At 36.0% G+C, this 129,341-nt stretch overlaps 9 protein-coding genes across 17 annotated transcripts; 8 read left to right on the plus strand and 1 right to left on the minus strand.

Annotated features, from left to right (window-relative positions):
* The first annotated feature begins 766 nt into the window (after positions 1–766).
* On the plus strand, positions 767–30,093 carry LOC138315158 (uncharacterized). Of its 2 annotated transcripts, XM_069255952.1 has the most exons (30): positions 767–878; positions 2,422–2,835; positions 3,191–3,252; positions 3,532–3,638; positions 4,722–4,850; positions 5,695–5,746; positions 6,139–6,224; positions 6,344–6,487; positions 7,221–7,307; positions 7,448–7,519; positions 10,906–11,026; positions 11,550–11,702; positions 12,763–12,955; positions 13,252–13,315; positions 13,528–13,599; positions 14,141–14,167; positions 16,835–16,893; positions 17,228–17,351; positions 18,122–18,204; positions 19,809–19,953; positions 21,171–21,356; positions 21,767–21,946; positions 22,405–22,547; positions 22,773–22,973; positions 25,328–25,454; positions 25,825–25,944; positions 26,098–26,230; positions 26,438–26,643; positions 26,959–27,025; positions 27,196–30,093. In XM_069255952.1, exons 1-30 carry the CDS (start codon positions 844–846, stop codon positions 27,276–27,278), a joined length of 3,675 nt encoding a protein of 1,224 aa, XP_069112053.1. In that variant the 5' UTR covers positions 767–843; the 3' UTR covers positions 27,279–30,093. The 2 variants fall into 2 exon arrangements, with proteins under 2 accessions (XP_069112053.1, XP_069112054.1); XM_069255953.1 differs by lacking the exon at positions 14,141–14,167.
* Positions 30,094–38,656: 8,563 nt separating this feature from the next.
* LOC138315159 (NEDD4-binding protein 1-like) lies at positions 38,657–47,701 on the plus strand. The gene is made up of 6 exons (XM_069255954.1): positions 38,657–38,935; positions 41,814–43,405; positions 43,570–43,806; positions 44,227–44,334; positions 44,711–44,827; positions 46,068–47,701. The coding sequence occupies exons 1-6, from the start codon at positions 38,768–38,770 to the stop codon at positions 46,519–46,521; spliced, it is 2,676 nt and encodes an 891-aa protein (XP_069112055.1). The 5' UTR covers positions 38,657–38,767; the 3' UTR covers positions 46,522–47,701.
* A 4,139-nt stretch (positions 47,702–51,840) lies between these two features.
* On the plus strand, positions 51,841–63,857 carry LOC138315160 (choline dehydrogenase, mitochondrial-like). Of its 3 annotated transcripts, none has more exons than XM_069255956.1 (5): positions 51,841–51,987; positions 54,237–54,393; positions 56,922–57,117; positions 57,782–58,606; positions 58,801–63,857. In XM_069255956.1, exons 2-5 carry the CDS (start codon positions 54,282–54,284, stop codon positions 61,247–61,249), a joined length of 3,582 nt encoding a protein of 1,193 aa, XP_069112057.1. In that variant the 5' UTR covers positions 51,841–51,987; positions 54,237–54,281; the 3' UTR covers positions 61,250–63,857. The 3 variants fall into 3 exon arrangements, with proteins under 3 accessions (XP_069112057.1, XP_069112056.1, XP_069112058.1); XM_069255955.1 differs by lacking the exon at positions 51,841–51,987 and adding an exon at positions 52,314–52,666; XM_069255957.1 differs by lacking the exons at positions 51,841–51,987; positions 56,922–57,117 and having other exon boundaries at positions 54,253–54,393.
* Positions 63,858–65,143: 1,286 nt separating this feature from the next.
* Positions 65,144–72,826, plus strand: LOC138315162 (uncharacterized). The gene is made up of 6 exons (XM_069255959.1): positions 65,144–65,689; positions 66,078–66,135; positions 66,990–67,144; positions 67,626–67,821; positions 68,104–68,928; positions 69,113–72,826. The coding sequence occupies exons 3-6, from the start codon at positions 67,024–67,026 to the stop codon at positions 71,532–71,534; spliced, it is 3,564 nt and encodes a 1,187-aa protein (XP_069112060.1). The 5' UTR covers positions 65,144–65,689; positions 66,078–66,135; positions 66,990–67,023; the 3' UTR covers positions 71,535–72,826.
* A 1,806-nt stretch (positions 72,827–74,632) lies between these two features.
* On the plus strand, positions 74,633–79,032 carry LOC138315164 (choline dehydrogenase, mitochondrial-like). Of its 2 annotated transcripts, none has more exons than XM_069255963.1 (3): positions 74,633–74,836; positions 75,504–75,627; positions 75,960–79,032. In XM_069255963.1, exons 2-3 carry the CDS (start codon positions 75,534–75,536, stop codon positions 77,798–77,800), a joined length of 1,935 nt encoding a protein of 644 aa, XP_069112064.1. In that variant the 5' UTR covers positions 74,633–74,836; positions 75,504–75,533; the 3' UTR covers positions 77,801–79,032. The 2 variants fall into 2 exon arrangements, with proteins under 2 accessions (XP_069112064.1, XP_069112065.1); XM_069255964.1 differs by having other exon boundaries at positions 75,525–75,627.
* Positions 79,033–79,317: 285 nt separating this feature from the next.
* On the plus strand, positions 79,318–83,109 carry LOC138315165 (choline dehydrogenase, mitochondrial-like). Of its 2 annotated transcripts, none has more exons than XM_069255965.1 (3): positions 79,318–79,467; positions 79,803–79,931; positions 80,838–83,109. In XM_069255965.1, the coding sequence occupies exon 3, from the start codon at positions 80,908–80,910 to the stop codon at positions 82,669–82,671; it is 1,764 nt and encodes a 587-aa protein (XP_069112066.1). In that variant the 5' UTR covers positions 79,318–79,467; positions 79,803–79,931; positions 80,838–80,907; the 3' UTR covers positions 82,672–83,109. The 2 variants fall into 2 exon arrangements, with proteins under 2 accessions (XP_069112066.1, XP_069112067.1); XM_069255966.1 differs by lacking the exon at positions 79,318–79,467 and adding an exon at positions 79,610–79,690.
* Positions 83,110–83,724: 615 nt separating this feature from the next.
* On the minus strand, positions 83,725–110,565 carry LOC138315166 (centromere protein L-like). Of its 2 annotated transcripts, none has more exons than XM_069255968.1 (13): positions 110,544–110,565; positions 97,092–97,241; positions 96,715–96,759; positions 96,273–96,311; positions 94,856–94,968; positions 94,395–94,479; positions 93,579–93,626; positions 92,050–92,204; positions 87,261–87,351; positions 86,610–86,721; positions 85,920–86,022; positions 85,430–85,492; positions 83,725–84,230 (listed from the first exon to the last, which is right to left on the minus strand). In XM_069255968.1, exons 2-13 carry the CDS (start codon positions 97,216–97,218, stop codon positions 84,138–84,140), a joined length of 1,074 nt encoding a protein of 357 aa, XP_069112069.1. In that variant the 5' UTR covers positions 97,219–97,241; positions 110,544–110,565; the 3' UTR covers positions 83,725–84,137. The 2 variants fall into 2 exon arrangements, with proteins under 2 accessions (XP_069112069.1, XP_069112068.1); XM_069255967.1 differs by lacking the exon at positions 110,544–110,565 and adding an exon at positions 98,546–98,658.
* On the plus strand, positions 98,735–108,894 carry LOC138315163 (RNA polymerase II subunit A C-terminal domain phosphatase-like). Of its 2 annotated transcripts, XM_069255961.1 has the most exons (7): positions 98,735–99,035; positions 100,380–100,463; positions 101,640–101,730; positions 102,204–102,329; positions 103,565–103,812; positions 104,246–104,508; positions 104,614–108,894. In XM_069255961.1, the coding sequence occupies exons 1-7, from the start codon at positions 98,830–98,832 to the stop codon at positions 106,035–106,037; spliced, it is 2,442 nt and encodes an 813-aa protein (XP_069112062.1). In that variant the 5' UTR covers positions 98,735–98,829; the 3' UTR covers positions 106,038–108,894. The 2 variants fall into 2 exon arrangements, with proteins under 2 accessions (XP_069112062.1, XP_069112061.1); XM_069255960.1 differs by having other exon boundaries at positions 104,246–108,894.
* A 155-nt stretch (positions 110,566–110,720) lies between the features above and the next one.
* On the plus strand, positions 110,721–116,568 carry LOC138315167 (uncharacterized). Of its 2 annotated transcripts, none has more exons than XM_069255969.1 (5): positions 110,721–110,902; positions 111,521–112,068; positions 112,620–112,653; positions 113,953–114,092; positions 114,509–116,568. In XM_069255969.1, the coding sequence occupies exons 1-4, from the start codon at positions 110,746–110,748 to the stop codon at positions 114,063–114,065; spliced, it is 852 nt and encodes a 283-aa protein (XP_069112070.1). In that variant the 5' UTR covers positions 110,721–110,745; the 3' UTR covers positions 114,066–114,092; positions 114,509–116,568. The 2 variants fall into 2 exon arrangements, with proteins under 2 accessions (XP_069112070.1, XP_069112071.1); XM_069255970.1 differs by lacking the exon at positions 110,721–110,902 and adding an exon at positions 111,301–111,427.
* The last annotated feature ends 12,773 nt before the right edge of the window (positions 116,569–129,341 follow it).

The raw sequence follows: 129,341 nt of genomic DNA on the forward strand, positions 1-129,341 counted from the left end.
CCATAGATTAAAAAGTCAAATTTATAAAATCACTGACTGACTTCAAGGGCCTGATGGGCCAATACTCTGTATCCGAACTAAGGTGACCGTTTAAGCCCATTGGCCTCCTGTTATATTTCCTTCTTTGTCATAATTTTCTGTAAGTAATCAGACAGGAAAATTAATAGAAAAAAAAGTATAAGTACAGAATACTTGAGATAGAGAAAGATAACAGTGGGGACATATTTTTCCAGTCATGGAGCCGTATATTTACCGTTTTTGGTGTGGCATAAACATTGGTATAGACTATAGAGCACGAATTTTGTTCGAATTACAATAGAGCAGATGCAGCAGCAGCTGGAATAAATGCATAAAAAAAAACTATTAATAAAAAGTGTTAATATGTATACAGTATTAATAAAAAGTGTTAATATGTATACAGTGACAGTATATTTTGTATCAGAACCTGATCGCCAGTGGTGTAACCAAGATACTGTACAGTTTGTCACAGAGAAAAAGCTGAAGAATAATTATTTCAGTCTGATGCAAGTTGGAAAAAAATGCAAACTTGTAACTGCAAGCAAAGTATTTCCGGAAATGTGTTGGTTTTATATTTACACTATTATTATTTTCGTAATTATAGTAATTGTAATTTAGGTTTATATTGCTTGAAACATGTCTCAACCAATTCATACACGTTTTTGCAAATTTTACAAGGGTCAAAAACGATATCTTAGCTCTACAAAGAAAACTTTATCCGATTATTTTAAACCGGAAGTGGCCATGGTGCAGTGATAAACAAATATGGCGGACCAAACATTCTTTCTTGCCGAAGGCTCGTCTGCTGCAAAATAATTTTTTTCGATGTCAATCACGAAAGCTCATGTATTATGTTTAAGGTAATAAGGCAAATAATGTGTTTCTGATAACACAGCGTTTATAACTTTTGACTTACAATTGGACTATGGTTTGCGTGCAGATGTAACAGTTACTGTGACCAGGACCAGCTCATTGAGTTGACAGTTTTTGACAGGTTAAATTAACAAATTGTCAAATCATTATGTCAGGTCACAAATGAATCCCATGAAGTTGCCCAGATCTGATGATTAAAATAATCTCACTACCGAGCATATTTTTAATAGCCACATAAACACATCAATATATTATCGTACAGTAATATAGAAAATATAATATGAATTTAAGGCAGAGCCTCAGAAGAGCGCAGCTACATGTAAAAGATAATAACATCATAACTTTAAATTGTCTATATTTTTCTACGAAATTAACAATGAAATACTTCACTGACATGCACATACTATCGATAGTTAGAAAGAATTCAAAATAATTCAAATGGAATAGTTCAATATAGAATCTACTTCAATCTTGTTTTTATCAGATGCTATCAAAAATACGCGCGAATCTGTGCCGTCATCTTTGGCGTCAGGTTTTGTGACGTCACTGCTGACGGTGCCGTGCGCTTGAGAACATACAAAGTTTATATTGGAATAGTACATTTATTGCGTTGTTCTTGTATATGTGTAAATTAAAGCTATTTACAGTAATTTTAAAACGTATGCTGATAACACATTTAGTCTAGTACAGAAATTTCAAATATCGTCGTGCTGATAACGAGAATTAAAACATGGCTGCCTGCATGGAGGCGCGAGACTTTTCCCGCGGGACACAATTTCAAAGTCCAAAGGGGTACTGGAATGTATTGGATCTTTATGCTTACACACATGTTATGGTTAGTAGAGCTTCGCTCTACGCGGCCTTCGGCCGCGCAGAGAGCTGCGCTCTTATCATTCTGTAATTAAACTGTTAGGCCTACTGTATAAGCTTATAACGTCATGCTAAATTATGTAGACTAAACTGGAATATTTTCATGTTTAAATGACACGATAGCCAATTCAATGTTTATGGGTTAACGTTTATTTAAGATGCATGCCTATAGTGCTTCTTGCAAAATAACAATATGCTTGTAGTTTTAAGCTTCCATGATCATGAGTGATCGATTTATAGGAAGCGAATGAGCAGATATACCTGTAATTTTAATGTAATTTTAAGGTCTAACACTAAACAGCAAAATAAAAAAGTTTATCCATAGCAATTATAGTATCAGAGTAAATATTCTTTTTAGATTATTATTAAGTTACAACCCTATAATGCAAGATTCATAAGGTGACCTGCATTAAGGGAATTATTTACTTAACATTTTAAAATTGTTCAGGAAGTAATGATTATAATATCATGGCATTAATGGTATACCTAATAACTTTTGGGATCATATACGTCTTCAGGACCCAAATCTAGATAGAATCAATTGACTCAATCCAGTTACCTGTACATTGTATGCTACATAATAAATTAATGATAGTGACTGACTGAACTGTGTAATGCTTCCCATCACATTATCAAATTCTCATTTTGTTTTTTGTTCAGGACATCTGTCATGGCAGAACATACCTTAGAGCTTATCAATGCTCTGTTGATCACAACGTCCGCTAAAGGAGAACTGGAGCTGTTACAGAAAGTACATAGCAACTTAGAGTCACTGTCATCCAAACATTCCTCTCCAGCACCGATACCAAGAGATGATTTGAATGAAGAAGATGTCATACTCCCCATTAATGGTAGTAGCCAGGTTTTCACGGATCCCCTGAAATTCTGTGGTACACAGGAAGCACTTAATAAATTCACATGCTATGTGTTTGATCGACGGTTTGGTTGGTCGGAGGCTAATAGTGATGGCGGTGGACGTGTGCGACGGATGTCCTGTACAGGCACTTTGTTAGCTTCTAGTGATGGACATCATAAAGCTATCATCATAGAATTGTTAGATGTATTTCTGAAATGGTATGTATGAAAACAGCCAGTATAAATTTTCTTTTGAAACTCGATCAGTGTTGAGGTTAACTCTTTTTTTTTTTTTTTGTCAAAGTGACCCAGAATAGTTCATTAAACAGATACATGTTTATCAGTATATTGTTTTCTTAAAGATTGTACAATTAAGACTATTGTCTTTTAGAACATATTTTGTATCTTCTAATCTGTGTATAAATATATAGTAATCTATATTTCAAGTTGAAGGGAGTGTATCATAGGCCAGTTGTTGACTGTTGAGTTAAATGTCTGTCAGTCTTATAAAACCCATAAGTATGTAACTGTACATGTTTTGCTTATGTAACAGTTTGCACTCCTTTTCATGCAGGTATTCCCAACAGAACCTCCATTGCTCCTTGACAGAGGCCTTCAAGTATACACTAAAACAAGGTATGTTGATTAAGTATTTCGCATATTATGTACTTCAACTTAATTATCTTCGCCAATATGCAATCACCCCATGCAACCTAAGAACAATAAACATCCAACTGTTATATTAAAATCAATTTTGATGCTCCTGTTTTCATACAGACATCCACACAATGACAACAGTCCATTTGCTAACTTTCAATAATTGACAATTTACATGAAAATATGTATCATTGTATATAAGTTCTTGACATATTGTGATTGCATGGGTTATACTAAAGATAGCTTTATCAATTGCAGTTGCTAACATGCCAGTGGTACGCAACAGAACAGTTGTCCATATAATGGAATGGCTGAAGGAAAACAGAGAGGACCTATCAGACTGTCAGTTTGCCAGTAATACACTGGTAAGTATTGTATACATGTAGTACTGTCACCTGAAAACAGAGAGGACCTATCAGACTGTCAGTTTGCCAGTAATACACTTGTAAGTATTGTATGCCTGTAGTACTGTCACCTGAAAACAGAGAGGACCTATCAGACTGTCAGTTTGCCAGTAATACACTTGTAAGTATTGTATACATGTAGTACTGCCTCCTGAAAACAGAGAGGACCTATCAGACTGTCAGTTTGCCAGTAATACACTGGTAAGTATTGTATACATGTAGTGCTATCACCTGAAAACAGAGAGGACCTATCAGACTGTCAGTTTGCCAGTAATACACTGGTAAGTATTGTATACATGTAGTGCTATCACCTGAAAACAGAGAGGACCTATCAGACTGTCAGTTTGCCAGTAATACACTGGTAAGTATTGTATACATGTAGTACTGTCACTTGAAAACAGAGAGGACCTATCAGACTGTCAGTGTGCCAGTAATACACTGGTAAGTATTGTATGCCTGTAGTACTGTCACCTGAAAACAGAGAGGACCTATCAGACTGTCAGTTTGCCAGTAATACACTTGTAAGTATTGTATGCCTGTAGTACTGTCACTTGAAAACAGAGAGGACCTATCAGACTGTCAGTTTGCCAGTAATACACTGGTAAGTATTGTATACATGTAGTACTGTCACTTGAAAACAGAGAGGACCTATCAGACTGTCAGTTTGCCAGTAATACACTTGTAAGTATTGTATACCTGTAGTACTGTCACCTGAAAACAGACAGGACCTATCAGACTGTCAGTTTGCCAGATGTACACTTTATAAGTACAGAGAATTTGGTACTCCTAAAGAAATAATAAGAGAAGATAAAGATGTGTTACTTCCTCTGCATGTAATCAAATGATTACTGCATAAGATAGTTACTGTACTTGTCAGACCTAAACATCCAATGATGTATATCTATTTTTGATAGTGGACTGTATGCAGGCCTACCTCATTAGGCTAGAGGTTATTTGGGATGCATTGGAAACTTTTGATGGACTAGAACAGTATGTTATCATACAAACCTTTTGCATAGATTGTTTTCTAATATTGCATTTCAGGACCTGATTAAATCAGCTCTAACAGACATTTGGTCAGCAATCAGAAATGTTTGTGCTAAACAAATGGCTCACATTGTGGGCTATTTCACTGTAGCGGACCAGGAGGCACTATTCAACAGCCTGGTAAAGGTAAGTTACTCATTACAATGTCTCATGTCAGGGTTATTTTCTCAGGTTTGTTAGAATTATATTGACCTGATTCCAGTGCTAATCCTTGTTGTTACGTCATACCTTTTCACAAACACACAGATGATGCAACGACTATTCACAAAGGGTCAAGTTCTGCTGGATTTTATATTGACCAATCAAAATACTGTTACTGCCGACACAATAATACCTTGAACGGTTTTGGTTGATCACTACATCAGTATGTTGTTATACCTTCGCACACTGTCGCTACAGCATGCTGATGTAGTGATCAACCAAAATCGTTCAAGGGTTTATTGCTTGGCAGTAAACATTTCTTGAAAGTGATTAATGTTGTGAAATAAAGGTGTAGATAACAGGATGATATTTATTCCTGAACTCATACCATAAGAAGCGAATGGGACTCATTCACGTACCACGTGATACCCGATAACGTTTGTGCGGGACTATTGTTTCTATTGGTGATGGAATGACGTCAAATGACGTTATCGCGGAATAACGTCATTTCAGCGGGAAGATTACGTAGAGTTACGTTCCATCACCACTGGAGATACTAGTCCCACACAAACGTTATCGGGTATCATGTGGTACGTGAATTAGTCCCATTTGCATCTCAAGACACACTTGCATGGAATGTGAAGTGCAAATGGAATAAATGTCATCAGAATGTGACCCCTTGTGGAGTAATGTTAGGTCCAGCCGATGTGTTACAAATTTATGGTTTTTATAATTAATGCTGTGAATGATGTACAACATCAAGTGTCAGACAGACTGGCATATAATATTTACTCTATTCTAATATCATTTCTGTTTATTATAATTTCAGATTTGCAAGTGTGACCAAAGTTTATGGCAGGCTAAAGAGGGTGCTATCATGGGTACTGTTTTTAAAGCTTTGTTTTTATCTGACAATACACTTTCATATTTATTTTGTACAGTTATAAACATTTTATGTAAAAATTAAATCAAATTTATATAACAAAGAAATTATTGGTTGTTCTCATTAAGTATATTCCATCTTTGCATATTGCAGAGTTACCTTCCTTGCAGGTAGCTAGATATATATAGGTTACCCATTGTGAAGGCATTATTTTGTGAGAGAAATGCGTCATTTTCTCTGAAATGTATGACATTGCGCTTGCAAACACATGCTGTCACAATTTAAACCTACCCGCAAGGGCAGATAACTCTGTAATGTGCAAATACAGAATATATTGAAGTGGAAATTAAAGGATTACAGCATTATAAATAACATTTTAAATTGTTGCAGGCATCAACGCAATGATTCTCCAGTGTCAGGATGGAGTGAATTCTCGATCACAGACTCCACAGTTTGTACTTGATACAGACTCTCAGGTATATGAACTACACATACATTACTTAATTTATATACATGAGGCAGTGAAATTGTAAATCTGACCAATACAATTAGTCACTCAATTTAATGTATATAATTTTCTCTCTACTTTTTCCAGTTGAGTGGAAAACAGACTGTGCCAAATTTTGTATCCAGCCAGATCCATTCAGTGGTGTTTACATTACTGTCCAACCCACAACTGACCATCAGGGAGAACTCTGCCAAGGCATTGTCAGCATTCATTTCCTGTTCTGATGCCAAGGTATTTCTTTTTTTTTTAGAAGACAAAAAAAATCCAATATGTTGTGGTTGGTTATGGTGTTATCCTTGTATATCCTGTCCTGTCCCATCTTTTATCATCCCATTCCATATCTCATTCTATCATAATTTCATATGGATAATGAGGCTTATAAGTTTTATATACAATTCTAGTTATTCAAATCTGTGAGCTCTACTATATAGTTGTTTAATTTTCTGTGTGTAAAATTTTCGCAATTTACCGTTTTGAACTTATTTGCTGAGGTTTATTTTTGCAAATTATCTTTCTAGCCTTTTAAAGTTCCATTCTTATTACAGGCTATAATACGTGAAATCATGGTTTTGATAAATTTCACGAGGTCTTCAATTTCGCGATTTTGGATGGACTCTCAAATTCAGTGAATACTGCAAATACTAACAACTCTACAGCATATCATCATTCTTATTTTTCAATGTTGCTTATAACACCTGCTTATTCATTCTTTGTTTTGATATAAAAATGTATATGAACATTATATATACAGTATGTAGTGTCTTAAGTTTTACTTAATGACATTCTTTTGTGTAAGACTTCTTTAAAAAAAATTGGACGAAAAAATGGAAAAAGACAGAGGAGGTTCTTCATCAATAAATATTTATTTGATTGAATATGTTAGTTCGATGTAAGTTTAGTAGATATTCAGTCTTTCCTGCTTATAAAATCTTAAAAAATTTTGATATATATTTGGATATTTCAGGAAGCACTGTCAACATTAGAAAAAGTTGTCTCAGTTCTGTGGAGTGAAGTAAACAAAAGTCAAGCAGAGAGGAGTCATAGAAATGTGGTAAGACTTTGTACACGTACAGAGGAGCTATTTTGGTTTTTGTTTTCACAAGCTTTTTTCATCATTTGTATAGTTTGTCTTTATTTGAAATGAAATTACCAGACCCTGTTTACAAGAATGAATGTTGATTTCTATTTAAGCAATTACCGGTGAAGTTTTTGGATGCCTATGCTGCCGAAGGAATTTTAGATGTCTGTCTCATCCTTGTAAAGGTATATCAGTAGGCCAGACTGCATTAATACATTTATACAACAGTTAACATTTTAAAAGATCAAAAAGTAAAAAATTATCGTATCCATAACTCATGTAGTTTCATAAAGATAAATGAGTCGGGTACAAGAAAATTTGTGTCCACTATTTTCAGTTTGATTCTAAATAGTTGACTTTATTTTCATTGTTATAAATTCAATGTCATGGTTTATGCAGTATGTAACGACATGTATGTGGTACCCTAGCTTTGTGTTTATCCTGTTTGTGACTGACTCCATGACTATTTTACCAGTATGTAACAACACGTTTTTTCCCCTAGTTATGTGTTTATCCTGTTTGTGACTGACTCCATGACTATTTTACCAGTATGTAACGACACGTTTTTCACCCTAGTTATGTGTTTATCCTGTTTGTGACTGACTCCATGACTATTTTACCAGTATGTAACGACACGTTTTTTCCCCTAGTTATGTGTTTATCCTGTTTGTGACTGACTCCATGACTATTTTACCAGTATGTAACAACACATTTTTTCCCCTAGCTATGTGTTTATCCTGTTTGTGACTGACTCCATGACTATTTTACCAGTATGTAACAACATGTATGTGGTACCCTAGCTATGTGTTTATCCTGTTTGTGACTGACTCCATGACTATTTTACCAGTATGTAACGACACGTTTTTTACCCTAGCTATGTGTTTATCCTGTTTGTGACTGACTCCATGACTATTTTTACAGTATGTAAAACATTTTTCCCTAGTTATGTGTTTATCCTGTTTGTGACTGACTCCATGACTATTTTACCAGTATGTAACGACATTTGTGGTACCCTAGCTATGTGTTTATCCTGTTTGTGACTGACTCCATGACTATTTTACCAGTATGTAACGACACGTTTGGTACCCTAGCTATGTGTTTATCCTGTTTGTGACTGACTCCATGACTATTTTACCAGTATGTAACGACACGTTTTTCCCCTATGACTGGGACTCCATGACTATTTTACAGTATGTAACGACAGTTTTTTCCCCTAGTTATGTGTTTATCCTGTTTGTGACTGACTCCATGTGACTCTTTTTACCAGTATGTAACGACATGTATGTGGTACCCTAGCTATGTGTTTATCCTGTTTGTGACTGACTCCATGACTATTTTACCAGTATGTAACGACATGTATGTGGTACCCTAGCTATGTGTTTATACCACTTGTGACTGACTCCATGACTATTTTACCAGTATGTAACGACATGTTTGGGGTACCCTAGCTATGTGTTTATCCTGTTTGTGACTGACTCCATGACTATTTTACCAGTATGTAACGACACGTTTTTTCCCCTAGTTATGTGTTTATCCTGTTTGTGACTGACTCCATGACTATTTTACCAGTATGTAACGACAGTTTTCCCTAGTATGTGTTTATCTTTTGTGACTGACTCCATGACTATTTTACCAGTATGTAACGACATTTTTCCCTACTATGTGTTTATCCTGTTTGTGACTGACTCCATGACTATTTTACCAGTATGTAACGACATGTATGTTTACCCTAGCTATGTGTTTATCCTGTTTGTGACTGACTCCATGACTATTTTACCAGTATGTAACACATGTTTTTACCCTAGCTTATGTGTTTATCCTGTTTGTGACTGACTCCATGACTATTTTACCAGTATGTAACGACATGTATGTGGTACCCTAGCTATGTGTTTATCCTGTTTGTGACTGACTCCATGACTATTTTACCAGTATGTAACGACATGTATGTGGTACCCTAGCTATGTGTTTATCCTGTTTGTGACTGACTCCATGACTATTTTACCAGTATGTAACGACACTTTTTTCCCTAGTATGTGTTTATCGTTTGTGACTGACTCCATGACTATTTTACCAGTATGTAACGACAGTTTTTTCCCTAGTTATGTGTTTATCCTGTTTGTGACTGACTCCATGACTATTTTACCAGTATGTAACGACAGTTTTTCCCCTAGCTATGTGTTTATCCTGTTTGTGACTGACTCCATGACTATTTTACCAGTATGTAACGACAGTTTTGGTACCCTAGCTTGTTATCCTATGTGTTTATCCTGTTGTGATTGTGACTGACTCCATGACTATTTTACCAGTATGTAACGACATGTATGTGGTACCCTAGCTATGTGTTTATCCTGTTTGTGACTGACTCCATGACTATTTTACCAGTATGTAACGACAGTATGTGTACCCTAGCTATGTGTTTATCCTGTTTGTGACTGACCATGACTATTTTACCAGTATGTAACGACATGTATGTGGTACCCTAGCTATGTGTTTATCTGTTTGTGACTGACTCCATGACTATTTTACCAGTATGTAACGACACGTTTTCCCTAGTATGTGTTTATCTGTTTGTGACTGACCATGACTATTTTACAGTATGTAACGACATGTATGTGGTACCCTAGCTATGTGTTTATCCTGTTTGTGACTGACTCCATGACTATTTTACCAGTATGTAACGACACGTTTGTGGTACCCTAGCTATGTGTTTATCCTGTTTGTGACTGACTCCATGACTATTTTACCAGTATGTAACGACATGTATGTGGTACCCTAGCTATGTGTTTATCCTGTTTGTGACTGACTCCATGACTATTTTACCAGTATGTAACGACATGTTTGTGGTACCCTAGCTATGTGTTTATACCACTTGTGACTGACTCTGACTATGACTATACCAGTATGTAACGACATGTTGTGTCCCTAGCTATGTGTTACTTTTGATACTCCTGACTATTGTACCAAGTAACGACGTTCCCTAGCTATGTGTTTACCGTACTGTATGTGTTTATCCTTGTGACTGACTCCATGACTATTTTACCAGTATGTAACGACATGTATGTGGTACCCTAGCTATGTGTTTATCCTGTTTGTGACTGACTCCATGACTATTTTACCAGTATGTAACGACATGTATGTGGTACCCTAGCTATGTGTTTATACTGTTTGTGACTGACTCCATGACTATTTTACCAGTATGTAACGACACGTTTTTTCCCCTAGCTATGTGTTTATCCTGTTTGTGACTGACTCCATGACTATTTTACCAGTATGTAACGACACGTTTTTTCCCCTAGCTATGTGTTTATCCTGTTTGTGACTGACTCCATGACTATTTTACCAGTATGTAACGACATGTATGTGGTACCCTAGCTATGTGTTTATACTGTTTGTGACTGACTCCATGACTATTTTACCAGTATGTAACGACACGTTTGTGGTACCCTAGCTATGTGTTTTAACCACTTGTGACTGACTCCATGACTATTTTACCAGTATGTAACAACATGTAAGTGGTACCCTAGCTATGTGTTTAAACCACTTGTGACTGACTCCATGACTATTTTACCAGGTGCTGCCACTGCCACGTCTCCTGCCTCGCTGGCCTCAGTACTTGTCCACTTTTCTCCTTTATCTCTCGCACCCAGCTTCCACTGTGCGACAGGCTGCCAGTAACATATTCAAATATCTAGGTAAGACTTAAATACTGTGGTTCATCAGAGTGATTAAGATGATTTATCCTTCCTAAACTCTTGGTTCCATTCTTCTTTTCACGAGTTTCGAAAAATAAATTCTTTACTGTAATTAAAATGTATTCTCTACGCTCATGGAATTTCCAGAGTGAGAACAGTTTTGTTTGATGTCTGTATTTCATATTTTTGAAGATAACCAGAATTTTGGCAAACAGACGTGGAAAATACCTATAAAGATTCCATACCACAGTAGAATTATAAAATGTTTTGATGTCTGCCTTTATAAAATGATGGGATCTGAGTGTTCAGTGTGACCACATGGATCCCATGTCTGTCCCACCTAATCTGTTCTGTCAGGTTTCATAAGAGGGTGAGGAAATGTATATTTCAAAAATATTTTTAGTTTTGTAGAGGATGAAATACTGAAGTAGCATGGAAACAAATTATCAAAATATTTATATCTAAAATTGTTTGTAATAAAATTTGAAACTTTGTTTCCAAGAATGTAATGTCCATGTTTCAGTTGCCAAGAGTAGTCACAGTGCTGTGTTGGTGAAACTAGTGCTTCAGGCTTTAACAGAGGGCTGGCAGCCTGATCTAGACGCTCTCAGTAGAGAGGAAAAATGTGGGGATATCTCTACCTATGACACTCTGCCCTCGGTCTCCAACGCTTCAGGTCAGTTACCTCCCCTTTAGAACGAATATACGTACCCAGCCTACTATACCTTTCGGCCGGGTACGAAATGGTGCCTATGTGTCGTAGTGGAGCACTGCCTCAGAAAATCACTCGAGCACAGTTTTCTTTACTTTGTTGTAGGTTTCCAAATATTTCATGCGTATACATGCATTTATATATTATTTTTGTCCATAACAAACATAACTACCAATCTGAATATCTATCATCCCGCTCACAAGACATGAAAATCACAACTTGCAGACTTGCCGTATAAATTCCCTTCAGAAAGACCTTCATATGTATATGTAAAAAAAAAATAATGTCCGAGAATTTGATATTTTATACGGTTCAGTTTTATTGCCTAGTAGGTAAGAGATATACAACAGCTATGATATAATGCTTACAAATGATTAAATAATGGTTTGCATAATCATTACTTTGTTCAATTAGCAGTAATAGGCTCAAATTGTAGCTCTTAAGACAACACCATTTTCTGTCTAAAGTCTTTTAAGCTACAATATTGCAGCTACCTCCCCTTGTGAAAATTATTCAAGGAATTGTTCATCAAACATTCTTAATAGTATATTATATCCAACTGTCAACATCCAAAATAAATTAAGAATACTGGTAAGTTATCTCCCCTGAAAATTTCAGCGAGAGAGGACAGTGTAGTAATTTATTTCAATTTAGACCCTTCCTTTGCTGGAATACATTTTTCCGACCTTCACATGCTCACAGGGGGTAACTGGAACTGTAAATCATACGCTTTAAATTTTGCTAATATTGTTAGAAGACACAATTTACGGCAGTTATGCAAGAAAAATACCCATCTATTCCGTTAACAGAGTGTACGATTTTCTCATATTTTTGTACCTTTGCCATGTTGGATATGGGTAACTGCAGTTACCCTAATCCAGTTAAAAATGGGTTTCTTGTGTGGGCATACTGCATAAAAATAAATGTATTATTTTGACTTTTAAAACTGTATTTGTAGCTTCTTTCCTAATATTGGAATGAATTTGTTGTGAATTTCAATCTTGTACAACTATTTCATCCTCAGATGGGAGCCTCCTTGAGACCTGGGAAAGTAGAGAAGGACGACTGTTTGCCTATGAGCTAATCATGAAGTTCCTTATCAAGAACCATTGGCTATATACATTTGGTCCTGCAGGGTCGGGAGCAGGTCTGGACTGGGGTGACAGGCCAGAGGGAGCAGAACAAGACAGACAAACCATTCCCAGTTTGGAGCAGGGGTTTGTATGGATAACAAAACACGTGCCCTATTAGGGTATCAAAGTTATTTTCATTACAAAATTAAATGGCCTTTTTATTATTTTTTTTATTGTTTTCAACACTACTGTCCAATGATCATCCTACACAGCTAATATTTCTTCATGTGAATTTCATGAGAAACTCCTGGTTCACATGAAATTCATCTGAAGAATTATTGCTTGTATATAATGTAAGAGTGAGGGGAATATGTATTTTCCTTTACTAATTAAGTAATCAAATTTAACTTTGAGCTTAAATCAAATCTGTTTTCTTTCAGGGATGAAAGACATAAATTAAACTTGAATGACAATGATCTCGACCTAGAGCATAGAAATAGTCAGGTAAGCTTTTCTACTGCTTTTAATAATTTTAATAAAACTTAATATAATGGTAATCAGTGGTACTTACTTCATGTTAAGATTACTTGAGATAAAATTGCCTTTTGTAAATTTCTTGGCACCAGAGAAGAAGGGAGAAATAAGTGCAGTTTTAGTGGAATTTGATGCTTCCCACAACAATATATTCAGACCCATTATAAATCTCTGTTTTGTAGTTTACATCGCCATTGAACCTTCGGGACCCTGTAGATGACCTCCATGCCTCCCAATCAGAACAGTCCTTTGCGGTATGTACAGATGCTTTGATCTTATTGCTCTAAATTTGCTTTTAAGTAAAAATTCTCATTATCATTACATTAGTACTACTTTGGCACCAAGTCAATTATATGGTAGATTCTGCTTTAGTACTTAGGCTTTTAGCTACAAAAACTGATATAGATATAGAGCTACTGATAAACAGGCTTGGTTGAGGAGCAGTGATAGATATCAGATATGATGTTCATTAGCACCAAGGGATTCCTTGTTACCAGTATGTTGTAAACCTTGAAATACAATATTGTGGTACCTAACTTTCCTCCTTATATGTTATATTATTAATCATTAATAATTATTAATAAAGACACATAAATCATATATAAAATTCACAAAGTTGAACCCATGTTTAAATCAATGCATCCTAGTGATCAAATGATTCAAATGAGCTAATTGTGTATTTGTTGGTTGAATATTGTCCAATGTTTAGATTGCTGTTTATTTGTACATGTCATGTATAGCAAACCTAATCTTTAGATTGATTGAGGCTAACAATTTGTGTACCTATATTTATAGCAAATCAGAAGAAAATACTGGAGAAAGGTAGATTAGAGTTCTTCCTTGTTACTATGGAGCTGTTGTTACCATAGTAACCATCCTAGCTTGTTTTATTTTGGATACAGCTGTTATGTTAGTTACCTGCATGCTTTTGTACAGTTTATCAGTGATGTCAAGATTTGCTCTTTTCGTCTGTAGCATTTTGCTACAAAACTTAGATAATATTGCTATATTGTTTGAAGATGAATTGTTGATATTATCAGATAGTTTCCTCAATTATTACCATAGTCAACATCAATGAAAATTTTACATCTTGAATGTAAAGAGCATTTTACTTGAATCACTATCGGTCACTTTGTTACTGCATGCCCAGTGATCTGATAGCTCTGAATTTGTCAATAGATTGTAATATTCTAAAAGCTTGAATATGGAAACTCTTTTCATCTGATATGCACCAATTCACAGCCATATTCACCTGTGTTGTGTTCATTATCTACTCATTAGGACAAACAAAAGATTGTTTTTGCCAGGCTCCTTTATATCAACATTTGCTGAGAGATGTGTCTGAAACGCACTTTTTGACATTTTATAGACATATTAATTTCCCCATTTTACCAGATACCTAAATAGCTTGTAGAGTAGGATATTCATAGTAATTTTCTATCATTTCTAACCATCATTTACCTATACAGAATATCTCTTTCTTTATGTATTTTTGTCTGTTCCCTCCATAAATACCATAGTGATCATAATTGCTTTGAAATAAAATGTTTTGAATGCTTTCTCATGCAAATCAATAATGCCTTATTAAACTGATTGAATACCTGGAAGAAAAGATCATTCCATATTATGAAGATTTAAGACATATTGATATTCAGTGTTTCTGTAATCTACATCTAAATCTACCCTGTATCTATGTTATACTAAATTAATGAAGATGGGTGATCAGATGATGCAGTGCTTTAAAAGCCACTTGCCTTTTACCTAGCCAGCAGGGGCTTGAAAATGATCAGAGGTCACATCTTCTCAATAACCGAAATGCCCAGGGTACTGATATTTGACCTGTATCATGCTGAGATGAAGGGCTACCAAGTTTTTCTAATGAATGACCTTGACCTTAATTCAAGGTCACAGGGGTCAAATAGGCTCAAATCTGTAAACGTGATTTCTTGTAATGTGAATAATTAAGAGGTCCAGACACCTGATATTGGACCTGTGACATGCTGGGATGAATGGCTATCAAGTTTGTTCAAATGAATGACTTTGGCCTTTATTTACGGTCATAAGGATCAAATAGGCTAAAATATTTAAACAACTTCTTGTGAATAACTGAAATGCGTAGAGACCTGATAATGGGCTTGTGGTATGCTGGCATGAAGGGCTACCAAGTTTGTTCAAATGAATGAACTTGATCTTCACTAAGGTCACAGGGGGCAAGTAGGCTAAAATCTTTAAACAATTTCTTGTGAATAACTAAGAGGCATAGAGACATGATATTGGGCCTGTGGCATGCTAGGACAAATGGCTACGAACTTTATGTGAATGACCTTGACCTTCATTCAAGGTCACAAGGGTCAAATAGGCTAAAACCTTTAAACAACTTTATTTAAATAACTAAGAGTCCTAGAAGCTGGATATTGGACTTGTAGCATGGTGGGGATCAAGGGACCTTCATCCATGGTAATTCATCAAATATACCAGAACCAGAACTTGTATTGAGTTAATTGTTTGCCACTACTATAATCTTTGAGGTTGTGCCAATAGTCAGATGACCGTTAAAGCCCATGGATCTCTTGTAATATTGATGAAGTTATAACATGTCATGTTCAGGTGGTCTTTGCAAGACTAAATCAAATCATATTTTAATCAGATTGTTGTTTTTTTTTTGTTATTTTTAATCAGATATCCATGTATTTTTCTGCCTGCATGATTTTGCTTTTACTCACAACACAGCTGTGTAGATAGCAACACAGAAAAGAATCTTAATTCTGCTATTACTGTTATTACACAACACCATAAGCATGTATTTTTCAGTCACTCTCTGTTATGAACTATCTAAAGAAAATATAAATAACAAAAATTGACCTACTATTGTCCCTTTTGTTATCCAATATTATGTTTACTTTCAACATATGGCCCATAGACACAGCTAGTGTTTAAACATTAGCATATACAAGATTTGTTCATCTAAGCCAAAGGAGTTCAGTAGGCTAAAATCTTCTTCTCAATACACAAAAACCCAAGAGACCCGATATTTAATAAGAAGCACGCTGAGATAGTGTTCTACTTGATGATGATAAGGTAAAATGCTACAGCAGATATAATTAAGAAAATACCTGTTCATGTATAATTGCTGATAGGTTGTGTCATCTAGAACACGGAAGAAACAATATTGTGTGTAGCAAAATCTTTTAGATAGAGAAAATGGTGTTGAGAAAGTAATTATGAAAAAATTTTGCTACTTGTTTGTTCTTGTTTTCTTCAGCATAATTGAGACTGACAAGTTGCTGAAAGAAACTAAGACTCCTTGCAGTGCAAATATTACATATACAAATGTACCTGTATGACCCTGTCTTAAATCAATCATGCCCAGCACCCATATTAGATCATTTATGGTCAATCATATTCATGTCAACAGCTAGGTCAAATGGAACACACAGCAATTTAAAACTTTGAATTTGTTACTGACAACATATGCTGATTTTTCTATAGGTCCGCTTCTTCACTCAAGACTTCTCAGGTGAAAATGTCGAAGGGAAAGCTGGTGACAGGTAAGATATATATGGGTGGGTAGTAATCTCTATCTAAATATTGTTAGACACATAACTCTGATGTCGGAGAAAGGACAATGGTGAACAATGATATTGTAAGTAAAATAAGAAGTTAGGGGATTATGGATACACTTACTGGTACTCTGAAGATACTTTGATTACAAGTTCTACAATCTTCCTTATAGTGATATTATGCAAAATAATCTTTGTTTCAACGTGCTTTATCAACAATATTGATCAGTGACATTGGCCATTGAACCGCAGAATCTTGACATTTACAATTCAGTCTTACAACTTTGACTTATAACTTAAATCTAATTTTTTATGTTTAAAGGGCAACAGGGACAGTAAATGGTTCCCTAGCAACCTCCAAGGTCACAAACAAAGACAGCGGTCCATGTCAGCTGGACACTGTTTACTCAATACTGATGCAGGTCAAGTTCTTAGAGAATATCAAGGTAAGGAGATGTATAGTTCTATACAATATTATCTAGGTTGGAAAAATGTTTGTAACCATTGTAAGATAAGAATAAATGAGAAGTAAATAGTATTGAATGATGATGATGACATTGATGATGATAGAATTTCATATAAAGCCATGCTTAAAGATGCTCCACCGCTGGTAATATTTCTCTATCAAAAACAGGATCAGATGATTTAGTGTTTTTCTTCAGTTACAAAAGTTATTTACTTTACACCATTACCACCATTGAAAAGTATGAGCTTCTAATTTTACTCCAAGATCAAAACATTAAAAATAATTAATTGCATCCCGAAAAAATTTTGTGGCACTATGTCCTATATTGAATGCTGTACTGATTGCGCATTCACCGAAAGCAAAATAAACGTTGGGCGATGACTGTTTTTCCTCTGATATCCGCCGGCGCAGCCTTTGATGTAGCTTGCGGGTGCGAGGGTTACCGTCTTACTTTCTGAAGTGGGCCATCATTTCATGAGCTGTCGTATTTCTTTAACGAAAATTTAAGACATATCCTTTAAATCTTCCGTTCTTAAAGCAAACGATAAACGTTGTGAAATTAAATAAACTTTACATTGGTGTTTCGTTTGACTTGATAAGACAAGTATTTGTTGAGAAAAACGGTTTTTATTCCCGGACAGGTTCATAGGCGTCTCGTGTGGTGTTTAGCTAGTATAAAGAGACAGTCACGAATCCTTTTCACTTATAAATCCTTGATTATAATGAAAGGAATTTTAATGTTTTTCACAGGACTCTGGTAAAAATCATATCTGTACAACTCACCAACCACAGCTACAGACATTGGAACGTCTGCTCCACCCAAAGGAGGACAGGTCAGCGTTTCTTCTGTATCATAATAAATCTGGAAAAAGTTGTAATAGAAATACAAACAAAAATGTACATGTTTTTTTTTTCTCACCTTAGATGCTTCTTTTAGACATAGGTAATATTGGATGAAATGTTTTATTGCTTTGTTTATTTTTAGCCCACAATCATCAGATGGTGGGCTATTCAAATTGCCTTTCGTCCATGGTCCGACGTCCGTTAACATTTCTTTTTACCGCCATTTCTCAGAAAGTACTTAATGGGTCTTTTTCAAATTTCATATGTAGGTTCCCCTCCTAGGGCCCTAGTTGTGCATATTGCATTTTGAGACATATCATCTAAAAGATGGCCAACCGGCCGCCATATTGGATTTTGTTAGTTGAAGTTTGTTACCCCTGTTTCTCAGAAAGTACTCAAGGGATCTTTTTCAAATTTCATACGTAGGTTCCCCTAGGACCCTAGTTGTGCATATAGCATTTTGAGACATATCGTCTAAAAGATGGCCAACCGGCCGCCATATTGGATTTTGATAGTTAAAATTTGTTACCCGTGTTTCTCAGAAAGTACTCAAGGGATCTTTCTCAAATTTCAGATGTAGGTTCCCCTAGGACCCTAGTTATGCATATTGCATATTGGGATTGATCAGTCACCAAGATGGCTGACCCGCAGCCATCTTGGATTTTGATAGTTAAAGTTTGTTGCTGCTATTTCTCAGAAAGTAATGAAGGTATCCTTCTCAAATTTCACATGTAGTTTCCCCTTGGGTCGTAGTTGTGCATATTACATTTTGAGACTGATCAGTCAACAAGATGTCCGCATGGCAGCTACTTGGATTTCGATAGTTAGAATTTGTTACTGCTATTTCTCAGAAAGTCTTGAATGAATCTCTCTCAAATTTCATATGTAAGTTCCCCTATGGTCCTAGTTGTGCATATTGCATTTTGTAACTGATCGGTCAACAAGATGGACGACCAGCTGCCATCTTAGATTTTGATAGTTACCGCTATTTCTCATAAACTACAGTAGGATCCTTTTGGGCCCTAGTTATGCATAGTACCTGTTGAGACTGATCGATCAACAAGATGGCCAACCGGCCGCAATCTTGGATTTCATCATTGAAGTTTGTTACCGCTATTTCTAAGAAAGTACTGAAGGGATCTCTCCCAAATTTCATATGTAGGTTCCCCTAGGGACTGACGGTCAACAAGATGGCTGACCCGCAGCCATCTTGGATTTTGATAGTTAAAGTTTGTTGCTGCTATTTCTCAGAAAGTAATGAAGGTATCCTTCTCAAATTTCATATGTAGTTTCCCCTAGGGCCGTAGTTGTGCATATTACATTTTGAGACTGATCAGTCAACAAGATGTCCGCATGGCAGCTACTTGGATTTCGATAGTTAGAATTTGTTACTGCTATTTCTCAGAAATTACTGAAGTGATCTGTCTCAAATTTTATATGTTGTATGTTTGGAAAAGTTTGAAGAGCAGGGTAAAAATCCCTTTTTCCATTGTCAGACATAGATCATTCTTTGGTGGGCACCAAGATCCCTCTAGGGTCTCTTGTTTAATCATAAAGTTTGATTTGAATGCGAGATTTCTATTCTCCATTACAGCTCTAGTGTTGATCATCAGATGGTTAACAATTGGCTACATGCACAAGAGGTGTCTTCACTGAGGTCCAGTCTGGTATGTGTCCTCCATCAAACTCTAGAATGTTTGTCGGACTCACGTTGGGAACTTGGACGTATGGCACAGCAGGTAAGTTCCAGATAACAAATGTTTATGTACATGTGAATTTTGATACCTATTCCCTCCTACATTCTGGATTTTTTACATTACAAGTAAGCTTAAACCTTGTGCTTTGTGCATCATGCATCTGATGCATCAGAAGGGAATCCAATCATTTGCTAGATATGAAATATGATTTTTAGCTCACCTGGCCCGAAGGGCCGGTGAGCTTATGTCATGGCGCGGCGTCCGGCCGTGCGTCCGCGTCCGTCCGTCAACATTTCCTTTAAATCGCTACTAGTCATAGAGTTCTGCATGGATTGTAACCAAATTTGGCCACAAACATCCTTGGGGAAAGGGGAACAGAATTTGAATAAATTTTGGCTCTGACCCCCCGGGGGCAGGAGGGGCGGGGCCCAATAGGGAAAAATAGAGGTAAATCCTATAAATCGCTACTTGTCCTAGAGTTCTGCATGGATTGTAACCAAATTTGGCCACAAACATCCTTGGGGGAAGGGGAACAGAACTTGTATAAAGTTTGGCTCTGACCCCCCGGGGGCAGGAGGGGCGGGGCCCAATAGGGGAAATAGAGGTAAATCCTATAAATCGCTACTTGTCCTAGAGTTCTGCATGGATTGTAACCAAATTTGGCTACAAACATTCTTGGGGGAAGGGGAACAGAACTTGTATAAAGTTTGGCTCTGACCCCCTGGGGGCAGGAGGGGTGGGGCCCAATAGGGGAAATAGAGGTAAATCCTATAAATTGCTACTTGTCCTAGAGTTCTGCATGGATTGTGGCAAAATTTGCCCACAAACATGTATATAGCATCCATTAGGGAAGGGAAACAGAACTTGTATAAAGTTTGGCTCTGACCCCATGGGGGCAGGACCCAATAGGGGAAATAGAGTTAAAACCTATAAATCGCTAATTGTCCTAGAGTTCTGCATGGATTGTGACCAAATTTGGCCACAAATATCCATGGGAGAAGGGGAACAGAACTTGTATAAAGTTGAAAAGAAAAACAACCTGTATTTAGAACATACTTGGCATTACAAACCAGGTGAGCGATACAGGCCCTCTGTCTCTTGTCTCTGATTGTATACACTATATTTCTTGTTTCTTGGAAATACCATTAGATTTCATGTTTCTTCAAAGAATACATTCTCTGTATTTGCTGTGAATGGCGTTCTGTTACTAGGCACTCCACAATTTATCAATGTAAAACTGACATTTAATCCTTCCATAGGTGCTGCCGTGCTTGGCAGAGGTGATCCGATGGTTTGACATGAGCATACTGGAGGATTTGTGGAGAACACAACTGAAGCAAAACACTAGTCTTTTTACATATGCTGCAGCATTGCTACTCAAGGAATCTGTGGTACACTGTGTGAGACTGGAGGCACTGCTCCATAGGCCGCCAGGGACATGGCAGGTTAGTGATCACAACAGAGGTCAAGCTCAGACTTGGTCTGGTCAAGGTCATTGTAAGTCACAGCAGTTAGTGGTACATCAATGTTGTGTGCATAGTTTGTGAGTTAGAGTGATGGTGACAACAGTTGGGAGTTTCAGAATCTGCAGATACATGTATGTTGATATCTGGAATAAGAAACTGGTATTAATAAAAATGTTTGTTTTCCTCCACCTAGGAAAAGGTGTTTCATAAGAAATTTTCATTCATGCCTCAAAATCAAATTGGTATATTAAAATGCAGAAAATGTAATGTATGATGAAACCATACTTCCCAACCTAAAGAAATAATTTAAATTGACATTGTGTACTTTACACACAAACTCCATGGTGTACTTTTATCTTCATTATCTTCATCTCACTCCTCTGTTCCAGGACCATGATGTTTGTAAGAAGATTATCTCCAGCATTGTAAAGAGTTTGACCACTCAGCTCAACAGTTGCCTCCCTTGTTTAGACCACATCATACAACGACCCGTGTTTGACCGTCTCTCGGTGATAGCGGCCAGTACAATTATTACTGTACATAACCACTTCCCCATACTGGAAGACCAGGTAACCAGCACCAGTGTGAATTAAAATTACTGTATACTGAACATAATCCAATGGAGTGCTTAATGGGACCAAATTTGACCTTCTCAAATGTATTACATAAAGAGAGCAACAAAACAATTCCCAAAAGAAATATAGAAAGTAATTTTTTTTATATTTTTTAGTTTTCATTTATTTCAAGTTTTTTGAAAATCAAAAAGGGGAATACTGTGAATTACAATCTATGGCTTAGTTTAGAAAATGTAAAGTATACAGTAAGACCTCTGGTTCTTACAAGCGTTTTTACTAAGTGTAAATTACGGTCTTGTTTTCACATCTAAGAGTAAATGATGATCTCGGGTATCAACTGTTTGTCGTAAATTTAGATTGAATGGGGATTTAAATGACATAGGAGTTTGTATATTATCATAGGTTTTATTGATGACATCCAAACCTCTTACTTGATGAAATCTAATTTACAGAGAGTGAAACAGACTGCCACTGTTCTGTCTTTTTGGAAGCTCCTGTTCTGTTTTACTCACCCCAATTTACGAATCTCAAAGGATTTGATCCATGGCAACACAGATATAAAACTCTTCTCGTCTCCATTCGAGGGTTATCTTAGGTAAGGAAATTTGTGGAACAAGTCTTCACACAGTCATTCATTTCAAAATTAGGTTTTTACAACTTTTCTTGAGCAAACAGGTCTCACACCTTTTGTAAAACTATGATGGTGCTGTAAATAGCTTTACTATGTAAATGTTCTGCTAACATGCTTTCTATTGAAATGAGGGTATTATATTTCATGCTGTTAGGAACATTTACATGAAAGGAATGCTTTGTTTTCCAGTTGCTGCCTAGTGAAACCTGATAATAAACTTCAATGTGCCAAACAAGTAGAGAAACTATTCATCAAAGAGATTTATCACGCCTGTAAGCCTTTCCTCCAGAACCTTCCTGTGGAGAGTTCCTCTCTGCTCCTCCCCATGGTGGCACACTACACTGGTATATTTGTGGAGGACTCCCATATCTGTAAAGCATTAACAGACTGGTACGTATACAACATTCAACTGTTTTGGATTGTCTCCTGATTTTGGATTTCAAGATATTTTATAATTTACTCCGACACAATTAACTATATGGATATAAAGCTTTAAAATGTTAGTCTCTCTGAATTAACTTGAGCACTTGAAATAATCTAGTACACTTTGTAGCTGTAGTTTTGGCAACATACTTAAAATGTATATTGTGTAAAAACTTGGGGGAAATAATCTTGTTACTGTAAAAGTGAAAATAAGCACGAGGGGGCCTTTTCATCACAAAAAAATTCCATTGAGCGAAAAATTTTGTGAATATATAAGTTATATTGCCAAAAGCCTGAAATGATTTGTATTATGAAAATGACACTGACGCGAAATGGGGTCTAATTAAGCCTTTGAATGGGGTATAGCTAGAATATTTTTATCTATTTCCATATCTTAATACTTATTAGGGAAATGCAATGTTTTACACTACCTCTACATTTAGGAAATGGAATTGTTTTGAGCAACTGAGCACATGATATAGATTAAGCATTTTCCTATCATCCCAAGTTCTGCAGTTGGTATTATGTTCAACAATGACTTAGCCCTTCTCTTCATACTATCAAGTGCTATATCTATGAGCTGCTATATATTTAACCTTATAAGTTAAAGGCCCCTACCTTTCCAGAGGAAGTCATAAAGGTTTCTTAAAAACATTAAAAACATCAGAAAATATGTACAGATGTTCTAAGATGAGGTAAAAACACCAAACATATGCACAATTTCCCACGTCATTAATGATAACAGTGAATGTCATTTCGCTGTTTTGCCATCTGGCGCAGTGATCGTCAACTACCGGGCGGTCTTTAGGATGACGGCGGGAGACATAAGACGACCCGCATTATAAACATAGACATTTTATTTCTTTTAATCAAATTGTTCAGAAGGTGATGATATGTGTAGTATTACCGGTAAGTTAATAACTTTTGCGACTCTACAAAATGATCGATCTCGTTTTACATTCAAATTTTAAAAATTAAAAGCAGTTTCGGAAAGGTAGTGGGCCTTAAACTTAATTTAAACCTTTTAATTTTTGTGTGCAATTCATTTTTAGCTCACCTGGCCCGAAGGTCCGGTGAGCTTATGTCATGGCGCGGCGTCCGTCGTCCGTCCGTCAACATTTCCTTTAAATCGCTACTAGTCATAGAGTTCTGCATGGATGGTAACCAAATTTGGCAATGAACATCCTTGGGGGAGGGGAACAGAACTTTATAAATTTTGACTCTGACCCCCCGGGGCCAGGAGGGGCGGGGCCAAATAGTGGAAATAGAGGTAAATCCTATAAATCACTACTTGTCCTAGAGTTCTACATGGATTGTAACCAAATTTGGCCAAAAACATCCTTGGGGGAAGGTGAACAGAACTTGTATAAATTTTGGCTCTAACCCCCCCCCCCCCCCCCCCAGGGGCAGGAGGGGTGGGGCCCAATTGGGGAAATAGAGGTAATTCTATAAATTGCTACTTGTCCTAGAGTTCTGCATGGATTGTAACCAAAATTTGTCAAAAACATCCTTCGGGGAAGGGGAACAGAACTTGTATAAATTTTGGCTCTCCACAAACATCCTTTGGGGAAGGGGAACAGAACTTGTATAAATTTTGGCTCTGACTCCTGGGGCTAGAAGGGGCGGGGCCCAATTGGGGAAATAGAGGTAGTTCTATAAATTGCTACTTGTCCTAGAGTTCTGCATGGATTGTAACCAAAATTTGGTCAAAAACATCCTTGGGGGAAGTTGAACAGAACTTGTATAAATTTTGGCTCTAACCCCCTAGGGACAATAGGACGGGGCCCAATAGGGGAAATAGAGGTAAATCCTGTAAATCGCTACTTGTCCTAGCGTTCTGCATGGATTGAAACCAAATTTGGTCAAAAACATCCTTGGGGTAAGGGGAACAGAACTTGTATAAATTTTGACTCTGACCCCCTGGGGACAAGAGGGACGGGGCCCAATAGGGGAAATAGAGGTAATTCCTATAAATCGCTACTTGTCCTAAAGTTCTATTGGGATTGTAACCAAATTTGGCCACAAACATCCTTGGGAAAAGAGGAACAGAACTTGTAAAAGAAACAATGAACCTTTATTCAGAACATTACTTGGCATTACAAACCAGGTGAGCGATACAGGCCCTATGGGCCCTCTGGGCCTCTTGTTGTGCATTTGGTAGCCGATTAGAATTTGCAAAAATAAATCGCCACCAAAAAAATACAATTACCGGTTTAGAAAATTTTACCTATAAGTTATCAAGTGAAGTCGCTGTTAAAACGTTGTTGGATATTGTAACGTATTAGAAGACAGCTATTATCTGTTGCCTCCTTCTGTTTCAGTCTTAGTGTTGTTGGGGCTAAGGTGGTAAATTTTACCATGAAGGTAGAAGATGATGATCAGCGACAAAGCTGCCTGAAGTGTATCAACTTGTCCTTAAAAGAATTGTCAGCTATAATAACAATGAAGGTAGGTATTTATCACATTATTTTCACATGTTATAGAGAATTTAATGGCCTTTTATATGTTTGTACATGTCACTAATGTGAGATATGACCAATGATATACATGTAATGATATTGACTATAGCTTGACGTCAGCAATTGAAAATGGCAGCTTAAATTGTGTTTATTATATGAAATAAACCTTTTTCTATTAATTATAATGAAGAAAAGATCTATACTTAGATCATGATGTTAACTTCGAATAAATCTTACAAGACAGTTAACTGACAGTATGAGAACCACAATCTGACAGTTTTATTAAGACTGTTTATAAGTATTTGACCTTTGAATTTTGAATTATATATGTATTTATACCTTGTATTTGAATGTTTCAGAGTTCTGAAGTCCACCTTGTACAGAAAGTGTTAAACATCTACATCATTCTGTGTCAGGCCCTTAACCCCGTCAAACATCTTCGACTAATTCTCATCGCTATTTGTTCCCGAGTCAATGAGGTCAGTTTCATTACCATCATCATCTGCAAATTAGCTTAAGTAATTTACCATACACTCACTAGTTTACCAATCTTGTGTATTTTTTTTTTTTTGAATTTTTTTGAATACTTTACTCACCACCAGTGATATCCAACATTAACTTTATTGTTACAGGATGTGTACTTCAGTGTGGAGCACTCGCCCCGCCCCGGGGAGGATCTGTCCTTACTGTCAAACAACATTCCTATGTCCAGCAGTCCAGACATGGCCCAACACCACTGGGACCAGGAAGACACAGTCATCATCGGTCAGTCCTTATCCACCAAATAATGCTTGTAATATTAAAAAGTACTTGACCAATTCAAGAAAAAAAGTATATGGAGAATATTATTTTTGTAGTAGGGTCAAAACTTTGTTTACAGTGAAAATTTTTGAAGCATCATTCATTGTTCACTGAGACTTAGTATATGGTTTGAAGTCTGGATCCTATATCCAAGTAATCTTCTATTTATAGGTAGTCCTGGTGTGTTTGCCGAGTGCTTGACCCTTGACCTGAGTAACAACAGCGGTAGCCTTCCATCGGGTCGGCTTAGCTCCCTTAGTCAGTACAGCGATAAAGGTCGGGCACGCTCCCCTACCCAGAGTGTAGATACCGAGGAAGGAGAGAAGGCAGCAGGGACAGATTCAGACTGGGATAGCTGGGACGAAGAAGAAAATGAGGTAAAATAACACAAATATTCTACTTTCTAGTTTTGTATGAGATTGGTTTTGGCATCACTGTGAAAGGGAGTTTGTGGTGGTTTAAGTCTTATAGTGTCGTCCGTGTCTGTCCCATACTTTCTTGTTCTGTCAACAGAGATTGGGCATTTACATGTATATTTTTAGTGAAATGCTTAGTATTTGTGATCTTTGAACAAATAATGATTATGTATAAGCAATCACCCAGCTAAATATTTGAATAGGTAGACAAAATGTTTACTTCAAAGTCTTTATACAAGTTTAAAACTGAACTCATATACATCTACTTCTTTTCAGGGATCAGAGGCTTTAAAGGAAGCTTTCTCAGAGTTCCTGATCAAACTGCAGAAAATCTGTAATTCAGGTGAGAAGTTTCATAGTTTTCATAGTTCTGAGATAACGTCAAATGTAACATTTAAAAATATGAGTATTCAGAGAATATCTTGACCTATTTAAGTAATTTCTGTATTAAATTTCAATTTAAAGTTTTATCATGTATGATTATGATAACAGTTTTATTCTCTCCTAATTCAGGATCATCAGATGTTTTCACTGTAGAACTAAACAAGTTGGAATACCGCGAGAAAACCCTGATACTGGACATCATGGAGGGGTAACCAGGGACAGCATTTTAATTACATTGTTAATGTTACCATGGATACTAGATAACAGAAGATAGATACACATCAATAACCGTCCAAAGATTTTTATATCAACGAGTCAAAATAGAAATGCAGAATGTATTTGTACTTTATATAAATGACGAATTTTTTTTTACAAATAATTTTATAACATGCTTAGATTTCATGTAATGAAAACTTTACAACTTGACTATATTGTTCCGACAGTTTCTTATTAGGTCTTTGATATTGTTAGTAATACTTGACTATTGTTCCAACAATTCCTCAAGTCTGTAGTATTACATCCATGATACTCCAGGGGTGACGATCACTTGCGATCTCTACACCCCTGGACTATCTCATAGTAAAACTGGAGGCAGCTCAGGGGGGAAAATCTTAACCAATCACAGGTCTGCAAAGATTTCCTTTGAAAACTATAGAGAGAACGACGTCCAACTTCAAAGCCACAGTCAACCACAGTGTACTGTTATACAACTCTTTTGATGTGCATCAAAGAACTACCGGTAAATTACCTGTCCTGTTTTGTTGCCTCCAGATTTACTATGAGATAGTCCAGGGGTGTAGTGATCGTAACTGATCGGAACCCCTGGAGTATCGAGGATGGTAGTATGGTGTATGTAATATACTACACGTACTTTGTTGTAACTGTAGTGTCTCAGGTCAGTTGCCACATTCCTGCTTTATCAGTGTTATATAATAATATCTCTGGTTGTGTTTTCTAGTCCTGATTTTCTATATACATTAATTTTGTATAAATGATCACCTAAAACTGTATTTAATACTCTTTGGAAGTGAGATATATTTTTATACACATAATTATTTTGTATAATCGACACTACCCATGTTTTATGCCATTATCACTTAACATTACTTGTGTGTTTTATGTCATCTTCTGATTTTAATGGCGACTTTGGTTAGGACGTCTGAATTTTGACAGCATATCTTCACTGTTATTTTTCATACTCTTTGTAAGTTAGCAGACATATACACGTCAAATGTGATTTATATGTTGTGATTTTGTATCTAATGATCATTTCTTCATTTCCATTTCAAAAAGCCTAAAGCCTTTAAACTCATTCACCCCTGAAAGTTCATTATGAACTATTCCTGCCTTTGAAGTAGAGTTCAAATGCGCTTACAGGGATGAATGAGTTAATGACACCAGGCATCTGTTTTTCTTGACCCTGCTAGCCTTGTGTATTTAGTACTCATGTTTAAGAAAAGGAAGTAGCGAAATTATTTTTAATTTTGAACGTTTACTGTAAATCTTAATACGATCAAATCACACAGGGCAATGTTATCTGGTTAACCCTCAACATGTTGCAGTAAACATAGACTGAAATCCATGTAATATAAATTTAATAATCAATCCTTCATGTCAAAATGGCAAAAAATTAAATATTCTGTATTTGTATATTACAGAGTTATCTTCCCTTGCAGAGGTATTGATAGTGACGTCATGTGTTTGAGAACTTAATGTCATACTTTTCAGAGAAAACGACCTAAATTGCGCTCACAAAATAATTACGTTACAATGGATACCTATCCACAAGGGAGGTAACTCTGTAATGTGCATAGACGGTATTATCATACAGTGCCATCCTCATACTTGTAATTAAATAGATCATTTATCAGGGCATGAGATGCATTCCAGCAAACTGACTTGTAGAGTGTTTTAAAAAAGATTATCTGTGCTACAATATAGACTACATAGACCACTTATTCTCTGTAACATACTTTTATGGTTGTTGCTGAATTTGCTTTGAAGCCAAGCTTTCTAGAATAATTTTGAATTGTTAGTACATGTGATGGGTGTTTTTTTGTGAACACCCATGATTAGTAGATAGACAAAGATGCAGGTACTGCATAGCATCCACTCATTGTTATTTAGATGTCATTGTTTTTATTTCCCGATGACTAGTCCAGCTATATATTATTATTAAAGTGAAATTATATTGTGTTTGTTATACTAGGTTAATTTCCACTGAAATCCAGAACTTCAGGTTTCGTTAAGGGATACACTCATTAATTCATATGATATAATGAATTAACATCTTCTTTGTCTATGTACATATACCATTAGATGTAATTGAAAGAAAATCCATTCATGGGTACAAAGAAATCATTTGATTAATTGAGTGCTGTGCTTCTGTGGATAGTTTTTAACTGGAACTTTAATAATTTGGTATAATTGTAAAAATAGATATTTTATTCATTATAAGTACAGTGGAACTTGAACTTGGTTGATACGAACTTGGATAATTTGACAACCTGGCTTTATACGAAGTACTTTGCCAGTCTCGGCCAAATTCCCTCTTTATCTTTGTTTGAAAACTCGGAAAATTCGAATTCGGAAAACTTGAAAAACTTGATAATACGAAGTAAATTTTTTGTCCGAAATCTGCCGCAGAACAGCATTTTAAAAGCTGTTTCCAACTACACAAAACGAGGAAAAAACTGTTTAATGCTTAACAATTATCCCAAGTTATATTGTATCAACAATCATTAGCGATCATCAATTGCAAAGCTGCGATACATGTACATTTACTTACATAACCATAACGGTCCTGACTGACATGGCAACATAATACAAAAAAAGGTGCTCTCGGCCGTAATTTAATATCTTTTACTACTTTTGTGGATATCAAGGACTCTGGTGTACTGATCTACTTTTGTCAGTACAACTGTATGTACAGCTGTATTTAGTATGGCACTGTCAATGAACTACCAGTAGTAATTGGTGAACTAGTCCCATTAATAAGTTACAGTACCAGTATCCCCTTTTTCGGTAATTTTTCATAGGAGTTCTACATGGTAGTGTATAAACATATATTTTGCCACCTAACTTCCCCTTGGGGGAAGAACCTGCCACATGAACCAGGGTTGGAACGAGAACTTGTTAATAAATTTTGGCACTCATATGACACCCCTCCCGGGGCAGGGTAGGAGGGGGAGCGGGGGCAGGATCTGCGGCCTGGGAGGGCAGGCCGGACGGGGCCCCCCCCTCCCCACCCACAATGAGGGGAATTAGGAGGTAAATAAATTCCTATTAATTGTGCTAATAGTCAGTAAGAGCCTTCTCTGCATGGATTGTAACATAAATTTGGCCCACGTGGAACGAATCATCACTTGTGTGGAAAGCGTCGGGGAACTGTACTTGAATTAACTCTTTGGCTCACTCTCCTCTTCTCATCCCCCAGGGGGCAGGAAGGCGGCGGGGACACAAATTGGGGATATAGAGGGTAACCCCCCACCCATCCGTTTAAATCGCCTAATAGTCAGAGAGTTTCTTATGGTATTTTGGTTTGTCAAATAAATTTTTCTCCACTCAATCTATACTTGGGGGGTAAATAGCAGGGAACCAGAATTGTATAAATTTTGGCTTGTCCAACAGGGGGATGCCTTCAGGGTGTGGCCGGACCCGACGGGCCATTGAAGTCAGTCAGCAGTGCTCTACGGCGCGGGGTGCTAACGGCCAGCCGGAGTCGCCGGGGGAGTCGCGCGGCGGCGCAGGTGCGGGCGGCTGCAGTGGCCCCCCCCCGAGGGGGGGAAATAGAGGGGTCATTTCCTTTTATAATCACTTAGCTTGTCCATAGTGTTCTACATTGGATTGTATACCCAATTCTTGGCCAGAAACTCTTCCTTCTTGGGGATGGGGAACCAAGAACTTGTATAAATTTTGGCTCTGACCCCCCCGGGGGCAGGAGGGGCGGGGCCCAATAGGGAAATAGAGGTAAATCCTATAAATCACTACTAGTCATAGAGTTCTACATGGATTGTAACTAAATTTTGCCACAAACATCCTTGGGGAAGAGGAACAGAACTTGTATAATTTTTGGCTCTGATCCCCTGGGGGTAGGAGAGGTGGGGCCCAATAGGGGAATTATAGGTAAATTCTATAAATTGCTACTTAATTGTCCTAGAGTTTTGTATGGCTTGTAACTAAATTTGGCCACACAAACATCCTTCGGGGTAGGAGAAAAGAACTTGTATAAATTTTGGCTCTGACCCTCAGGGGGCAGGAGGGGCGGGGCTCAATAGGGGAAATAAAGGTAAATTCTATCAATCGCTACTTCTCATGGAGTTCTGCATGGATTGTAACCAAATTTGGCCAGAAACATCCTTTGTGGAAGGGGAACAGAACTTGTATAAATTTTGGCTCTGACCCCCAGGGGGCAGGAGGGGTGGGGCCCAATAGGGGATTTAGAGGTTAATATTAAAATTCCTTCAGAAAAGAAACAATGAACCTGTATTCAGAAAATTATTTGGCATTACAAAACAGGTGAGCGATACAGGCCCTCTGGTTTTCAGTTGAGTTCCAGTCAAATATTCACGTAGAATGATGGTAGAATCTCATTGAACTATCCAAGCCCTTTATTGTAAATCTTGTAAGGCTTGGTAATGTATTTTTAGGTCACCTAAAGTCTCAAGTGACCTATTCTAATCGCCTTTTGTCCGTCGTCGTGCGTCGTCCGTCGTGCGTCGTCCGGCGTGCGTCGTCCGTCGTCCCGTCGTCCGTCGTTATGTCCGTAAACAATTTACATTTTCGACTTCTTCTCCAAAACTGCTGAAGCAATTTTAATGAAATTTTGCACAAACCTTCTAAGGCATAAGGCCAATCAAAATTGTGAATTATATGGTCCCCACCCCCCAGGGGGCTGTGGGAGGGGCCAAAAGGGGTAAAATTGAGTAAAATTTCAAAAATCTTCTTCTCTACTCACAGATGTGGTAGAATCAAATACTCTTCATAGATAGAAAGGTCTTTAGGTCCTTTACAAAAATTGTGAATTATATGACCCTGGGGTCTCTAGTTTCCCCTGGGGAGGGGGTTAAGTTTACTATACTTTATATTGAGAAAACACATTTTTGCGCATTATTTGGTCATTTGTAATAGGAAATGAGTCAAATGTTGTCAGAATTATCAGTATGAGATGGCCATTTAATCCTATTAAGAAATTTTCTATAACTGACCCCCAGGGGCTTTAGGGGCGGGGTCAAAAGCGGTCAAATAGGCTAAAACTTCAAAAATCTTCTTCTGAAATTCTGGATATGGTAGAATCAAATACTTTTCATAAATAGAAAGGTCTTAAGGTCCTTTACAAAAATTGTGAATTATATGACCCTGGGGTCTCACGTTTCCCACTGGGGAGGGGGTCAAGTTTACTATAGTTTACATAGGGAAAACACATTTATGAGCGTTTTGCTCAATTTTCATTGGAAACGAGTCAAACTTGGTTAGAATTATTAGCCTGAGATAGCATTTTAATATCATATCCATATTGGTCCAGGCCGACCCCCTGGGGGCAGAGGGGCGGGGCCAAAAAAGGTCAAATAGGCTAAAACTTCAAAAATATTGTTTTAAAATTCTGGAAATGGTATAATCAAATACACTTTATAGATATGAAAAGGTCTTAAAGTTTGTTTATAAAAATTGTAAATTATATGACCCTGGGGTCTCCTGTTTCCCCTTGGGGAGGGGGTCAAGTTTCCTATAGTTTATATAGGAAAAACACATTAATGAGCTTTTTTTGCTCAATTTTCATAGGAAATGAGTCAAACTTGGTTAGAATTATTAGCCTGAGATAGCATTTTAATATCATATCCACATTGGCCCTGGCCGACCCCCTGGGGGCAGGGGGGGGGGCTAAAAAAGGGTCAGATAGGCTAAAACTTCAAAAATCTTCTAAAATTCTGGATATAGTAGAATCAAATAATTATAGATGGAAAGGTCTTCAGGTGTTTTATAAAAACTGTGAATTATATGATCTTGGGGTCTCACGTTACCCCCTGGGGAGGGGTCAAGTTTACTTTAGTTTATATAGGAAAAACATATTTGTGTACATTAAGGCCCATGGGCCTCTTGTTTATTTTTGGAACTCGGGTAGAAATAAAATGTACATACAGTAACAAACTTTGAACTACCTTTAGTATAGTTATAAATGTTTATAATTAATGTGGTTAGATTTTATTTGATATAATCAGGGAACACATTCTCGTTATGCAGTTTGACCTTTTTTATCTATTAAGATTGACAATGAAACAAACCGTATTGAGTTTTATCTGAATGTTTTTATATGATTGAAGATATAATTTGGTATCATACTAATTCTCCTGATTTCTCTGACTCTTCATTCAGGACCTTAACTTTCAAACTTGAACAATATCTTGATATCTTCTTCTATCATCTAAAACTCTTAATTGTGCGCTTCAATTAAGATAAGGTCACTGAGACCCTGACCTTGAGGTCACAGGTATCATAAAAGTATTTTTTCTGCTGTTTTTATGCCCATGTGATACAGTTGTAACTACATTTATTCAAAATTGTAAGATATAGTGAGAAAACTCACCACTGTACTTAAAAAATAAGATAAAAACAATTGTTATGGACAATATTAACATTATTCTTAGGAGTGTTATGTCAAATATGTTGACATGTTTAAAAGTGAAACTATACAAGGATATTTGTACACATGTAGTGTCATAGATTTATTATATTTTTGTTGTGATAATTAGAACACAGTTCTATGATACTTACAGTGCTATATATCTGCTCCGTCCCGGTATATTTCTCTATTGTTGAATTCTTTTTTTTTTTAAATTGTATAATGTTAGAATATTAAACATTGTATTAATACAATGGTAGTGTAGTTTGTCTCAAATATTTATTATCTATACACACTTGTTCAGGCACATGAGATCACTCACTTGGGTTTTTTTTATTGTTTGTATATCATCATCATACATATGTATGACAATATTTCATTGTGTCAAACACCTAAGAATTTTCTACATCTATTTATGTTGAAAGAAATTTGATTCTTTCTTTAAAGTGAATTTTGATAATTTAGTTTGTGTGATTTAACGATATGTTTTAGATTATAACACAATTATAAAAAGTATATGAAAGGACATTTGTAATATTTCCATTTATATACCAATTGCCAACAATAACTTCAGTTTTAAATACACATTGCAAACTTTAATATATAATTTTGTTCTGGAAATAAAGGACATTCTTTTAATGTTCCTATTAACAATTATTTGTAAACTATAGTCAGAAATTAAATCATCAAATTTTAATCTTGTAACCAGAATACAGTTGTTTAGGAATATTTGCTATACTGGTATACAATTTATAGAATCTGGTCAACCTCAGAATTACGACTACCTTGCTATTAAGACCACTTTAACTCAGACTCCTGGGTGGTCTTGATAGAGAGGTTTTACTCTAGATGCACTGCCTGCGATGCCAATTATTTTCTTATTTAGGATAATGGTGTGTGAATTCCAATCAACAGATGACCTTTAACAGTTCAATACACCCCTACAACAAAGTTGGTTAGGGTGTGGTGGGGGAGGGTATACTGGTTTCAGGTTATTTGTCTAGCGACACAACAATCGACTGACCACTCCTCCAAAACCAGGATTTTCGAGGAAAAGAGATTTCAACAAAACTTGGTGGCAATAACCTCATACAGTGAAGATGTGTGAATATGTGTGTAATTTATATTGGAAAGAGTCATGTCTCTGTCCCCACCTTTACAGAGTTATGCCCCTTTGTTATAAAACATTTAAGCTACTCTTCCTTAACTACTGACTGGATTTCATTGAAACTTGGTGGCAATAATTCTGATGAAGTGAAGATGTGTGTAATTTATATTGGAACAAGTTACGTCTCCGTCCCCACCTTCTCAGAGTTATGCCCGTTTGTTTCAAAGTGGTTGACAGGCATTTTTTTTTTAGATTAAAAATATGAAAGCATAGGCATGTTTGCAGGAATAGGGGTGGATTGTTGGGGAAAGGTGTTCTGTAAATTTTTCATCTAGGCATTAAAGTTAAAAACAACAACAGCTATGTTCAAAGTGATCAACAGTAACAAAACAAATAAAAACAACTGAAGCTATTACCTGTGCAATACATGTTTTTATTGTTTACTGAGAATTTGAGACATTTTATTATATTCTGATTGCATCTGAATTTCAGCTTCTGAACCACACTCTAAAAATGCATTTTTATATATTTTGAAGAATATTTGTGCTAGGCCTGACCTAGAATATTCTCCACCGGTAATTTGGCCTAAAAAGGGTTAGCTCTGTATGAAAATTATGTACTGATAAAGTTTGATTTGTGTGGTTGACTTTATTGATTACATTATTGATCTCTTGTGGTCCTGGTATTGGAAACTCCAGACGTGACAGGAGAGGGTAGAAGTCACACTCCAAGAGATGTACATGTACAATGAAAACTTGCTATATATCACCAATATGTACAGTAAGTACCAAGGTCATTGTGTAACTAAGTAATCACATCAGAAGTGTCATCAGTAATACTCATTGATTAATGTATTGTCTATGTGAGCATCACTTGTTTTCTGTTGAACACTTGACTTTTGACAGACTCCTTATTTTACACAATGCTATTTTTGTACTTTTAGAGTTAAGTTTTTGGCTACTTATTGTTAAATTTGATGTCTTCATTTGTGTGTCAAAGTTTTTTTTTTTGTTTTTTTATGTTATCTGTAAATGATATATAAGGTAATTGGTATGTTATAACAAGTACTGATACCATTGTTTAGCTGTATGTAACAATATAGGTACGTAATACACTGCTATTCATTATCAGGAAATCACTGTATTACACCATTGTAATCAATAATATACTGTATAACAGCACTTTCTTCATATATATATATACTGTTCTAAGTCATTGGTACATGGTATAACAACACCAGTATATGGTATAGCAACACCAGTATATGGTATAACACCAAAGGTACATGGTATAACACCATTGGTACAATTATGGCCCTCTGTGGAGGGATACATCTAGAATTGTGTCCCTGGAAAGAGTTATTTTTTTGAGGGCAAAACACTCGAAAAAATAACTCTTTCTGGGGAGACTATCCTAGATGTATCCCGACACATAGGGACATAATTATTTTATTATACTGAACAAAATCAAAACAAATCCATAAATTTGTAACATTCGACAAGCTATCTAAATCTCTTGTAAAAGAACTCATGAAGATTTCCCCAACTACCTTGCTAAATTCGTCGCGCTGCAAAAAATAAGCCACAGCCATTGTTGGTTGACATTGCAGACGACATCAACTTCCGGTCAAGGGGTTATGTCCCTGGGATTATTTCCCTTAGGGGTTATTTCCCTTGCCTTCCAATTCCGGTGAAATATCTAACTTATTCAATATCATGTGATTAAGTTTAATCTAATCTGAACATTCTAAATGAAAGTGAGGTATAATAATACCATTGGTACATGGTATAACGCCTTTGGTATACATACATGTATAACACCATTGGTACATGGTGTAACAACACCAGTATATATGGTACAACACCATTGGTGCATGGTATATAACACCATTGGTGCATGGTATATAACACCAATGGTACATGGTGTAACAACACCAGTATATATGGTATAACACCATTGGTACATGGTATAACACTATTGGTGAATGGTATAACACCATTGGTACATGGTGTAACTACACCAGTATATATATGGTATAACACCATTGGTACATGGTAAAACACCATAGCTACATGGTATTAACCATCGGTGCATTGTATAACAACACTAGTATATATGGTATAACGCCATTGGTACATGGTATAACACCATAGCTACACGGTATTACAACACCAATATGTATATATATGGTATAACACCATTGGTACATGGTATATAACACCATTGGTACATGGTATAACATCATTGGTAGGCTGTATAGAACAGCTAGGTATCAGTACATGATATATCATCATATGCAGGTTATTCTTTGTGTTGATTTAATTTTGATCGTGATATCAGGACTGCAAAGTCAGCTGTAATTATACTTATATGTAAAGGTACATTCCGTCCAAATTAATGTTTTTGTTAACTATTTTAAGTTGTAAAATTACATGTTATTTATCAAATATATTAAAACATAGTTAATTGTAATTATTTATATTGATTATCAACAGCTTTATAATTAATAATAATAAAGTTGATGCTGAAAGTGTATTATAGTCTTTATGGTATCAATTTCCACATCACTTTTTGGGACACATTATATACAAGTGTACCTGAGACAAAGTGCTTCAAGGGGCCTATATCAATTACATTATCCATTAAATGTATGTTGTGTTGTCAAGTAGTCTGAAAAATTAATTATAAGCATTGATGTAACTATTTTTTAACTTCATAGAGGTATGAAAGAAATTTTGTTTGCAAAATGTGTGAATCCACTACAATTCTCACACAAGTTTGCAAACAAAATTTATTTCATACCTCTATGAAGTTAAAAATAGTTACATCAATGCTTATAATTAATTTTTCAGACTACTTGATAACATAACAAAAGATACATTTAAACGTATGATTCCATTGATTTTCCATTAATGGATAATTTTTTATAAATCAATACGGGACGTCTCTATTGTGGCGTCATAAATAAATCAGATTTTCACGCCATTCTCAGATTTTTTCTTCATAGTATATGAAGAAAAATCTGCCAATCAGAAAGTTGGATATTAAGTATGAAAACAATTAAGAATTAATTATTTCTGCATACTTATGAACAGTGGATTTAGTGTTTTTCCAGTTCACCCTCTTACATTGTGGCTCCATAAAGTCCAGTTATTTTCTCCAGTTACTATTTACTTTCACAGGTAATCTAGTAGTTACAATAACTGCTTCAAAATGAAACAATGAAATAACTGGTATTTTCATACAGTGAAATTCCGGTTATCTAAAAACTGCATTTTGAATGGATATTTTTCAGCAGTTAAAACAAGGTTTTCAGAAAACTGTCATTCTTCATTCAAGGTCACATGGATGTATACAATTTGGTATAACTAGTCAAAATTAAGACCACAACTGATGGTCCATGTAGCTAGGATCACAAACTGGGATGAAGTGAAGTTAATGATTTCTTGTTTTTTACATACCTAACTTGCAATATTTCATAACATGATTTGATATTTCTACTTGTTATATAAGAATTTATTCTACTTGATGAAATATGTTGAAATAGATTAAATATAAACATATGCTGTATCTAAATATAACTTTGATATGTTAGGTCGCAAAAGTGAAAATAATCAGCTGCCTTGGGGAGACACTAAAAAGATGATTTCATAACCGGATCTAGAAAAACTCAAAATCCAAACTTTTTAATAAATGATCTCTTTTTCATTTTTCCCATTTCAAAGTCATAGTCATGCAATGGTAAATTATATCTATGAATATATGTTTATCTGTGTATTTACTCATCATATATCGCCATAGGTTCCGGTTTTTCTGATCAGAGTTTTAGTATCTACCGTAAAATTACCGGAAGTACGTCACAATCAACTCACGGAAGTAGGAGATGTATCGAAAATGGACTGGTCGGGTATTCCCACTTGTAATTTTGATTATTTTAAGTTATTGCGTTTGAAGCGATTATATTGAACTATACCATGATGGATGAATTTATTGTGGACAGGCGTCGGGTTCCCCGACTTTGCGAATTTCAGAAGAAAATCGAAAGAATGTACGAAGTGAAAATTGGACTAGAAGATGTCTCCAAAGATCATCAACAATGGGTCATCGTTCAGGGTGAAAATATGGACAGACAAAATGCAAAGGTTATTACATTAATCTAAATTAAACAGTGAACATTTTAATCATTAAGTTATACTTACTAAATTCCCAGATCAATGTTACTAATTATTAAATCTTTATACACTAACCAGTCTGTGCTGGTTGCTATATATAACACGCTGGTAAGTCAAAGACCCAATATCACTATCTCTATATATTAGTCTATAGTGAGTCTTTGACTTACCAGCGTGCTTAATACCTATGGTTACTAGGTATATTTCGTATAGATGACTGTTTATGTGTAAAATAAGGATTCTTTCACTTATATACAGACTCTTGGATAATCATGCATTCTTTCAAAACAATTCTTATTATGTACATGTGTAGTGTAGCAAACAGGTTACATATGCGCATGGCATAAATTAGCTTGATCAGTTATGTCCACTCATGATCACTGTAACTTAGAGTTTATTATATTGTAGCCTAAGATTACTCCAACAATGTTATTGGTACTGTATAACACGACGAGACACTTAAAAAACATAACATCGTGTCGACAGTCAGAAAAATAATGTCAGATAATATCAAGAGGCCCATGGGCCTTAAAGGTCATTTGACTATTGGCACAATACAACACCTTAAAAGAACTCTTTTAATAGAAGTTCAGGTTTTGATATATTTGGTGAATTAGACCATGAATGAAGGTCCCTTGATCTCCACCATGCTACAAATCCAATATCATGTCGCTAGGCCTCATAGTTATTTACAAGAAGTCGTTTAAAGTTTTTAGCCTATTTGACCCTTGTGACCTTAAATGAAGGTCATGGTCATTCACTTGAAAAAACCTGGTAGCCATTCTTCTAAGCATGTCACAGGCTCATTATCAGGTCTGTAGGCCTCTTAGTTATTCACAAGAAATCGTTTAAAGATTTTGGCCTATTTGACCTCTATGACCTTGAGTGAAGATCAAGATCAATCACTTGAACATACTTGGTAGCCCTTCATCCCAGTATGACATAGGCCCAGTATCAGGTCTGTAAGCCTCTCAGATATTCACAAGAATGTGTTTAAAGATTTAAGCCTATTTGACCCCTGAGACCTTGACCATCATTCAAGGTCATTCATTTGAACAAACTTGGTAGCCATTCATCCACGCATGCTACATGCCTGCTAATATCAGTACCCTGTGCCTTTCGGTTATTGAGAAGAAGTTGTTTGAATGAGAAGTTTAAGCACAGCATACAACGACGTACGATGAATGATGATAATAGGTCATCCTGATCCTCCGGTAATTTGTAATTCCAACGTTACTATAACTAGGGCATAGTATAGGAAGTTCATCAAGTATAATTTTGGTCATTGCATCGATGTCGGAAAATGGGTATCAATATCGTATCAGAAGATGAGAATCGTCAATACATCGATATCGTTTGTAACGATGACAGCTCTAGATCTAGGAGAGGGAATTTCAAGGGGACTTTTCTATACTATCTGTATGCCATCTACTAGTAATGTAATTTCCCCCATACTAGCGGTACCACCAGCTAGCTCAGCTCACCCGACAAAAAGTACCGGGTATCGCCTGATAAATGAAACCCCTGAGATAGCTAGTATCTTATAATAAAAGGTTTATTTTGGTGCAAGACTTAAGAAAGCCAATTGCAAGATGACAAGGCTTTGCAGAGTCATCTTGACTTTCCGTGTCTAGTACAAAAAAATACAACATTATTATTGAAATGTACTCGCCCAAACCCATGTATTCTTAGGTAGTGTTGATCTTGCAATCAGTTGCTTATAGATGACATTTTTAAATAGTTTTGCTTGCATGATGAACTACTTTAATTTGTTATGCAGTAAATTAAGCCGAAAATACTCACTAAACCTAGATGATAGTGTACATGTACTCTTAGCTTCTTACTGGTGCTGTGAGAAATATATCCACCATCACAGACAGTTCCTGTAATTCTGTTTATACATTTCAGGTTGTAATATCACTGAAATAGAATAGAAATACTGAAGAAAAAAACCAATCATTCTCTAACAAAGAATTGTACGTCTATATACAAAATAACTGATGTTGATAATATCATATCATTTAGCTACATAAAACGCAAAATAACCCCTAGGTACATGAAAATCATCTATGGCATGTAAACTGAAATCCACCAGCTCTTTGTAGTAATATTAGTACATTAAATAATAAACACCTGACTGGTTTATCATACATGCACCACAACATGTTAACTCACAGGTGTATTATATTTACATGACCAAGATAAACTTTTTGCTTACAGTACATCACTAATCAGTCATGAATTACACTGTTATCCACACTCTACAAACCTCTGGCTACTTTGACATATATATATAGACTCCTTCTGTCTGAAAGAATTGCCAGGATATGTACTAGATTTCAGTCTGGAATTGTGAAACAAACTTCCGCTGTAGCTAAGGTTTTTGTGTTGAAAGGATAGTATTTCTGATTACAGCCAACTCTTTCACATAGAAATCATGGAGGATTTGATACATCCATTGAAACGACATTCATATATATATTGTTTCTATTGATAGCAGGAAGTTTTATTTACATATATCATATTAGATTATTTACTATCAAGTTTTCAGTGAATCATATATATTGCCTGTATAAACTACAAAAGATACATTCTGGATACATCATGGTTTTTCTATTCCCACAAAAATGTGTGGTTTTATTTACATTATTACCTAATGTTAGCTGGTATTCTCTCAGTTTTTGTTTTCACTGTTCAACATCAATGGATATCAGCTTAAATGTAATTGTAGATATGTCAGTCTAAGAAGTTAGATTGTAATAATTTAAGATTCAAATTGTTAAACTTATGAATACATCTTTCTCTCTTTGGTATCTTTATAAAGTACTCTTTCTATTCTCTATTACAGGAGTACATCTTGGCTCTGTGTGATCCCAAGGAAACACAGACTCTTCATTACAAAGGGTGTCAGGCATTGCTCAACAACGAGACAGTAGAACATATAGAGAAACAAACGAACGCTGTGGTAATGGTAGATGGGTCGTCATCGGTTACCATCACTGGTACTGACCTAGGTGTGACCTTGGCCATGTCCTCTCTGGAGGAACTTCTTGGACAGTATGACACAGAGATGGATGGCACAGAAATTAAACAGAACGAAAAAGACACTTCAGCGGACGATTCTGTGTCTCCATGGTCTCTGAGACTGAACACGTCCTTACAGAGAGCACTATCTCAACAGAGTGATGGCAATAGTAGTATAACTATAGAGGACTATGATAACACTCCGGCTTCTGTCAAAAGAGTTATCTTACAATGCTTGAATGACACAACTACTGATGATATTGACGATGATCTTTTGTTTGTAAGTGATTCTCCAAAAAATAGCCCTAAGTCTTCAAATCAGTTTAAACTTCCGCTGCTAATGGGTGACCAACCGACAGATAAATCTAATGGACATGACAGAAAGATGTCAGATGGTGAATCCAATTGTAATCAAACTGATGGTAGGGTTGGAAACCTCACACAGAAATTGACTGATGCCAATATTTCACATGCAGGAGCTACATGTGCTGCCAAACCTCAAAGTGCTTTACCTAATTCAAAGTTGTCCAAAGAACTTGAATATTTAAGAAGTTTTGGAATTTCTGTTGGTTATAGCGCAAATGTAACTGAAGAAGGTCTGAAATTTGCTGACGAAAATACGCAAGTTTCAGACTTTATTGAAATATTAACTAAGATTTCTGAAAGTCAAGACAAATCTAATGATGAAAGATCAACATCTCCTGATGTAGAGATACTATTTGCATCTAAGGCTGTGGGGAAATTTCCTCCCCCACCACCTATACCTAGTCCAAGTAAGCTTGCAGATTTGTCAGGGCGACGAAGTTTACCGCCAGAATATAAAAGTAAGTTAATTAAAGATTTCACTGAAGAGCAAAATGATTTACCAATTGAAGAACTCAAAAGACGGAATGAAGAAAGGCAGTTAGTGCTAAAAGCATCATTTGATGATGAAAATCTCCCTAAGAAAAATACAAATATGTCTCCACGAGGGGAGAATGGACAGAAAAGTCGTGCACAAAATAAGAAGAATAAACAAAAAGGTAAACGACCTGGTGCTGATACCCCTCCACAGTATATTGATATTGATGACAATGAAGAAACTTGTGTTATGGAACCTTGGCAGGATGATGTTGATGATGATTGTAGAATTGTAGACATAACTCAGAGTACTCATATGCCAACCGTCGTCCAACAAAAAAGGCAGCAACAACACCAACAGCAGCAACATCAATATCAGCAGCAACACCAACAGCAACAACAATATAATCGTCAACCATATGGAAACAATTTTCAACAACCCTATGGTGGCATCACCTCACCTCAAAGGCAACAGATGAGACATCCTCAACAACTACAGACAGGGCCAGTAGCTACCCATGGCAGGCCAGACGAACTTAGGTACATTGTCATCGATGGCAGCAATGTTGCTATGACGTAAGTTTTAACGTTTACATTCTAAATCTTCAATTTGTATTAAACTTCAACAATCCTTTGATATTTGATATGACCAAAATGTAATAACTTTTTTATATATGATTTGAACGATTTACCTATGCACAATTCAATGTCCATATTATTATTTGTATGCAATTTTTCAGACATGGTAATGGGAAATTATTTTCTTGTCGTGGAATCAAAATCTGCATTGATCACTTCCTGAAGAGAGGCCATACTCAGGTGACAGCGTTTGTGCCAGAGTGGAGAAAGTACCGTCCACGTGGGGATAGTGCAATCCGTGATCAGCCACTTCTAGATAAACTTAAAAGTGAAGGTCATCTCGTCTTCACTCCATCACGAAGGCTTAACGGCAAACTAATCAGCTCATATGACGATAGGTAATAATTTACAACTATAGATGCTCTTCTAGGTCGGAACTGTATTAGGATTCAAATCTTCCTTTACTCATTCTGCTGAAGACGACTGTGCGATATAGTCGAAATGTACCATGAGTGATTTACTATTCTCTGAGTTATGGAAAATGTAATTTTGATGTAACATTAGTGCTATTGTATCTTATACCATTACCAGCAGGTATACACGGTATGCTTTTATGACTAAATGGTATGAAGATTTATGATTATTATTGATTATGAAATTTGTTCAAACTGAAACTTGGTACACAATAAAAATAATAAGTCTTGTGTCAATACATCAATAACAACCAGAAAAAAATGAACACTCATTTGGCAGCTATATTACTAGTACATGTAACTAAAAACCGACTCAGAACTTTGATAAATGTATACATGTTGTAGATTTGTGCTGGAGCTCGCTGAGAGGGAGGATGGTGTGGTAGTGTCGAATGACCAGTATCGAGACTTGATGAAAGAGAAGGCAAGCTGGAGAACGTTAGTGGAAGAAAGGTAACACACAATACACATGTTTTTTAAAATACTGTATAGCGATTGAATTTTGCGGGTGGTTCATTTTCACTATATTCATATATTTTCACTGAAACCATTGAGTTCTAAACACCAGGAAAATATTCAGAAATTCACTGACGTACCAAAGAGCAATATTTGAAATAATTAAAGGTATTAGTGAAATGTGTTTATCCTCTGTAAATATGCTTCTTATAGAAACTGTAAAATATGTAGCTGTGTGTATGCTAATTTTGCAGTCTTGAACATTGACAGTCAATGTCCATCTGAAATGCAAAATAAGAAGATAAGGCTAAGTGGTGTCGTCTTAAAGAGCACATAGTTACACCAAGAAACTGATCTAGCCTATTTGTTACAGACTACTGATGTTCACGTTTGCTGGAGACAACTTTATGATCCCAGAAGATCCCTTTGGTCAGCATGGCCCTTCTCTTGACCAGCTGTTACATAAACCACACATAGGATCACAGAAACGGTGAGAATACATTGGTCAGCATGGTCCCTCTCTGGACCATTTCACTCCTCCAACTATGAGTACAGTACTCTGTCATCCTGGCTCTTTGAAACTACTTATTTAGTAATTACTGGAAATTCATACTTGTGCCACAAGACAGGATGTTACTCAGACCTGTAATCTGTTTTTGAGTTTGAACAATATAAAAAATAGCTTCGCTCTGTCTGCTAGTAATCATTACTGGAACTTGGCCTACCTAGGTATGGCAGTGTGAGTCTGACTTGTACGTTAAGTAGATCAATGTAAACCACATCATAACCTTTGACCTAATCAAAAAAGGTTTTCTTCAGAATCCATAATTCCCTAAAATTATCTCGTTACAAAACTGTATACTGTAGGACCAAAACAAAGTGTAATGATTGCCAAGTAAGCTTGTTCAACTGGAGTACACATAGAGAATACACGGTTAGTATCTTACAATACAAGGTTTATTTTGGTGCGAGACTTAGGAAAGAGGCTTTGCCGAGTCATCTCAGCTTTCCGTGTCGAGCACCAAAATAAAACTTGTATTGTAAGATACTAACCGTGTATTCTGTTTATCCTGCAACCATTATGGCATTCAAAACAAAAGCAAATTGACAGTTCCTTACTTTGTTTTGCTCGAAGCGAGACGCTTCTTTGATGCGGAGGTAAAGATTCATTTACTTAACCGAATGAGAGTGTACTCCTTTTTACTGCCTTGGGAAATAAATAAGCGCATTCACAAACAGTAACCGTCATTCTATTCAGTGTGATATATCACTGAAAGGAAATGAAAATACTCAAATAACAATAAATACCCATTAAAGAATTACTTAACAATACATACCTTTGTCATGAGCCAAGAAAAAGACGACACCGCCATACGAGATTTTCGATATCGTAAAAAAATGACATCATTTCGGTGAATGTGATGTCACGTTTTAGCGGGACTGAATGACGTTTCATTCACGGGAAGGTTCAAGTTCTGGGTCAAGTTAGAAAAAGTTCCATCAGATATAGAACAAATTCACGTGATCGTATTGACGGATAAAGCATATCGTATTGACGTATACAGCACAAGTTTATCCGGCAGTAGTTATCGGTCAGTATGTGGGACAGTTGCAGGATAAAAGATTTTCTATTAAATCTTTTAAAGCAGTTATCATTTTATGGCCTGCTCAACTACAGGGCCTAGATTAACGCCTAAGATTTTAAATTTAAAATATTCTATATTTTTCAGACCTTTATCACCAGATAAATCTGAAAGAGGAAACTTCAGACAATATCAGCAACAAAACAACTGGACTAACAAACCTTTTACGGCTATTGGAAATGCTAGGTTCCCCCACCAGAATCTGCCACCACAGAGAGGAATAAACCCAAATCTAGGCTATCAAAGACCTCCTCTATATCCAGGACAGGGTCAGTTTCGCCAAAATCAGCCTGAGAACCCTGCAACATTTCGAGGAGCTCACCGAGGTAGGGGTCAGCGCTACCCCCACCCACAACCCCCAAAATTTACTGCACTGTCCTCCAGGTCAGAACAGAAAACAGAAGAACTTTTCACAGAACTTAAGGGTATTTTCTCGGAGAGTGCGCAGGAACAGAAGTTACGGGAAGTCCTTCGTAATCATCAAGAGGAAACAGATATGAATCGTCTTACTAACTACTGCATGAATGCAATATTTTCATAAGAATATGTGCTGTGATTTTGCTTCTTGACAATATACTGGGGTGGATATTCTCATAGGATTATGTGGTATAGTGAAGAAAACGCACCCCAGTCAGAATCTCTGAACATTCTGTAACAAAACTCTCATTATATTTTTTTTCATATCTTTGAGAGACATCTGTGATTCAGTCTTAAATGTTCACTTTGGTTGTTATATTACAGAATGAGATGACTTGTATTGGTGTTGTGGAAGTACTTATGGAAAAGAATTCAGTGATAGTTTTAATTGTTTGAATGAAGCTAGTCAAAAATGCATTAAGTCTGTGTTATGTAATGATTTATATAGACCATCAATACTGTGGTGTTCCAGATCTACCAATACCTCGACTGGTAGACTAAACAAGTATTTAGACTGAAACAGAGTTCATTGATATTAATGGGTAATCTGGAACATTGTATACTAAAGCATCATTGTAATGTTATTTCATTTGTGTGGTCACAAGCTATCTCCATTGTGGATCATTGAAAACGGTCTTAAAATTTTTCTTTTTCTTTGCGTAGATTTGCTATTCTTTGCAAGCTAAGAGTACAACATACAGTACATGTGTACAATCTGAGGGGGGGGGATCCACTTGAAGTACACTTTTAATTTTCTTTTCGAAATCTTATGCTCATAAATAGTATTTATAATGTATAAGAATTTGGTTTAATAGTAAAAGCCATGACATTTATTTTACTCAATTACTATTCTCATCAGATATTAGTAAGCTACAGATAATTAGAAAATTTGTAGGCCAAAGATATGAAAGGAGATATTTTTTTTATTGTATTTTTAAAATTGATTTACGTAGCAATCCACCCTGCCTACTATATATTATGCACAACAATGGACTATCCAGAAGATATACCTTGTAACTTTATATATATATATTATGTTTTTATATGTGGTAAAATAAATCACGGATTGGTATAAACACTAGCTACCGTCTTACCAGACATGTTTGTTATATCTAATTTAGAAAAGGAATTATGTAATATGTATGTGCAGCTTGATTATTTAGAAGATCAGAAAGATCTATCTGTTTTGTTTGATATGTTACACAGATTAATGATATAAAGATTTATATACAGCATTCCAAACATTTCATTCACAAATACATTGTAAAAACAATACATTGTGAAGTAAATTCATTTATCAGATATACATGTTTTAGTTTTATTTCTCCAAGATGTGTTTTAGATTTTGTGGCAGTATGGATTATATAAATTATCTCCTCCTTCCCCTTATATAAAAACAGAAGTGGTTTAATTTGTGAACTTTAAAATGGCAGTATTTGCTATATTGGTACAAAATATTTAAAGGTTCTGTTATTTTGTTCACTGTCCTCAAAGACTAAATGGATATTGATATTTCTACAAGATAGGTAAACTTTTACTTTCCACTTTGAATTTTGACATTTCACTTATGACCTTGTATCATTAATTAGGACATGTAATGCTATTTCACAATATACATACTGGTGAGTCTGTAAGTTAATTTACTGTTTTCATAGAATTTCAAAACAATTCCCTTTTCCAATTGTAATAGCAGTCATTGCTCTGAGTTTTATGTTACAGATTTAAACCTGAAATTTTCAAATGACATATACTTAGGGTATAAGCAAGATATATCTTTGATTGAGGGTCCACAGAGAGGGCTGATTTGATATATTTACATCTTCCGATGAGTTATGCAACTTTTTGCCATTGAGAAGCTGTTCTCGAATACATAAGAATTTGCACATGCATGTTCGCATACAAATAAGAGATCTTATGTTGACCCCAGCAGATACTGAAGTATAAGTCATATATATATTTTTTATCAAATTACTACTGAGGTTGTAAACCTGAAATTTTCAAATGACATATACCTACCGTATAAGCAAGATATACCTTTGATTGAGGATCCACAGAGAGGGCTGATTTGATATATAAATTACTACTGAGGTTGTAAGATTGGAGAATGTTCATGATGCAGCTGATTTTTAAAGTACCAATGAATTCACTGAGTATGGTACTGAGCTAAATTTGGTAAATAAATATATGTAATTTTTACTGCAGTCTTTGTCCTTTTTATCTTGTCCTACCACGGGCTTTTTGGCTCTATAGATACACATACACATCTAATGTAAAATAATATGTTCTGTTTTACACATATATAGAGGTGTATGAATAGCTATAGAACCAACAGTCTGTGGTCCAAATAAACCATCTCTGACAAATGCAAACACATATTGTGTTTTTTTTCACTTCAGATTATCAAAATGTTTTGTACTGATACTTACACATATACATGTATATACAAATGTAAATACAACCTCCAACAAGTACTTCTACTATTTTTTAAAAGAAAAAAAGATATGCCCCAAACAATCACTTTTTTTCAGGCATATTTCAATATGTAATTATATATTGATACATGTCCAAATCCAAAACAATAGGCATTCAGCTATTTGCAACTTTGTATGGATACATGAATAAACTTTGACATACATGTACTCCTATATAAATAAACTTTTCATAAGTAAAGAGTGTATCAATACGTCATTTGAACACCACTGTATATTTTACTAACGGGCACTTACTTTTACCTTAGCATAATGAGTGAAAAGTTATTATTTTGTATATAAAAAGACATTTACTTTTTCATACTTTTATATTTTACCAAAATTACCCAACAAAATAAACTTTTCATATCTATATGGTAAAGAGCGCATTGATACGTCATTCGAACACCACTTTTGTATAAATACACCTTCCAATACCTACTGGTAGAGTGTAAAATTACACTCTCTTGTCACGTTGGATTAAAACATATTTTATTACGTAATTTTATATACAATTGGATTGGGCACAAGTTTTCCACTTATATCACAGGTGTTCGTTTCTAATATAAGTATAAGTATAATACCAGTATTATACTTATACTTATATTAGAAACGAACACCTGTGCTTATATGAAGCCCTCTCCCTACAGAATTACAAAAAATGTACAATGTACATATTTACAGGATTTTAGAAAGAGAGTGAAATAGGGGGGTAGAGAATATTTGTTTATTTTTACACATGTATATATAATTTCTTAATTTATTGATATTCATGTATTTGTAATCACTTCCAAGGTTGACGACCAACGAAGTTGTACTAATCGCTGTTCTTGTCTCGCTACTTTACTAAAGGTCATCCACGCATCCCGTGCCTTGGTATCTTAATCCTGCCTGGAACGAATATACGTACCCGGCCTACTATACCTTTCGGTCGGCAACATTATCGGTCAAAAAGTCTTTTGAACTACAATATTGCAGCTAACTCCTTTCAATCTGGTGCTTTCTTCATTACGTTTCTCTTGTCATACTAGTAGTAACTTGTAAATACACACTTAGGTGTAATCATAGTGTTAACTGTACATTTAAGTTCATACACCTTCCATTAGTAACTTAATATTTTCAACGCACACTTTACACTGACAAAAAGCACATGTACAGTTAAGTTTTATCCATTTGTATAAATTCGTAAAAAAAATCTCTTAAGTTCATTTTTGAAAGTGATGGGTCTCTCAAAATGACAGAGGAACTGTAGAAAAAGTCGAACATGCTTATTTCATGTATAATTTGTTTTATCAAATTTGTTACCTTGAACGTATAACTTTGGCAATGTTACTTCCAGTTCTTTCTTATAAATCACTATATTTTTTAAACGTCCAATAACATTTTACCTCAGTTTCTTAGCTAAGGAATATTGCAAACGTGGACACATGCGTTGTGCGAGTGACGATAGTAATCACTTTCTGAAGCAATTGAGTTTCAAATTTTTTTTTTTTGTCACATTTTTTAAAAACTTTTATTGGATCGTGGACTGGTGGACTTTCTTATGAAGTAAGCTTAGTGCACAGCTAGGTACTTGGCTCGTTTGGCATGTTCTAGTACATATCTCATGATACACTATCGCATATATTATGTACTAGAACATGTCATAAAAAACGAGCCAGATAAGATACATGTGCTTAGTGAAAGATAAGCAATATAGAAGATAATTAGAAGGGAAGTATTATTAGAATGTTAAAAAACTTAATTTTTTCTTAATTTATTAGTAGATCTACTATAGTTAGAATATTCGGCCGTGTACATACAACACCAAAGCCCATGTTTCAGGGAGGAAAAGGCCTCAGTTGTCTATTTCGTGGGAAATTACAGAGAAAATTTTATAAAAAAAATGATGATCATGAATTTTTGTCTTAACATAGAGATCGGGAAAATATCTAAGTGTATAGCTAGGCTAGTTTAAACTTATTTACAAATATAACTAAAGTTAGCTACTGTTGTAGCGGAAAAGATATCACCTTCTGGCTGAAAAAGTCAGCAGAACACAGGCGTTTGGATCTAAAACAAGACTTCAGACATTTTTCTCTCTATATCATATGTAATACTGTGACACAGTATTACATATATATAGAGAGAAAAATTTCTAAAGAGCCAAACGCCTGTGATCAGAAGGTGACATCTTTTCCGCTACAACAGTAGCTAAACTAAAGTATACTCAAAGTTAGCTAGCTATAGTACAAATGTAAAGGCAAGGACATATATCACTTACAAATTCTTGGTAGAGGCCATCTAGAGAAAGCGATTGCGTTAAATATATTCTATACAAATTTGCTCATTACCCTATGATTACAATATCTCAATATTTGGGCATAAGTGGTTTGGGACTATCGCTCTAATGCATTTGGCTAAAAATAGTGTACATGTATAAAATAAGTATATACGTGTATGCAAGATAAATCAAAATCTGTAACTAGATTGTATAAATCTGCGTGTGATGTCTAAATCATGCACAGTTGACATAAAAATAAATACCAAACAGAATTAAATAGGCCTGATATATATATATATATATATATAATTAGTATAAAAATAGTATCAGATATTTAGAAAATTAAATTATGTCTCTGATAGTATTGATGGTGATTAGTTTAATTAAAACTGTTGGTAACACTAGATAAAAAAAACATTGTTTTTCAGTCGATCAGTGACTAAGATTGAACTGACAGGAAGTTGATGGGTGCACATGGAAAATTACATTAGTGTTTGTGCTTATGAATATTTATTGAAATTAAGTATGCGAACGGAAACATTTTGAAAAATAGATCTAATTATTCAACCAAAAGTTTTACTGTATAGTTGTATACATATCCGTTTCATTGTTCTTGACCACTGGTATAGACTCTACATGTAAGTCAACATATCATCAGTTACATTAGCTAAAATTTGATTTGGATCAATCACTTATAAATATTCATGAATGAATATTTGGACACTAATAGCCTAATATTCAACAGCTTGAGTTGACCATGACATTACCACGCGGGGATTTCCCCGAGAATATTACGAGAACACGGCATACAGTAAACAAGTCATTTCAGCGTGAGGAGCCGTCAACATAAACAGCCACTGTAAGTGTCTATGTAGTGTCTATGAAATTCACTCTTTTTAATGTGTCAATATTTGAACGAGCTGTTCGAGAAACATTGCCAGATTTTACCGGTACTGTCAGTAGGTGTACAGCCGGCAGACACGTCTCGACCTCGTGTCTGTGAATCACTTCTGACTTTTTTACAGACTTCATATTTATCTAAAAAAAGAGGGGGGGGAGAATCGCAACCAAATTATATTAGCAATTGTGAGGTTTCTTCAAATAAAAGGCGATGCGTAAGTCATAACCTCTTGACTTGGAACTGTCTTTCATACAGAGGCTGAATGCCGTGAACTTTGACCTCGATGACAATTACCATTGTCAGCTGTTTGGTTATGGAGGGGGTTGCTGGGGACTATGGTAGCCGGCTGATGTAGCCGCTACACGATACATTATAACCTGGTGGTGAACAAATATATGTGCATGGTCTAGTGAACACGGGGGTTTCGTCACTCGTGGTTCACTTGTTCCATCACTAGGTAGCTATAGGGGGTCCTAAAGCCTCGCTGTCTATTCCGCTGTCCATGACTGACACGGGTGGTCGTAATCAGTGACTTAGTGCTGGCTTGAACCTTTGCGAAAGGAAACAAATGATTACACATTGATTGACGGTTTGTAGTCCACTAGATAGTTCGCCACAAGATAGATGCCATGTACAGGTAGATATATAAGCATAATACATGTAATTATGATACTGCTACTAACGCTAATTATAAATAATTGTTGCTAGTGATGGGAATATGTTTCATTTTCATAATCGCGATAATCGGAATGTCAAAATATATCAATTATTGATTTTAATCGGTTTTCAAATTCAGGCAATAATTGCTCTATTTATTAGAATTTCAAAGCTCTTCCGAAATTATTGCGATATACATTGTATAAATATGTTAATAAACTGGTGAGAAATAACTATGAATATCACTTGAATCATGAGGTAATGATGTGGTAAGAAAGCATGTCCACTGCGACAGACTAGTGTATGATGATGGATACTTTACTGTATGGGAACAATGTCTGTAGGGTAATAAAATGGGCTAATTATTCAGTTGAATTATGATAAACAAATGTTTCGTGATACAAATCGTAAGATTTAGGACCACTTTAAAAAAGATTTCGATTATTAAAATTGGTTTTTCAATTTCTTAATTGATGATCGGTTAAAAAATTTGACCATTTAAAAAAAAAAAAATTTCAATCATCGGCCCATCACTAATTATTGCAGTATAGCTAGTATACAATGTCTGTTGAGAGTTTAAAATTATTGTATACTTGTTGTTTACTTGTTTGTGAAATAATTAGTTGAAAAGCATGCTCAGCCATATCGATATGGTGCTTTTTCAGTGTTAAGAAGCATATGAACTTCTAGCTGCAATATTGTAGCTCAAAAGACTTTTAGACAGAAAATTATGTCGTCTTTAGAGCTACAATTGGTGCCTATTACTGCTAATGGAGCAAAGTAATGATTATTGAAACCATTATAAAACGTCTGTTTGCATTATATCGTACTTATTTGATATCGCTTGTCTACTCGGTAATAAAACTCAAATTCTCATCGAGGCATTATTTTTTTACATAATACATATGAAGGTCTTTCTAAAGGGAATTTATACGGCAAGTCCACAAATTGTGAATTTGACGTCTTGTGAGCGGTACGGTAGATATAAAGAATGGTAGTTATGTTTGTTTTGTACAAAAATAATATGTAAATGCATGTATACGCATAAAATAATCGAAAACCTACAAAAAAAATATAGAACACTGTTCCCGAGTGATTTTTGGTGGCAGTGCTCCACTACGACACATGGGGACCAATTCGTACCCGGCCGAAAGGTATAGTAGGCCGGGTACATATTCTAATCAACTTCCAAGAAATATTTTTAATTTGTAATTCTGTAGGAAATATTTTGTAATTCTATTAAGTAGCTAGATACTGGATTTTTATAGAAAATTTTACAAATTTAGCATTACTAGAATGAAGTGGAAAATACCCTTTATTTATGGATATCCTTAAATGTGTAGAACATGCCAATATGGCTCAATTTTATTTCCTATCAAATAAGTCAATCAAATAAGTCAATAAGCATGATTTGTCAGCTTAGAGATGGCTACGAAAAATGATTTTGCAAATTTTTTACATCCAAAAGTATCTGAGGAGTTCAGATTATGTTGAATTTCCACAAATTTGCTGAAACATTTATAATTCATTTAATATTTGTTTCTTTATAGATACGAGACGCCATAGGAGAATCATCCTCAACGTAGACTGTAACCATGGCGACTGTTGGGAAGACCTGTATAGGTTTACTACGGCCGAGTCGTCTGGGCAGATTCCTCACCAAATCGAGCGTGACGTCATGCCACCCCAAACTACGTAATGTCTTAGGTGTGTGCTTAACTTTTTACATATATTTTTAAGTATGAAACAAACTTCTTCATGTATCATAATAAATTTGTTAAAATCTTCATAAATCAATGAATTCTAATTATATTCATTGTATAAAATTACATTTACTATAATACTGGTACTGAGATAGATATGAGCATTTTAAAGCATTTTGTATTATGCATGTATCAAAACATATAAGATTATATACATGTACAAGTACTTGTATATTCTTAATTTTATGTATTTTAGGAGAAACTAATATTATAGCGGTATTCAAACATAAAGACTAAATACCAAATATGTATTTTGTTTTGGTGTGACATATTTGCCTGTCTAGTCTCTACAATACAACTTGTCTAAAACCATTTATGTCACTTAGACCAACATATTTTGCCAATTTACATGAAGGAGGGAGTCCATAGGCTAAAATTGGTTTGTGAACATTAAAAGTAATTCCATAGCTCTGAACTTAAGATATTAAAGTAAAAATAAATTGTATGTTATATCTGTCTACATATGTCTGAAATCATCCTCAACGTTATTATCCTTTACCATTTCTGTATTTTAAAGATTAACAAATGATTTCAATAAAGACCAAAAAGTAATTTCTGTAACACTGACACTATTTGCAACATTTTGGGTTCAGGGGTGTAAAAATGTTTTCAAATTTTCTTGCCTTGGGCAAGTAGTAGACATGGTAGATGTAATTTGAAATATTTCATATTATCTCTTGTAAGTGTAGCAGTGTCTAATACTCTGAAATTGACTTCAATTGATAATGCAGGATTGTTTAAACTTCTAAAGGAACAGCAGTCACAGCAGCATCTTGTATCATATGGCAACTTCCATAAAGATATTTCCCTGATTGAAGTCGTTACAATTTTCCTTTTTAAAGCATGCTTGGCACTTATTTGGTTGTATACAGTAAAATATTTACATTTTCACTGCAGTAACACTATGCAACCTTACCAAACACATTTGGCAGACAATGAACTTCAAGCGCTTATTATGATGTCATTATCATTGTGACGTCACAATTGTCGTGCCAGCGATCACGGAAGATAGCTGTTCAAATGGCTATTCCAACCATGACAATATTGAATGATTATTTCATTATAGATGCAAAATTTCTTGGGATTTCATCATAAAATTGTAACCAAATGTAAATATAAGCATTGAACGTCTTTCAGTTGGCATTCATAGCCAAAATGAATGCCAACTGAACAAATTCGACATAAAGTGCACTTATTCCAACAATGCTAGAGGTATAGCACGACGAGACACTTCTGGAACATTACGTCGTGTCTAACCTCTAACTTCCGATAGGCCATTTACCGATGCTGAGGGTAACATTTTCAAAGTTTGGATTGTGACAATATAAAACGTTAAAATCATATTTAAATCTTCATCAATGTCAAATACCTACCTCTTTTTCATAAATCAACAAGTTTTTTGACAAATCAGCCGTAAAATCCATCAAAAACAAATATTTACATCTCCTAATGTAAACTTTCATGACCCAGACAAAACTTCATGATGAAAGCGATCCGCCCGGTAAGTAGAAAAAACGAATTGCAAAGTCCCCAAAACGCTTGATCTGCCTTAACTTTTACTTGCATTCTGCCCGCTTGAATACATGTTCCGTTTTTTGTAGTAACCAGCCGCCATATTTAAAACTAGGTCAAAATGATAAGGAAAGGATTCATCATATCTAATCCGCTAAAATACTATTTTATGAGGCCTCAAGTTATGGGTTTCCTAGATAAATGGGATAATTAATACCTAAACTGTAAGTACACATCAATGTTATCACTGTTAGAGTTATAAATATTGATATTATTGCACTTTTCATTCCGCCTTCATCTGACGTCGGAAGCTGCATCAAAGAAATGACCCTTCGGAAATGAGAGTGGACAGTCAGCAAAATAAACGTCCGATTAAAAAACAGCTGACCAGTCGACTCTCATGTTATGGGAGTAGAAGTGCACTAAGACGTTCAATGCTTAGTTGTACAATGTATTACGTTTTAAAGAGACATAGAAAGAACTTTGGTTTGTTTAAAATTAATCAGATCATACAATCATACAGACTAATGGTGATGTGATTGTGGGAGCATGCTAGGCGGCATCCATTGGATGTGGATGTCTGGGTTGATGAACTAGCATTCTTTTATTCATACTTAAAAAAAAATGGAAAAAATTCATACACTACAGCAAAAAAGCTATGGATATGTTTCGGTGAAATATTTCACCAATGAACAATCCTCCGAACTTCAACTAGAAAATAAGTGAATGAATCTATAGAAATACATCTCTATCAAGAGGAGCTGAAAAAGTGCCTTGGAAAGAGAATTACCTAAAGACAATTGACTTTATGAAACCAGAATATCACAACTGTATGGAACAAAATGCAAATGAGTAGTTTTACCCTTTTCAGTTAGAATGTACGTATTAGCCAAATCCAAAGTGTGTCTCGCTGTGAGGCGCACATGTTCCCCGATCTGTCATACTGTGTCTATCTTCCAGGAGTCCGTGGCACTTGTGCCACATACAGCTCAGTAACAGATCTAAACAAGGCCGAGTTCAGGACCATCAACAGTGTCAAACCAACCAAGGCTTCTGATGCTGGAAAGAAGGCATCACTTGTAATTTTCGACAAAGATGGCACCTTGATATGCTTCCAGGCGATGTGGTCCCCATGGGCCCGGAAAATAGCCTCTAAGTAAATATTTTGTGATAACTAACCATGACAATTTTTATTTCAGGAAAGCGACATATTTGTGACTTCAAAAATAATTTTTTGTGTTACATAATAAAATGTATGATTAAGTCTATTGTTGTTGCTATACCACATATCTTGGTTTTTGGTACCGAAAATATGTACAGTAACACCCAAGTACATATTTACAGGTGAACACTGTTTCAATCAAGCATAATTGTTAAATAAAACTCTTCTTATTATAAAGTTCATATTTTCGAAGAGGTTTTTTTTTTGTGCTGGACAATATTTTCAGAATTTAACTACCAACATAGTTAGACAGTGTTTTACTTAGTAAGACATGAATAAAAACAACAGAGATATTTTATTACCTTATCAACTGATAGTACCATTGATAACCAGTTATTTGAATTGTAGCCATTTCTATAGTCACTGTAATACTTTGACTCCATTAGAGACAATATTCCTTATCAGTAAACTGTTCTAACGGCATTATGAGTGGTTTTTGTATCCTGTATTATGTCAATGCTATTATGTAAATATGATATTCATAGTGCATACCCAATCATAATTTTCCATAATTACATTATATCCTTTGTTGGTTGAATCTAAAACTTAAATTTTCTTTTTTGGGAAAAAAACTTACTTTATTTCTTTGTTATTTCAGATTGGAAGAAGCCACCGGACTAGACATTCAGGAGAAAGTGTTTAAAACCATTGGGTTCTGTACTTCTTCTGAGAGAGTTGTCCCAGGCTTGCTGGCGGAGGCAACAACAGGCATGGTCCAGGATGCTCTAGTTGAACTTCTCAAACAGGAGGGTGTAGTTGAGATCAAAAGTCGTGCCATTCTTAACAGCATCTGGGAAGATGGACATGATTTCTATGAGACAAAAACATTAGCAGACCTCAGCATCTTGTTCAAAATATTGAAAAGTCACAATGTTAAGATTGCTGTTTGCACTGCAGACTGCAGGAAAGGAACTGAGGACTTTTTGGAAGATTTAGGAGTGCATAATTTAGTTGATCACATTGTTTGTGGTGATGACCCAAACAATGTCCCAAAGCCAGCTGCAGACAATGCCCAGATGATTTGTGAAAAGCTGGGTGTTGACCCAGAAGACACGGTCATGGTTGGAGACACCAAGGCTGATGTCGGTATGGGGAAGGCAGCACAGTTGGGCTGGAACATCGGGGTTCTAAGTGGTGTAGGACAGACTAATGATTTGTACCCAGCAGCCAGTCATGTGATAGAGAGTGTTCAGGATTTGTTGCCTCTGATCCTACCTGAGGACCAATGGAGAGAGTGCTATGCCTATTCCAATGATCAGAGAATTCTAGTAGAACCTTACTCCCTTGAACAATCTAATTCAGAAGAGTTTGCTAGCGTTGAGAATCATGTTCCAAAAGTTGCTCTGGTCATTTTAGATCTTCATGGCACAATCCTGTGCACCCATAGCAAGTACGCCAGCTGGATGGACCAAATCTGTTCCAGGTCAGTAGACTGTAAAAAAGAGAATATTCAATTCATTTGCCTGACACTGATCTATTACTGTATAATTCTTCTTCTAAATATTGTATTATATTAATAGTCAGTTGACTGTTAAGGCCCATCTGACCTCTCGTTATGGTTGTGAGTCTGACATTTTCCGATCTTGTATCATACATATTTTTATTTTGTTGTTACAGATTAGAGCAGGCCACAGGGCTGTGCAACCTGAAGTCAGAAATCCATTCAAGACTGGGAATATGCGAGCAAACAGGTAAAATGAAGGATGGTCTGTTGAATGAACACGGGACAACCAATATGGAGGTGAGGAAGGCACTGGTGGAGATTGTCCATAAACATCTGACATATGAGGAGTCCATGATGGTTGTCAACAAAGTCTGGCAGGAGTGTGAATCCGCTCTTCTAGAAGAGCCGAAGTCTCTTCACAAGGACATCAAAAAGTTCTTCAAAACTCTGAAGAGGAAAGGAATAAAAATTGCAATATGTACGGGAGATAAGCGAGTGCTTGCACTTTCGGACTTGAAAAATCTTGGTGTGCTGAAGTATGTGGACATGATGGTATGTGGGGACGACCCTCACTCTGTTACCAGGTCACCTGCTCACAGTACACGTCTCATATGTGATGAACTCAAGGTCGACCTAGAAAAAGCTGTGGTAGTTGGAGATTCTATGCACGACTTTTCATTTGAAGACACAGCAAAGGTACAAAAAATTGGTGTGTTATCAGGCGTTGGTTCAGCTGATGATCTGGAGTGCGTCACAGATTTGGTAGTACCCACAGTAGATCATGTGATTGAACATATCATGGACGACACACCAACCGGTCCAGTTCATCAGAAAATTCCTCCTGATGCTAATCCTGCTACCAGGAAGCCAGGGGGCCTCAACTTCCAATGTAGGTTGTTCAGCACCTTATCACAATTAAGATCCACGTTTTCCAATAATACGCAAAGGAGGCATGCCTCTTCTACATCAGGCGGTGGTGCCACCTACGACTACGTCATAGTTGGTGCTGGCTCGGCTGGCTGTACTCTTACCAATCGACTGTCTGCTGACCCCAACAACAAGGTGTGTGTTCTGGAGGCAGGTCCTAAAGACTATACATGGAAGATCCACATGCCTGCTGCTCTCATGTACAATCTGTGTGACGACAAGTACAACTGGTATTACCATACTGAACCTGAGCCACACATGAACAACCGAGTTATGTATTGGCCACGTGGACGCGTCTGGGGAGGATCGTCATCCCTTAATGCCATGGTGTACATTCGTGGCAATGCTGGCGATTATGATGGATGGGAAAACGCGGGAGCGAAAGGATGGTCTTATGCGGATTGCTTACCTTATTTCAAAAAGTCCCAAACCCACGAACTCGGAGAAGATGACTACAGAGGTGGCGACGGTCCTCTTCATGTGTCACGTGGGAGAAGTAATAATCCACTACACCAGGCCTTTATAGAGGCAGGACAGCAGGCCGGCTTCCCCTTTACAGATGACATGAATGGCTATCAGCAGGAGGGTGTAGGTTGGATGGACATGACCATTCACAAAGGCCGTAGATGGAGCACAGCCATGGCCCATCTCCGACCAGCACTGAAACGTGAAAATGTGCAGGTGGAATCAAATGCACTGTCAACTAGAATTGTGTTTGAAAACAATAGAGCCGTTGGTGTTGAATATGAACAAAAAGGAGCTAAAAAGATGATAAGAGCAGAAAAAGAAGTGATTCTGAGTGGCGGATCAATCAACTCTCCTCAACTTCTCATGTTGTCGGGTGTGGGTAATGCCGATGACCTGAAGGCTCTCGACATCCCTGTGGTTCAACATTTGCCTGGGGTAGGAGAGAACCTTCAGGACCACCTGGAAGTGTATGTACAGGAAGCATGTAAGCAACCCATCACTCTGTATTCTGCTCAGTGGAAGTTTCCTCACAATATGGTCCGGATAGGTCTGCAGTGGTTCCTCACTCAGAAAGGCGATGGAGCTACTGCACACTTGGAGAGTGGCGGGTTTGTCCCAAGTGAAGAAGGCCTTGAGTATCCTGACATCCAGTTCCATTTCCTACCTTCTGTTGTACAAGATCATGGACGCAAAACTGGCGATCAACATGCCTACCAACTCCACACTGGCCCTATGAGAGGTACTAGCAGAGGTTTTCTCAAACTTAAATCGAATAATCCAAAAGATCATCCGAAGATAGTAGCCAATTACTTGTCTACAGAATATGATGTGAGGACAATGAGAGACAGTGTCAAAGTTGCTAGGGAAGTGTTTAAGCAGAAAGCGTTCGATCCGTTCCGCGGAAATACGGAATTAGCTCCCGGACCAGATTGTCAAACCGATGCCGAGATTGATGCCTTCAACCGTGCTTATGCCGACAGCGCATACCATCCGTCATGTACGTGTAAAATGGGATCGGAAGATGACCCTATGACCGTAGTGGATTCTCAAACTCGTGTTCTAGGTATCGACAACCTCAGAGTTGTTGACGCATCCATCATGCCAAATATTGTTTCTGGAAATTTAAACGGCCCTACAATCATGTTAGCTGAGAAAGCTGCTGATATCATCCTAGGCAACAAGCCACTGCCTCAGTCTAATGCTCCAGTGTTCAAAAATAAGATGTGAAACTTTATCAGAATACTTCTGATTTCAAAGCATCATCAGGTACATAGTTTGTCAGTACTCGCGTGGAATTGCCTGTAGTGGACCATGGACCAAGTAACTTGTGATATGGCTTTCTTTAAGTCTTGTTTTCAACAGAAATCTGTCATAGAGTACCGATTATATATATTAAAAAAATAATATCTTATCAATCGTTGTAGGTTGATATCATAATGTCAGCGCGAGTATGAACATATCAATTGTTGGAGAGTTTGATATATCATTTTTAATGATTTTTTCGCTTTCGTGGCACTGCCTGATAATTCTAAATACAGTATATTTTCATGACATATAATAGTTTCAAATTAAAAGATGATCTCTTTTTGTCTATAAATTGCAGTCCCAGAGCAATTTGCTGTTTCATTCATTTGCTTTTTTTATGTTTTATTTTTTTATTTGTTGATTCAATAATCCACGATTTACTTTTCACATTGCACACGTCGTGCTACTTTTTTCAGTGTTAGGTGATACTTCGTATCTACAATGTATATACAATGTATTTGTTTATGTTAAACAGCATTAATATGATCTCATGTTTGTTCATTTTATAAAGGGACATATTTGACATCCATGGTCATATACAAACACTGAACTCAGATATCTATCTTTATTGGGCAGCAGTTTATTAGTGCCCGCATATATTGTATGACATACGCAGAAGTGTTTTTACAGAGTTTATACATTTATTTATTTACATTATATTGTATGTTTTCCTACCCCAGTAACGTGTATGTATAATCGAAACTGGTTGAGATTTCCGTGTTCTAATATCTGAACTGATGTTTAGTTAAGGTGGACGTGTGACTAGCTTTAATTGAGATTACTCATTAAGTGTATGTGCCACGTAAGATAGAACAGCATAACACCTCATTCATACAAAATACTGGAGAACTGAGGTATTAGTGTTGCAACTAAAAGGAACGGTCAGTTTACTTATTTGCCATGTCTTTGTTATTGAATAGAGTGTCGTGTTGTTCTGTCTATACCAGACACGTCTGTATAACATTTTACTATCATCTGTTATTGAGACACTGTTTTTTTATTACTGCCACCACTCGGGAATACTAACCTTAACAATCATCATAGAAAAAAAGTATGTACACTTTCGTATAGTTGAGTCCAAAGGTCACGGGGATTCTTTGCCTTGACCATATACCTAGTAATGCATCCTAACGTCTTTCTCTGCCTATATAATCAAGATGTAGACCAAATTGTAGTAAAATTTCTCTGTTTATGGACAACTGGAGGGCTAAATATCTGCATAATACTAATACTCATCTCTTGATTTTACATTTGTTTCTTTTGTTTGTATTTCCATAAATGTTCACGACGGTTGATATTTATTTTTTGTTTGACTTTCAATACTGTATTCTCGTCTTGATTGGATGTCGGTAGTGAACGCTGAGATTGGTATACCATGTGTTCACAAAACCACATGTTGCTTCATCAATACTCGATTCAGACTGATAAATTGGAACAAGTCGTCGGAAAATCACTCGTGTAACCCCTTTCTCAATTTGTAGTAAGTTTGTTATGACGATTTCATTTAGAGTAGTAATTATGCTAGTAAAAATTAATCAATAGAACGTGTGGAGTGAATGCAGTTTATGTGATGTTTACTGTTATATATCAACCTCTACCTATTGTTCGATTGTTATGCTTCGTTGTTTAATATGATCAAGGACAGATAATGTCTGGATATTAAAACTAGAAAAGCTTTAGTTTAGCTGTATAACTAGGAATATGGATGATAAAGCGATATGCCGAAAACAAATAAGATTTAAGGAGTTTTGACGTAGAGATGTAGTTAATTATATTAGTGAGTTTGAAGTGCGCTGAAATAAGAATATTTGCAATAATTTAGGATATGGTTGCTGGTTCCCGCGCTTTCCCTTGGTAATAACATATTAAAATACATGTACATGTAATGATGTTGTTCATCCATGATTCGATTATACGATACCCTATCTTTAGATTCTGTTCCGACATAGATAATGCAATATTTTTCTATAATTTTCAGTGAACATCTGATCAATATTTTCGATGAATAAATATATCAAGTGTTTTCTTTAAAATGTTAAGGTAATTATAAGAACGGGGACATTGACAGTTTAACGAAAAGTTATCTATGTATGATATAAAGCGTATTACTGAAACCTTATTGGAAAGTCGGATACAAAAAATGTTAAAATCATATCATTCGAGATTGTGATATCCTCCGGCCTTGATCCCGATTTATGTGGCGGATGGCACTTACCAATTCGGTGCAACTAGTTCTATTTTCCCCGCGTATTCGAAATAGGCTACGCCGATGTACAAATCCATGTTCTATTATGCTTGCCTCAGCGAAGTTAAAATTTAAATTCCGTTTGGATGATATAACAAAACATTTTTACGACATTGTATAACTTTATTGTAAGGTTGGATATCGACTCTATTGTTGTAAGGTTTGAGTTTAATTGAGTCTCTGATTTAAATTTAAATAACGGAGGTCATGCACCTTGTCTATACAGCTTTAATGGTATACAATTGTTTATTATGAGTGAAAATAAACTGTCGTTGAAACACAATATGTAGCAGTGTTTTATTATTTGTGGTAATCTTGAAGGGATTATTACTTTAGTAACGCAAATGGATATCAATTGACACGACATTGTGCAAAAGTACCCAATTTCATCAACACTCCTTAAAGTGAACAGTCGGGCAAGGATGACTAAAGTCGGTAAAAATGGTGTGAATGTATCTAGTATAATTTCTTATGGAATAGAAAAATAAACTTTCTGGTCAAAATCTGCCTGCGTAAGTAGAAATTAATTTAAAGTATAGGAATCCCTAAACGTCCTCCCGGCTGACTATGTCCGTGGTTACATTTCCACGCAGCCTCGCTTTCAATGCTTTCAACTTTTCTTTATTTAAATGGTCAGAACTGGGAAACGTAAGCAGAACTTGACCGTCGTATTAATATGTGAGAACTAGGTAAGGAAATACTCTTATGTTAAGAAGGAGTTTTCCTTAACTTTTGTAATGCTCTCCTATGGAGAATTTTTATTTAAGAAATTCTTTTAAAGTTACGAAATGTTGATGAACTGGGTCCTGATATATATTTCCGACGTCATTAGTCAATCGTATTACAAACTCGAGTAACACAAAACCAATATGTTTAGTACTGGAGCTCTCAACAATGTACTTTGATAAGGGAATAAGACGGAAAGATTATTATTATGATATTGGAAACATTTCTCAAAATACCTTATTCGTCTGTGCATTTGAGTCGACACTATATATCTAGGTCACACAATGGTTCACACAGTGTAATAACAAGAGGCTCAATGTATCTACAGTATTCCCCGCCTAGATATCGACCTTTCTGTCGTAGTAATCATCAGTCGACATATACTTCCAAACTTCATCATACTTGAGGGGAAACTACTATAGACGCACTTGTTTCAGCGGTAATTTTATTTTAACGCTTTTCGCGCTGTCTTTGAAACGCTAATTCATGTGCAGCGCTAAATGGTAAAGGTTATTCCCGGTTTTTACCTATCGAATTGCACTAAGTTATATCAACGCTAACAAATCACAATTTACAGATTTTCGCTAAAATTTGACTGCGCTGGAATAAGTATGTTTACAGTAATATAGGATATAGTTGTTTGCTCCCGCTCTTTCTCTTGGTAATATATAGTGATATACACGTAACTGTGTTGTTCGTCCATGATTCGGTTATACGGTACACATAAGCCATATCTGTATATTCTGTTGACATAGAAAATGCAATTTGTTTATAATTTTCAATAAACATAATAAATATTTTCGATGAATAAATATTTCAAATATTTTCTATATAGTATGTAGGTAATTAAAAGACATTCATTTGAATATAATTAGTATAGATGTGTAAGATAAAGCGTATAACTAAAACCATATTGTGAAGTCGTGTACTAAAAAATGTCAAAATCTTATTATCATTCTAGATTGTGATTTCCGCCGGCATTGGTCCCGATTTATGTGGCGGATGACACTTACCATTTCGGTGCAACTGGTTCTATTTTCACCGTTCATTCAAGATACCCCGTTGTATTAAGCTGTGTTTTACCGATGTTTGCCTCAGCGAAGTTTGAATTCGGATAATGTTTTCGTTATAATATTTGTCTTTCATCTATTGCATTTAAAAACATCATTAGGGAAAAATATTTTCATTTTTATAAACGTTCTGAGCTTAAATAAACCATTATGATTGATATATTATAACCTTTTAACCTGTCTTAAAATAGCATACGCCTGTCTTCCAGATCAATGTCATTTATATGTAAGACCATAAATTTCTTAAACGTCTACCGGATCAGCTTACTCTCACTTGAATCGAACAGTGATGCGGGGTCCAATTTCTTCACCCATGGAAAGGTAAGCGTAAGTTTGACTAATCAAGTTGGTTTTATTCTCATGTCTGCTGTAAGTTATAGGTGATCATTACTATTTAGAGCGAAATCTTGTCTTTAACATCAAATGAACTATGATTAATGCCTTCTATGGTAAATTGCTGATGAAATCATATTTCAAAATATTGTTTTGGCTGAACTGGTGATGATAAGGACAACCGCTGTGTTATATAATAGACAGCCAATCCATGTTTGCCACCTGTCATCCTGAGTGAAGGTCGTCTGCCCAGACGATCTCGGTGTTTTGTTTGTTTTAGAAGCAATGACATGTTATCTTCTGATACGTGTCTTTATCTGACTCGGGTATATCTTCTATAAATATGAATTGTCCTGACACTTGTCTGTGTTTGTAGGTGCATCGAATTTGTTGGTGTCAGACAGAAAACAAGCCTACATCAGCAAAACGGACAGGTAAACTAGCATTGTAAAGTGGGGTTGAAATGGCAATGTAAAGTAAGACAATGGCATCGATATTATACGTAAAGCATCTTTAGGCTACTTGGTACGTCATTTACTATTGTTTACAGACGCTATTAATGAACCTTGAAAACATCCAGTGAGGGTGACGATCCAGGTTGATCAGTAGTTGAGCGAAAGTGTCCAAACAGTATTACGAAATGGGAAACTTAACACAAGTATATTGTTATCATATAGTTAACGAATATGTTGTATAACATACCTTCAAATAGCATAGTATGACAATATGTAAATGTCAATTGACATCTGTAAGCAAAAGAGAAGTATGTTAAGAATTTGTAAACATTCGTTGTTTATTATTTCATAATGATATCAATAATGCTGTTATAATGTCACTCCATATAACGAGCAATTTCATCGTGAATTGTTTGGCAACAAAAAAAAAGATAATCAAGTAAAGCTGACAATGCAAAACAATATTTACTTGTGAGCTTCATTTAAACACACAAACTATACTAATAGTATATAGTTTCCTACGTCCCATAAGATACGATTTTGTGTAATGAGCTCATACTATGCTTATTGGTTTTTTTGATGGAGTACCTGGAAATAATCCTCTCTTTAAGATTAAAACAAATTGTATTGTTAGAGTTTATGGTATAATAAATTAGTTGTAAATCAAACACAGATGTGCATGATGAGTTCCAGTTTTACATCAGAATATATACTTAGTGTTAAACTTATTATCTGAAGAAATTTTAGCCTCTATGAAAAATCAAAGTCTACAGCAAAAGTTAATATCAGATATTACCAGTATTTGAAAATCAATATAATTTGCTTACTTGCAGGTATACAGCGCCGATAGAGATCGTCCTAAAATAAATGGTTACCATGGCGACTGTTGGGAAGACCTGTATAGGTTTACTATGGCCGAGTCGTCTGGGCAGACTCATCACCAAATCAAATGTGACGTCATACCACCCCAAACTACGTAACGTCTTAGGTGTGTACTGTGGTGTCAGTCGTAATAAGTATGATGAATACTCGTCATGCATATGGGAACCCGTAGATAGGTAGAGTTTTCTATGTACGATGCATATTCAAACGATTGTAGAATAACTGTTATATGATTTCATTTCTTCATCCGACATCCCTAGATGAGTTGAAATTATAATTATAATCGCAACTATGATCTTCCGTAAACTCTTGAAATAGCAGATCGATAGCTCATAAACTATAAAAAAAATATGCCTCGTGTATTTTTCGCATTACCAAATATTGTAGACATTTAAACTTGGCCACAATTTACTAGTTGTTAACCCTCATTATAAACCAACCCTACTAATAGTATCTCAGTCGTTTCTCTCGTGTTATTACTTTCCGTTGCATTGAAAATAATAAAATTCAACCAATTATATTTTGGGTATCATTCTGTCAATCGGTAATTATGAAAAGTGTTGATTTTTAGTTCACATCGGTTTCAGGCATTCGTGGCAGTAATGCTACATACAGCTCCCTCACAAATAATTACGATCCCGAGTTCAGGACTATTAACATTGTCAAACCGGTCAAGACCACTGAAGCCGAGAGGAAGCCGTCTCTTGTTATTTTCGACAAAGATGGCACTTTGATCTGCTGCCAAGCAATGTGGGCACCATGGTCCAGGAAAATAGCATCTACGTAAGCTATTCATTGTTATCATATTTTTCTTCTTATTTGTCAATGATATTCCCCTGCCCTATGTTTCTCTTACCACCAACCTGTTCAATCTTTATTTTCTCGTCTCCTCTTCTTAATTTCATCATTTTCAATGACAGCGGTTTTATTTTGAGAATGTTGTAAAGATGATAAACAAATAATCAAGTACATAAATAGGTAGTTGTTAGCATACTTATTCTTGAATGAATATTTGAATCAACTGCTTTATAGATTTATCACAAAAACTTCAATTTACTGTTTTAGATTAGAAGAGGCTACTGGGCTTGACATTAAAGAAAAAGTGTATAAGACTATTGGGTTCAGTCATTCCACCGACCGAGTAATTTCTGGTCTGCTGGCAGAGGCTACGGATAAGATGGTTCAGGATGCTGTAATTGAGCTACTCATAAAAGAAGGCGTTGATGAGGACAAAAGTTGTGATCTTGTTCTCAGTATCTGGGAGGATGGGCACGGTATCTATGAAACCAGACCTTTAGGAGACCTAAAGACCTTGTTTAGAATCCTTAAAAGTCACGATATTAAGATTGCCGTCTGCACGTCTGACAGTAGAAAAGGGACTGAAAACGTTCTGGAAGAGTTAAAAATTAGAAACATGGTCGACCTGATAGCTTGTGGCGATGATCCTAACAACGTCCCAAAGCCTGCTCCGCATAATGCCTTGATGATTTGTAAAAAGCTTGGTGTGAACCCTGAGGATACTGTCATGATCGGAGATACGAAGGCCGACGCGGGCATGGGAAAGGCAGCTAAGCTGGGCTGGAACATTGGAGTACTGAGTGGTGTAGGACAGACTACAGATCTGTACCCAGCGGCCAGACACGTGGTGGATAGTGTTCAGGATGTGTTGCCACTGATCCTACCGGGGAACCAATGGAGAGAATGCTATGCATATTCTAACGACCAGAGAATTCTGGTAGAACCATATTCTCTTGAGCCTTCTAATCTAGATGAGATTCCAAGTGATGGAAACCGAGTGGCAAATGTTCAGTTGATTATCTTAGATCTCCATGGTACTATCGCCTGTGCTCACACAAGATACACTGGCTGGATGGAGCAGATCTGTTCAAGGTATGGAATCATTGTTATGTTATTGAGCATTAGGATATAGTTATATGATAAAAACGACCTGAACAGAATCAGCTAATAATGATTTAATCCTGTTATCCTTGCTATATGTAGTATACGACAAGTAACACTCACTATCGATAGAAATCTGATATACAACAGTATATAATTCTATTTCATTTCTTAGGTTAGAAGAAAACACAAACCTCAATGGACTGAAGTCTGAAATTTTCCAGAGATTGGGAATATGTGAGCAAACAGGTAAAATACAGGATGGTCTGTTGAATGAACACGGGACAACCAACATGGAGGCGAGGAAGGCACTGGTGGAGATTGTCCATAAACATCTGACGTATGAGGAGTCCATGATGGTTGTCAACAAAGTCTGGCAGGAGTGTGAATCCGCTCTTTTAGAAAAGCCGAAGTCTCTTCACAAAGATATCAAAACGTTCTTCAAAACTCTGAAGAGGAAAGGAGTCAAAATTGCAATATCAACGAGTGATCAACGGGATCATGCGCTTTCGGACTTGAAAAATCTTGGTGTGCTGAAGTATGTGGACATGATGGTATGTGGGGACGACCCTCACTATGTCTCTAAATCACTTGACTACAGTACACGTCTCATCTGTGAAGAACTCAATGTCGACCCAGAGAGAGCAGTGATAGTTGGTGATTCTATGCATGACTTTGCATTTCGGGAATCCACTAAGGTACGGAAAATTGGTGTTTTATCAGGTGTGGGTTCGGCGGATGAACTACAATGGGTCACAGATACAGTTGTATCCTCATTGGGTGATATTGAAAACTATATCATGGAGGATCCGTCAGCCTGGTCCAGTAAAACTACTGCAGGTGTGAGACCACAGGGAATTCATCCCCAACGTAGGTTGTTTAGTACTTTATCGCAAGCAAGACCAACTTTATACAACAATATGCAGACGAGACATGCCTCCAGGTTAATAGAAGATTGCTTCACCTATGACTATGTCATAGTTGGTGCTGGCTCGGCTGGCTGTACTCTTACCAATCGGCTGTCCGCTGATCCCAACAACAAGGTGTGTGTTCTGGAGGCAGGTCCTAAAGACTATACCTGGAAGATCCACATGCCCGCTGCTCTCATGTACAATCTGTGTGACGACAAGTACAATTGGTATTACCATACTGAACCTGAGCCACACATGAACAACCGAGTTATGTATTGGCCACGTGGACGCGTCTGGGGAGGATCGTCATCCCTTAATGCCATGGTGTACATTCGTGGCAATGCTGGCGATTATGATGGATGGGAAAACGCGGGAGCGAAAGGATGGTCTTATGCGAATTGCTTACCTTATTTCAAAAAGTCACAAACCCACGAACTCGGAGAGGATGACTACAGAGGTGGCGATGGTCCTCTTCATGTGTCACGTGGGAGGAGTAATAATCCACTACATCAGGCCTTTATAGAGGCAGGACAGCAGGCCGGCTTCCCCTTTACAGATGACATGAACGGCTATCAGCAGGAGGGTGTAGGCTGGATGGACATGACCATTCACAAAGGCCGCAGATGGAGTGCCGCCATGGCCCACCTCAGGCCAGCGCTGAAACGCGACAATGTGAAAGTAGAATCACATGCACTGTCCACAAAAATTATATTTGAGAACAAGAGAGCCGTTGGTGTGAAATATGAACAGAAGGGAGTGAAAAAGATGATACGAGCAGAGAAGGAAGTGATACTGAGTGGCGGATCAATCAACTCTCCGCAACTTCTCATGCTGTCGGGTGTGGGTAATGCGGATGACCTGAAGGCTCTCGACATCCCTGTGGTTCAACATTTGCCTGGTGTAGGAGAGAACCTCCAGGACCATCTGGAAGTGTATGTACAGGAAGCATGTAAGCAACCCATCACTCTGTATTCTGCTCAGTGGAAGTTTCCTCACAATATGATTCGGATAGGTCTGCAGTGGTTCCTTACTCAAAAAGGTGATGGAGCTACTGCACACTTGGAGAGTGGCGGGTTTGTCCCAAGTGAAGAAGGCCTTGAGTACCCTGACATTCAGTTCCATTTCCTGCCTTCTGTCGTAAAGGATCATGGGCGCAAGAATGGCAATGAACATGCCTACCAACTCCATGTTGGGGGTCAGCGTGGTACAAGTAGGGGTTATATCAAACTAAAATCGACAAATCCAAGAGACCATCCAAAGATTGTTGCCAACTACCTGTCTACAGAAAAAGATGTAAGAACAATGCGGAACAGCGTCAAAGTTGCTAGGGAAGTTTTTAAACAAAAAGCATTCGATCCTTTCCGTGGTGGTCGTGAGATATCACCTGGACCAGATTGTCAAACAGATGCTGAAATCGATGCCTTTGTGCGGGCTCAGGGCGACAGTGCTTACCATCCGTCATGTACATGTAAAATGGGATCGGAGAATGACCCCATGGCCGTAGTGGATTCTCAAACTCGTGTTCTAGGTATCGATAACCTCAGGGTTGTTGACGCATCCATCATGCCTAATGTTATAACTGGGAATTTGAACGGCCCTACAATCATGTTAGCTGAGAAAGCTGCTGATATCATCCTAGGCAACAAACCACTGCCTCGGTCTAATGCCCCAGTGTACAGGAACTAAATTCATGTGTATCTTGTGTGTAGAAAATATTTCCTTCAGATAATTCCTGGTCTTTGATCTGGCGTTTGATTAACAGATACTGTTAAGTATTTTAAACGATGAAGACCATATGTAACCCGTAAATATACGCGTTTTATTTCTTTACCTTAGCGAACGAGAGAATATCATTGACGGTAGGACCTGAAACTTTGTCGATGTTATGACTTTTTTATATAAAAACTAAAGAGCATTATTTGCTTTTGATTGTCTACAACTTGAAGACAACCACCAAAGGAACGATTCTAATGCTTTTTAGCTGCTGTTTATGTTACCGAATCGAAATATTTACCGCAATACATGTATGTTGAATAGATGCCACACAAAGAGTTCAGGAAGATATGCTATATTGTATACTAAAGACACAGGTATTGAGAATAGATTTTTCTCAATTGTCTTTTGGTAAAAAACAATTGCTTGCTTCCGTGTCTAAAGAGAAGTTATGAACAGGTGATTTTAATGACATATATTTGCTTGACGGAGGAATATCATTTTTTCTCGTATGCATACACAATAGAGTATTTGTTTCTCTGATAAAGCTATCTGGGTGTTACTGCAATCATCATTGCAATTTAATACGAGTTATACAGTTTTCCTTCTTTACTGTAAAACAAGGTGGAGAATGAAAATATTATTTAACCATCAAGACGGAGATTTTTGTTCATGCCTTCAAGTGATTATTTTCCCCCAAATTACGCGACTGTATTACATGGGTAGCCATGTACTAAACCTCAAACAAAATAGGATAAACCAGTGCTCAATCCGATACGAAGAAATTAAGCTCTGGTATTTAATTTTCTTTCGTTTGTGAATTTAAACGATACTTAATAGTCTATTTCGAGGTTCAAGGTCAGAATATCTCCATCCTTTATTCCGCATTGAAATTTTCATACAAATATATATGTAAATGAGATTCCACAGAGGTTTTTATTACTGTTGGAGCGGACATTTTCACGTGTGGATCAGCTCTATAACAGTTCGCGGTGTGATAGTTTTCGCATCTACATTCACGTGTCAAAAATTAGAATTTGTTGTTTATTCGCAGAGATTTAATGAAAGCGATTTGTTTTCCACGCCGGGAATAATTCCACTGTTACAGTAGTAACCAGGCAATGTATTTTAGCATAATTTATGTTTTAAGTGGGAAAGACATTATGCTAATGAGGATCTCCTATCGATGACAAAAATATCGTTTGTCAGCTTTGGTTTTAGATGGACCAAACACATTAAAATTTAAAATGAAGTGTTTAGTAATTCGTTGGTTTTTTTATTGTTTTTTTGTTTTTATGTTGGTTTTTTGTGTGTGTTAAAATGATACTCATAACAATATTTCAATCTTTCCGTTTATCCAACTTGATGTAGATCATCATTATAGAAAAATTCACTGTAGTATGTTTTGGACCAACGGTAGTCAATAGTATCTATTTTTTATCACTATTTTATATCAAAGGTGACATTTTTCTGGTCATAATCTACTACAACTATGATTACATTCTGAAATAAAGGAACTATTATCAGTGCCAGCTATTTCTGACCATTTATCTATAAAATAGAAAATAGGCTTGTCGAGTTCTCATACTTATTTTTACAACTTAGACGCATTCTGAGTTGCACCTCTTCAATAATAATTTTTTATGGAATAAAACATTGATTTTCATAAAACAAAATCTCCGACAAAACAAAACCGAGGCTCTGCGTCTCTGTGGAGTAAGCGTTCTCTATTAGTGACACTCGACATACAAATTTAGCACACATCATATTCTCAATTGGGTTTGTCGAGGTCAGTGAAGTAACTATTAAATAATACTGGTGCTTATAGTCACCAAAACAATAGAGGTGTCTACGATGATTCGTTCATGATCTTTATCATGATTATCAGTCAGTTACAGGAAATGTTGTAGACAGCAATACATAACATGTTGGTGATCTAAGTGTCACTTATGTCGTTGTTATATGAGAGAAATATGAAATGCAACTGACCGATAATAATAAAACAAAAAGATGAAAGATAACTTAAAACTTGATATTCTGTAGGTATTTTCTTTCATTGGTCGTTCAAAGCTGTCAAATTATTTCGTTGGTCTAGAAGTAATAGTGGTAAATAGATTTAATGTATCAATTATTCAAGAAATATAACGTTGATTAGACAACGAATTTCCTTTTGCACAGTATTCAATACAAGTTTTATCTCCATATTATCGAATCAGTTTTCTTATTTTATTCACTTAGAAAATAATATTAAACATAATGTGATAGATACACTGTAGAAAAGCTATTCTATTTAAATCTAAAATCTGAAACATTGTACAGTAGAAAAGTTATCTTGTGTAAATTTAAACTCTCTAACATTCTACACTGTAGAATAGCTATTCTCTTTAGATCTAAACTCTGAAACATTTTACAGTAGAAAAGTTAATTTATTTAAATTCAAACTCTGTAACATTATATGCTGTATTAGCTATTCTGTTTGATTTTTAACTCCGAAACCTTAACTTCATTTAAACGAAATCGTCTTCTTACACAACATCATTGAGTAGCCCTGTATGTACACTTGTGAAGTAAGTAAATACCGCGCTGTAGGTATGGAGAGGTCACGTGGAAACATCGGTTGTATAATAACCACATACAGTACTTTTCTATACGGGATCGAAGGAAAATCTTATGATAATGCCAGTATAGGTCAAGACTGGAAGAATCAGTAGTATACGGAATAACAGTATAGAATCTCTAGTAGAATATTGACATTTTTTTTAATTTGTACAAACTCACGGGCAGTAGATCCTACTTATATAGAACGCTAAAAATAGTTGGTCTTTTTAGGCTTATATTAATTTCCATTTTCAATATTACCTTCAAAATTTCTGTAATTTTCTGTTGTACGCTCTTACAAGACAGTATACATATTAGTTGCATTACATTATTAAATATATTTATGTTATAACACAATATTCGCTATCATCAAAAACGTAATCCATGCTGACATCTTGAAAATTCTTTTGTTTTATGCAATGATACCGTTATCTAACTCGGGTATAGTGTTCAGGACGTTTGTATCACATTCACGGGTGATCAGTGTGATAACCTCCAGTGTGTCACGTAAACTAAGCATGCAGGCTTATATAGCTTAGTCGACACGTGGTCGCCTCGGTGAGGCAGTTCGTTGTTAATATCCATAATAACATTTTGTAACGGTCCGTGGTGTTTTCATCATAGAAGATGAACTAATGATGACCACAGTGCAGTATCGCAAAGACTAGCTAAATAAGGTAGGTCAAATGATACACTATTCCGATAAGTTACTGAGCAACATGAAGTAAGATAAAAGGTTATTCCGATAAGTTACTAGAGCATATTTATACACTCCACATCGATATTCCTGATATATCTACGTTTTTGTGATTTAAATCCAAATACTTTTTTTCATATTTCATTAAAAACTCGAGAATAACACATAACCCCACTGTAACCTATCGGCCCAGTTTTACACCCTGTTGTCCTAATTTAACTTTTAATTTAGAGTTACTTCCCTTCTAACAAAATATTAGGCTAGTTAATGTGTATCCAAGCTAGAATGTACACACTGAACAGATAGTATAAATGTTAATTAAATGTTTAATAAGTTACATGGAATTATGGAAATCTGACTATCATTAGTCAACTATTCAAGGTTGATCAAAGACATGCTAATCATCTTATATAACTATATCAGATTTTATCTTAACAACTGTACGTATCGGATATCTTAGCACCTCTAAAATCTATAACCCATTATCTGGTATCCTACATTTTTATGATATTTTATACATTTTATTAAATACGGTACTTTGGTAAAGGGAATTTTATGAAGTAGGCCTATATACAGTATATATGCATATTATTTGTTTGTACATGCATTTTGGATAACATTTGAAGATCATGTTGTTAATATTTCAGCATATTTTTTTGTCATAAAAGACGATTTCTATGGCGACTGTTGGGAAGACCCGCGTAGGGGTACGTCTAAGGAGGCTCCTCACCACATCAAATGTGACGTCTTACCGCCCAAAACTACAATTAGGTGTGTTTCAATAACTGTGATACGGGATGCTAAATATTGCTTTAGATATAAATTGTGTATTATCCAAAATGTCCTGATAACAAGGAATGACTGCATACATATAAACTATTCAAAGCAACACAAAACTCATGAGATCCTTGGGTACGCCTTTTACTACACCACCGCCGTATTGACTGGTTAGATGTTAATGACTATGTAACAAAATAGTTATGATAGATGCGAATGGAAATTAAACAAGATTCGTTATAAAAAAATAGTTAAATGATTTATAAAGTATCATTTATGTTTTACGGATATCGTTAAGTATACATTATGCATTGTTTTGTTATCAGGTATTACGTCGAATGGGGATCTAGAATATGTCACAAAAGATTACCAAATACCGCCGGGCGATTCGCCAACGACAAGGATGAGAAAATCAGTTGTAGTCCATAACCAATGTCGGTTGTTGAGTACTTCGTCGTTATCAAGACTCGTTCCCTTCAAAAATATACAGACGAGACATGCCTCCACGACAATAGAAGGTTGCTCCACCTACGACTACGTCATAGTTGGTGCTGGATCGGCTGGCTGTACCCTTACCAATCGACTGTCTGCTGACCCCAACAACAAGGTGTGTGTTCTGGAGGCAGGTCCTAAAGACTATACCTGGAAGATCCACATGCCCGCTGCTCTCATGTACAATCTGTGTGACGACAAGTACAATTGGTACTACCATACTGAACCTGAGCCACACATGAACAACCGAGTTATGTATTGGCCACGCGGCCGCGTCTGGGGAGGATCGTCCTCACTTAACGCCATGGTCTATGTCCGTGGTAATGCCGGCGATTATGATGGATGGGAAAAGGCCGGAGCAAAAGGATGGTCATATGCGGATTGCTTACCTTATTTTAAAAAGTCACAAACCCACGAACTTGGAGAAGATGACTACAGAGGTGGCGACGGTCCTCTTTATGTGTCACGTGGGAAGAGTAATAATCCACTACACCAGGCATTTATAGAGGCAGGACAGCAGGCCGGCTTCCCCTTTACAGATGACATGAACGGCTACCAGCAGGAGGGTGTAGGCTGGATGGACATGACCATTCATAAAGGTCGCAGATGGAGTGCAGCCATGGCCCACCTCCGACCAGCACTGAAACGTGACAATGTGAAAGTGGAATCACACGCACTGTCCACAAGGATTGTGTTTGAGAACAAGAAAGCCGTTGGTGTAGAATATGAACAGAAGGGAGTGAAAAAGATGATACGAGCAGAGAAGGAAGTGATACTGAGTGGCGGATCAATCAACTCTCCTCAACTCCTCATGCTGTCGGGTGTGGGTAATGCGGATGACCTGAAGGCGCTTGACATCCCTGTAGTTCAACACTTGACTGGTGTCGGGGAAAACCTCCAGGATCACCTCGACGTCACTATTCAAGAGGCCTGTAAGGAACCCATCACTCTTTATTCTGCACAGTGGAGGTTTCCTCATAATATGGTCCGAATAGGGCTTCAGTGGTTTCTTTCTCAAACAGGGGATGGAGCCACAACCCATTTTGAGAGTGGCGGGTTTGTTCCAAGTGAAGACGGCCTGGAGTACCCCGATATTCAGTTTCATTTTGTACCAGTCGCTACAAATGACCATGGTCGTAAAACCGGAAATGAACACGCTTACCAGATTCATGCGGGACCCATGCGTGCTACAAGTAGGGGTTATATCAAACTGAAATCCAGAAATCCCAGAGACCACCCAAAGATAGTGGCCAACTACATGTCAACGAAATACGATGTGAGGACGATGAGAGACTGTGTCAAAATTGCCAGGAAGGTTTTAAAACAAAAAGCATTTGATCCTCTCCGTGCAGGACGGGAGCTATCCCCTGGACCAGATTGTCAAACAGATGCCGAAATTGATGCCTTCAATCGTGCTAACGGAGACACGGACTACCATCCGTCATGTACGTGTAAAATGGGATCGGAGAATGACCCCATGGCCGTAGTGGATTCTCAAACTCGTGTCCTAGGTGTCGACAACCTCAGAGTTGTTGATGCATCTATCATGCCAAATATCATTACTGGGAATTTGAACGGCCCTACAATTATGTTAGCTGAGAAAGCTGCTGATATCATCCTAGGCAACAATCCACTGCCTCGGTCTAATGCCCCAGTGTACAGGAACAAAGTATAGATATAAGTGGAGACTCTTAACATTTCGAAAATTCTTGAATTGTTTTCATGAAAATCAGCATTTCAGTATACTACATTCAGTACAATGCGATCTGCAGCGATGTATTTGTTATAATAATTGAATTAAACGACAATCACTAAATGCCAGTATACTGTATAGAGTATATTTTTACTACTAATATTATGTTTTATGCTAAAGGGACACTACGTTTCCGAAACAAAATTAAAAGTTTATTAATAACAAGTATAACATTAGAACATAAACGTTCGTATAATATATTGATAGTCTAAGATGAATTTTAAACATCAAACAAATGTAGGCTTCTCCATGTAAATCCATGTTAAAGTTATAGGTGCCGTAATGTTTATACTCATGAATCAAGAAGAGCTTTTGATAGTTTATTTACCATCAAAAGTTACCAACATTTCCAGAATTAGAATACTTACAATGCATATGTCTGAATTTTACAAGTACAAATAAGAGCTTAAAATAGTTTTTACCAGTGCTGCCAAAAATCATTTTATTTACGTCTACAGTTCAGTGAAATGAGTACCTACATTCAGACCATCCAACAGGTGTGTTCTAGAACTTCATTTTACAATTAACTAGTGTTGTTAGTAATTGTAAAGTGCTGACATGTTACCATTTAAACATACATATTAAAGGCATAAAAACAAGATGTTTACAGTGCATTTATGTTGTTACTAATGTATATAAGGCATCATACATTTTGTCTGTCCAGTTCAATGCTTTTCACAGCTTAATTCATCAAACATGGTGGTTTTCCATACATTACTGAAGAAAATATAGCATGTTAAAATTTTCGCCCAGTTACGTCATTAATAAATTTAATAGAGACGGTTCACATTGATTTTTTTCCTTGGTGGCATAATAATAGACAACTACATTGTGGCATTTAGGACAACGCCGGGGAATACACGACGATTCGTGTGATGGAAATTAACATATAACTGGTTAAAATTGTTCATGCAGTTAAGTGTAGCATTAATAGTAAGCCTATAAATTTGTGGGACTGCAAAATTTTCAAACTCTATTTACGGTAAAAATTGAAGAAAAAAACCGACTAAAATCTGTTTCGGAAACGTAGTGGGCCTTGACATCGTATTGACATGTTCGTTATTGTGTGATATGCCTTGCCTGCTGGTAAACTCGTTTTAATATATAAATATGGTGAAAGAACAATTTTGAAAATTAAAGCAGTTGTTCTTGAACGATAGTTTCATCTTCACTTTGTTGGAAGAAACTGGCTGCTTCGAATAAATATGTATTACTAAAGCATTGGAAAAAAACTTTGAATGTTCTCCACGGTTTACACTTAGCTTTGTTAATGGGATAGATTTTCACAACAGCTACCATGCAGTGTTACGAGTATAGTTAGTATAGTTACGGTTTTCTAAATTATACGGTAAGGCCATATGGTGTACTAATGTTGGCTGTGTGTAAAGAAAAATTCCCAGCTGTTAACACTATATGATACAGGGAGAATGTGCAGATCTTGGATATTTGTCTCACATTTCTGTGTATATTACGGAAGCTTGCTGCATAAATACCACCACCAGCAGAACGTATATATGAAATTTCAAGGCTTCTCCAGTTTCCATTTCGTTTTATCGGAATACGACTGCTGTTCATAACCAATATATGAGGTTAGTTTGATTCGTGTATATGTATCTGCAAACTATAAACAGTACGACATTCAATCACTTTGGTAGAAAAAAAGTGTAGTTACATATTTATCAAATTCATGTCATATCTGATGCAAATGTTAGCCTGTTTGCTATTCTTTGTCGGAGAGATAGTGGCAGGTAAGAGTAATTAGCATATGACGGTCAACGACATACAGGTCCGGTGGGGATGGTCTGTAGGAAGGTAGGGTTGATTATTTTTATTTTACATTTACATGTACACTATACTTAAAACGTCTAGGAATACTGACCAGACATATAATAAATGTGTTTTATCGGTATTTATTTCGTTACAGGTATACTACGTCGAGAGAGCCGTGTACACTATCCTGATAACTGTTTGGAGCTTGAATATTTATTCCTGCTGTCGTCGACAGGCTATTCATCGCATTTACTGTGGTGTCATACAGCTCGGATATGTCCAGGTATATTATATACTGTATGTACTGTTAAGACTAAGTTATCTGCTGGTCTGCCCTGCAGGTATGGCGTTAGAATTGTACCTGCTGCCCCTATTGCATGATCGTAAAAGGCGACTAAATTTAGGATCTTATCTTTTCTCTTTTTCCTAACTGACTTTACCCTCCCTAATGCCTCCCTTGGCACCGCATCACTTTTGGCCTTGAGATAAGCGTTCGCCCCTGTAAGGAAGGCTCTGGGTTCTGTCCCCTGGCCGAGACACACCAAGTCTATAAAAGTGGTAGTTTCTTCTCCTGCTAAGCGTTCAGCATACAGGGAGTGGAACGACTGGTTCGCCCGTTGTCAGTATAATGTGACCGGGTGAGGTGTGTTGCTTGGTGTCTTTGGCGGTATGCTTCAGTGATATAGCACTATAAAAAGGGCATTAGCTCCATCAACAAGAAGACACTACATGAACATACCGCAGTCTCCCAAAACACGCACCTCGCACAACATACACGCAACACACAGCATACATGGGAGGCCGTCCTTACATGACCATAGCTGTTAATAGGACGTTAATTATTCAAACAAACAATATCTGCTGGTGTAAAACATAAGCTTAGACTTGGGATGATTGAAGGTGCCCTTCGTTGTGCTGTGATACGTTTGTGTTTGGTGGCAAGACTGCTTACGTAATCGTGTGGTCTGGCGAATACATCGACTGTAACGGGGAGCTCAACTCATTAGGTCTCTGAAAATCCAAGAACTATTTATCTTTACAATAGTTTTAGGACTCCAACTGGATATATATAACTGCATGTGTTATTAACTAGTTTTATTTTAAGCTAAATGTGTAGACTGAACGAATAATTTCAAGTTTGAACATTCTCTAATCTATACTTGCACACACATAAATGTTTTTTTTTCAGGTACTTTGAAAGTTGGATCCGTAGTGAAGTGCCTGACTGATTTGCTACCATATCAGATTCATCATGACAGATGCAAAATGTAAAACGGTATAGACATTTTCAGAGTCGAATTCTCAGTGTCCCATCGGAAATTGGGTCAAATGTCTTCAATATTAAGCACATGAAAAAAGTCTCCAAATCAGCAGGTAACGCCATCTACGACTATGTCGTCATTGGTGCTGGCTCGGCTGGCTGTACCCTTACGAATCGGCTGTCCGCTGATCCCAACAACAAGGTGTGTGTTCTGGAAGCAGGTCCTAAAGACTACACCTGGAAGATCCATATGCCTGCTGCTCTCATGTACAATCTGCGTGACGACAAGTACAATTGGTACTACCATACTGAACCTGAGCCACACATAAACAACCGAGTAATGTATTGGCCACGCGGCCGTGTCTGGGGAGGATCGTCCTCACTTAACGGAATGGTTTATGTCCGCGGTAATGCCGGCGATTATGATGGATGGGAAAAGGTCGGAGCAAAAGGATGGTCATATGCGGATTGCTTACCTTATTTTAAAAAGTCACAAACCCACGAACTTGGAGAAGATGACTACAGAGGTGGCGACGGTCCTCTTCATGTGTCACGTGGAAAGAGTAATAATCCACTACATCAGGCCTTTATAGAGGCAGGACAGCAGGCCGGCTTCCCCTTTACAGATGACATGAACGGCTACCAGCAGGAGGGTGTAGGCTGGTTTGATATGACCATTCAAAATGGTCGCAGATGGAGTGCAGCCATGGCCTACCTTAGGCCAGCACTGAAACGCGACAATGTGAAAGTGGAAACCAAAGCTCTATCCACAAGAATAGTGTTTGAGAACAAGAAAGCCGTTGGTGTAGAATATGAACAGAGGGGAGTGAAAAAGATGATACGAGCAGAGAAGGAAGTGATACTGAGTGGCGGATCAATCAACTCTCCGCAACTTCTCATGCTGTCGGGTGTGGGTAATGCGGATGACCTGAAGGCGCTTGACATCCCTGTGGTTCAACATTTGCCTGGCGTAGGAGAGAACCTACAGGACCACTTCAATGTTACTGTTCAAGAGGCGTGTAAGCAACCAATCACTCTTTATTCCGCTCAGTGGAAGTTTCCTCACAATATGGTCCGTATAGGGTTGCAATGGTTCCTTACTCAAAAAGGCGATGGTGCAACTTCTCATTTTGAGAGTGGTGGATTTGTTTCAAGTAAAGAAGGTCTCAAGTACCCAGATATACAGTTTCATTCCATGCCAAATGCTACGAGCGACCATGGGTGTAAACCTGGAGACGAACATGCATACCAACTGCAAGCGGGACCTATGCATGCTACAAGTAGGGGTTATATCAAGCTGAAATCCAAAAATCCGAGAGATCATCCCATGATAGTAGCCAACTACCTGTCTACGGATCATGATGTAAGAGCACTGCGGAAAAGTTTAAGAATAATCAGAGAGGTGCTCAGACAGGGGGCATTTGATCCTTTTCGGGCAGGGCGGGAAAGATCGCCAGGATCAGATTGTCAAACAGACGCCGAAATTGATGCATTTGTCAGGTCTTACGGATCCACGGACTATCACCCGTCATGTACGTGTAAAATGGGATCGGAGAATGATCCCATGGCCGTAGTGGATTCTCAAACTCGTGTTCTAGGAGTCGACAACCTCAGAGTTGTCGATGCATCTATCATGCCAAATATCATAACTGGGAATTTAAACGGTCCTACAATCATGTTAGCTGAGAAAGCTGCTGATATCATCTTAGGCAACAAGCCACTGCCACAGTCTAATGCTCCGGTGTACAGGAACAAAGTATAGATCAATGGAGACTCTTTAACAATTTGAAAATTCTAGTATTGCTTACATGAAATTTAATATTTCAGAAACAAGTGTAGATACGGTAATTAATGGCATTTTATTTCTGAAATCGACCATGTTTGGGTAGTATATATAAATAAAGAATCTTGTAAATTGAAAATATTTTTATTATTCTTTAGCATGATTCCGTTACTGCATATTTGCTGATCTACTGAAGAAGTACCAAAGTAGCAAACAACCTTATATATTGTATATATTTAGCAAATCCTGCCCTGTAGAATATGGATGTAATGTTTCTGAGTGTACTCCTGAATTCCAGTATTCTAAAAGGTGTCTCTTGCTATGTCAGTTATATTGAGAATGCCAATGTCAAGCCTATTGCAAATATTTGTCAAAAATAAATTATTCTAGAATAACCGTAATCTTTGAGTTCATACATAGCACTTATCTTGCTGAGACAATGTGTATTTCTGTTGTAATGACATTATATACGAGACAAACACAAATGTGTGGCTGCCTTTATAGTGCAACAGGATACGTATACGATCTTAAACGAGTGTTCATTTCATATAAGATTTTATTTGTACAAACCTTGGTGAGTAAAAATTAAAAAGTCGAGATGAGTTTCATCAAATCTCATTTGAAATAAACACAAATTTAGTTACTTTTATCACATAACTACAACCTACATTTCGAAAAATTTTAACATCAAAAGGAGTTTTGTCATGACCCCTTCGAAACGGGCAAAATCATCGGATATCAGACCGATTATAAATAAAATGGATAAATAAGCGACTTAATCTGTCAGAAATACAGAATAAAGAAAACAACTCTGAATTTTCTCATGTTATTATATTCCTTAGAATTTGGAAAGTATTACTGTAATAAAATCAGAGCTTAATACCATTGAGAATAGCATACCAACAAATACAGGTACTGGTATTTCCAAATACAAAATGTAGTGAATTTACCGGAGAAATAATATTTGCATTTTCAGCCTTAGAGAAGCAGAAAATTCGAAGTTTTCTTAAAAGATTACTTAAAATTAATATATATTATATATACATTTTATTTACAAACATCTTTTTACAATAAACATATTGCACAGGAATATACAAATATATACTACAGGAGGAGAAGACGGATAAGATAGTATGATCATTGATCAAGTAACGAGATGAAAAAACAGGAACTTTCTTTTTACTAATACCAATAAATAAATGCATCAGAGAAGTTTTATAGACAAATGTCTCTCTTTTAAAGCTTTAAACTTTTAAAATTAGACTTGAATGGATGAATTCATACACAGTGAAGATTTGAACATGTAAAGAATAGTTATCACAGAAGTAACAACATTCTGACCAGAAAAAGGTATATAATATAACTGATCACAGCTGGTCACATGTCAGAAGTTGATAAGGTCACCATTAGTCAAGATCAGGAAGTAGATAATGAATCCAAGGATATTACATTACACCAAGGATATTACTGAAGGTGTGTCCAATGGCAAGTTCTGTCAGGTGTCGCAGGAGAATGTGGACTTGGTCCGATAAAAATATCTACAACATAAAAAGGCAGAGGGCCTGATTAAGACATTTCCCATATACATGTAAACGTTTATAACACATCATCCTATTATTGCGCAATGTTAACATACTATAAACTTACCTATTTTAGTGGTACTCTTATTTTAGTGCTTTTTATGAGAGAAATACTTTGCTAAAATATAGTTGCACTATTATTTTATTTTCTATATATTGCCATGCTGATGATTGTGCAGAGATCAGTTTTTACAGTATCTGATGTCAAATATAAGAATGTCTCAATCAAACTTTCACTTTACTTTATTAACTCAAGTTCTTAACATGGTGCTAACATCTCTTCATGAACGAAATTGGACGGCATGTTATCACCTTTCATTTTAAATAACAATTAAACCTGCTGTAACAACTGCCTCCCTGTACCCCTGGTTATTACTATATAGACACAGTAAATCAACTATCTGCATGGCAGGAATCCTCTGGCTATATATTAAGCTATAAATTTACATACTACACCCACAAATTACCAATGAAGAGATATAAACAAGTTAGTTATCTCCCTTCCCTTGGCATATAATAAAACTAGTAAAATCATAAATTATTCATCTAACATCTCATTCGCCTTAATTTTGACTTTCCCTTCTCTATACCCTGTTCCTGGCACCACTCACTTACATATCACTGAAATCACAAATGAATCATAGGATGTCTTGAGGAGTATAACTATAGTGAATGATGCAGTATGGTATATACAAAGAGGATATTAGGAAAAGTGAAAGACTGATTTTTTATCTTGGTGAAAATTATGGAATGGTTTCAAAATGGATATCAATCAAACAGGGGTATTTTAGCCCTAACATTTATCATCTAATCCGTCTGGTGGGACAGACTTTAAACTTATAGGATGTACCCGGTACATGTAGGATCAGTTTTGTGGGATCCTCAGTGATTTTAGGTCTTTAGGCCAAACATAAATTAATTGATATAGTGACATACCAGTAACAAGGTGTGTAAATCTGGCTCATTTTTGTGTCATTTTTTGTCAGTAAAGTACATGTTAGGAAATTTAAATTTTTGATATGTAATAAGTATTGTTACATTATAATGGCTTGTTGACACAAGAAACTAAACCTCTATAAGTCTGTCTCCCTTTCAGCAGTTGTTATAGACATGTCTTTACTGTAAAGCTATCCAGCTGAAAAAGCTGAAGTACATACCTTGAACCGGCCCTCAGTGCCCAGCATACATAACGGAGTTCCGATCCGAACCAGGGACATTGCCTGTAGTAGTGAAAATGGCATTGTTACTGATGGCTATAAATCCTAGTAATGATATGTGGCAATGTACACAATAAGGAACAGATATCTTCTTCCTCGCTTAGTCACTAAGTATGAAACCAATAAGCACATTTAGATATCAATTCACTGGAAGACTAGCTGCTGGTTTTCAAGCACCTGGTCACAACAAACCCTAGCCTGTAGGTCATGGGACATTTTAATTGCTTTATTAACCTCTAGAATTTATGAGAAATTTTTTTTGCTGAGATATGTGATCAGGTGAAACAACTTTTTATTAAGTCAATTTAAAAAGACAACATTTAGACAATGATGGGGTTGACATATTTGGAACTTCACAGACTCTTCAGCTTAGTCTTATACAATACCACAATGACGACAGATAATTGATAGGGTACTAATGACTACTTACTGAAAGTTTCACTTTGAAAATTTCAAAGAAATGAGTCTCCAAACTCTGAATGAACTTCTGAACCTCTTCACTGGAGAAGTCGATATTGTCTTTATCATGGATTCTGTCAAAACAAATTTTTACATCCAAGGTTAGTATATTTAATAAATATTTTGATTATGTACAGAAAACCCTTGAAATATGATGACAAAATCTCCATCCAGTACCTAACAAACCAACACACATTTTACATCCTAAAACCATCATAAAAATCATCAGAAGATCCCATGAAATCAGATCAAATCTAAAAACTAAAATCTACCTTTTGTACACGACACATTGATTTCCTATATGAAAATGTGATCTTGGAAAAAGTCTGGCAAGAAGTAATGAAGGTAGGACCCATAAAAGATAATTGGACTAATTATGATGGATAGATTTTGACTGACAACACCCGGCAAGCCTCGTGTTGACCAGCCAAAATATTTCAATCAGAAAGAGCCCAAACCACATAGTCCTTTCACTTTTTAAAAGCATTTTCATAGTGCTGTCACCACAGGTGTCATAAAATCTTTTGTGTATGTGAGCCATGGGCACTGCATGTATTGATGAAATGTCCCATTATTGTCTATAAAGTGTGTGCTGTCTTTTAGAATTCCCTACACCAGTACCACATAATAACACTGTCAAGTATTTTCAACCCTGTCTTACCTTTCCCATAAATCCTTACAGTCCTCAGGGTCAATGTTGTAAGTTATACGGCTCAGACCTTCACATTCCTTAGGCACAGCATACAGCAACTCGACTGGCTTAGTCTTCCCATCTAAATACACAAAGGGTAATAAATACATATTTAATCAAGTGTAACCAAACCTGGAACTTATAGTGTTTCAGAAGACTTTAAAGGATTATTGCATGAACATAAATATGTGATCTTAAAACTATCGATGATATTGCTACACTGTTCCTTGTACTGTATATTGTTCCATGTATTTATTGACTAAAGAAGGTTGTAAAATAAAAATTTCAGTTAAAACAAAGTTATTGGCTGTACAAGGTAACTGACCAATTAAGGCCTCAATACAAGAGAAAACTGTTTTCACATCAACATGCTAAATATCATAATAGTATACAGGACCTTTTGATTAACATGTTGAATGATTAGAGCACATAAGCTAACAAAAACTAGTTAGATTGTATGATTTAGGGTACCTAAAATGAACAGCAACACATTCTGGATAAGTAATGCATAGATCAAAGTATATTATTTGTTAAGTTTCTTTGTTTCTTTTTTTATCTTGCCCCTGCCTTTTTTCACATTTACCAAGGTGAACAGACAATAGACCAAGACTAAATACCTACTCTGATTTTCCATTCCACTCCACATTGACACAGTCCAGGCGAGGTCATATGAGGACAAGGTGAGAGGAGTTACTTTACAGTCGTATTGCATCTGGTGATCAAATGGACATTATTAGATTGCATAATTATAACAATAGAACATAACATTTAAAGCCAATATTTAAAGTGATAAGCAAAGGTCGTCTGCAAATTACTTCTAGCCAATGTATAGGAACATCAACCTCCAAAATTACCTGGAGCCAATGTAAAGGAACATCAACATCAAAAGTTACCTCTAACCAATGTATAGGAACATCAACCTCCAAAGTTACCTCTAGCCAATGTATAGGAACATCAACCTCCAAAGTTACTTCTAGCCAATGTATAGGAACATCAACCTCCAAAGTTACTTCTAGCCAATGTATAGGAACATCAACCTCCAAAGTTACCTCTAGCCAATGTATAGGAACATCAACCTCCAAAGTTACTTCTAGCCAATGTATAGGAACATCAACCTCCAAAGTTACCTCTAGCCAATGTATAGAAACATCAACCTCTAAAATTACCTCTAGCCAATGTATAGGAACATCAACCTCTAAAATTACCTCTAGCCAATGTATAGGAACATCAACCTCCAAAGTTACCTCTAGCCAATGTATAGGAACATCAACCTCCAAAGTTACTTCTAGCCAATGTATAGGAACATCAACCTCCAAAGTTACTTCTAGCCAATGTATAGGAACATCAACCTCCAAAGTTACCTCTAGCCAATGTATAGGAACATCAACCTCCAAAGTTACTTCTAGCCAATGTATAGGAACATCAACCTCCAAAGTTACCTCTAGCCAATGTATAGGAACATCAACCTCCAAAGTTACTTCTAGCCAATGTATAGGAACATCAACCTCCAAAGTTACTTCTAGCCAATGTATAGGAACATCAACCTCCAAAGTTACCTCTACCAATGTATAGGAACATCAACCTCCAAAGTTACTTCTAGCCAATGTATAGGAACATCAATCAACCTCCAAGTTACCTCTAGCCAATGTATAGGAACATCAACCTCCAAAGTTACCTCTAGCCAATGTATAGGAACATCAACCTCCAAAGTTACCTCTAGCCAATGTATAGGAACATCAACCTCCAAAGTTACCTCTAGCCAATGTATAGAAACATCAACCTCCAAAGTTACCTCTAGCCAATGTATAGGAACATCAACCTCCAAAGTTACCTCTAGCCAATGTATAGGAACATCAACCTCCAAAGTTACCTCTAGCCAATGTATAGGAACATCAACCTCCAAAGTTACCTCTAGCCAATGTATAGGAACATCAACCTCCAAAGTTACTTCTAGCCAATGTATAGGAACATCAACCTCCAAAGTTACCTCTAGCCAATGTATAGGAACATCAACCTCCAAAGTTACCTCTAACCAATGTATAGGAACATCAACCTCCAAAGTTACTTCTAGCCAATGTATAGGAACATCAACCTCCAAAGTTACTTCTAGCCAATGTATAGGAACATCAACCTCCAAAGTTACCTCTAGCCAATGTATAGGAACATCAACCTCCAAAGTTACTTCTAGCCAATGTATAGGAACATCAACCTCCAAAGTTACCTCTAGCCAATGTATAGGAACATCAACCTCCAAAGTTACTTCTAGCCAATGTATAGGAACATCAACCTCCAAAGTTACCTCTAGCCAATGTATAGGAACATCAACCTCCAAAGTTACTTCTAGCCAATGTATAGGAACATCAACCTCCAAAGTTACTTCTAGCCAATGTATAGGAACATCAACCTCCAAAGTTACTTCTAGCCAATGTATAGGAACATCAACCTCCAAAGTTACCTCTAACCAATGTATAGGAACATCAACCTCCAAAGTTACTTCTAGCCAATGTATAGGAACATCAACCTCCAAAGTTACTTCTAGCCAATGTATAGGAACATCAACCTCCAAAGTTACCTCTAGCCAATGTATAGGAACATCAACCTCCAAAGTTACTTCTAGCCAATGTATAGGAACATCAACCTCCAAAGTTACCTCTAGCCAATGTATAGGAACATCAACCTCCAAAGTTACCTCTAGCCAATGTATAGGAACATCAACCTCCAAAGTTACTTCTAGCCAATGTATAGGAACATCAACCTCCAAAGTTACCTCTAGCCAATGTATAGGAACATCAACCTCCAAAGTTACTCTAGCCAATGTATAGGAACATCAACCTCCAAAGTTACCTCTAGCCAATGTATAGGAACATCAACCTCCAAAGTTACCTCTAACCAATGTATAGGAACATCAACCTCCAAAGTTACTTCTAGCCAATGTATAGGAACATCAACCTCCAAAGTTACTTCTAGCCAATGTATAGGAACATCAACCTCCAAAGTTACCTCTAGCCAATGTATAGGAACATCAACCTCCAAAGTTACCTCTAGCCAATGTATAGGAACATCAACCTCCAAAGTTACCTCTAGCCAATGTATAGGAACATCAACCTCCAAAGTTACCTCTAGCCAATGTATAGGAACATCAACCTCCAAAGTTACTCTACCAATGTATAGGAACATCAACCTCCAAAGTTACTCTAGCCAATGTATAGGAACATCAACCTCCAAAGTTACCTCTAGCCAATGTATAGGAACATCAACCTCCAAAGTTACCTCTAGCCAATGTATAGGAACATCAACCTCCAAAGTTACCTCTAGCCAATGTATAGGAACATCAACCTCCAAAGTTACTTCTAGCCAATGTATAGGAACATCAACCTCCAAAGTTACTTCTAGCCAATGTATAGGAACATCAACCTCCAAAGTTACCTCTAGCCAATGTATAGGAACATCAACCTCCAAAGTTACCTCTAGCCAATGTATAGGAACATCAACCTCCAAAGTTACCTCTAGCCAATGTATAGGAACATCAACCTCCAAAGTTACCTCTAGCCAATGTATAGGAACATCAACCTCCAAAGTTACTCTACCAATGTATAGACATCAACCTCCAAAGTTACTCTAGCCAATGTATAGGAACATCAACCTCCAAAGTTACCTCTAGCCAATGTATAGGAACATCAACCTCCAAAGTTACTTCTAGCCAATGTATAGGAACATCAACCTCCAAAGTTACTCTACCAATGTATAGGAACATCAACCTCCAAAGTTACCTCTAGCCAATGTATAGGAACATCAACCTCCAAAGTTACCTCTAGCCAATGTATAGGAACATCAACCTCCAAAGTTACCTCTAGCCAATGTATAGGAACATCAACCTCCAAAGTTACCTCAACCATGTATAGGAACATAACCTCCAGTCTATAGGTATAGAACATCAACCTCCAAATTACCTCTAGCCAATGTATAGGAACATCAACCTCCAAAGTTACCTCTAGCCAATGTATAGGAACATCAACCTCCAAAGTTACCTCTAGCCAATGTATAGGAACATCAACCTCCAAAGTTACTTCTAGCCAATGTATAGGAACATCAACCTCCAAAGTTACCTCTAGCCAATGTATAGGAACATCAACCTCCAAAGTTACCTCTAGCCAATGTATAGGAACATCAACCTCCAAAGTTACCTCTAGCCAATGTATAGGAACATCAACCTCCAAAGTTACTTCTAGCCAATGTATAGGAACATCAACCTCCAAAGTTACTTCTAGCCAATGTATAGGAACATCAACCTCCAAAGTTACCTCTAGCCAATGTATAGGAACATCAATCTCCAAAGTTACTTCTAGCCAATGTATTGGAACATCAACCTCCAAAGTTACTTCTAGCCAATGTATAGGAACATCAACCTCCAAAGTTACCTCTAGCCAATGTATAGGAACATCAACCTCCAAAGTTACCTCTAGCCAATGTATAGGAACATCAACCTCAAAACTTACTTCTAGCCAATGTATAGGAACATCAACCTCCAAAGTTACCTCTAGCCAATGTATAGGAACATCAACCTCCAAAGTTACTTCTAGCCAATGTATAGGAACATCAACCTCCAAAGTTACTTACCAATGTATAGAACATCACCTCAGTACCTCTAGCCAATGTATAGGAACATCAACCTCCAATACAAGTTACACCTCTAGCCAATGTATAGGAACATCAACCTCCAAAGTTACTTCTAGCCAATGTATAGGAACATCAACCTCCAAAGTTACTTCTAGCCAATGTATAGGAACATCAACCTCCAAAGTTACTTCTAGCCAATGTATAGGAACCAACCTCCAAAGTTACTCTAGCCAATGTATAGGAACAACATCATTATAGAACATCAACCTCCAAAGTTACCTCTAACCAATGTATAGGAACATCAACCTCCAAAGTTACCTCTAGCCAATGTATAGAAACATCAACCTCCAAAGTTACTTCTAGCCAATGTATAGGAACATCAACCTCCAAAGTTACTTCTAGCCAATGTATAGAAACATCAACCTCCAAAGTTACTTCTAGCCAATGTATAGGAACATCAACCTCCAAAGTTACTTCTAGCCAATGTATAGGAACATCAACCTCCAAAGTTACTTCTAACCAATGTATAGGAACATCAACCTCAACATAAAGAAAAAATCTCAAAACAATTATCACCAGCCAATGTACTGGATGAGAATTTAGATGATGCTCATGAAGACCAAGATTACCTCACCTTTTGGTGGATTCGGTGTGATATAATGTCAAGTAAATTGATTTGAATATTTAAATTAATAAAGTGACACAGTATGATGAAATTATTTTGCCCTTCTGCCCCTTTCAACTTTTTAGATACATTTGACAATCTACATGAAATTCAGCCTGAAACGTTTACCTCCAGCCAACTGATGAGAGCACTGGACATGGCGACAGAAGCCTTCACCAACATGACAGGAAAGTAGGTGAAATTGTTCTGCATGGTCAACTTGATGGGGTTTTCCTGCATGTCTACACCACACAAAACTGCTGTCAGCTGTATCACATCCTCTTCTGTAAAAAGTATAACACATTAATAAAAGGTATATACTAATTACACTTTTAATATCAAATTCATAATTTTATCATGTCCGTTATGTTATTTTAATTTAAATCCAAACTGAATAGCACAATTTTGAAGTAAAGAGAAGTATTTAATGTGTTTTGAGACAATTTTTCTCACAAAAGAATGAAAGATTATTTATAGATTAGCAATTGTCCATTTAACCTTTTGTTAAAGTAATTATCTAATTTCACCTTTTCAAATTGCATAGTTATCTCCCTTGTGGGTAGGTATTCATTGACATAATTATTTTACGAGCTAAATTCACATTGTCTTCTCTAAAAAGTAAAATGTTATTTGCACATTACAGAGTTATCTCAATCTGTAAACAAGTTAAATAATTTGATACGCCACTGGCCTAAAGGCTTGTGGCAGACCATGCGAAATATGATTTTTTTTCACAGGACATTCGGTCTGGTGAACTCTGAATGTTTACCAGACCGGGAAAAATTTCACAGGACATTTCGGTCTGACAAAATTTAACGGTTTACCGGACATTGAGTCTGTCTCTGATATACATTACATGCCTTACAATACTATTACATTTTTATTTCCAGGTGATAAGAGTCTTCCTGTGTATAAGATTAATCCAGCTGTAGTGTTTGGCAATGTTGTCAACAAAATACAACAAAATTTCAAACAGTCATTTCATCCATACCCTTTATTCTTAAAACTATTACTATTTTGGAGCTCCGCCGCTTTTTTGTGACCTGAACTATTTTCGTGATCAACAACAGCCGAGATCTTAGCATTCTTACAACCTGTTACAAAAGTGTTATTACCTCTCAGGTTAGCTGATGTACTCGTATTGTGCATACGATAATGTTCGATGCAGATTTTGCATGTCATCGAGTTAGTGGAGAAATCGAGGTCAAGCCATGGTCTTCCGTCTTGCCACTTACTACTAACACGACGAGAAGGTCGTTTTTCCTCGTACTTCTTGTTAGAAGCCTGTTTTTTAGCTTCTCGTTCCGGTGTTGAAGCCCTACGCTTTAAAGCTTTGCCGGGTATAGCCCCGTCGAAATATCGTAACATGGCGGCAGCTATGATAAACTTTCAAGCGTGTTCGGGACCATGACACGGGTAGATTCTAAAACCGGACAGTCGGTCCGGAACTTTACAGTACGGTTCCGGACCGACGGCAAATTTACCTGACATTGTCCGACGGACCGACGTATTTCGCATGGTCTGTTGTGGCATATCAAATTATTGAACTTGTTTCATAAATTCCATATCACATTGTCACCCATGTAAGATCCACTATGCATAAATCATTTATATATATATTTGTTATTGGATATGGTTGTTTTATATGGTATACTTGCCCTTTGGATTTTTCCCTTTTACTATGATCTGGATTGCCTCTGGATCAACTGCAATATTTTACACAATTTGACATTCATTACATGTTACATTATAAGCATGTGTAAAATCTCAAAATACTGTCACAATTCACTCCTCTTTTTAAGTCTGGGTTCCACTAAACACTGTCCCATGTCACTTCTCCCTCCTATAAGTTTCCACATCCTTAGACAGCTTTTTACAACCCAAGTTCATGTAACCCAGTGGACTGGTGATTGAACACAGGATATAATATTCATACTAATTGACATAATTCATATCCGTCAAATCAGCCAAAACTGTAAAAGGTAAACATTCTTTATTGGTAACCATGATACAACAGTTCTTTCACATCAAGATCAGATAATTTTACGTCACAATTAGAAATACCTGTTAGACATAAATACCTCAGTCTAAGTAAAATTAGACTTGTAATTCCGCTCCACTACAAGATCTAACAACTCCCCATTTAGGATTGCCTCAGCATGATCCCTATGGTTAGTCAATAAGCATGTCACCTATGAAATTGTCGGTGTGGGTGATTCTCCTGGAAGTAAAAAATGTCTAACAGTACCTCCTGAGATGTTCTGATCCTAGGCCAGGGGTCATGCTGAAGTGATCCTGAGCGGGGAGTTGTTAGATCTTGTATTAGTGCATCTTAGTGGAGCGGAATTTCAAGTCTTATTTTAATTAGCTTGTAAATGCCTCGACCTACATATATCAAAGCGGGATGGGATCAGACATACTTTGGTGACAATAGTGAAGGTATAAAGATTTTATTTTAACCTTATCATACTTACAATCTGTCACTTTGAGGTCCTTGTAAATACTAATATAGGCCTTTCCAATCAGTGTATTGTCCATAAAAATACCCTTCCTTTTTTCCTGAAAATGAAGTTTGTACATTAATAGATATGGATTTTGGTATTACAGTTTGTATTTGCATATCACAGAGTTATCTAGTAGATATTGATTATAATGACGTATTTTTGTGAGAGCATCATCAAACTTGAGAAAAAATGATGCATGTTTTGCTCACAAAAATAATGACATCGCAGTTAATACCTACCTGCAAGGGAGTTAACTCAGTAATATGCAAAGACGGAATATTTGTTACTGGTAAGAAATCTTGCTTTAATAATTGAATATAACATATTTTTTCTGAAGACAAAATTTATGTACTGTATACCAGTACCTTCTGTTAAAATCGGCCAACATTTTAATAAAAATGTTTGTGAAACTTAATCTAACTGCAACTCACCGCTTCTATGTGTGCTGATAGGGCATTGGCAGTCTTCTTGAGTTCTTTAGGGTTAGTACTAAACCCATAAAGGGGTGTCAGTTTGTATGAAGTCCAGGTTTTGTTGGTCAGCCCTAAAATGGAAGATTGTATTTAACACGAAGAGTAAACAGTGACAAGTTATAGGAGGCAGGAAGTTTGAGAGAATGGACAGTCATTAAATATTACCAGGAATAAATTTGCCCACTAAATGGCCCTTTTAATATAACTTCTCACATTTCTGAATTTGCATTGCCCGTGAAATAGAAAACATGTTTTCCCCTCTCCATTAAAACTTTCAGAAACGTCGAAATGTGAAGCAAAGGTGTCTTCTTGGCAAGATAATACTACCGGCAAGCTTGTAATAATAAAATTTATTAAAACCTCATATATGTACTGATTTAATTTGTTTCACTGTTTATTGATTCCGTTTCTTAAAGCTGACAATGCAATTCAAAATATATACATTTGAGATTAAAAAAAATTATGATTATTTTTTCTTCAAAATTCGTTTCTGAGACAGTCCCTTGCTTTTCTAAGGATGGGTAGACGCCATTTTGTTTGAACTCTGCTCGGATACAAGACGCCTACCGACTCCTATATAAATCACGTGGATTGACACACGTGCGCTCAGTCATGTACATATACACCTAGCAGTTGTCCACTGTGTATCACCTATTAATACATAAACAAACCCCTTACCTGTAAATATGTGTAGGGCTTGTTTTAGCAAGCAAACATGTCAACTCCTCTATGCTGTCATTTAGATTTTAGCTTATATTTGAGATACTTTGGGATCTAACAGACAATATTACTCCAATGAAACCTTGTATGGTGAATGCAACGTTTATTTTCAGTTTGACAATGTTATCTGCTATTAAGGGTTCCGAGTTTGTTTATGTTAATATAATCAAAATGGATCTCGCACGTGGAAAGAAGGTATGAATTCATTCATTACATTTTATTCAACTGTATAGATCTATAAATGGTTCTTAGAAACTTTATTTGAGAAAACATTGAACACACTAACCATTTTATTCTTATGCCACGGTCTCAGGTTACACGTAAATATGTCTGGGGTATATAGTACAGTAGATCTAGAGCCGGTCAGGTGTTAGTTGTTTACCTTGAACAGCAAGCGTTCGACTGATTGCACGTGTGTGTGGTTCACGTACTTTATATAGGGGTCGGTACCCGGTGTTGTATCTAAGCATAGTTAAAACAAAATGGTGACTGCCCGTCCTTAGAAACGCAAGGGGTTGACTCAGAAACAAATTTTGAGAAGAAAAAAAATATTGATTCCCCCCCCCCCCCCATCTCAAATGTATACTTTTTAACTTGCATTGTCAGCTTTAAGCAAATTTGGCGCAAAATGGGTGAAAGAACACCTGTATATTACCTTTGAAGTCTTGTGGTTCATCTCTATCATCTCTTCTACCTGAAATTGAAAGTTTGCATCATTGATAGTACTTTCCTTCTTTGTTTGATTTGTTTAATCAAAATAACCACTTGAATCGCAATATTATATTGACAATGTTTATCAGTTTAGTATAAATATTTCCTGCTTCAAGATATGTGACAATTCAATGTGAACACAAACAAGTCTATGATCTGTTGATTACCAATTTTGTGAGTTATTCGAAAAGTGTCAATACAGTAGGTCAGTATCATATGCTTAGATATAGAAGGGGCAATTTTGAATACCTGTACCAGGTGGGCTCAATTAATTTCATCAACACAATCAAAGATCATATCATAAAAAGTTACTTAGGTATCCAAAAATCCACAGTTTCATGGTTTTGGAGTCAGTCTTCATATCAATGGCATTAATAAGCACATACCCGATCTCCTTGATGTTGGTGTCCTTTTCAGTCTTGATTTACGTTCTATATAGATACAAAAATAATAATGGATGCATGTTTAAGTTATAACCACAATGTGTCCAACTTTTTCAAATCATCATTGTTTTGCGATGAGTTAAAGCTAATATTAATTCTATAATTCAAACATGCATAATCCACATAGTATTTATACAATCATCATTTTTACAATGTGTTTCCCATAATTCACTTCAGTTTTAAGGATATTTCTCATCTAATCTGTTTCATATCTATTTATGAGCACATATATTACAAAATTAATGATTTAAAGAAAATTTCTAAATAATATGGATCTTGACCTAAGTTTAATGTACATGTGCATGCAACCTTATGATTACCTGAAACCGCAATCCTCCTACTCTGTGGTGTACGACCAAAAGTAGCATAACGTCGAGTACTTCTCTGTATGCTGCGGGAACCCAACGACCTGCCCACAATATTAGTGGGTGTGTCAACCCCCTCCATCTCCTGTTGTGTTTATAATTATTCTGTAAGAATAAGATGCAAGAAAATTCTTCATGCATTGTAAAACAATTAGTAAGTAAACAACTGGTTCTAAATTAATGTAACAAACATTTTTGTATGTGTTATATATATGGTCATTTTGAATTAGTAAATGTAATTATCTAAGCATAAAACGGTCCTTTCATAAAATTGATCGTCTCTACACTTGTATAGTATAGATGCAATGGCTACTGTTGTAATGGAAAAGATATCACCTTATGACCGACTTTTCAGTTAGAAGGTGATATCTTTTCCGCTACAACAGTAGCTACAGATATAGGAGCTTTGCAGACAATCTTAACTTCATAACACTCTAGTGTCTGCACATGTATGTATCATGAAATATTAGTCTTTAGCTCCAGATATTCGGAAATCTGGACATACAGTAGAATATATTTACATATGCCCCTATATAGTCAACGGGAGGGTAGTTGCGTTCAAATTATTGTAATCGCAATGACGTATGAATACAAACCCAGTGCATGATCGAACTTCTTCTAGCTCACGCTTCAGTAAGATTTTGCATCATATAATGATTATGATAATCTAAATAAAATAATTACTTAATACACATTTTACCTTTTCAGAGATGACAGATTTGCTTTGAATTCATAATAAACTAAATGACGATTTCGGTCTTTTATTGGTCACAAGACTGATCCTTTGGCGGCCGCAAAGACAATATTATGCTCACCAGTACTCAGTTGACTGCAGTAATATAGGAAATGTAAACAAAGTTTCCTTGTCATAATTATATATATAAGTTGACAGATTTCAACAGTAAATTGTTATTATATGACATTAGACATCCAAACAGCATATGTGTTCAAGCATTGTAAAGGCAAGGATTTATAAGTGAGAAGGATTCGTGTCTGTCTCTTTACATTACTAAACACCACGCGAGACGCCTATGAACCGGGAATACCGGGAATAAAAACCGTTTTTCTCAACAAATGCTTGTCTTATCGAGTCAAACGAAACACCATTGTAGAGTTTATTAAATTTCACGACGTTTATAACTTGCTTTAAAGACGGAATATTTAGGGGATATGTCTTAAATTTTCGTTAAAAAAATTGACATTAAGTAACAATGATGATGAGAAAATTAGATCGCTTTTTAACATGTTTCAAATAGGCCTAATGTACTGTATATAAATCTGGTTGAAAAGTGATTGACTGTTATGTGACAAACCAGCTGTGTGTGGCCATCCGCTATTACTGTGTATTACCCAATTTATGTGGTTAGACAATAACTTTTGAAGAATAAATCTCTATGTTTTGTCTGTACCTTTACTTCGTGTAAGCGACATCTACTTTCTCGCAAGTCATGTTCTTCTTACATGTCTTGAATACAATCAAACTCAAATTTCGCGCTATCTCACTGAGATTTTCTCTTGCGCTGATTGGTCAATAATCTGAAAATTTATTTGAATTAATTTACCTGATTGTTAATGTCAACATTTGTTTCAAATTCGTATAGTATATAGCGGTCGCACTATAGACAATATTTTATTATCGTATGATAATCAACGATAAAAATTATTTTTATCAAATTTTCTGCGGAGTTGCAAGATGGAGTCCTCCAAGTTTGTTTGTGCTCCACGAGATTGTGCTATAAAAGTAGTGAAATGGAAAGTTAGAAAGGGTTATAAAGTTTCACATGGCGCTGTTTTGTGTATTTACGATACAGATAAGTCAAAGGGATTGAAGATAAAGGCTACGGAAGTCGGGACTGTAATAGAAACAATGGCCAAGGAAGGTGAACTCCTTGAACCAGGGTAAATTTTATGGAGAAAAAAACAACAACAACAAAACACTAAGCCTAATGTAACATTAGCATGCATTTATACATTCATTTACACACACATACAACTTTCATGCTTAGAAATACGTAATTGTGCATAATAAAGTTTTTAACAGGCTTATAAAATCTAGAAGTTAAATCAAACATCATTTTTCATTAGGCCTATCCATGATCCAATAATCATAAATGAAGTATTGGCTAAAAATTGTCATGTACAGAGACTTCTTCATAAAAAGTAGAAATGCAACCATTCAGACACATGTTGCAGTAGATTTACATCCAATTTTCTTGCGTTTACAAATTACAGTACAAGGTAATTAGATAATCTTGAAATATTGTAATTGTACTTTATTGTTTCAAACATTTATTGTTCTCACCATTTTGTCTCAGTAATAATCCTTGACAAAGTAGTCTACATGTCATTTAAAGTTTCATCTCGGTTGGCAAAATGATCACCCCAAAAATTGATAAGGATGCACATATAAAGTGCGCAGCCATTCAGGATTGAACCAGTGACCTTGTGATAACGAGCTAAATGTCAACCACTTTAATTAGGTACCAGTGATTTTCTTATTCAATGATATCAGGGGCCTGTACCTTTTCAATTGGGAAAAATTTACAGTGTATTTTTCTTGAAATATGTAAATTTTAAAGAGTTTTTTTTTTTTTATTTGGGAAAATATTTACATAAAATTGGGACAATACAGCAAAATTTCTCTAGGGGAAGGGACCTTTATTCGACGCCCAATGCACCTAAAAAAATCACTGGGTACTACCAACTTGGACTGTTCATCAGGTATTAAAAGTTTAAAAGGAAAATTCTTAATAAAGTGAAGATAGAAGCAGATCATATCACTGTCATATGTGTACAGTAAGTTAACGGTTAAAAAAGCTGCAACATCATAATTTACTCCCACCTTAGAAATGTGTACGCTCTTGAACACTGACACACCAACCAAGGTCCTCTCCCCATGTCCAAGAATTAAAGCCTCTCAGTACTTTAGGGCACCAAATGTAACAGGAGTGAGAGCAGTTTGCAACAAGCTGGGGTAAAATTGAACCCATAATCACATATATATATAATAAATACACTATGATAAATGCACTCAGATAGAATGTCCCTATATATTGTTGAATAACCTTCATACCTACATATGAAAGAGTCCTATTATTATGAACAACATGTGCATTGTAATATGCAACAGAATAACACAACATAACATTGATATTGTAGACAAGCTAAATCATGTAGCATCTTTTCTGAGCATCACAATAGACTAAGGATGCTATTATATAATACACATTGTTTCATTTTCAGATGTCCAGTACTGATGCTACAGTCATGTACCCACCCAACAGTGATGAAGGACATGTGTGCAGACTGTGGAGCAGATTTGAGAGAGTAAGTACATGTGTAGCAGTAGGGGAGTCTCAACAAATGGGTTCCAGTGTTGCTTCCTTGTATTGACAGAGTCATTAATTTTAGATATACATAATATATCTCCAAATCCATTGCTCAAGCTCTCCCACTGCAAGGTTCTGTTGGATTCTGGGGGGACACAGTTAAAAGTATAAGCAGAAGATGAAATAAAGTTGAACAGTTTATATAATAGAGTAAATATTTTACAAAACCAAAAACTAAAATAATTTACCTATAACTGTCTTTGAAAATGTTTTATTCCAATTTAACTTATTATATGTATATACCTAGAAAATATTATGATTAAGACTTCTAACCAATAAAAATCATAAAATAAGTTACTAAAGATTCAACAATTTATAATACTTTAGTAAAATTCAAGCAAGAAAGCTACTAGGTATTGACCTTACCCTTATTTTACTCAGGGGCAGTTTTTATAACTGGCAAATAATTATAAGTCATAGTCATTACCTGCCATATGTGACTGAGGAGGAAGGGGGATACTGTAAGTGATTTCATGGTTATAATGAACAAACTTCAGTGAATTCATGGTTATAATGAACAAACTTCAGTGAATTCATGGTTATAATGAACAAACTTCAGTGAATTCATGGTTATAATGAACAAACTTCAGTGAATTCATGGTTATAATTAACAAACTTAAGTGAATTCATGGTGATAATGAACAAACTTCAGTGAATTCATGGTTATAATGAACAAACTTCAGTGAATTCATTGTTATAATGAACACACTTCAGTGAATTCATGGTTATAATACACTTCAGTGAGTTGATGGTTATAATACACTTCAGTGAGTTCATGGTTATGATGAACAAACTTCTAAGATCATGATGTTTATGAAATTTTTATAAATGTATAACAAACTAGGCCTAACAATTAGTAATCTTGTTGGTCCCCAGAAGTTTGTTATAGATGTGTTTTACTGTATATGACCAGTATTATTATAAGTTAGGCAAGTGATGTTTAATGGTTGAAATTAGGTGAATTATTGTGCAGTCAGATTATGTTATGTTGATGGTAAAACAAGTTGTGAAGGTAATGTAATATATTTGTACATGTATTTGTCCTTGAGTGTCATGAACATTACCGCATGAGAAGTGCTTCTTCAACACAAAGTCAAGTCATATTTGTTTGTAGAAAGGCTGGCTTGGCTGGGGACCGCAAAGCTCCTGTGTCAGCATCTGTAGCCATGATTCATAGTATCCCAGAACTAATAGTCAGTGAAGAGGTAATTTAAGTACACTCTTGTGTATAATACACATATTCTGCATAAATTAACAATTAAAATCAAGGGAAATATACAACTCTTGTACATTATTACACACATTTTTCACTTATAAATTTACAGATTCTGTACAAGCATTTTGTATTACATACATAACATATCACAGACTTTGAAATCTGCTATCAATATTTAATGTATCTTTTCATTTACATTGTTCAATAATTATGAATTGTTTATGAACTTTCTCATGAAAATGATTTATCTGAATATACTCAGTTTTTGTCATAAAAAAGTGTGAAATAAATACCAGTATTAAATTCTCTATACATCATTATATAAGCTTGATTGTATAATCTAACATGTAGTAAGTTCTATGTGGAATATGATTGATATATTGTGTAGTTAATATGTATGTGCTATAGTTAATATGATTGTGCATGTTAATTATCTTGTTTTGATATTACTATGTATTACAGCAAGCCCTTGAGCTTGGGAAAGCAGATGAGGACCGGTTGTTAAAAAACAGGAAATTGGTGCTTCTTGTCGACCTCGATCAAACAATTATTCACACAACTAATGACAATATTCCTGCCAATCTGAAGGTAAACATTTTATTTGTTTATGTGTTGTTGTTTTTTTAGAAATCCGTGTCTTTGTTGCCTAGTCTCTTTCGTAATATGACCTGGTAAAGAGACTACGCAAAAAAATTCCTGATGTCTCAAATCAAAATAGAGTAACAAACTTCATTTAAAACAAATGACTTAAGTTACATAGTAATTATTGTGACTGAAGTTTTGACATAGCTTGCACTTTTTGTGGTAGAGCATCGCCATACCTGTCTATACACTTTTTCAGGAAATATGGCCGATCTGTCAGGTATATGTCGCATACGTACATTTTGTACTCAGAAATCTGAACCAAGATATGATTCAAATGGTAGTTTTGTTAATTGTTTGATTTAAAGTATTGGATAAGTTAAATGTATCTGTTGTTATCAACTCCAAAGAAACACATTATGCTATATAAATGTATCTGTTGTTATCAACTCCAAAGAAACACATTATGCTATATAAATGTATCTGTTGTTATCAACTCCAAAGAAACACATTATGCTATATAAATGTATCTGTTGTTATCAACTCCAAAGAAACACATTATGCTATATAAATGTATCTGAAATTAGCTAAGGGTATATACGTTCATTGTCAGCTCTTTAACTTGTTGACAGTGTTAACAGACTGATGATTCAGTCTACAATGTGCTATCATTTTGATTGTGTATATTTTCAACTACATGGAATCTGTCAGTTTTGTGACACCAAAATGACATTGGTTAATGTACAATTTAATACTGTTGATTAGTCCCACCTTCTTGTGATTGTGACATCATATTTTGACGTACCTGTCTCCGAAAGGTGAAACTGATTGTATTAGGCCCATGTTGTTTTAGTACCTGTATCTCTAAACCCCTGTATTGGAATTATCATTGAATATGACCAAAACTTCATTTCAGTTTTTGAAAAGTACAAGTATTGCTGTATTAAATGAGACCTGCAATTTTTTTCAAGCTTGAAATCTGTTTTCCTTTGAACCTTGCAAAATTGTACAAAATAACAAAAGAGGTTACCGTGTTTTTCTGCACAGGGAAACATTTACATGAATGCTCTGTTCAGATGGAGAGACTATGATGACTTCAAGTTCTGTTTGTCTTATCTTCTGACCTTTCTTTTCAAAATGTTTATGTTTCAAAAATGAAAAATATGTAATATTGTAAACATTATTTTCAGGAAGTGAAGATTTTCATATTGTGTGATAATTATGATTTCTGCTGTTTTCAGGATGTTTATCATTTCCAACTTCCCCATGGTAATTCCCAGATGTGGTACCACACTCGTATCCGACCCAAGACCAAACAGTTTCTGGAAACAATCTCAAAGATGTATGAACTACACATTTGTACATTTGGTGTACGTAGGTATGCCCACACAATAGCCCGCTTCCTCGATCCTGAGGGGAGATACTTCTCTCACCGCATTCTATCCAGGGATGAGTGTTTCAACCAAAACTCAAAGACAGCTAATTTGAAGTAAGTATCATATTTGACCCAATAATTGCCCCCATGTCCCAATAAGTGCCCCTCACTCACTTGCTTTCATATCAAGAATTGCAATTATAAGTGCAATGAGCAATATTCTTGTTATGTGAATTAGACTTCAGATGAAACGTATCACCTCACCAATTGCTGGAAAGCTGTCCGCACTTGACAATATCTATGTTTACAGTAAAAATATCTGTATTGTCTTTATGAATTAATTTCCTCATGGTTTCCTCCATTTCTTGTTGAGTGAAAGCATTATAAACCATTAGAAAAGTTAAGGTAAAGTCTTATCTATTTGCTGTCTTATTCCTATTCTGTAAATGGTGCAGATATTTTCTTCCAACTTGTAGTCTGGGAAATATGATATTTGGCTCTGGTATATGTATGTCTTTGACTGAGATTTTTCTGTGCTGTGTTTCAGGGCTTTATTTCCTTGTGGAGACTATATGGTGTGTATTATAGATGACAGAGAAGATGTGTGGAACTTCTCCCCAAACCTCATCCATGTGAAGCCCTACAGGTTCTTCCAAGGTACTGCCGATATTAACGCTCCTCCTGGAATGACAAAGACTGAAAACGATAGTGAGCCTATTACTCATAAGGTCAGACGGATTTCAAGGTCAGAATCGAAGGAGGAGCAAGTCAATGAAGAAAAAAAAGAAGAAAAGGATTCAGAAAGTGTAGGTGATAAGAAAAAGGATAATAATGTTAAGTCTACTCAATCTGAATCCATAGATCAGGAGGTAGTCAATGAAGAAAAAGAAGAAGAAAAGGATTCAGAAAGTGTAGGTGATAAGAAAAAGGATAATAATGTTAAGTCTACTCAATCTGAATCCATAGATCAAAAGGTAGAAGGGGACAGTGAAATAAAAACTGACTCAAGCGGAAGTAGTGAACAAGGGGGGAAAGATTGTGATCAGACAAACAACTCAAAATGTGAAACACCTGAACAGGTTGCCACGGAGATAGAAAGTGAAAAAACAGAAAAATCAGACACTAAAACTGGTGACAATAAAATGTACACTAATGAGAAGGAAAACGACTGTGAAAAAGGTGAAAGTGAAATGAAAGTCGATGGTAAAAAAAAGGAGGATGTAGACAAAAAAGCAGATGAGGAAGACAAAAATGAGGAAATAGAATGGGATGATGATGATGACTACCTCATCTACCTGGAAGAAATACTCTCGCGTATCCACAAAGCCTTTTATGATCTGTACGATCAACTACAAAATAAGACTGTTAAAGACAAAACAGAATATCCAGATCTCAAAAACATTATCCCCTATGTAAAACGAAAGGTGCTCAAGGGTTGCAATATATTGTTTAGCGGTGTTTTCCCCACCAATCTGCCACCAGAGAAAAGCAGGGCTTATATTGTCGCTAAAGCTTTAGGAGCAAACATACAGACAAACTTTGTGCCAAGAGATGGCAGTAATTCTGATGCTACCACACATGTGGTTGCAGCATTGCTAGGCACAGTGAAAGTGCGGACTGCTCAGAAAACAAAAGGTGTTCACATTGTCACGCCTAACTGGCTGTGGTGCTGTGGGGAAAGATATGAAAAGGTGGATGAACGCTTGTTTCTACTCACAGAGACTGGTCCTTCATCTTCACGCAACAGTCCTGAAGTATTCAGACAAAAGGCGAGGAATTCTAAACGTAAGGCAGAGGACAGCGATGAGATGTCAGATGAAGACATCATCAAACAAATAGAGAAAAAATCCAAACCAGAAAATTCTGTAGGTAGTCGAGAGGAGCGATTCTCCTCCAGCTACAATCCTCTGTATGCTTTCTCTGATGACGATATTGCCTGTATGGACAAGGAGGTGGAGGAACTCATGGACGAGTCTGACGGGGATCAATCAGACGAGGACGATGAGGAAAGGGATGCCAGGATTCGATCCAAAGTTTTAAGTCAACAATCTATACATGAATCCTCTAGTGAGGAGAGTATGACCGGAGACTTCCCGAGAGGATGGAAGGCCAAAGGTAGAAAGTCAACCTCAAACGAAAACAGTCCATCTCATGACAAAGACCCAGCAGACGTTTACCATGAGGGGGGTGAGGAGAGTGAAAATGAACTGGACAAGTTCGAAAAGACAGTTGAGGCCTTCGCAGAGGACAGTGCAAGTGAATCGGACTATGGTGAATCAATCGGGTCTGTTGATGATGAGATGGCTGCTGCTGTAGAGAGAGAGTTCCTCTCTCAGTAACAATACTGTTTAACAGTCGGATTTATGTAATACCATATGGTTTTAATCAAATTCGAGCTTGAGTCTGAAAGACATGGTTAATGTTTTCATCCCAATTGTTTCAAATCCTTCAGTTTGAAATGTACATGTACTATAAGTGGTTTTTTTTCTCCCAATTGATATACATTTGAGAAGTACCTATACCGAATTAATAGAACTTTTGCTCTAATTACCCTGTGCATTTTAAAGATGCTCCATCGCCGACATAGCATAAACGATACTCATCATTTTAGCAATTATTGGTGTTTATTCTTGTATATATATGTCTAATACCACAAAAAAATGGCTTTTGGTGCATGCCTTATCAGTACTTCATTCCAAATAGGACATAATGCTGTGTATTTTTTTCAGGATGCAATAAATTATTTTTTATCTCTAAGAAAAATTAGAAGTTCAAACTTTTCAATGATGGTAATGGTGTAAAGCACCATATTCAACCCAACAAGCGCCCAGAACGTTCAAAATTGAAAAAGTGCTAATAAGACGAAATTTTTGCAAATCTATGCAGTTTTTGATCTTTATTTAAGCCTGGGCAATTGAAATCAAGGCCTCAAAAATGGGGAGGGGCACTTATAGGAACATGGATGCTTATTGGGTTGAATACGGTAAGTAACTTTTGTAACTGAAGAAAAATACTATTAAATTTGTCTGCTCCTGTTTTTGATGGAGAAAAAATACCATTTGTCAGTGGTGGAGCATCTTTAAGATGGGTTTTGGTATAACTTGTGTTATATTTTGGTTTATTATGTAGTATGTACCTGACTGATATTTAATGACCAACGTACCAAAATTTAAAGTGAACAGTCTGGCAAGGATGACTAAAGTCGGTAAAAATGGTGTGAATGTATCCAGTATAATTTCTTATGGAATAGAAAAATAAACTTTCTCGTCAAAATCTGTCTGCGTAAGTAGAAATTAATTCAAAGTATAGGAATCCTAAAACGTCCTCCCGGCTGACTATGTCCGTGGTTACATTTTCACGCAGTCTCGCTTTCAATGCTTTCAACTTTTCTTTATTTCAATGGTCAGAACTGGGAAACGTAAGCAGAATTTGAGCGTCGTATTAATATGTGAGAACATTTTGAAGGCCAATGAACGCATTTAGACTGGTTTTCTTTGCCCGACTATTCACTTTAACACATTGATCTTTATTAGTGTCAGTATTGAAATGCTGAATGCTTAACATGTTTATACATGTACTATGTTTGTTTGTTAGTAGATGCCAGAGGATGTTAATTAGTTTTAAAGAAATATTATGAGCCATAATTTGGAATTAGAAAAATGTGATACTGATGCCTGCCAAAATAAACGACCATAGTACTAGTTTGGTGGTTTGATAAAAAGCTTCAAAACGAAAAGATATATCCCGATTTAATCAACAGCTTTATAGCAATCATATAAGTCTTTGTTAATTTGAGGAGTGATTACAATGAAAATAATAAAGAAGACTTCACTATAATGGAAAAAGAAGAAGAAGAAAATAGAATGAAGCGCATATATATATATATAACGTGCTCAGTTTGACAAAGTCAATACCACCTATACTTTTCAGTGGTTACAATATAGGAAAGATAATTATGTTAATAAAAGTATTTAGTTGGTTTTTATCACATCCAATCTACGTTGTATGTTGCATGGTTATACTTTAAACCAACTTCCATTCATGTGCCAAGTAAATTCATGAAAGTTTATCTCCAAGAATTAATATCTACATCATCTATATTGATAGAAATTATCACTCAATTGTTAAATATGTAAATAATTATCTTTGCAAACTTGTTTTGAAATGGAAATTGTGAATTTTAAAAGCCGCGAAAGAAAGTTGATCTACAGTGATATAGTGTAGCATTTTTAATTTCCCGTCAAGGTTCCTATAACATGCTTGCTATGTCCATGTTTTACTGCAAACACATTTTCTCCAAGTCTTTGATATACCTGGTAGTAATAAATCATTGTGAATGTGCAATTTTATTATTACAACACTGGTTCAGCGACCAGTTCTCATCAAATACAATTCTTACCATAGATATTGCATGCGTATCTGTACAATATCCAAGCAATACTTCAATAAACTCCCATGCTGATTTCCACAAAAAATTGTCTCAAAATTCATATGTGACCCTACAAGTATATATGCAATGGCGAGAATGGGTACTTGATGAGAACTGGTTGCCTGCCAGTAACTTCCATATGCAATTTTGCACTAAAATTTTATTGTGCCAGCACCAAGACATTTTTGTTTCCAGTATGTACCAGCTATGTTTTTTTTATTTCAATTTCTTTTGCAAACCTACTTTTAGGTTCCTGCACATTATAGTGCTAACAACATGTTAGAAAATTTAGTTGTTAATAGATTTTTATTATTGTTTTGTTAAAGGGCAGCATTGTCATCCATATAAATTAAACCATGTTCCTCTTCACTTATATTCATCTAGTAATGTTTCATTACTATTGTTAATTGACCGATATAAATTATTTTCTTGTCTTGATTTACTAAATATTTACATAGTGTTTTAATTTGCGACTTTGTCCGAGACTTATGTTGACACCATTGTTGATTTCTGTTTGTGTATTGTACTTGTTGTCTGCTTGAATGGTAACATGTCCATCCTAAGAAAGCACGTCTAAAATTTGAGTTCCCAACTTGACACGCACTGGATGCGAGATGTTTCAGAGAAGTTATAGTTTTCAAGTTATGTTTACAATTGTTGATAGTGCAAGTATTAAATATTCTTCACCTCTGATTTTCTGTCAGTAGAATTACAAAAGTACTACATGTACCTATTTTTCATAATAAAATATTCTTGCAGCAGATTGATTTTGTTTGTTTGTTTGATTATTTTAACATCCTATTAACAGCCAGGGTCATGTAAGGACGGCCTCCCATGTAAGGCTCTGTGTTCTGTCCCCTGGCCGAGACACACCAAAGTCTATAAAAGTGGTAGTTTCTGCTCCTGCTTACAGTAGTACTCAGCATACGGAGTGGGACGACTGGTTCGCCCGTTGTCAGTATAATGTGACCGAGTGGGATGTGTTGCTTGGTGTCTTTGGCGGCATGCTTCAGTGATATAGCACTATAAAAAGGGCAAAAGTTCCACTATACAAGAAGACACAACACGAACATACCGCAGTCTCCCAAAACACACACCTCACACTTCACACATGCAAGTAGATTGAAGTATTTGATGTTTGTAATGGAACAGCTAATTGCCTGCTTGTTTTTTAGTGGCGTCAATCATCTGCCATTTTTGTGTTGCATAGGTATTGCTATATCGGTGTCCTTATTATCAGGAAATTATTTTTAGTTGATCAAACTCAAACTTCATAAACGTTTTCCTTCCCTTTTTTCATGGGATTTTACTAGTTTAAAGATTAAGGTCATTGTTATTGAAATAGAAATTTTGTTTCCATGCAATAAATCAAAGTTCTTTTGGGCTGATAATACTCGAACTTTATGGATATGCCTTCCTTAAGGAAATTACTGCGCTTGCATTGCATAGTTTTCTCATGTCTGAAACTGCAAGGTCAAGGTCACTGCTACAAACAATTTGATTCTGTGCAATAAATTTCTATTGTCTCTTAATGATCAGGCCCAGATATATATATGATATACCTGTATCATGTGGTTTGATTTGATTTCTCAAAAACCAAATTTCAATAGAATTAATGTACCGGTAGTTATAAAAATACTTTTCGTTGTTGTAGCTGTATTTGCTAACAGTGGAGATTTTTCATTAGATTATGATTCTGTGTAAAAGGAGTGGGTTGGTGTGGTTTGTACATCATGTTACGGCTTTAAAGCCACTACCTTTCCAAAACAGATTTTAATGGGAATGAAAACAAGATCGATAATTTTGTAGAGTCGCAAAAGTTACTAACTTACAATTAATACTATACTCATCATAAATAAATATCTTCTGAAAAAATTAATTGAAATAAATAAAATGAAAATGTGATAACGAGGGTTATCTTATATTTCCCGAAAATGTCCTAAATAACGCACAGAAGTCATAAATATTACTGCGCAAGACGGCAAAACAGTGAAATGTCCACAGTTATAATATATTATGCAGGAAATCTTGCATATGTTTGGTGTTGTTACCTCATCTTAGGCCATCGATATGTATTTTCTTTTGTTATTAATGTTTTTAAGAAACCTTTAAATTTTGCTCTGGAAAGGTAGTGGGCCGGCCTTTCAAAAATAGCACACATGGTCAGTCGGTTGTACTGTACACTGCTATCACAGGTACTTAGCTCGCTGACAAAAAATATATGAGAATTTATCTCTTACCGGGTATATATATTCTTATGTATATATTTTTGCCAGCGAGCTAAGTACCTGTGCTGCTATAAATTGGTAAGCTTGTAACAGTATAAGGCAATGACAGGGTACAGCCAAAACGAAAGTGGAAATTGCAAATAACAAAGGTGAGCAATGTGAATAAGCAATAGACAAAGTGAAAATACAGGCTGTAAATGGTAAATGGAAACTGGATCCCCAATGACGTCGTGTATATCGGTCTATGTTTGACGGGACTGGTAATAGATAGGAATTCCAGGAATTTAGTCAAACCGAAAGTAGAAATTCTTAATCAATGAAATGTTTGTCTTTTACATAAAATAGTTGCATTACAAGCGCTTATGTGATTGCGAAACTTTATTTCTCAAAATGGAAGAACAACAAGGGGTTGATATTTGTCTTTGTCATGACATTAGATGGCGAGCCAAGTACCACTTTATAATGAACAGATTACATGGGAGGTTACAGCATGCTAATCTGAAGAGAATTCCCAGGGTTATCTGTTTGTGTGACATCGATAATAAAGGTGTGTATACGTACTGTTACTCCAACATTGTTAGAGGTACAATAGCACGACGAGACACTTTTGGAACATTACGTCGTGTCTAACAAAATAACGTCCGATAAAAAAACCGGCTGACCAGTCGACTCTCATGTTATGGGAGTAACGTACTGTAAAGTCTGAAGACATGTAACCGTTACTCAACAAATGAAATGTTAGTCAGTAGAGATTTAGCACGACGAAATACTTTTGAAACATTACATCATGTCGACGTTACTCATCAGAAGTTTCGCAACGTTAATATTTAATCACGGGAGCTTGAAATTCTGTCAATATCTGATGTTTCAATTTTAAGATATCATTGCGACACCACTTGAAACTTTGTACCATTATTTCTTTCTTTGTCACAGTAATTTTCGCTTTCTAATATAACACAGTTATCTAAACAAATTGTAACGAAAAATTATGCAAAATATTACGAGTGTGGAAAGGCTTGACAAAAGTGTACAAAAATGTGAAGTGGTCATCACTCATCAGAACTGTTTTCAGGTACATGTATCTGTTTTCTTATCAGATTGGTAGTAAGGTAACTTGAAATATTTAAAATTCCTGTAAATCTCCACATCATATCATCTATTGTAGGTTTAAACAGCAGCAAGCTAAAAGACGTGCGAAAGGTTTTGGCTGAAAGATGGATGGCAGTTTCTACAGAAAACATGAAAGACGCAAAAGCATACTTTGACCATTTTATAGCAGAACAAGATCCTTGTGAGGAATTCCATGGGTTTCTAAAACATTTCCGAGATCAATTGACAGTTCACAAGTTGTTAAATGACAGTAAAAGTAGTGCCAGTAAGTTCTTGTATGTTCTTCAGCAGCTGTTACAGAACAATAGATGTAGTATTCTAGATCCTATCGCCACAAACCCACAGACAATTAAAATAAACAAAGCGGTGATGGTTTTACCAGCTCTGCGAGAAAAAGATATAGGAAACTTTATTGGCAGGAAAGGGTCAGTACTGAGACGAGTAGCATCCAAGGGGTCAAAGATTGATATAAAGTTCAACCCTGGCACAAAGAAGGTGGAAGCACATGTAGTCTGTCCAGAGTCTGGAATGTCTGCGTTGAAGGAAAAGTTAGAGAGAGAATCTAAGCATCTACGAGAAAAAAGGGACCAACATGAAGTAGCAGTATGTAATTATTTAGTTATAGTAAAACCTCGTTTTCTCAGATTCTACATTAGATATTACATTTGAATTATGCAAGTCTAAATAAAAAAAAAGCAATGTTATACTCACAATCCAATGAATTTTATTGAAGATGTTTTACATGGTTATGACATTACTGACACTGTCATTTTATGGATATTATAAAAATTAAAATCGCATGTAAAATAAATCATCTGTATAAAAAATCCTGCCTTATATCGATCATGGTATATTTTGTAAATAGGAGTCTAGGAGATCTGCCATTGATAATTTAGCTCACACTTGGTACAGTGTACTTTATATATACAAGTTATGTCCCTTTATTGGTTTTGATTTCTTTTCCTGGCAATCCAATTAAAATTAGACTTGTAATTCCGCTACACTATATTGTACTTAATTTAACGAAGCCTTATATATCTTGTAGGATTAATGGAACATTATTTAGCCCTTGGCTAACAGTTGATATTACAGACTTAATATGCCACATTTATGTTCCTGTATTCTGTACATATTGATTTTTATTTCTTTTCTAGGTAGCAAAGTTTGAGCGAGATAGAAGGGAAAGAAGTAAGTTGTAATCTGTCATGAATGATAAAAGAAATCAAAACATAAAATCATTAAATAGCACAATTGTTTTCATTGTTTCCATTGACCTTTAATTTAAAGATGCTCCACCGCTGACGAATGGTATATTTTTCATTATCAAAAAACAGGAACAGACGAATTATAAGTTTTCTTCAGTTACAAAAGTTACTTGCTTTACGCCATTACCACCATTGAAAAGTTTGAGGTTCTTATTCTATTTCAAGATAGAAATATTAAAAGATAATTAATTGTGTTCCAAAAAAAAATCCATGGCTTTATGTACAATATGGAATTAAGTACTGATTGAGCATGCTCTAAAAACAAAATGATTTATTTTATATGTATTTTTGTGTTAATTAGACATATATAAACACGATTAGACATCAGTTACTGTTCAGATGATGGGTATCGTATCTGCTCTGTCGGCGGTGGAGCATCTTTAAGTTTTATACAGACTCTATGAAGGAGTGTGTTGTAAAATCTTCTGGATGATACAATTTATGCTAAAGAGAAAATACAAATCAAATTTCTAAGTTACCGGTAAATAAATTTAGCAGATAACATAATGATGGAATTTCATATTTTGATTGGTTGCTGTAGAAAACAAAATTATTTGACAAAAAGTAAGTCTCTGAAATTACCTTCATTGATAGCTAACTAAGCAAGTCTTAAAGTTGATTCACATGAAATTTTTCTTTTTATTTCATATTTGTCTATGCTATTTTGCATTTAGTATATATATTTATGAGGCTGCGGTTGCCGTGTGGTTAAGATGTCCCGGCATAACCACAAACCATCCACCCCTTGGTAGTGAGTTTGAATCCCTTGTTGGGCAGTTGCCAGGTACTGACCGCTGGTCAATGATTTTTCTCCTGGTACAACACTGTACTTCGGTTTTTCCTCACCATCAAATCTAACACATCCTTATATGACTTTGGCTGTTAATAGGATGTAAAAACTAAACAAACAAACCAAGGTATTTAGTATCTTGTGTCCTGATTGCAAAGTTAAGAGGTTAATTTCCCTATATTACTGAAGGTTGTACTATCCATTATCTATTGTTTGTTTTTATATTATTTTTGTCACTTGAGGATTGGCGATCGAGTCACCCAGACTGACCAGTGGTCAATTTCTGTCCGCTGTCCCAAAGATGGTAGACCTCAACTAGAAACCCAGTGAAGGGCAACAGACCCTTATTAGAATTGGAATCTATAATATCACATTAGACATCTCGTTAAGCTTTTTCTTTCAAATAATTTATTTCCTCTCTTCTACATTCAGTCCGTGAGATTCAAGCTTCTGGTGGAGCAAACGCAGATGATAAGGAAGATGATGAAGATGATTTAGATGATTCTGATGATTTAGAAGATGATTATGATGATTGTTATGATTAGGATGGTGGAGAAAGTCCCACAAAATAGGTATGTAATGACATACAAGCTATCAGTATGTACACATGGTATACCATGTTACCTACATCTTTGGCAGAATACATTGTACAATCTTCAAAAACATGGAACTGCTTAATAATTTCAATATAATTGTAAGTTCTGATTCATGGAAGTAGATTTGTTTCAATTAAAACCCTTTAATATTTCTCTGATAATTTTCAGACACCATTTTCTGCACAAGTTACCTCCTCTCCTTGTCTGACCACAATTTTAGCTAGGTGTTTATAATAGTTTTCAGACATCAATTTCAGCCAAGTGCTAACTTCTAATAGTGACATTTTGATAGATTTTGGTCATTTAATCTATTCACTATATGGAATTGATGTATTTGGTTATAATAAAAATATTCTGTGATTTATGCTGTAATTTTAATATAAATATTTCAGATGAAGAACAGTGCTCAAGAATTTGTGTCCTAGGCTCGGTTATAAACGGAACAAGGATGTTAAGCCCCATCAATCAATCAATCAAATCAGCTCCAGAACCATTAAAACTGATTGAGCCTATAAAAAAGGAAATGATGTCCTCAGATGTAGCTTGATTGATATAAAGGATGGAACACTGGCTAATCACTCATCAATCAATGAAAGGAAATGTTTGAAAAAAGTGATTTGATAGTATAGTATGAGGAAGATTTGTTGTAAGATATAAATGTAATGTTATTGTCAATTTTCCACTGCATAGGTACAGTGTCCTGTATGTATGAAATTATATTTGTATGATATTCTAAATTTTTTGCTAAGAAGTTGAAAAACCGATTTTTCAAGATGTTGAACATGATTTAATTAAGGATTTGATGTCACTATTTTTTTTTAATTTTTATCGGTATATTACGCAGATTCACACAGTTATTTCATAACCTGATGAAGTTAGAAATAGTGACATCAATGCTTATAATTAATTTTTCAGAGTACTTGATTAAATAAAATATGCTTATGCGTATGACTCTATAGATTTTTCAATGAACTGTTTTTCCAAATCAATACACAATGTAAACGTCTCTATTGTGACATCATGATTATATCAGATTTATGCGCCATTCTCAGATCTTTTTCTTCAAAGAGGTGTGAAGAGAAAGAATTGGCCAATTAGAAAGTAGGATTTAGTATCAAAACAAAGAAAGATTAATTATATCTTGGTTAATTATCTGATTTTAAAAACAGTTGTTGATTGAATTTTTGTTAAAAAAACATTTTGAGTTATGAAATTGGCTTAGATTATCACCTATTATGAAATTGGCTTAGATTATCACCTATTTTTAAACATATTTGATGAAATTTTGTCAGGCATTATTTTAGTTAAAATGTTCCAAATATGTGTTTATCTTTGAAACGCCATAGAGGTCAGTTGACTTTTAAATCATCTTACATACTAAAATCTGATCTGTTTTCTGTCAGTCCCTGGAATACATCCTCGATATTCCAGGGGTTCCGATCACTTACGATCTCTACACCCCTGGACTATCTCATAATAAAACTGGAGGCAAGAGAATAGAACAGGTAATTTAGTCATTTGATGTACATCAAAAGAACCGTATAACGGTACATTGTGGTTGACTGTGTGGCTTTGATGTTAGGCGTCGCTCTCTCTGTAGTCTTCAAAGAAAATCTTTGCTGGCCTGTGATTGGTCAAATGTTTTCAGCTGAGCTGCCTTCAATTTCACTATGAGATAGTCCAGGGGTGTAGAGATCGTAATTAATCGGAACCCCTGGAGTATCGAGGATGCTGGAATACAGCAATAATAAATACGAGAGGTGTATATTGACAATCCAATTACTAGTAATGCTATTTGCTGGATAAAAATATATATCAAAGTGACTTTTAAGATGCTTGTATATATTGTAGTGCCCGGTGATATTGGTATCTGTATATCAAATTCCTTGGTGATAGGCCGATCAGTGCCATTTGCTGTGTATGTTCTGTACCAACCACTGTTGTCTTTTTCTACTGTAAACCAACTTATCTTTGTGGTAACTTAATTTCTCGCTTTTTAACTGAACAACTTATTCACAATAGTTTAATTTTGCAACATAGGCTAGACTTGTTCGATTTTATCTTCAATGTGTTTGAAACAATTTCGTGGCAATTTATTTTCATGATTTCCTTTCGCCCACAAATATTTATCGCTCGTGAAAATAATTTTGTTTACAGTACCTGTAATTCTGGAACAAGTCTTAACTTGGGCGTCTTGAGCTTAATAACAGATACAGCTACACCATAATTGAATCTTTAAATATTCTGTTGAATAGGCTTACAATTTTGATTACATTGGGTTGTGATTTTGCCTTTACCATATATACAAAGGGGGAGATAAATGTGTATCTACAATTTCTTACATTTTAACACTGATATGCATCACTTGTACAAATGCACATAGTAAATATATTTTCACTTTTGCTTCATCGAATAATAAAACTTAAAAATAAATAAATGTAAATAAGCATAATGTTGTCTTGTTTTTGAAATGTTAGTTATGATATTAGTTTTACTGTCCAATAATATTCTAGTGTAGACTTTTTCAGAGATTTAATAAGTCTACTACAAACTGAATATCAAGAACTGTGATCATAATATCTAGGATACTAGAAGTCATTTGATGGTTTTTAGCCTGTATGACCTTGAAGAAAGATAAAGGTCATTTATTCTAGCACACTTGGTAGTAATTCACTTCAGTATGCTATACAAATATTTTCAGAAGACTGGACTTCTGAGTTTCTAGCTCACCAGCTGGAAATGTAAATAAGCTTATACCATACAGCTTCTATTCAAGGTCAAAGAGGTCAAAATCTTTTAATTACTTTTATTAATAACTGAGTGATCTAGAGATGTGATATTGGGTCTGTTGTATGCTGAGGTAAAGGGCTAACAAGTTAATTTAAAACAATGTTGTGATGTCATCTATTGTTGTTTCTGTACTTTAACTCCCAAATTATCAGACCATTGCCTTTTACCGTCTTATAAGTGTTTCTAATATAAGACAGTCACTTATAAGACAGTAAAAGATAGCATATGGGAGAGTTACACAATACGGGTGAGTATATATCTCGGGGCATAATCCCATAATGATGTTAACACACAACCTGCCGGACTATTCTATTATTTTTCAGTCCAAATTACGAAAAAAAATCCCTCGCACTGAATATGAAAAGAAATTAATCCTCTATTGATGCGGAATTAAACACATCCACAGAAAGTCTGTATATACACCAGATGGAGTTTTCCTCCTCATTATGAATTCACCATTTAACATTTATCTACAGCATTAACTCCAATTTCCGCTTTCTGAAATCTTGTTGTTTTTGTTTTTGTCACTTTTGATTTTAAATTTCCAAATCATCTGCACTTTAGTTTTACACTTATTTTGATATTGTTTCAACAATATTTCAGAACTTCACCTAAATCCCATTGGCTTGTTGAATGTAATTGCACATGGAATAAATAAAACCAAGATTGTCCCTAGAGAGGTTGAAATTTTAAATCCATTGAATTCAATGAAAGCTGTGGGGGCACCGACTGTTTTAAACTGGCCTGTAAATCACTGCTATATGCGATCATTTTAGCAAGACGCTTTCAAACAAATGCCTTAATTGCAAGTCTAGTTTCATGTCATTTCTTTACCGCATCAGACATTGAAAAGAAATGTTATTTTAGTAAAAAAAAGTCACTAAAGACACCTTAATATATTGCTTAAATTGAGAAAGTAATATCCCTCCATCACTGTTGGTGGACATGGTGAAAATGAATTTACAGATAGTTGTCCAACCCAAAAGCATGCTTCATGCATTCCGTTCATGAATGCTACTCATCACATAGAACACAGGCAAAAGTAATTTTATGATGCCATTGTCTATATTGGATTTGTCATGGTTGAATGTACATTGGTAGAGTTACCTGTTTCATAGACAAAGGCAAAAAACTGGCTTACTGCATACTTCCAACCTCTCACAAAGGAAAAGTGTGGCCAATAAATGTCTTGTTACCACAGTTGAATCCACAATAACCCCCTTTCATGGCCAATCAGGATTACTTGACCATGAAAGGGGCTAAATCCCCCATTCATGGCCTATCAGGATTATTACATGACCATGAAAGGGGCTGGACATAAGTGCAGTCAACCATGGTAACAAATGCTGGAAGAGAGGGGAGATAATTATATCTCGCCTTGTTCTAACGATTAAATTAATCAATAGACCAACTAACCAATGCTGACAAAATTAAAAAAAAATTACAATGCAATACGAAAATCACATTTATTTAAATGCACATCAAAAAGCTTAATTAATTATTATATGACAGCAACTTTGTATTGTAATGAAAAGTTTTCACTCCTCATGAACCTTTCTATCAACAAATGATGCCTTAGTATTAATATATATGCATTTGATCAATTGAAAGCACAGATATGGAATTAATTCCAAATGCAATTTACTTACATTTAAAGTTTCCGACAATTTCTTTTAAGGTCACCTGAGACGAAGTCTCAAGTGACCTATTCTAATCGCCTTTTGTCCGTCGTCGTGCGTCGTGCGTCGTGCGTCGTATGTCTGTAAACAATTTACATTTTCGTCTTCTTCTCCAAAACTGCTGAAGCAATTTCAATGAAATTTTGCAAAAACCTTCTAAGGCATAAGGCCAATCAAAATTGTGAATAATATGGTCCCCACCCCCCCGGGGGCTGTGGGAGGGGCCAAAAGGGGTAAAATTGAGTAAAGTTTCAAAAATCTTCTTCTCTACTCACAGATGTGGTAGAATCAAATACTTTTCATTGATAGAAAGGTCTTAAGGTCCTTTACAAAAATTGTGAATTATATGACCCTGGGGTCTCACGTTTTCCCCTGGGGAGGGGGTCAAGTTTACTATAGCTTATATTGGGAAAACACATTTTTGCACATTATTTGGTCATTTGTAATAGGAAATGAGTCAAATGTTGTCAGAATTATCAGTATGAGATGGCCATTTAATCCTATTAACAAATTTTCTATGACTGACCCCCAGGGGCCTTAGGGGCGGGGTCAAAAAGGGTCAAATAGGCTAAAACTTCAAAAATCTTCTTCTGAAATTCTGGAAATGGTAGAATCAAATACTTTTCATAAATAGAAAGGTCTTAAGGTCCTTTACAAAAATTGTGAATTATATGACCCTGGGGTCTCACGTTTTCCCCTGGGGAGGGGGTCAAGTTTACTATAGTTTATATAGGGAAAACACATTTATGAGCATGTTTTGCTCAATTTTCATTGGAAACGAGTCAAACTTGGTTAGAATTATTAGCCTGAGATAGCATTTTAATATCATATCCACATTGGTCCTGGCCGACCCCCTGGGAGCAGAGGGCGGGGCAAAAAAAGGGTCAAATAGGCTTAAACTTAAAAAATCTTCTTCTGAAATTCTGGAAATGGTAGAATCAAACATTTTCATAAATAGAAAGGTCTTAAGGTCCTTTACAAAAATTGTGAATTATATGACCCTGGGGTCTCACGTTTTCCCCTGGGGAGGGGGTCAAGTTTACTATAGTTTATATAGGGAAAACACATTTATGAGCATGTTTTGCTCAATTTTCATTGGAAACGAGTCAAACTTGGTTAGAATTATTAGCCTGAGATAGCATTTTAATATCATATCCACATTGGTCCTGGCCGACCCCCTGGGAGCAGAGGGCGGGGCAAAAAAAGGGTCAAATAGGCTTAAACTTAAAAAATCTTCTTCTGAAATTCTGGAAATGGTAGAATCAAACATTTTCATAAATAGAAAGGTCTTAAGGTCCTTTACAAAAATTGTGAATTATATGACCCTGGGGTCTAACATTTCCCCCTGGGGAGGGGGTCAAGTTTACTATAGTTTATATAGGGAAAACACATTTATGAGCATTTTTTGCTCAATTTTCATTGGAAACGAGTCAAACTTGGTTAGAATTATTAGCCTGAGATAGCATTTTAATATCATATCCATATTGTTCCCGGCCGACCCTCTGGGGGCAGAGGGGCGGGGCCAAAAAAGGTCAAATAGGCTAAAACTTCAAAAATATTCTTTTAAAATTCTGGAAATGGTATAATCAAATACACTTTATAGAACGAAAAGGTCTTAAAGTTTGTTTATAAAAATTGTAAATTATATGACCCTGGGGTCTCCTGTTTCCCCTTGGGGAGGGGGTCAAGTTTACTATAGTTTATATAGGTAAAACACATTAATGAGCATTTTTTGCTCAATTTTCATAGGAAATGAGTCAAACTTGGTTAGAATTATTAGCCTGAGATAGCATTTTAATATCATATCCACATTGGTCCTGGCTGACCCCCTGGGAGCAAAGGGCGGGGCAAAAAAAGGGTCAAATAGGCTAAAACTTCAAAAATCTTCTAAAATTCTGGATATAGTAGAATCAAATAATTATAGATGGAAAGGTCTAGAGGTGTTTTATTAAAATTGTGAATTGTATGACCTTGGGGTCTCACGTTAACCCCTGGGGAGGGGTCAAGTTTACTTAAGTTTATATAGGAAAAACATATTTGTGAACATTATTTGCCCAATTTTCGTAGGAAATTAGTCAAACTTGATTAGAATTATTAGCCTAAGATATAGCATTTTAACATTCATATCTGTCCTTGATGACCCTCTGGTCCCCCAGGGACCAGAGGGGCAGGACCAAACAGGGTCAAAATGATTAAAATTTCAAAAAATACCTCTAATTTCACAGGTTTGATGGAAGCAAATACTCTTCATAGTCTAAAAAAACAAATTTATAAATCACTGACCAACTTCAAGGCCCAGCATATAGTGTTTATATGTCTTTAATTTGTTTCATTATTTGTTTCGTTATATATTTTAACTCGGGTGACCGTTAAGGCCCATGGGCCTCTTGTTTCATTTACCTTCTTCTTGCAATCGCTGAACAGAGCTTAATAGGTACTCCAATTGTTTCATACTGTACATATCTTCTAAAAACATTTTGATGCAGTATTTTGCAGAATCAAAGTTTTTATCCCTACACATGTCAAAACTCCTTGTGCTCCTTACGATGGACGATGACAAACTAATATTTTATTAATATTGAGCAAAGAAACTCTAATACTGAAAAGTACTCACAAGCATAATAGGTACAGGTAAGTCAAAACAGAGAATGGGAGAGTTGGGGTTTAGGGATGGAAAGATGTGTATTTTTCAATCAACTTGTCTTTTTGTTCGAGGTTAAGAAGCATACAGTAAGTCAATTATTGCATGATTTCTCGTCACTCGGGACTTATTACCCCCTTGCTTCGCTTGGGTGTAATAAATCCCTTATTACTCGAAAGCCATGCAATAACCTTTACTTACCGTATATTAGAAATAAAAGTGTATTTTATTAACACAAAGACTTGCTATGTTATAAGCCGAAAACTGTACAATATGTGGGAGAGAGAACAGATCTCGGCCATGACGGGCCTCGATACAGTTCTCTCTCCCACATATTGTACAGTTTTCAGCTTATCTCCATAACTTGAATGACGGAAGTCAAATACACTAAAATTTTTTAAAGATGCTCCACAACCGACAAATGGTATTTTATCACTATCAAAAACAAGAGGAGATGATTTAGTATTTTTCTTCAGTCACAAAAGTTACTTACGTTACACCATTACCACCATTGGAAAGTTTGAGCTTCTATTTTTTTTCAAGTACAAAATATGAAAAATATCCCGAAAAAATTCTGTGGTACTATATCGTATATGGAATGAAGTACTGATTGCGCATACACCAAAGGCAAAACAAATTATTATATATTATTTTTTGTGTTAATTACACATATATATATATACACGATTAAACACCAATTATTGTTCAAATAATGAATATCATTTATGCTCTGTCGGCAGTGGAGCATCTTTGATAAATCTTATCAATTACAAAAAAAATTAAGGTCGTTTGATGAATGACTTTGATCTTCATTCAAGTTCATTTAAATAATAAGAGGCTCAATGGGCCTTAACGGTCATCTGACTGTTAATACAATACATTTATTTAAGTTGTTTAAAGATTTAAGCCTTTTTAACCCCTGTGGCCTTAAATGAATGTCGAGGTTATTCATTTGAATAAACTTGGTAGCCCGGCCTTCATGCCAGCATGCTGCTGGCCCAATATGAGTACCCTGGGCCTTTGAAAGAAAATATTACGCATGACACAGACAACGTACAGTGCATGTTGACAATGGTCATCCTAACCCTTCAGGTCAGTTGACCTAAACAAGAGATCCCAGAGGGATCTTGGCGCCCACCAAAGAATGATCTACGTCTGACAATGGAAAGAGGGATCTTTTCTCTGCTTTTCAAACTTTTTCAAACATACAACATACATGAAATATGAAACAGATCACTTCATTACTTTCTGAGAAATAGCGGTAACAAACTTTAACTATCAAAATCCAAGATGGCTGCCTGGCGGCCATCTTGTTGACCAATCAGTCCCAAATTGCAATATGCACAACTAGGGCCCTAGAGGAACCTTCATATGAAATTTGAGAGAGACCCCTTCAGTTATTTCTGGGAAAGAGCGGTAACAAACTTTAACTATCAAGATCCAAGATGGCGGCCTGGCGGCCATCTTGTTGACCGATCCGTCCCAAAATGCAATATGCACAACTAGGGCCCTAGGGGAACCTACATATGAAATTTGAAAGAGATCCTTTCAGTACTTTCTGAGAAATAGCGGTAACAAATTTGAAATATCAAAATCCAAGATGGCTACCTGTCGGCCATTTTGTTGACGGATCGGTCCCAAAATGCAATTTGCACAAATTGGGCCCTAGGGGAACCTACATATGAAATTTTAGAGAGATTGCTTTCATACTTTCTGAGAAATAGCGGTAACAAACTTCAATTGTCAAAATCCAAGATGGCTGCCTGGCGGCCATCTTGTTCACCGATCGGTCCCAAAATGCAATATGCACAACTAGGGCCCTAGAGGAAGCTACATATGAAATTTGAGAAAGATCCCATCAGCCCTTTCGGAGAAATAGCGGTAACAAGAAATGTTAACGGACGGAAGGACAGACGGCCGGACTGACTGAAGGACGGACAACGGACGAAAAGCGATTTGAATAGTCCACCATCTGATGATAGTGGGCTAAAAATTTGAGACAGATCGCTATAGTAGTTTCTAAGAAATAGTGGTAACAAACTTCAACAATGAAATCCAAGATGGCGGCCTTGCAGCCATCTTGTTGACCTATCAGTTACAAATGTAGCGGGCAACGGGGGGAAGGGAATTAGTGTACTGTTCGGTTTTACTCGCTTGGCTGAGAGGATCACAAAACACGTTGCCGCCAGCTTCCATCTTTTTATTCTCTGTCTTAACTAACTTACAAAATCAACGCTTCCGGTTCATCCAAATTCCGGATTACATAATATAACACTGAAGGGAGATAACTCTTACGACCTTATTACATAATCATCCGCCTAGCCATACCATAACCATAACACAAAATGCAATACGCACAACTAGGGCCCTAGGGGAACCTACATATAAAATTTGAGAGAGATCCCTTCAGTACTTTTTTAGAAATAGCAATAACAAACTTTGACTATCAAAATCCAAGATGGTTTCTTGTTGACCGATTGGTCCCAAAACAATATATGCATAACTAACGACCTAGAGGGACCTACATCTGAAATTTGAGACAGATCCCTTCAATACTTTCTAAGAAATAGCAATAACAAACTTTCACTATCAAAATCCATGATAGCTGCCTGGCAGCCATCTTGTTGGCCGATCGGTCTCAAAATGCAATATGCACAACTAGGCTCCTAGGTGAACCTACATATGAAATTTGAGAAAGATCCCTTCAGTACCTTTTGAGAAATAGCGTTAACAAACTTTAACTATTAAAATCCAAGATGGATGCTGATTCAGTGAAGCTGGATTGCTCCATGTTGTATTTAGAATCACTTACCTCTTGGACAGGAAAGTAAAAACAAGAGATCCCAGAGGGATCTTGGCGCCCACCAAAGAATGATATATATCTGACAAAGGAAAGATGGATCTTTTCTCTACTTTTTAAACTTTTTCAAACATACTACATATAAAATTTGAGACAGATTGCTTCAGTACCTTTTGAGAAATAGCGGTAACAAACTTCAACTATCAAAATCCAAAATGACTCCTTGGCGGCCATCTTGTTGATCAATCGGTCCCAAATCACAATATGCACAACTAGGTCCCTAGGGGAACCTACATATAAAATTTGAGACAGATCCCTTCAGTACTATCTGAGACTGCCCTGCAGGTAGGGCGTTAGAATTGTACCTGCTGCCCCTATTGCATGATCGTAAAAGGCGACTAAATTTAGGATCTTATCTTTTCTCTTCTTCCTAACTGACTTTATCTTTCCTAATGCCTTCCTTGGCACCGCCTCACTTTTGGCCTTGAGTTGAGCGTTCGCTCCTGTGAGGAAGGCTCTGGGTTCTGTCCCCTGGCCGAGACACACCAAAGTCTATAAAAGTGGTAGTTTCTGCTCCTGCTTTGCGTTTAGCATACAGGGAGTGGGACGACTGGTTCGCCCGTTGTCAGTATAATGTGACCGGGTGGAGTGTGTTGCTTGGTGTCTTCGGCGGCATGCTTCAGTGATATAGCACTATAAAAAGGGCAACAGTTCCACTATACAAGAAGACACAACACGAACATACCGCAGTCTCCCAGTACACTCACCTCGCACAACATACACGCAACACACCACATACATGGGAGGCCGTCCTTACATGACCATAGCTGTTAATAGGACGTAAATAAATCAAACAAACAAACAAACAAACTATCTGAGAAATAGCGATAACAAACTTTAACTATCAAAATCCAAGATGGCGGCCTGGCAGCCATCTTGTTCACCGATTGGTCCAAAAATGCAATATGCACAACTAGGGCCCTAAGGGAACCTACATATTAAATTTGAGAAAGATCCCTTCAGCACTTTTTGAGAAATAGGGATATCAAACCTTAACTATCAAAATCCAAGATGGCCGCCTGGCGGCCATTTTGTTTTTCCTATCAGCCTCAAAATCTGTATGGCACAACTAGGGACCAAGGGTAACCTCCATGTTAAGTTTGAACAAAATCCCTTCAGTAGTTCTCAAGAAATATCGATAACAAATTTCAACTGCCAAAATCAAAGATGGCTGCCTGGCGGCCATCTTGTTTTTCCGATCAGCCTCAAAATCTGTATGGCACAACTAGGGACCAAGGGTAACCTCCATGTGAAGTTTGAACAAAATCCCTTCAGTAGTTCTCAAGAAATATCGATAACAAACTTCAACTGCCAAAATCAAAGATGGCTGCCTGGCGGCCATCTTGTTTTTCCGATCAGCCACAAAATCTGTATGGCACAAATATGGACCAAGGGGACCCTCCATGTGAAGTTTGAACAAAATCCCTGCAGTAGTTTTTAAGAAATAGTGATAACAAGCATTGTTTACGGACGGACGACGGATGACGAACAGCGGACGAAGGACCACGGACGCAGGGCGATTTGAATAGCCCACCATCTGATGATGGTGGGCTAAAAATAAAAAAATAAAACACAAAACATGTAAGCTGATACCTGACTATTTTATTATATGTAAACAGTAATACAGTTATTTTACGCAGAATCTAGAGCCAATTGATACATTATCTAAAATGTACATTACTACTGCAACCTTAAGTCACTAACAACAGACTACTGTACCCTTGGCTAGCGAAGTTGTAACAACAGATGTGGATATCAACATTTGTAGTAATTACACAAGTCCTGTTATTTAAGTGGGACCTATGCAGTCTCCACACACTTTACTTTGAACTTTTTTTTTTACAACATGATAACTGTCAGGGGAATTCATTCAAAAACTCTAAAACTATTGTTGACTTTGTTAAGAATCAATTGTAGAAGTAATTATATACAGCAGGTAAAAGGAAATTTTAATTAATTAACATATCAAAAACAAAAGACAAACTACAAGTAACTTAAATTACCATAAATTATAGACACCAATTTTTCCTTATTAGCATGACAAAACCATGGCTTTATGTAAATCAATAACAAAGTTTCTCGCTTAATGTACATTGAAACAACCATATATGTACTATCTGTAATTCAGACTTTGCCTGCAGCGTGTACTTCAATTTTTTCCCCTTTTTTCTGATTGAGGGAAATCCTCCGGAATTACATGTTACCATAAGATTGGAGAAACTTTACATTAATTTATGACATATCGTCTTATATGAATATAAATCATAGAGAGCATTTCCTCACATCATTTCAAGTCTATTATTCCTCTGCACATACTGTGTATTAAGCTTTGGACACATATACATACCTATAGTCAAAACCAGGAAACAGTTTATTTCCCAAAACTTTCCTATCACCAAAATGGGAGTATTGTTTATCACAAGAATTGGATTAGGTAATTTCTATAACAAGATCTTGCTGAAAGAATTAAGTATGGTAAAAATAATATTTTTCCATCTTGATCCCAGAATGTATACTTTTGATGGTCAGCCCTAGTTTACATATCTAGAGTAAATAATAAATGTACATAGTACATTTGTCATTGCATTAATTCACCTGATACAGGTCTTTTGGTCACATGTTAGTTTAATATTGCACATCATAAAATATAATAAGTATCATGTATTTCTTGTCAAATGTGTATTCATGTCCAGTTGATTGTTGAATGTGTATTCATGTACAGTCGACTGTGTATTCATATTCAGTACAGTGTGTATTCATATACAGTACAGTGTGTATTCATATACAGTACAGTGTGTATTCATGTCCAATTGAATGTGTATTACTAAACAGTACAAAGTGTATTAATGTGTATTCATGTAAAGTTCAATGTGTATCATTATTCAGTGTGATGCGTATTTATGTAGATTCCAATATGTATTCATATACAGTCCAATGTGTATTCATGTACATTTCAATGTATATGTTATGTACCGTCCATATATATGTATCATATACAGTACCCAATGTGTATTTATGTACAGTCCAATATGTATTATGTACAGGTCAATGTGTATTCATGTACAGTCCAATGTGTATTCATATATCAGTTCAACGTGTATTCATGTACATTCAATGTATATTCATGTCATGTGTATTTATATCAGTCCAATGTGTTTATTACAGTCCAATGTGTATTCATATACAGTCCAATGTGTATTCATGTACAGTTCAAGTGTATTCATGTACATTCAATGTGTATTCATGTACATTCCAATGTATATTCATGTACACACTTCAATGTGTATTCATATACAGTCCAATGTGTATTTATGTACAGTCCAGTGTGTATTCATGTACAGTCAAATGTGTATTCATATACAGTCCAATGTGTATTTATGTACAGTTCAGTGTGTATTCATGTACAGTCCAATGTGTATTCATATACAGTCCAATGTGTATTCATGTACAGTTCAATGTGTATTCATGTAGAGTTCAATGTGTATTTATGTACAGTTCAATGTGTATTCATGTACAGTCCAATGTGTATTTATGTACAGTCCAATGTGTATTCATATACAGTCCAATGTGTATTTATATACAGTCCAATGTGTATTTATGTACAGTACAGTCAATGTGTATTCATGTACAGTCCAATGTGTATTCATATACAGTCCAATGTGTATTTATATACAGTCCAATGTGTATTCATGTACAGTCCAATGTGTATTCATGTACAGTTCAATGTGTATTCATGTACAGTTCAATGTGTATTCAATGTACAGTCCAATGTGTTATTATTCAATGTGTATTATTACAGTACAGTTCCAATGTGTATTCATATACAGTTCCAATGTGTATTCATGTACAGTTCAATGTGTATTCATGTACAGTTCAATGTGTATTCATGTACATTCAATGTGTATTCATGTACAGTCCAATGTGTATTCATGTACAGTCCAATGTGTATTCATGTACAGTCCAATGTGTATTCATGTACACTTCAATGTGTATTCATATACAGTCCAATGTGTATTCATGTACAGTCCAATGTGTATTCATATACAGTCCAATGTGTATTCATGTACAGTTCAATGTGTATTCATGTACAGTCCAATGTGTATTCATGTACAGTTCAATGTGTATTCATATACAGTCCAATGTGTATTCATGTACAGTTCAATGTGTATTCATGTACAGTCCAATGTGTATTCATGTACAGTCCAATGTGTATTCATGTACAGTCCAATGTGTATTCATGTACAGTTCAATGTGTATTCATGTACAGTTCAATGTGTATTCATATACAGTCCAATGTGTATTCATGTACAGGTCAATGTGTATTCATGTACATTCCAATGTGTATTCATATACAGTCCAATGTGTATTCATGTACAGTTCAATGTGTATTCATGTACAGTCCAATGTGTATTCATGTACAGTCCAATGTGTATTCAATGTATAGTCTAATGTGTATTCATATACAGTCCAATGTGTATTCATGTACAGTTCAATGTGTATTCATTCAATGTGTATTCATGTATAGTCTCAATGTGTATTCATATACAGTCCAATGTGTATTCATGTACAATGTCATTACATCAATGTGTATTCATATACAGTTCAATGTGTATTCATATACATCAATGTGTAATCAATGTGTATTCATATACAGTCAATGTGTATTCATGTAAGTTCAATGTGTATTCATGTACAGTCTAATGTGTATTCATATACAGTCCAATGTGTATTCATGTACATTCAATGTGTATTCATGTATAGTCTAATGTGTATTCATGTACAGTCCAATGTGTATTCATATACAGTCCAATGTGTATTCATGTACAGTCAATGTGTATTCATATACAGTCCAATGTGTTTTCATGTACAGTCCAATGTGTATTCATATACAGTCCAATGTGTATTCATGTAAGTTCAATGTGTATTCATGTATCATGTGTATTCATATACAGTCCAATGTGTATTCATTTGTACATTCCAATGTGTATTCATGTACAGTTCAATGTGTATTATCAATGGTATAAGTCAATGTGTATTATTATAGTCTAATGTGTATTCATATACAGTCTAATGTGTATTCATGTATACAGTCAATGTGTATTCATATACAGTCCAATGTGTATTCATATACAGTCCAATGTGTATTCATATACAGTCAATGTGTATTCATGTACAGTCAATGTGTATTCATATACAGTCCAATGTGTATTCAAGTCAATGTGTATTCATATACAGTCAATGTGTATTCATATACA

Source organism: Argopecten irradians, chromosome 2 (genome assembly GCF_041381155.1).
Source record: "Argopecten irradians isolate NY chromosome 2, Ai_NY, whole genome shotgun sequence".
Taxonomy (NCBI): Eukaryota; Metazoa; Mollusca; class Bivalvia; order Pectinida; family Pectinidae; genus Argopecten; species Argopecten irradians.

Excerpts from the sequence above, each read along its gene's own strand:
- LOC138315162 (XM_069255959.1), top strand. The coding sequence starts at position 67,024 with ATGGTTACCATGGCGACTGTTGGGAAGACCTGTATAGGTTTACTATGG. Across the intron at positions 67,145-67,625 it reads CAAACTACGTAACGTCTTAG|GCATTCGTGGCAGTAATGCT; the intron begins GTGTGTACTGTG and ends CATCGGTTTCAG. Across the intron at positions 67,822-68,103 it reads TCCAGGAAAATAGCATCTAC|ATTAGAAGAGGCTACTGGGC; the intron begins GTAAGCTATTCA and ends TTACTGTTTTAG.
- LOC138315158 (XM_069255952.1), top strand. The coding sequence starts at position 844 with ATGTCAATCACGAAAGCTCATGTATTATGTTTAAG. Across the intron at positions 2,836-3,190 it reads TTAGATGTATTTCTGAAATG|GTATTCCCAACAGAACCTCC; the intron begins GTATGTATGAAA and ends CTTTTCATGCAG. Across the intron at positions 16,894-17,227 it reads GAAGGGAAAGCTGGTGACAG|GGCAACAGGGACAGTAAATG; the intron begins GTAAGATATATA and ends TTATGTTTAAAG.
- LOC138315159 (XM_069255954.1), top strand. The coding sequence starts at position 38,768 with ATGATGGATGAATTTATTGTGGACAGGCGTCGGGTTCCCCGACTTTGC. Across the intron at positions 43,807-44,226 it reads ATCAGCTCATATGACGATAG|ATTTGTGCTGGAGCTCGCTG; the intron begins GTAATAATTTAC and ends TACATGTTGTAG. Across the intron at positions 44,335-44,710 it reads AGAACGTTAGTGGAAGAAAG|ACTACTGATGTTCACGTTTG; the intron begins GTAACACACAAT and ends TATTTGTTACAG.
- LOC138315164 (XM_069255963.1), top strand. The coding sequence starts at position 75,534 with ATGGCGACTGTTGGGAAGACCCGCGTAGGGGTACGTCTAAGGAGGCTC. Across the intron at positions 75,628-75,959 it reads CCGCCCAAAACTACAATTAG|GTATTACGTCGAATGGGGAT; the intron begins GTGTGTTTCAAT and ends TTTTGTTATCAG.
- LOC138315167 (XM_069255969.1), top strand. The coding sequence starts at position 110,746 with ATGGAAGAACAACAAGGGGTTGATATTTGTCTTTGTCATGACATTAGA. Across the intron at positions 110,903-111,520 it reads GTGTGACATCGATAATAAAG|GTTTAAACAGCAGCAAGCTA; the intron begins GTGTGTATACGT and ends CATCTATTGTAG. Across the intron at positions 112,654-113,952 it reads GCGAGATAGAAGGGAAAGAA|TCCGTGAGATTCAAGCTTCT; the intron begins GTAAGTTGTAAT and ends TTCTACATTCAG.
- LOC138315163 (XM_069255960.1), top strand. The coding sequence starts at position 98,830 with ATGGAGTCCTCCAAGTTTGTTTGTGCTCCACGAGATTGTGCTATAAAA. Across the intron at positions 99,036-100,379 it reads GGTGAACTCCTTGAACCAGG|ATGTCCAGTACTGATGCTAC; the intron begins GTAAATTTTATG and ends TTTCATTTTCAG. Across the intron at positions 103,813-104,245 it reads TCAAAGACAGCTAATTTGAA|GGCTTTATTTCCTTGTGGAG; the intron begins GTAAGTATCATA and ends GCTGTGTTTCAG.
- LOC138315166 (XM_069255968.1), bottom strand. The coding sequence starts at position 97,218 with ATGGAGGGGGTTGACACACCCACTAATATTGTGGGCAGGTCGTTGGGT. Across the intron at positions 87,352-92,049 it reads CTCTCATCAGTTGGCTGGAG|ATGCAATACGACTGTAAAGT; the intron begins GTAAACGTTTCA and ends TTTGATCACCAG. Across the intron at positions 86,722-87,260 it reads GAGTGGAATGGAAAATCAGA|ATGGGAAGACTAAGCCAGTC; the intron begins GTAGGTATTTAG and ends TTGTGTATTTAG.
- LOC138315165 (XM_069255965.1), top strand. The coding sequence starts at position 80,908 with ATGCAAAATGTAAAACGGTATAGACATTTTCAGAGTCGAATTCTCAGT.
- LOC138315160 (XM_069255956.1), top strand. The coding sequence starts at position 54,282 with ATGGCGACTGTTGGGAAGACCTGTATAGGTTTACTACGGCCGAGTCGT. Across the intron at positions 54,394-56,921 it reads CAAACTACGTAATGTCTTAG|GAGTCCGTGGCACTTGTGCC; the intron begins GTGTGTGCTTAA and ends TCTATCTTCCAG. Across the intron at positions 58,607-58,800 it reads ATGGACCAAATCTGTTCCAG|ATTAGAGCAGGCCACAGGGC; the intron begins GTCAGTAGACTG and ends TTGTTGTTACAG.